Below are 116,364 nucleotides of genomic sequence, written 5' to 3'. Positions count from 1 at the left end.
GCAGATTTTCGACGCCGTTTTTGGCGATTTCGGCGACTGTTTCGGTCAACCAAGGTATGGATCTTCATCCCATTGACGTGCTCTAGCTGTTAGAATAGGTATCTTGGATCGATTTTGAGATTTTACAGATTGTTCAATATACCCATTTTAGTTGACAGTTTCGGCTTTGATAGTTCCGGTCAATTTTTGGCCCTGGTCCAAGACCAAAAGTTTTTTCCTTATTTGTGTTTGACATGGTGGTATGGGTATTGACCATCGATTTGGAATTTTTAGGTCGCTGAAAATTACTCAAGGCATCCACACGCTGCTGGTGCGGGTGGCGGTGCGTGGACCACTTTGTGGTTGGCCATTATGTTCTAAAACACTCCCTATGTTGTCATGAGTATGACGGTATGCTCGGATTAGCGATAGGTTACCATTTGACTATTGAACGGATATCACGCCTATTATGTGATATCCTGGTTCGATAAGTTCAGACCATTTGATTGGTTCCAGTTTGAATTAAGTTGTTCCCTGTACCTGTAGGATCGTGCAGGATCTTGCGAATCAGGAATCGGAGTCCCGGATACTCCGAGTCAAGGATTCTAAGGTTAAGCGAATCGATTGTCGTCTGATTGTGCGATTGGCTTAGATTTGACCGTTCAATTGAGACCAAACCTTCGGGACTTGTTCAGTAGACTTTGTTGGACCTATAGGAACTTTTGGATCGAAAATTGGAGGTTGTGGGCCCTACTAGCCCGATTAACCAATATGGAAAGTTTGACTACTAGGTTGACGTTGAGTCTTCCAAGACCGTCTCATCCTTCGGGATGTAATATAATGACCCTATCGAGCCTGTAAGGAATCAAAAACAAAAGAAACTGATAAATACCTTCCATTATCATATTTTCTTCTTGCAATTAGAAAAATTTCATATAAGTCAAACACTATAAGCATCTGGAAACAAGATACACTCTAGGTACTAAAATCACAATCATCCTTTAGACTTGAAAGATGTTTCGCATAAAGCACCTTGATTTACAATGGAATTCTTAGTGACAAACTACTTACATCCGAAGTCCCAACCATAAGATTTCCAGGAATTGAGACCTCCGTAAATTCTTGACTAATAATTCCACAACCCTTTCCCCCCCCAATTGCACCTTCAGTACACTTAGTTTGTTCCTCCAAGATCCAATGCATAAAGCAACCCTTTCTCAATCCTGAAACACGGAAGTAATGACAATAGGCTAGCTTAAACATTCCACCAGAAACGTTTTGTATAACACGATGGTTTCTAGGACTATGACACATACATACAATTCACTCATCCAAATTATATAAGAAGATTGATCAAGAAGAGATAAACATGCAAACAAAAAAACAAGGATAAATCAACACCATGAGGAAAAATTCTGATCAACCCTATGACAAGTGTATGAGAATCCAACTAAAAGTTTCAGAGACTCAAAAGAAGGTGATAAAGAACATAAAAACATATTGCTTCAAAGACTTGGAAGGAAAGTGACATTTTTTTTAAATTTGTTTACCATAACTAACAGTTACATTTATTTAAGGTGTTCTAGATTCTCTTTTATAGTAATATGTACTTGGCTTACTTTCTTTATGCTGAAATTGTTTAAGCTCACAAAATCATCTACTTTCACTTTATAACATACAAATGTTAACTAACTTATCGTTTGGCTGTGTGCATTATGGTTTTGAAAATAAAAAATACTCCTTGCAGACTTAGAAGGATTATTTAGGCCATTTTTTGGATTCCATAACCAATTCAAACAGTTATATTTGTTACCTTAATAACAATAAGTAAACCACCTAAATTTTTACAAACACATTCTCTCTATTATTGCAGATTAGTGAGTCCTAGAACTAACCCACTGCCATTTATTTTTCTTTAAAAAAAACAAATGAGAAGCATGAATGAAACTCAATAAAAATCAATAGAAAGTAGAGAAATCTATTCAAAAATCAAAGTTTATTCGAATAATCAAGAAGATCAAATGGTTTTTTATTTTCTCATATCCATTACAGCCCTCTCATAAATCAAATATGCATGATACTTGAAATAAAATAACCCACAAGAATCAGGTGTAATATTTGTAAGTCTATGAAAGTGTGCACCAAAGACTCTCTAAATCCTATTTGAGAGAAAGATAAAATGTTCATACCATTGGAGCGAATCTTGAAACCAAGAATGATGTTCAAGTAGAGGGAGTGGTCCTTTTGTTGTTGGCTCTCCCTTTGATGTTGATTCTCTGCCTTGTAGCTATCCAAATAGGTACAAAGATATGCACCTTCCCAAAGCTTTTCACAAAGGATTGAATGGGATGAGAGAATGAGTAGACAACAAGTGAACAGTGGTGCTAGCACCTTCACTTGATGTGATAGATTGAAGGGGTTAGGGAGAGAGAGCTTGATGTTTTCTCTCTTCTAATTTCACCAACTTGGAAACCCTAGGATGATAGGATTCCATAGCCACAAACTTATAGGATCAAAAATGTCACAAGAGTGACAAAAATGCCCCCAAACCCTAGTGTAGCCACACACCCCCTTTGTGTGTCATATTTTGCTATCTTGGTCTAACACATTAATCCTATAATGTGCCGCATATATGTCTAACTCCATATGGTCAAATCCCTTTTGAATTTCTAGGTCATGTGAGACCTTTAATTAAAGTTTCATAACTTTAATTGAATAATTAAATTAATCTAATCAATTTAATTACTCTAGTGACTTGACTAATTCAATCACTCACTTGTCTAACGAATCTTGGTTGCGGTCATCCTTAGTTGACCGTGTCAAGTGTCAGGTCAACCGTTTGACCTTTGACCTTGGACTTTCACATGAACTTTGACCAAGTCACAAAATCATTCATTCTCTTAATAATTTCCCAATCGATTTCTTTTCGGTGTGCGATCTTAAACGTTCTAATTAGAGAGGCAGTGGGTATGAAATTCACTCTGAATTAAGTGTGAATTGTATCCCTCCATATAATTTCCCCTAGTTAGTTTGTGATTACAATGCAATTCGATCCTTCTCTAATTCAATAGTCTATGTCATATTCTCGGGATATGGTAAACTTGTGTCAAAATCCCTAATATAACATCTCTAGATTATATGATTCAATTTGATGAAATTGCAAACGTTCTTGTTTCAATTTCCATCAAATACTTTGGCCAAAGATTCACGAATCATATCTTTAAAGTATTCTCTCTTCTTACTAAGAGCAGAGATCCCTTGTTGTACATTCACCTATCTTTGCATACACGCTGAGAATCCTGAGGAACACCTTTAAGTCACATCATTTTGATATGACCGTATAGTGCAAAGAGAAACAACATATACACAAGACAACTGTGATGTCTCAGGTCTAAGGATTAATTTGCATTATGACAACTTAGAATTCTTTGTTTGACACTTGTGAGTAAGACTTTCATACAAGAATTCTAGAGTTGATTGCGTTCAGTGGGCTCCATCTTCTATAGAGCACCTACACATCTATCTCAGTGTCTGTACACGAGTGACTTGAGACTAGTCATCCTCCCAATTGAGCAGACATAATGTGTACCAGTCTTTGCGGGTCACCATTGTCAAATTGGTGATCCTATGACCAGGAACATTTTAGGATACGATATTTATGTGTGTGAAAAGGTCTCATGCATCTAACTTCTTTAGACAACTTTCCATTTATATCTTAATCCATGGACTTGTTACTTTGTGTACGTTATGTATTTAAAGCAATGTTCTTGCCCCTTTGATTATTATATATTATTTTATTAGAATTATCCATTTTATATTATCTTTTAGGGCATATATCTAACATCCGAGACTTCGATTCTCGATCCGCGAATTCCTACATGATCCTAGAGGCACAAGTAACGACATATTTAAAGTTGGAACCAATCCAACGGTCCGAACCTATCGAACCCGGATATCGTCTAATAGGCGTACATCCGTTTAACTGTCATACGACAACCAAATTTGAATATGAGCATCCCGTCGCGCTCGGGACGATAAGGGGAACAAGTGCCGGCAACACGTGTGTGGCTTGAAAAAATTTCGGTAACAGAAAATTTTCTAAAACACCCTACAATACCTATACCGATACATTCAGACTAACAAGGGGTGTAATTTTTGTTCTTGGACCATGGCCAAAACCTAGTCAGAACTTGTAGGAATGAACCCATACCGTGAGCCCTAAGTGGGTGTTTTGAACGATCTCTAAAACCTCAAAATCGATCTACAATACCTACATAAATGGATAGTTTACGAAGAGTAGATGAAGTTTCATATCTCACTCGACAAAAATGGTGGCCAGAGTCACCGAAAATGGCATCTAAAACTTAAAAAATCGCCGATACTTCTAGTCGTTCCAGCCGCGAATCCTTGGGTTTTTGAGTTGGGAAATGGTTTGGTTAGGTAGAAGACGAAGATACGAAGATTTTGGGACCAGTCTTGCCTGAAATGGTGGCCAGAGTTGGAGAAGGAGAGAGAGCACGCGGGGGAAGAAAATGAAGAGAAATAGAGTTGGCTTGGGTACTGTACCAAACATACTGTAACGGTACAGTTTTCTACAGTAACAAATTTAAAATTTAAAATTTCGTCCTTTTTGTTTGTAGGCTTTTAAATGTTCATTACAACTCGGAATTGAGCGTGCCGCCTGTCTACGGACTCATATCGACGAGCTCTATGTAACTGTGCACTCAATTCTCCAAAATCATTCCAGATCAAAAAGTGACCAAAGTGACCCTATACCCAAAGAGCAAAATTGTAATTTCATAATTACATAATTACATAAATTGAATAAAACGATTAAATTGGGTTAGAGGTGTTACAGCAAGGGATAGGGATATGGTTGAGCCACCACCTGTCCCGCCACCACAGCCACCACCCCCGACTGCTCCTCTTTCTTCCTCTCTCATGATGATTTGGGGTAGGAGATGAGGGCTATGGTTTTGGCTTAGGAAGGGTGCTGATATGTTAATATTTATATAACTTTTTGATAAATATTTCCCTTAGATTTTGTATAATTGGATTGGTTAATTGCACTAAATTTAATTGTTTTGAATTATAGGTGCTCAATTTTGGAAATACATGGAAAATAAAGTTGAAGTGCAATTTTAAGTATCTAGAGCAATTGTGGTGGAAAAGTCTCAATGGGCCAAATCAAGTTTACTAAAGAAAATAGTGGGCTGAATTGAAGATGCACATGAGAGGCTTGCGTTGGAGCGGAAAAGTCCAAGTGATATGATTTTATTTTAAACTCCTTTTTCAATAAGGACTATGAGTCCAAGTCAAAGGAGGGGAGTTGTTTATTATTCCTTGAAGAAGCCGTAACAGGGGATGATTGACGTTGTTTGGGGTTGTTAATTGATATTGAAGAAAAGGTTGAAAAGTCAATGTGAAGTGGAGTCCAAGGTTTTGGAAAAGAAAACGTGAAAGGTGGGGAGGTTATTAATTCAATTGGTAGGAGTCGTCAAAGTGGGCTGTGGCTGTGGGCTTTGTTAAGGGGTTGTTAACTCATATACAAAAGAAGCCACCATATGTGAAAAGAGAAAAAAAAAAAAGGTCAGTTGCTTTGTTAATTAATAGGAGTTGGTTAATTATTTTTTTTGGGGAGGAAGGGAATATAAAAGTAAAAAGGCTACAGACGGGGGAGACCTAATTTTTGGAGTTGGAAAAATAGAAAAAAAGAAAGGAGAAGAAGAGGGCAGCCACACCATTCCATTCTCCTCCATCCTTCAAGGTTCCAAGGTTTGAAAGGCTTAGGAAGCAAGGAGGAACATCAAGGCGTAGACCAATCACGCTGGCTGACCAACACACCATCAAAGAGCTACCTTCTTCCCCTTTTTATTTTCTGTTTTGTATGTTTGTGCTGTATATTTAAATTATGGGTAACTAAGTACTTAAGTTAGGGCTCGATTGAAGCCCTAATCATGTTCCTTTAAGGATTTCGATATGCCTTTGCTGTAAGCTACTTTTGTGATGCTTAATTGATTAAATTCAGATTATATTTTACTCTTTACATACGTTATGTTATGCTTGATAACCGTATGCATGTTGTGTATTGAGTTTGTTACATAGGTAAATTTAGATGACCGAGTCTTGTACCTATGAGAGTAACAAAAGAACTAGTTATAAGTTCTTGAAATTAATCATCATGAATAACTAGAATAGATACCATGTTCTAGGAGTTGTGTATTTGTTGATTTCCATTGTGTTATGTGTTCTTAAAGTGCAACTTAGTAGACACCATGCTAAACACTTTAAAAATGAAAAGAGTTAGAGTAGATACCCATGCCTAACTTGTTGCTTAGGGAAATCAATAACTTAAAGAGTAGATATCATGCCTTTAGGTTGACAAACATAAGCATCTAAAATTTGTTTTGTAGCATTGTGCATGTTGTTTGCTTAAGGAAGAAGATTAGCGGTGAACATCGAATCCCTAACTAGTTTTCTCATTGTTTTAACCTCAATCCAATTCTATTTTTAATCAAATGCTGTTTTCAATATTTAGTTTCGAAATTTTCAGTTTTCAATACCATCGTAAAATCATCATTTTGAACACCTTGTCTATACCGAGTGCCATTTGTTAGCAGTTCAAGGAGATTAATTTTAAGCACAAATTAATCCAATCCTCGTGGGAATGATCTCATACTGTAACGGTACTGTTTTCTACAGTAACAAATTTAAAATTTAAAATTTCGTCCTTTTTGTTTGTAGCCCTTTAAATGTTCATTACAACTCGGAATTGAGCTTGCTGCTTGTCTACGGACTCATATCGACGAGCTCTATGTAATGGTGCACTCAATTCTCCAAAATCATTTCAAATAAAAAAGTGACCAAAGTGACCCTATACCCAAAAGGAAAAATTGTAATTTCATAATTACATAAATTGAATAAAACGATTAAATTGGGTCAGGGGTGTTACAGCAAGGGATAGGGATATGGTTGAGCCACCACCTGTCCCGCCACCACAGCCACCACCTTCGACTGCTCCTCTTTCTTCCTCTCTCATGATGATTTGGGGTAGGAGATGAGGGCTATAGTTTTGGCTTAGGGAGGGCGTTGGGTTTTGGGTCTGTGAGAGAGGAAGAGAGTGGAGCAGTCGGGGGTGGTTGTGGTTGTGATGATGGAAACTGGGAAGGGATAATGGGCTTGGAGGAGCGGAATTGGGTTTTTTTTGGCACTTAGTTAAAAGACATTTTTTAATTTTTAATGTTTTTTCTACACACATGGCACTTAGTTAAGAAAAATAGTGGTCATATTGGTGCCAGTCATCATTTTTAAAAGTGTTTTTAACAGACTTGACTGTGAGGGGTGGCGTGAGAAATAACTAACGCACAAATGAAACCCTATAAATTATGCAATCGTAGTACGAGTAAGTAGGGATCGTTCTATTTCGGGGATTAGGAGGGATGCTAATCAACACAAATTAGACTTATTAAACTGGAAACTAAGTTAAGGGAACAATGATTGGGGGGAATTTGGACGATTTAGACTAAAGTAAAACTGACAGCAGCAAACAACTAAGTTGTGAATGAAATATGGATTAAGGTATAGCTAGAGGATTCTTCTCCACACATGGAACATATGCACGCAAATCGATCTCCAGTTACTCTTTCTATAAAGTATGAATGACAAAGTCCCAAATTAATTATGAATGCACTAATTAACTCTCAGATTCTCCTAAGTTCATTGAATTGGACTCAGCGACGCAATCAAATTATCCTTGTCAAGTTCCCTATATGAACAGCATGATAGAGATACATATCAAAGATCATTAAGTTCTATGAAAATCATAAGCCTTGACAAGGCAATTGTAACTATGAAAAGCATGATACTCCTGCCAAGAATTTGCTTAACGCAATCATGACTAGTGACTTTTACTACTTATGAATATAAGTTCATAACGATTAGGTGAAATTCCCTTATATTCTAGCATCAAATCCCTGCATACAAACTAAGTATGCATCCTTAATAAACATGCAAGAATAAGTCCTCAATAAAACAGAAAAGTAAATCACATTCATACTTTATGAAACCATAACTGGAAGTAATCAATTCATGTAAAACATATGTCCATGGCTTCGAATTCACCTCTAACTAAGAAGAAATTCAGTTACACATGTTCATAATAATTGAAAAACAATCTAGAATAAACATTTGAACTAATCAAGGGAAGAACTCTGAAAAACCCAATGGATGCAGCAGGTTCTGGAGCCAAGTTCTTCTTCTCCCTTTCTCTTTTCTTGCTATGGCACCAAAAGAACCATCTTCTCCTGTAGCAACCCCTCCTTTATATATGTGGTAGATCTAGGGTAAAATGGCCCAGCAGAAACCCACGAAATTAGGGTTTTGTTTGGCAGATTTCTTTAGGCATTATAGGGCCCAATAGAAACCCACGAAATTAGGGTTTTTAGGTTTCATAATATAAAATTAATCCCCCCCTTTTCCAGCTGGAATTTAGGTCGAATAGGATTAGGATAAGGTAAAATAAAATAAAATCAGTTAGGGTTTTTTACTTCCCAGAAGCTGATTCTTGAATTAATTTCCCCATCTTTTTAGCATATTCCTAGCCTATTCGAACTTCAAAAACATCCATCCATCTTGGCCCATGCATATGCTATCCATTCCAAGTCCAAAACTGCTCTAAAATGCTCCAAAATGCCCTTTCTTGCCAATCTTGCCACCTGGACCTACAATAGTACGAAAATAAGCTAAATCACTCTAATAAATGGGAATTAACTAAATAAATGCAAAGAAATAAGATAGCAAAGTCGTATAAATATGCTCCTATCAAGGGGGCAAAGTGAGACACAAAACATCAGTCAAAAGGGCAAAGTGGGTCACTTTAACTTTAAGTGGGTTTAGTGTGAATTGAACAATGTTTCAGGGGGCACTGTAGCACTTAAGCTTGTTAGGAAACAACCTCAAAGTAGGAATTCCTACTTTTTAGTTCGATTATTCTACTTTCATGACAAAATAGTGAGCACTCTAAGTACAACTCTCACTTTAGTCATACTATTTTGTGGAGTTATTTTCGTTTGTGCGAATATAATTATTTTAAGTCCTACTTCACAACATTAATTCTTTTTCTTTTGAGAACTTTGTGAGGGTTTTGTAGGTTTTGATCACCATGGCTTTTACCTGAGCTTGAAAAGTTGTTCATAGCTAGCACTACCAAAAAAAAAAAAAAATAGTTTTTTGCGATGCAGATTTAATGGCACATCGAAAATACACGTCATTAAATGTGATAAACAATTATGTGTTTTTAATATGCGTCATTGAAGTGAGTTTATGACACTGTTATCACGACATTTGTTTGACGCGTCATCAAAATCATTTTTAATTACGCGGGATGTGTGTCATTGATTTGAGTACATTTAGACGACGCCTATCATACATCATTAACATTGTGAATTTAACGACGTTTTCTACATGTCATGAAGTACTTAGACAATGACACAGGACATGTGTCATAGATGTACCCTATACGATGACGTTGGACTTGGGTCATAGATTTTTCTTAAATTAACGACGTCTTCTACACATCATGAAATACTTATACAATGATGCAAGACATGCATCATAGGTGTAAAAAAAATTTAACGACGTCTTCAACATGTCATGAAATATTTATACGACGACGCATAATGTGCGTCATAGATGTTTTCCTATTGCGCCTTTTTTTCCACAAAAATTCTAATTTCGCGCTTTATTCCCTCTGGAACCCTCTCTTTGACCCTAACAAAAATTTCACGCTTGTCTCTCAGCCCCAAATCCAAACGACACTCCCTTCCTCTTCCAGACCCAAACCCTAAAACTATCCCTCTCTCTCTCTCTCTCTCTCTCTCTCTCTCTTCCTCCTTTGATGAAAGGTCTGACCTAAGAGCATTGTAGGTAGGTGCTGTGTTTGAAAATTATTTTGCTCCCACTTTCTCTCCCCATCTCTGTTTCCTTCTCTCTATTTTTTGTTGGTCGAATCCATCTCTTAGTTTTAATTATGAATTAGAATTTTTTTTTCCTTTTTTATTTTTTTAAATTCCTCTTCCTCTGTAGTTAAGGATCAACGCCACCAACCCATTACCACTGACTGCTCCACGTTTTGGTAAGAATACTTTATTTTTTATTTGAGTTTTATTTTCTTTTGGTGTTTGTGGTTAAATCTATTTGGATTTTCTAGGTTGTATTGCTTATATGAGTTCTGTGGGTCACAACATAGTTGATCTTTTTAATTTGACAGTAATATGGTCTTACATATTTGCATAGGTCTTTTTAATTTGATAGTAGGAGGAGGTGCTTCAATCAGCATAATTTATGTATGACCTTCTAGTCAATTGTTTTCGCACATATAATATTGATAACTTCGTACATAAGTCTTTGTGTGTGCTCTCGTGACTCTTAAGGAAGCTTGGAATTTTGATTTCGGTAATTTTTCATTCTTGAAACTATGAGATGTATCCTTTTAGTTTTGTATTTGAAGCGGTCCATTGATGTTAAGAGTTTTTATCAAATCATATATTCCACATGATCAGTTTCACAAGCACTAGATGGTTCTGATTGTAGATCTCTTCAACTATTCTAAAAGGTAAGAAAGACTATAATCTTTGTTCCCAACAGCTGTTAGAAGTCCTTGTATTGATCTTGCTTGTGTTTGCAGTTATGGTTTACTTCACTTCATTGATAGAGGCAGAGAAGGAAAAAGCAGTGGAGCTTGGGATAAAACCATACTCATAGTTCATCGAAATGGTTAGTTTCTCTCTTGTAATTGTAAAATGTGTGTCCATGGCTGTTTTTATTGCAGTTTGCATATCATTATTGTTTGGTTAATGCAGTGCATATGGTGTTAGTAAATTATACCATCAAGAATGCCTAGTTAGGTGTTGAAATAGTTATGTAATAAATGATTATGCTCTGTTTGGTTACAGAGAGAAGTTTTTTTTTTTTTATAGACAAATGGTGACTTGTAGATTCTTTAATTTGTGGTACCCAGCTAGCTACATTATGGACAAAGACATCCCTTGTGCACATAAACTCTATTTGGTCTATGAGAAAGTCTGGGCTTCGAGTTAAGGAAGGTAAGTTAAGCGTGGCATTTAACTATAGAAGTTCTTAAAATGTTGAATGAATTTGCCTGATATTGTTTCAGAGATGGGCTTTGAGGTTTGATTTGTTAGTCCTCTCTCTCTCTCTCTCTCTCTCTCTCTCTCTCTCTCTCTCTCTCTCTATTATTGATGATCTTGGCTGACAATAGCATTGATATTTTGATTGATGAAGAAGCTTCATGTGTTTCAAGCTGTTCATTCAACTAAATACTTGTGAGTTCCTCATTTTTGTATTTTCATTCTTTATAATATCTCTGCATGATCACAGCTAATGTCCAATTGATAGTTTTCAAGTAGTTCGAAACAGGTCATTTGGTTCTCTCCTTTTTTTTCCTTCCTTTTTTTCCCCTAATGTTGTAGGTCTGCAACATAAATTTAGAAGTCATAACAAGTACTGTTGAAATAGTTTCTTGGAAATGGTTTATAAAGGTTAAAACTTGATGGGATTCATAGCTTTTCAAGCCAAAATTCTTGCCTATTCGTACAAAAATAACAATTTGATTTCGTACTTCATATTAAACACAACCTGAGATGCATTTCCTTGTTTATAGAAAATTCAGAGCACATACTTGCTCTAGTGATTTCTAGACCTTCAGTCTCATTTTCTGTTCTTGTGTTTTAATGCAAGTGTAGTTGTAATTATTTTAGTACCATTTACACCCACTTTTGGACATGAAGCATAACATCTTCTCAAACTATTATAGAGATCATATTTTTGGATGTTTACTTTGTTTTGGACAGTGCAAGTATCAAATCTTCTCAAAATTCATAGGATTGACTTTGTGGGATTAGTTAAGACAATTTTAATGTACTAGAATCATTTTGAATAATAGAAATATAATTTTGAGTACTTTGCCTTTGTGTCTTCATTTTTGCTTTTATGTATTAATTTCTTTTTGCATAATTAAAATGATGGGATATATATATATATATAGAGAGAGAGAGAGAGAGAGAGAGAGAGAGAGATTAAGAATTCTTATTAAAATAAATAAATAAAGAATTTCAACGATGTCTAAACCGTGTCATGAAAAATATTTCAAAGACGTCTCATCATCGTCATTAAGTTCAATAATGCCAAGTCCACGTCATTGAAACCCCATTCCATGACGCATATAAGATGTCATGTTTTGAAAAAGTTTCCACCACATGCTATTTGCCTTCTTGAAACCCGATTCATGATGTGGAAAAGATGTCATGTTTTGAAAAATTTTCCACGACATGCTATCTGCGTCATTTAAATCACATTCTATGACACGAAACAGACATCATGTTTTGAAAAAGTTACCACAACATGCTATCCGCGTCATTGAAACCTCATTCCATGACGCGGAATAGACGTTGTGTTTGGAAAAAAATTTCATGACCCCATCTTTCGACAATGTGGGTTACAACGCCTGATCCACGTCATTAAATGCCTTCCAAGACTCAAATCAAACGTCATAGAACGGTTTTGGTGTTGTAGTGTAGACTACCAAAAACGATAAATGAAACCAACATAAAAGAACACTAAAACAAATATGGAGAAGTAAAAGGATTGTGTGATTACTCCTAACTGAAGAGGGTTTTGGCTTTGTTACCTTCACTGACCCATTCGTGATTAAGAAAGCATTGGAAGTACAACACTACATCTTCGGTACAAAGGTCGGTTTCAATTTGCATCTCTTTTTTTTTTGGGAGGTATTTAATTTATACACCATACGTGTTGTTTTGAATTTTTTTTGAGTCATTAACACTACAAAAAAAAAATAAAAAATTACATCGAACTTATTACAAAATTTTCATTAATTTTGACTCGTAATAGGGGATGCATTGAATGGAAGGTCTTACGCGTCTTTGTTTGTTGCTACTATTGAAGAGTTTTATTACAATTGTAATTTTTTTAAAATAATCAACTAGTTTTCTTAAACTTATATTAATTTTTGTGTTCATTTAAAATTCTTGGTTTGACTTATTTTTAATTTGGGTAGGGTATTCCAAATTATAATTATGAGGTAGATGTGAAATCTGCTTTGCTAAAGGGAAAGACCCCCAAAACCAAGAGGACGAACATGTTGAAGCTAAAGCATAGACCAAGAAAATTTGTGGGAAGTTTACCACATAATCTGACACAAGAAGAATTCAAGAGATAATTGGAGAAGTTGGGCACAATCTCATATAGGGTTATAATATATCAAGGAAAGCCTCAAGTCCAGCGGGTTCAGTTTAATCTCATTTGATTTAGAAGAGAATGTGGATGAAGTCACCAAGGAAACCTATCATGAACTGAATTATAAATTTGTGGATTTGAACAAGGCTTGGCCTAAGCACAGGATAAACAACTTGATCCACATGTTTGACTGCAACAAAGTAGGGTTTGATTTGGGGTTACAATTTTGGGCTTTATGGTGCTTATTGCTTAAGTTATTTACTTCTTTATGGGTTTGAGCATAAGAAAGAGTGTTTGTGTTATGGTCAAAGCATAGCTAGTTATAACATTTGGCTGCCTAACTGGAAAAGATATACAAAATTATGTATGCCCATATAAGGATCTAATATATTGTTAATACGTAACATGGATTAATAGATGTCAAAAGATCCAATATGTTGTATTTTCAAACATATTCAGATTGATTGATGACCTCAAAATATCATGGTACTTTTATTATTCATAAAACATAATAAAGTAACGGAGAAGTATAATATGTGATTGTTCAATTTCTTAACAATATTTTTAACTTTACTTATTTATGCATAACTTGACCAACTTTATCTCTAATTGTTTCAGTCAGAAGGTTAATCTTGATAACATTGACGTTGGACGAGATTTCTTCTACAAGTTTATCAAGCTGGATAGTTCATTGAACTTTGAGGTTTTGCTACGAAAACCGTTGTGGCTTAAACATGAGTTGTTTATTTTCGGAACCATATGGTTTTTATAATATTATGTTGTGCACATTATGTACTGGTTCTATCCCTTTTTGAAGCACATTGACATGGGTCTATGCTTATTTCAAAAAAGGCAAGACGAAAACTCCATTGCTTTTAGAAAGACATGGACAATGATTGACGTATTCTTCTAGGTATGTTGCTTAGGGTTTTTACAATTGAAGTCATATGGAAATATCTTATGTGGTTCTATTGTAATGAATAGTTTTGGACATTATGCGTGTTGATAGGTATAACATTCCACCTAAGTCAAACATGACCAATAAAAATCTCAAACAACTTGAGGCTTATAACCATGGAGAGCTTCTAGAGCGATATGCTATTCCATAGGCTGTTGTTCGACATGTTTATGCCCCCTATGTTTGAATCACAAACATTGGGTCATTGATGTACTTGATCTTTTGGATCGCGAAATAATGGTCTACAATTCAAACATTAACTTGTATAACATGCTAAACCTTAACAAGTGACTTGTCTCATTGACTACTACATTGCCACGTGTGCTGGTTTATTAGGGATTTTATTCCTCAAATGCACCTGAAATTTTAAATGGGATGACCAATGCTCAATTATTGAAACCTTGGAAACTGAGTTGATCCAATAATACTCCCTAACAAGCTACAAATGATGGGTATGTAGCATTTTGACGTTTACTTTTACATATCCTCTATAATACCATGTCTAATGGAATTTCATTTCTTCTGTCAAGCAAATCCAATTGTGGTGTGTTCTAATTGAAGTACATTTCCTGCCAAACATAATGTAATTTTATATATTGAGGCTTGCTTATGAGTTCTTGCCACATAAATAATCATAGTTAATTAGGAAGTGAGGTAGACTCCGATGATCCATGTGAAAACATTGATGCAATAAAGGAGGAGTTGGACTGCTACTCTAAGGAAAGCACTTGGTGGTAGCACAGGTGTGATATACATGTAGATATTATGGGACATTCAAACAAAAAGTTGAATAAAGCATATTATAAGGAAATGAAGCAAAGACTCAAGGCTGAAGTTAGAATTGCAAAGTTATAAGCACTATGAGTGACCTATGATGAGAACAAGCATGAGGTTTGAAAATACTCCAATATCATATCTCACTTCTTCAACTTAAATGAGGCTTTAGTATTGCACTTCAAGTGATAAAGGCAAATACCATGTGCTGCCCAAGGAAAAAATATTTTCATCACATTTTTTGTGCTAAGATTTCGATGAGATATGACAATAAGATTGTTAGAAATATGTCCTAAAGCCAAATATGTGATGTTTCTTTCTAGATATTTCACCATCAATAATGGGCAATATCATTGTTTTCAACCATGATATTTGGTTTATCATCATAACAATAAAGTAACAAGTCATAAGAATATGAAATAATATGATAGCTCTGCAATGAGATTGGATATAAGGAGAGTTATCATACTTCCACATCATTTCCTAAATGCTCCCGGTCATAGGATTATCAATTTAGCATTGATCATCTGCAAGGATTGGTGTACGCTATATCTGCTCGATTGGGAGAATGACTAGTCTCAAGTCATTATATGTAGAGACACTAAGATAAGTGTGTAGGTGGTTATAGTGACAAGCAGGGGCGGATCCACAGAGGTGCAAGGGTGGTCAATTGACCCATGCAACCTCTGAAAATGTATCTTCCACAAACTTGGACCATGAACTCCTAGTTCCTTTCTTCCCTTGTTCTAAGTTTTGATTGTTACCTTCATTTTCCATTCATAAGAATAATCAGAAAAAATAAAATAATACCACAAACTGGAATATGCAAACAAAGCATAACTTCGTTTCAAAGCAGGACTCTTCTCTAGTACATCACATAACCTTAAAAAAAAAATTAGAAAAATGAAATATGCAAACAATGTACTTAATATTATACCACAATCAAATCTGAAAAAAGTTGAAAAAAAATAAACAATGTAACAAATTGATAAATTGATAAATTCAAAAAAAATAACACAATCAATATCCAAATTTCAAAGTTCTTAATATTAAAGCAAATACATCAATAAGTCTGAATTATCATGTCTCAAATACAAATTACAATCACTTAAAAAACTAAACGTCCTTAGTTTTCGAACATAAATAACAAGAGTTTGCTAGTTATTCTCATTTCCTTGCCACTCATTATACATTTGCAAGGCCATTCATCCGATGCTCTAATGGTGCCAACCACATTCTTTCACATTTTCTGTCTCTTCAATTTCGTTGATTTCATGCTCTAGTGGATCCCTCCCTTTAATGATATTATGTAAAAGACAACAAGCCATAATTATTTGACAATATTGCATCTTTATTGGATAAAAAGATGGACTCCTTAGTATGCCCCACCGATCTTTTAGCAACCCAAAATAACGTTATATTATATTTCTTGCTTTTGCATGCTTCATATTACAATATTCTTGATGATTTGTAAGTGTATTTCCTTCTCTCCATTCCGATAGAGGACACTGTGTTCCTTTCTATGGTGCAATAAATTCCTCACCATTTGTGTACCACCATCTACAAGGTAATAATAACATAATAACCAAAAAGAAAAAAAATCAATTCATATTATTATGTGTTTATTATACAAACTTTTAAAATTATATATAAAGTGGATCCTAGCTAACGGCCTTATCGGTAGGAACTCTTAATCCATTAGGCCCACTACAAGAAACATACCCTACGACAACACGTTATTAACAATGTGCATAAGTTACGCGTTACGGAATTATACTTTCCACAACGTGCGGAGAGTGCATGTTGTGTTATACCACTTTTAACAAGATGCATTTAATAACGCACTCTTGCGTGTTGTTGTAACTGGAATTCAACAACCGCACCGCTTGTTGTTAAAACTATATCGGATAAATAAAAAAATTTGTTTAAAAACTAGCCCAATTTTTTTTGCTAGAGAAACTCCCACACTCTTCTGCCAAAAATTTTAGTCTCCCTCTTAAACACTGTACCTTCTCCTCTCTTTTTTTAGTCAATAGTCTCTTTTCTCTTCATCGTCTAAACTCTCATATATTATCTCGATCTTCTCTGATGCAGCGTGACAATTGATCGGCTAAAACCTTAGCTTGAAACATGTAACTCTAGAATTCACTAGGAAGATATGAGAGAACCTCAAGGTTAATTTGATAAATTGGAATAAAAAAACATAATCCTAACCACAGATAAAGTATGTTTAAATACTCCTAGAAACCCTAGGAATAACAAAAGAATTAACATAGGAAAATAACAAAGTTTCCAAAAACTGTAAAAACTTTAAAATTGAATTTTGGGCTAGTAAACAATCTTGGATGCCCAAAATAGCCCATATGTCATAGCATAGCAATGGGTTTTACTCGTGATGCTGTTTTCTTCAAAGCGACGAGTCATGGGCCCAATTCTGAGCTTGGAGCCCAAATCTGCAATTTATCCTGCTTCCGCCATCTATTCTACATCAGTCCCTTCCACTTTTGAAGAACTTGACCCGAGTGGTCCTCAGGATAAATTGACTCATGATCATGGCACTCATGTAGATCTGCAACATTGAAAGTGCTAGATATACCCATGGAAGAAGGAAAGTCCATGACATAGGCATTGTTGTTTATTTTCTGCAGAGCTTTATAGGGGCCATACTTCAGAGGATTCAGTTTGTTGTAGATACCAACTAGGAAACATTCTCTCCTCAAGTAAACCATCACAATGTCTTTTTCTTGGAACAACTTCACAATGCAGCGCTTGTCAGCGGCGGCCTTAAATTTAGCATTGGTCCTCTCTAGCTTGTCCTTCATTTTTTCCCTCACAATCTAAACCTATTCAGCCATATTTTCAGCAGCTACACTAGTTTTCTTGGCTCTTGGAAGCCTGACCAGGTCAACCACGTGCTTAGGCACCGAAGTGTAAACAAATGCAAAGGGTGATTTTCCTATGGAAGAATGAACAACATTGTTGTAAGTGAACCCTACCTGTGGCAGTGCAACATCCCATTGCTTCAGCCTGTCCTCGCAAATGCTCTTAACCATGTTTCCAAGGGTTCTGTTGGTAACCTCAGTCTGACCATATGTCTGCGGATGAGCGGTGCTTCCTCGATTCATGCCCATACCAAACATCTTCCACAAAGTTATCCAAAAGTGGCTAAGTAATTTGGTATCACGGTCTGATGTAATAGATTTAGGAACACCATGCAACCGCACAACCTCCCTAAAAAACAATTTGGCTATGTTGGAAGAGTCCGCTGCCTTCTTGCAAGCAATAAAATGCCCCACCTTGGAACACTTGTCAACCACAACAAAAACATAATCGACTCCTTCTTGTGTACAAGGGAGTCCCATAACAAAATCTATATACAAGTCTTGCCAAATATCATTAGGAATAAGGAGAGGCATATAAAACCAGTATTTTGGGACTACCCTTTAGATACCTGACAACTGTAGCACTTACACACAAAGGTGCTAACATCTTACTTCAAGTGTGGCAAAAAATAACGCTCCTCCATACTGGCAATGGTTTTATCACGGCCTAGATGGCCTCTTAGTTCACCCACATGCAAATCTGAATTATTTTCTCTCTTAAAGAGGAAGTAGGAATGCACAATCAATTGCCCTTAAATAAATACACATGATTAACATGATAATCTGTCATCGGCTCATTATGCACAAGCTTAGCCCAAATTTCCTGAAAATCCTCAACAGTCTCATACAGTTGCTTTAGAAATTCGAAACCCACAACTTCTTGAGCTAAAGTAACAAGAAAAGTTGCTCGACGACTCAGTGCATCTGCTACACGGTTAAGAACTCCATATTTATGTTAAATAACAAATGGAAATTTTTGCAGAAAAGTAGTTCACCTGACAATGCATCTTGTTCACACTTTTTTGGCTGTTGATAAATTTCAAGGCCAGGTGGTTAGTGTAAAGCACAAACTCCTACTGCACTAGATAATGTTCCCACTACTTCAGGGCTCGAACCACTGCATAAAACTCCTGGTAATAAGTTCTCCATTTTTGGCGTGCTTTACTATGTTTTTCTAAGATAAATGCAACCGGTCTACCCTCTTGAGACAAAACAGTTCATACACCCACTCCACTCGCATCACATTCGACCTCGAACATCTTCTTAAAGTTGGGAAGGGCAAGAACCGGTGTTGTGCTCAACTTTTCTTTAATAAGGGTAGAGCTTTGGTCTTGCTCTTCAACCCAATTAAATTTTCCACGCTTCAGGTAGTTAGTAATTGGTGCGGTTAGGGTATTGAAGTGGTGAACAAAGCGCCGGTAAAAGGTTGCATGGCCATAGAAATTCCTCACATCACTAGCTGTTTTCAGGGTAGGCCACTCCCGAATGGCTCGCACCTTATCTTCATCCATGTGGATATCATCTGCACTAACAACTTAACCTAGAAAAAGTAACTTGTTTGTGATGAAAGTACACTTCTTCATCCCATAAAAACCGTCGTTGTTTTTCTATAAAGGCAATGGTTTTATTGTAAAAACCGTCATCTAATTAGTTCCCATGTTGTTGGCATTGAATTCATGCCTAAAAATCGTTGTTGATTAACTATGGAGACGATGGTTGTATTGCCAGTTCGTTGTCTAATAACTTCCCAGGCTATTACATTTGAGTTTTTTTGTTTCCTATAATTCTATAACGATTTTAACTATAAAACCAACCATAATGCTTTATTTATGTATATACCATAATGCTTTATTTATGAATATATATACACTCAAAAATTGTTTCTTTCATAAAACTTGAAGATGCAATAGTTATTACATAGTTAACCAATCTTTATTCCTACCACATACATACTTCCTACCACATCTATAGCATTAATCTGGAACTTGAAATAATGGAGCCACATGTGATTGCTCACAAATTATACCAATTCAATCTGAACTTCATCATTTTGTTCTTGGATTCTTGCATATTTTCCAAGCTGTTGTATTCCCCTCCCATGGAATTCCATGTATGCCAAAATTATGGGGAAAGTAAAATCTGCATTATGGGACAACACCAATTAAAACAAATCGACTAATTCATTATAGCAATAAAGCAGATAATTTAAATCGATGATTCTTTATATAATTTTGATGAGATTTCATAACAGGGCAACTTTTATTAGTGTATCTTGGACCTAATGGGTCTAGTACCCACTCTCCAGTAAAAAAGTCACATTTTATAGCCACTACATTTCTAAAGGTAAATAATTAGAGGCTAGCAAAGGTTCAAAGAAGCATTATGAAATGAAAGTATATATTTCCAAAATGACAAAGGCCTTTTAACTATATAGTGCAGAACTTAAGTACCAAAGATTTTCAAGGCTAGAATTTGATTTTTAAATTGAATTGATAATCTAACTAGACAACAAGTCCACGAGATTTGTCTTTGACATTTAATTTAGTGACCTTATTTTGTCTGAGTTTTTTTATCAACAAATATAGAAAATAAAGGTAGCAAACTTCACAAGGACAAAAGAAATACTGAAAATCAGATCCAATAAAAGGTAAAAAGCAAACAAAATCTCACTTAAGATCAGTGTTTAGGAATGATGAGCAGCCCTCAATACATGTTTTTGCCACCTTACTCAAACTACATGACATCATATTATCATAAAATACAAAGTTAACTTCCGTCAATAAGTCTGATATGAGAGGAAAGTCATAACTAATTAATTAATTATGTGACTTACAACAATGAATTGAGTACTTACATATGTTGGATTCCAAAGAAGTAGACAAGTACTTTCTTCCAATCACTGCAGTAGTACACTTTCATAGTGGCTAACCAATCCCACAGCCTTTAATTTCTGCAATTCAAGAAGGAGAGTTAGTTAAGAAAGTAAAACAAAGAGTCATAGCCAAGCTAATAAAAACAAAGCTAAGTCTAGCAGCCAAGGAGGCAAAAACAGTAAAACAAGTTAAAAACAACGCAAAACAATGAATAAAAACATGATTAACACTCTCCCATATTCCTTACACAAAACATAACTCACCATCTTGGAGACAAGCACACATTTGATCTCTCTTCTGAAGTAAAGCATAGTAATTTAATGTTATTCTTATTTCCTAGTATTGTCTTCTACTTTCTATTTTAATTTTCTGTAAATTCTATTGAATTCCCTACCACAACCCAGCCTCATAGAGAACCTATATGTCCAACATTAAAAACCTAGTCCAACCAACGCTTGAAAAAGCTATCAATCTTCCCCCTTTAAATCTGTAATTAAGAAACCCCTTTTGTTATGAAATACCCTTTATAAAAGCCCTAAATCAGACCTCCCTACTGTCCTACATTAGTATGTCATCTTCCTAATATGTTATGTATATCACTACTAACCACATTCAAGGTAGGTAAGCATTTGACAAAAATGTATAAATAACAAAAGCTAACTAACCTTTCTTTCCATCTTGAATAGATTTATTGAGAGCTTCTCCATTTGACTTTGGTTACCATGAGGCTAAATCCCGTCATAAGTGCACAGACAAACATCCTGACACACCTCCCAAAAAGTATATGTGTGCCATGATGGGTCCCAAAGACTAACTATAATTCTTTTCTATAATTTCAACATCCTTTCCATAACGAACTAGGGGAAGGTACAATAAGTGGTGTGTAACCACATAAATCCAATATCCCAAACTACATGTTTATAATTACAATAATAATACCTAATTCCATTTATGCATAACCAAAGTACAACATAAAATCATTAAAAACTCCACGACATCCAAATCTAGTGAATCATATTTCAAACCCAACCAAAACATAATTATGCATGCACCTGCCAATATGAAAAAAATATTCATTTAAAAACAAAGTCCACTCACAACTAGTCCGAAGCAAACTCAACCCTTAGAGGGTCCTTCTGACTGAGTACAAGGAGCCTGAGTACCTATGGATAGAACACAAGGGTAATATTAACATCTGAATTGAATCGAACTTAAATTGAAACTTAATTTCTCAAAATTCAAAGTGCGTGCAAAAATCTAGGGCAACGTCCCTAATGTTGTGAGAAATGACAAAATTACATTGGGAAATGATCCCATGGCCCAAATCTACCAAACTCGGATATCGTATAATAGGCGCAATATCCATTCGATAGTCAAAGAGTAACCAAATGTAAATCTAAGCATACCGTCGTGCTCTGGACGAGGGAATAATTCTAGGTCGAAAACAAGTCGTCGACATGAGGCCCGCGTGTCACCACACGCCACCGCCAACTAGGTGTCTTGTGAAAATTCTAGCGATAGAAAATCTCAACAATAACAGGCAAAACCTATATCAACGCATTCAGACTAACAGGGGGAACAAGTTTAGTTCTTGCATTGCGGCTAAAAAGTGACCAGAAATTGATGAAAACACAGCTGAACCGTCAACGCTATATGGGTGCTTTGAAAAATTCCTGAAACTTCAAAAATCAATCGAAACCACCTACATAAACAGATAAAGCACGAAGAGTAGATGAAGTTTCATACCTCACTCAACGGAATGGCGGCCGGATTCGCTAGAAATTAGCAAAACACCACTAGAAAAACCTAAGTTCTCGTCGTCAAATCGAGCTCTCCAATTGCAAACTCGGTTAGATCTTGGGTGGTTTTTGTGGAGGAGGAGAGGATGATATTTCGTGAAATTTGCAATGGCAACCAAGATCGGACAACGTCGGAATTTGAAAAGTGGTGGCGTTATTGTTCACCGTGAAGAAAGAAAGAGAGATAGTCGCTTCCAGAAGAAAAAAAAAATATGATCTGCTACTTAAATTGGGACTTCGCATATTTACGATTGTGCCACTGTACTTCCATAGATCATAACTTCTTCATTTAAAATCGGAATTGAGCCTACCACATGTCTACGAACTCGTATTCACAAGCTCTATGCAACGGTGCTACTCCATTTCTCAAACGCTTTCCTGAACAAAAGTGACTAAAGTACCCTTACTCACAAGGGCAAAAAAGTAATTTCCTCGTTAATAAAGTAATTATTTGGGGTGGGGTGTTACAAATAAAGCCCCAAACTTTGCACCAGCCCCTTCAAAAGTTTCAGCTTCACGGCCATTAACCCAATAACCTTTGCCTGAAAAATTAGATGAAACATTACAAATGGGTTTCTAGCAGGAAAATAATAACTGCATGAAATTGAATTCCATAAGGAAAAGAAAAACCCCAACTCTATGTAATTCAATTCCCAGATTAACAATGAAAAAAAATAAATAAATTAAGAACTCAATCTCTTAAAAACAAAAAGTATAACAATGAAAGGAGCTTACCATTAGGTAAGGGTTGTTACATGAGGGCGTTTGGGGGTGGAATTAGTGCCCAAAACCATGTCATTTCCATCACGGGCCAAAGACAGAGCAATCAAAGATGCCAATAACACAAGGTGGAGGAGACCCGATGCTATTGGACAACACCACCAGTCAACAAAACTCCTACAATTTGTGAGTCAACAAGTAACTTAAGGGAAATGGTGAGCTCAGCGAGCTAGTGACATCAATGGTGCGAGCTCGGTGACCTGGACATCGTGAGGGAGATGGTGCTTCAGATATGTGATAGAGACATGAGATTGGAAGTACTTACAGGGAGGTAGAGCTCAGTGACCTCCTATGGTGGCTAGCTAGGTGAAGACCTTATCTAAGGGGCTCAAGTGGCCCCACGAACGTTAAATCACAAATGGTGACCTCCTATGGCAGCGAGGTCGGTGATGACGACAGATACCAGTTATAGATTTGTTTAAGAGACTAAGAAGATGAGATGAGGGGGAATGTTGAAGAGAGTTGAAGGAGATTCAAAGAGTTGGAGGAGGGTTTCAAAAGGAGAGAGAGATGTTTTTCGAGCCGTGGGTAAAATCTAAATTTTTTAGCGCGTTTTCAAAAGATGATGCTTGTTAATTGACAACGTTGTGTTTTTAAAATCAACTCGCTTTTAGCGGTGTAATAGATCATATACCATGACGGTTTTGTAAAAATGTCATCTTTTAAAACATAATGACGGTTTAAAAGTGCACTGTCTTCTATTTAGTGTCGTGGTTAAAGGATATTGTAATAGTGTTAGACTTGAGGCATCATGGTCGTCTTGTGTATGAGGTGTTTGTTTTTTAGAACACTATACAGTCATATCAAAAGGATATGACTTAAAGGTGTTCCTCAGGATAGTCAGCGTGTGCACAGAGGCATGTGAATGTACAACAAGGAATCTCTACTCTTAGTAGGAAGAGAGAATACTCTAAAGATATGTTTCGTTGAATCTTTGGCCAAAGTATAGCATGAGAATTGAAACAAGAGTGTTTTCAATTGCATCCAAGTGAATTATATAACCTACAAATTTCATGTTAGGGATTTGACACAAGTTAACCATATCCCAACAACACAATATAGAGTATTGTGTTAGAGAAGGACCAAATTGCATTGTTATCACAAATTGACTAAGTTTAAATGAATTCTATTTAGCATGGGTAGTTATGACATACTACTAGGTGTCACTCATGGTTTGTGGAAGCCCTGTAAGGATTAATTACATTAACTTTCGCCAATAAGGAGAATTATATAGAGGGATACAGTTCAAAGTCAAAGTCAAAAGTCAAAAGTCAAAGGTTAAATTGTTGACCCAAGACTCGACACGGTCAACATAAGGTTGACTAGGACCAATGCTTGTTAGACAAGTTAGTAATTTAATTAGTTAAGTCATTAAATCAATTAAACTAATTAGACTAGCTTGATGAATTTATTGAAGTTATGAACTTTAGTTTTGGTCCTATATAACTTAAATATTTATATAAATGGACCATATAGACTTATGCAAAGTGTGACACATTATGGGATTAATGTGGTAAACCAGAGTAGCCCAAAATGGTCAAGGGATGAGGGGGTGCAGCACACATGGGCTTTATGCTCATGTGTCAAATAGTGTGATGCAAATAAGGCTCTATAAATAGAATGCCACACCTCCACACCTCTTTAGGGTTTCAAGTTAGACATTTAGGAAAAGGGGAAACATTAAGCCTCCTCCCTTGCTTTCTCTCTTGGCCAGCCACTTGGAGAAAAAGAGCCTAGCACCCTTCTTCTCTCCAAGCTTTCTTGTTCTCCTATTCTCCTCCATCCTTGGTGAAGATTCTTTGGGAAGGCATAACACCATTGTGTCTCTTTGGAGACCAAAGTGGAGAATCAACATCTAAGGGACCAATCCCTCTACTTGAACACCATCCTTGGTTTCAAGATTTTCTCTAAGGGTATGTCTTCTTTCTACGTTCTCTTTAATATTTGATATTAGTGTCAATGGTGCAAGTTTTCATAAGCCTAGAAAGATTATGACCTAAAATGAGACTTGTATGAAACTCTAGCTTTTAGTCTTGCTTCCGCTTCATTTGATTTCACATTTAGATATGAATATGCTAGATGATTTATTTTCTCATAGCTTCATGGGATTTAGAAATCCCTACACAATAAATTCCCTTCTTCCCTAACCAAAACATTCGAATCGTCTCAAGTGTTCTCCAAGGTTAAGATAGTCTGGAAATTCCTAAAGGTCAACAACACTCCGCTAAAGACGTCCCAGGAGTTGGTTACGATCCAACGGTCAGATCATCGTCGACAACACAATCGGACCTCGATGGACAGCCTTAACTGTGGAACTATCAATTTGAAAGATCCGTACCTCCGATTCTAGATTCGTAAGTTCTTACACACTCATGATGATACAGGTAACACATATCCGAAAATGGGACCAATCTGACAGAATTTCATCAATTCGACATACTGTCATTCTAAATCGTCGTTTAAGACCTATACCAAAATATCAAGCAAGATGAGAAGATAAAGTTCTATACTTGGCTCGACAGAAAAAGTGGTTTGAACATGCCTTAAATTCAAGGTTTTCCAACGGATTTAGGTTTGCCAGCAAGCTAATGGGTTGGATATTTTGGGGAAAAGGTAGATGATAGAGAAGGGAAGGTTTTTCATGAAGGAACCACATCCAATACTGGTTGAAAATGGCCGGTGTGGCTTTCGAAAATCTAGTGTTGGCTAGGGAGAGATCTGGAATTTTCAGATAAAAAATCCAACTTATTCCTTGGTTTTTAAGGTTAGGTCTTTGGGGCGATTTGTGAAGGAGGAGATGAATAATTTCCGTGAAGGTGATGAAAAATGGCCTGGAAACTTGGGCTATGCTATGGCACGCAAGGGAGGAGAGAGAGAGAGAGAGTGATGGGAGAGAGAGAGAGAAAGAGAGAAAGAGAGAGAGAGAGAGAGAGAAGAGAGAGAGAATGTGCACTACTCTCATTGTGCCAGCTGTCTAGGTTTTTTTATTTAAAAAAAAATCAATTTCAAAATTATGAAATTGTCCCCAACTTCCGTTGAACATAACTTTCTTGTTGTAACTCCGATTTATTCGTAGTACGTGTCTACGAACTTGTGAGAATGAGTTCTACGTAATGATGCAAAGAAAATTGTCAAAACTCATATCGATCAAGAATTTACGAAAAAGTTAAAATTTTCAAGGATAAAAGTGTAATTTACAATAAAATTTCGAATATTAAAACGAACAAATTGAGACAGTATGTTACAAAAACTGACTTGTCAACATGTGTTACATCCTGCACAATGGAATCAAGACAAAATACCTGAAGAAATAACAAGCAACCTTGGCCCAATTTTATATTTTTATATATTTCCTTTGGGTCCCTTAAAACTGGGAAATTCGAACTCGAACTTTCTTCACCTGATGGTGGGCAGAGCAGAGTCCCCAATGTAAATAAAACAAATCCCGCTCGGAATTTATTGTCCACTTTAACTGTTTCATCAATTCTTTGGCGGACTTGAGGCAACCATACTTTCCCATCTTTCCCAACATACACTTCACTAGTTGCGCTTTTGTTTGCCCTCTTGCACCAACCACTAGCCTCAACATCACATCCACTGTCCTTGCAACCGATAATTTTTTCTAAATCACTTGGATCGATCTTCACAGTTCTTTGGTGCACCGTAATCAAGTTGTTGTACACGTTAAAGTTTGCTACCACAAATAAACAAAGAGATCTAAACAACCAAGGGCATGCAAGTCTGCAAATCGGTCCAAACCCCATTTCATCTATAGTTGTCATTTTATCATTACTAAAACTTGAGACGACACTTTTGTATATTGCAAACCGATCCAAACCCCATTTCATCTATAGCAGCCAAATTATACTAACAAATGCACATTAAGGCCACAAACTGTCATCTCACTGTCTCATATCAATATCTAATAACCTAAAAAAGAAATGTTTACCAATGCCAAGGGAATGTCTTGTCCAATAACTCAAACTTAGAATATATCACAATCATTAAATCACATAAAATTTCCCAATATTAGTCGAAAATAAATCCGATTTCGATCCTACCTCCATCAAAGATTTCTATCAACAGTGACCCACATTCACGAGATCATTTGGGTTCTTCGTTACACAGGTTGTCGACTTTGAGGCTTGACGTGGATTCGACGAAGAGGAGATCAGGTGAGTTCTTCGTTACATACGTTCTCAACTTAGGGTTTGGACTTTGCTCAAAAGAAGAAGAAGATGATGATGAACCAAGCAAGAGAAAGTCCACTCTCATTTTACTTTAGGAAGCTGCGAATGCCCATTCTCAACCAAGAATCAAGCTTGATTTGGAAAGCAAGCACAAAAGTTTGTCGTGTGGTGTATTTTCAAACAAATTAACCAGTTACTCCTCTTGGGAGGTTACAATTGGATTTTTAAAGTCACTCAATTCTATTCTGAAAATTTAAATTGCCCAATGTACATATGAGGACTGAAGAAAAATTGGGGAGTCAAAGACCTTCACACCTTCGCCAGGAGAGAAGATTTGGGTTCATAAAACTAATGAATTTTTTAGTGGAGATAAACGATCAATATTGAAGTATTTATATGAAGGGCAATTTAGGGCCTTTTTGGTATCCTGCTAAAAAAAATGAACTAAAAAATCAAGATTTTTTTATTTTATTAAAAACTTGATTTTTTTTAAAATACTGATTTTAGGATCTAAATTTTTTTTTGGTATTGAACTCCAAACTATTTTTAATATCCAAAAAAATTTAAATTAAAATAAGAAAATAAGAAATCCTAATTCTCAAATTGAAATTATCAAAAGAAAAAGAGAGAGGGAGGAGATAGAGACGAGAGAGGGAGGAAAGAGAGAGACGAGAGAGAGAGAGAGAGAGAGAAAACTTTATAAATAAGAGGTCTTACCCGAATGAGAGATACAAGTTGATTGACACAAATTCTATTGTCTTTCTCTACTTTTCAATTGTCTCTACAATTTTTCTTTAATTATATAACAATTTGTTTTTTTCAATAATGTGGGTATTTTTGATTTGTTTTTTTCTTCTGAGTTTGAGTTTTTTAAAATGATCCTAACAAATGGGTATTTTAACTTTGGAAAGTGAGTATTTCTGATTATGTTTTATGTTTACAGTTTACTAAATATATATTTCAATTTTTCTTAACCTAAAATCATCTTATAAAAAAAACAAAAAAAAACAAAACCATCGTAAATCTTTTAGGGGGCATTTGGTATCCTATTCAAATAGGGAATTCAAAAACTTTGATTTTCTTAAAAAGAAGGAGTTCTTAAATTTATTTTTAAGATTCAAAAACTTATTTGGTATGTAACTTGAAAACTGTTTTCAAATTTTAAAAATTTGAGAATTTGTGATTTGTTAAAAAAAAACTGAAAAAGTAGATATTTTTTGTTTTTAATAATTAGAGGGTTTTTTAGTTGTTATTGAATTTGAGTTTTTAAAAATAAGACTACCAAACAGATTTAATTTTTTTTGTTTGTTTGTTTTGTACTCAAATTCTATTTTTAAATTTAAAAAGTTGGATTCAAGTTGAATACTTTGTTCGTTCTTGTTAGTAAATCCCCTGCTTCCCTTTCACTCTGTCTGCAAAACCCTGTAGCTCTCGACTCTTATTCTCTTCCAATTCCCTTTCGTCTTTAACACAAAAAATGAAAACGGAGATGCCTTAGAAGATGCGTAGTCCGAGAGCAGCAGTGGGTCTTCTTCTCAAGGCAGTCTCCAACAAGAATAACGCTTGTTATCCATTTTACCGCACACACACTCGTAACCTCGCCTTACTACTTCTGCACTCTTCTTCTTCTTCCTCAATCTCCAATGGCGGATTCCTTGTTTCCAAGCGTGGGTTTTGCGGCTACGCTGCCGAGCAGTTCTCTGACGACGAGTACGAGTGCGATTTCGAGGGCCAAAAGGTTATTCTCTGTCAAATTTCATATTGTTATTGTTGTTATCCTCTGTTTGGCTGCAGAGAAAATGCCTGAAAAGTCATGGGTGGAAGTTTTGTGCTTAGAAATATGTACATATATTGATGAAGAACATTTGGTTGATACTCGATTGTAGGCATCATCTTCGGTGGCGAACATTGACGAGTGGAAATGGAAAATGAGCTTGCTGTTGCGCAGCGAAAAGGACCAAGAGATTGTATCCAGAGATAAGAGGGATAGGAGAGACTATGAGCAGATATCGAACCTCGCCAAAAGGATGGGACTTTATTGGTATGACTAAGAAAGTGAAACCTTAAGTTTTGTTCTTTTGTTACTGTTTTGTTAATCATTTTCTGAGAGAAGAAATTTCTTATTGAACTCTACTTACTCTTAGTGAAATATATGGGAAAGTGGTGGTTGCCAGCAAGATTCCTCTTCCAAACTACAGGCCAGATTTGGATGATAAGCGGCCACAAAGGGAGGTAGTGTCATGTTCTCTTCTCGAAAATTCTTTGAAAGCACAAATAATTTGTAGTAACTGTTGGGAGTGGTTTTATGGGGAGAATTTGATATTGTGATCAATATGGGCAGGTGGTTATCCCTCTTGGTTTGCAAAGGAGGGTAGAGGGTTTGCTGCAGGAACACCTTGATCGAGTCCGGTTAAACTCTGGAAAGTTCACCGACAATAGAGGTGACTCTGAGCACCTTGATCAGCTTGAAAATGCAATTCCTGATGAGAATGCCGATTCTCTTCTAGATGGGTCTGTCATGGAGAAGGTTCTTCAGAGGAGGAGTTTGCAGATGCGTAATATGCAAAGAGCTTGGCAGGTATCATTCACTTGCCTTTTGTATCCTAATAAATTGGCTGTAACCTGTTGCTCTTTTGTTTATGTTAGAAATTCTCCATTTTGATCTTGACAAAAATAAAGGAAATCAAAGGAAACATGGAAATGTCTCACTGCATCTGTTAGCATAATTTTATCTGCATCATTTGAATCGCCCTTATAGTTCTTCTTTAGCTATGCATAATAATGACTCCTGTTCCATTAATTTTGCATTGTGCCTACTGCATCTCATCTCCATTCTCAAACATTTGCATGGATGGATTTGCTTGCTATCCATCTAAAAATTCTCATAACAACTTAAAGTGAGATTTTGAATAACTTCATAATAAGAAGCACCTCGAGCCAGGTCTGCGTTCATGTAGTGCTAGAGATGTGCCGTCAATTATCTGTGATAAAGTTGAAGGTAATAATAATATCATGCTAATGATTCTGGTCTCTTTTCCAACATGTTTCTTTTTGATTTAAAGGAATCACCTGAAGGTAAGAAGCTGCTAGGCTTCCGCAAATCACTACCGGCTTTCAAGGAGAATGAAAGGTTGCTGCAAGCAATTGCAAAAAATCAGGTTTAATTATACAACGTGTAGCTTCATCTCATCTAACCATGTTTTGGTGTGTTTTTATTCTTTCTATTCTTAGCTAGTTTAAGTGTGGGCACTGCTAAAAAGAAATAAGAATTCATAAACAAAAAAACACTTATTAATTTCTTACTTTTGTTGTTTACTAAAGAACTTAGCAGTAACTATTTAATTGGCCTGAAAATTTAGTAGAAACTTAAAATAGTAGAAATATATGAAATAATTTGGCATATAATACATATGCAGTTTATTATAATAGATTCCTCCCATGTAGTTTTTCTGAATTTCGAATAGTCTTCAAGATTTTTTTTTGTTTTTTTTGCATTTATGTAACTGAAAAAAAGGTGAAAGATACAAACAATGTGGACAAGGAGTCCACGAAACATGTTCCCGCAGTTTACGAGAGTAAGACCCAATAGCTGTACAACATGAACAAGCAACACTCAATCAAGAGGAAAAAAATAATGGTGTCTATTGATACCTTCTTATTACTTAGTTATGGATATAGATGTTTGAGGGGATTGTATTCTATCTAGGTCATCTATATGCTGGAAACCATTTGTCTTTGTCATGCAACAGTTTGTGCTTGTTATGGAGTAGATACTCTAATTCTTGTTCAGACCAAAAAGAAGAAACTCTAATTCTTGTGATCAATGGGCTGTGATCTTCTTTGTTATCTTAACTATTAATGAACATACTTCTTCTGTACTGTGTTTCATATTTTTTATCCACCAGAATTCCCAATAAGTTCGTATGATGATAGGTAATAGTGATTTCTGGGGAGACTGGATGTGGTAAGACCACTCAACTTCCTCAATATATACTAGAGTCAGAAATAGAATCTGGCCGTGGAGCATTCTGTAGCATCATTTGTACACAGCCTCGAAGAATATCTGCTATGGCTGTTGCAGAAAGAGTGTCAGCAGAGAGGGGAGAGCCTCTTGGTGAAACAGTGAGTCTTGTCTCCATCAAACCATAGACAGAGATGATAGATGCAGGCACACACACACTGAATTTATTTACTTTAAAGAAGGAAAAAGACAGAGAGTTTTAAATTGAAAGCTTCTTTATTCTGCTGCTATACCACAACAGAGATTTTTTTTGGTAGGTTGGTTATAAAGTTCGATTGGAGGGAATGAAGGGAAAAAATACCCATCTGCTTTTCTGTACCAGTGGTATTTTACTTCGCCGTCTGTTGAGTGATCGCAACCTGAATGGTATAACCCATGTTTTCGTTGATGAGATTCATGAGCGAGGCATGAATGAAGGTGCACTTCCATACATATCCATGTCAATGTCTGATAGTGCAGAAGTAGCAGCCTAGCTTAATTTAATTTTTTCCCCTTCTATAACTGTTTATTGCAGACTTCTTATTGATTGTGTTGAAGGATCTGCTTCCACGCCGTCGGGATTTAAGATTGGTTTTAATGAGTGCCACTCTGAATGCTGAGCTATTTTCAAATTATTTTGGAGGAGCACCAACAATTCACATTCCGGTTAGCTAAATTCTGAGTTTATTCAGGGTATATATTGATTCATGTTACCTTAATTTTCCTAGTTTCTGGAGATAATGTTGGCTGTATAGAGAGGGTTGTTATTCATGCACTTTATGTTTAACTGCTTGCAAACGTATGTATGGTGCTGTGTAAGCGACAATGACCAAAATTTTTTGCTGCATCAGAAAAGTGTCATGAATTTGACAGCTTCTGCTGCAAGTGAATAAAAATAGTGGTTACTAAATATGGAATCTTGGTGTTATAGCAATGCCCTTGTGGTAACTGATGTGACATTAATGTATTAAATATTAATAAATGTTTCTTTTGTTTCATATTGGAAAATAAGAATTAGTTGGGGTTGCAAGTATCGCAGGCAGCTGTTCTGATTCTATTCCTTACCTTATTCTCTACCATCAAGTAATGTAAAGAATCTCTCATGTAATTCTTTGTCCCATATCAATGCTAATGCATTTGTATGCTATTCAGGGCTTTACATATCCAGTGAAAGCACACTTTTTAGAAGATGTACTTGAAATAACTGGGTATAAGTTGACCTCTTTCAACCAAATTGATGATTATGGCCAAGACAAAATGTGGAAAACACAGAAGCAGTTAGTGCCTCGAAAAAGGAAAAACCAGATTACTGCTCTAGTTGAGGTATGATGCTATTTCGAAATGGCTTTCATGGAACTTTCAGAATTATTTGAAATTTACAAGTTTTGCTGCATGCAAATTGTAATACGAAGTTTTGGTAGGGTAATTTGCAGTAGCATCATTAATAGTTCTTGTGGAATCTTCACAATCATTTAGTGACGATTATCTTTCTTGCCTCTTTGTTCTTGTTGAGAGTGTGAATCCCATATCGGGGAATTAAAGCGTTGCCTAATAGTTTAAATGATCTTGGGACTCTCCATCCATACGTGCTCCCACGTGTTAATAGACTTTCATTATCTACTCTTTTGAATTGGTCTATTAACTATTGCTCCCATTGATTTCTTTCCATTGTTATGTTTTGCAATATAATATGAGTTAATATGGGAAAAACAAAGAGCACAAGATGTAATTTAACCTATCTTGTTACTTTTATGCAGGATGCTCTTAATAAATCAAGCTTTGAGAGTTATAGCCCCAGGGCGCGTGATTCACTATCATGTTGGACACCTGATTGCATAGGATTTAATTTAATCGAGGCAGTTTTATGCCATATATGTCGAAAGGAACGACCAGGTGCTGTTCTAGTGTTCATGACTGGGTGGGAGGATATCAGCTGTTTGAGGGATCAACTTAAAGCCCATCCCCTTTTAGGTGATCCTAACAGGGTTTTGCTTCTAACTTGCCATGGGTCAATGGCGACATCCGAACAGGTTAGTTTATTTCTATATCTGCTATTCTGCACTAGGATTTGCATCAGCATTAACTTATGAAGCTTTAGATATCCCAGTGTCAATGTGTGTGTCTAGTAGCTTATTGTTTGTTTGCTTGCCAGTTAGTGCAGTGGTTACATATAAGGGTATTTAGTCTTTTCTGTTTCTTTGTCTGGCCTATAAACATGGCGTGGAAAATTTGTTCTACGAAGGTGTGCAAAATGAGGATATAGTAAAAGAAAGAATTCTCTCCCTCCCCCTTCGGACTTTGCCTATAAAATGCGATCTCTTGTATATACTTTTAACATGACGGACACTTCATTCGATAATGTGGTTACGCTATTCTCATCACCTTTCTTTTCCCCCAGAAACTCATATTTGGGAGACCACCTCCTAATGTTCGTAAAGTAGTTCTTGCTACAAATATGGCAGAAGCAAGCATTACAATCAATGATGTGGTTTTTGTCGTTGATTGTGGAAAAGCAAAAGAGACCTCATATGATGCTTTGAATAATACACCTTGTCTACTACCTTCTTGGATATCGCAAGCATCTGCTCGGCAAGTAAGTCTTTTTATACCTTAGGCCACTTAACCAAGCAGTTTCTATATGTAGGCACTAGATTCTGTTGCATTATAATTCAATGAGTTTTTTTTTCCTCCATTCGGATGTTGCTGGCTCATTAAAGTAAAAAATGCTGACTTATAAACTGATTTTGATCATGACATGTGAATGAAGTCAATGGATATGGTTACTGATTAGCAGGTGATGGTGTTTGGTTGGCCAGGATTATATGTGGCTTTGCCTAGCACATGGCATTATTCATTCACCCCTGGTATTTTAAAAGACATTGAATGGTTTGAAGAGCCAGCATTACAGTAGATACTTATATATATTGCTTTCTGAATGTCATTGGCATCTCATTGACATTCTCTTTCATCTCTATTTGTAGTTTGGTTTCCCACATCTGTGCATCTAATATGCAAAAGGATTTCTTTTACCTTGTGGCGTTACTTGGTTGCAGAGAAGGGGCAGGGCTGGTCGGGTGCAGGCAGGCGAATGCTTCCACCTTTACCCCAGATGTGTTTATCATGCTTTTGCGGAATATCAACTTCCTGAACTTCTCAGAACTCCTTTAAACTCTCTCTGCTTGCAAATTAAAAGTCTGCAGGTTCCTAGTATAGGGGAATTCTTGTCAGCTGCCTTGCAGCCACCGGAACCACTTGCTGTAAGTGTTTCTGCCCAATGAATATTTTATGCTGTCTAATAATTCTATTCAGTTTCCATATGTACGGCATAAATGATTAGATGATGTATTCTGCCTTCATTTTATATATTTCTTTTATTAACTTTTTACTCTTCTCACTTAGTCAAAGAGGGTTGTCTCTTGTTTATTTCTGCTGTTTTTGTTTTATTCTCTCTTGGCATATTCTAATCTGCATATAAAAGTAGTTAGTATGGCACTACCATGTAAGCACGTATGCAATTGATTTTGTTTGAAATTCTTCCATATCAAGCTTTGCCTCTTATATTCCATAAATTTATAATCTGGAAATAATGGAACAGTTTTGATTTTATAGTCCACACTGTTTATGAACTACAGGACGATTTCCAACATTTTTATTTTTTGTGGTGGCATAATCTTCATTTAGGACCAATGAAAATGGGAATCTTACACCACCCTCAGAAATTAGTTTATTCATTCAATCTTTAGATACCCCCTTTCCTTACAGAAGGAATAGAAAATTGATAGTCATACAATTGAAGATGAACAACAGGACTGAACACACAATCTAACTTTCGTTTTTGTTCCAAATCTATGGAACCTTTGGCAGCCAGCAACCATACAACATATATCCAAAAAAAAATATGTATTTGTTCAGTGGTTGCCTACCAAACCTCCTTCAAGTGCAGTGGCCGACTACTGAGCCACTCATTTGCATTTCAACAAACCAGCACCGAATATGGGTGAAAAAAACCCAATTTAGAAACCCTTTATCGTGACCAGAACTAAAACTAAGGACATGATTATGGTTTTTGACTGTCAAACATTACTCGGGTGGGGTTTGGCAGTGAGTGTTCTTGTCTGGGTGGGTGGTGTTTTTCAGTGGTGTAAGATGGGTGGGTAACTACTTTTTGTGCGTACGGAATGGTTTCGGTATTAATGGAGGTATTTCGGAAGATGGGTTAAATTTTTCAAAAAATAGTTGGGTTTATATAGTAAGTTGGGTATTATGAAAAAGTTGGGTTTAAATATAGGCACCTTCATAAAAAATATTACTTCTCAAAGGAGAAAAAAAAGGATTTGATGATTGATTGCCAACAGTGAGCAGTGAAATTGAGAATCATTAATAGTGAAATCGACGGTCTTATGATTTACACATACCTTATTCTATTATTAAACTAATAACATCTGCACTTGGATCTTAGTACACAGCTCAGAACTTCACCTGTCCCAAAATCAGTCAGTTTTAGTTCTATCTTAAACGTTCCTCACATTGCATAATGTTCGTTGAGTTAAAAGTAGTTTTGTGTTTTCACTGATTATATGGGCCCTCTGCTTTCCATTTTGTTTTTCGGTATTGAGTGGCTTGCTTATTTTATTTTATGAATTACCTTAGTTAATCAGACAAACTGACAAATTCAATGCATGACAGGTTCAAAATGCCATTGGCTTTCTTACATCGATTGGGGCATTAGATGATAATGAAAATTTGACAAGTCTCGGTTAGTCTGTTTCCGAGATGAAAGTTGTACTAATTAATGTGTAACTGGATTCCCATATTAGCTTTCTATTTATTAAGATTTCTGCCCTTTGTTCTGTCATGTTTGTTTCTTGATCAGGAAAATATTTGTCAATACTTCCAGTAGATCCCAAACTAGGGAAAATGCTGATTATGGGTGCCGTGTTTCATTGCTTTGATCCTGTTCTTACAATAGTGTCTGGGCTTAGCGTCAGAGATCCTTTCCTTTTGCCTCAAGACAAAAAGGATGTAAGTACAAAATTCAATGATAACAGTTAGTACATAAAAGTCTATTCCTTGGCTATGCAAAGATCTTATATTATTACCTCTGATAGAATCAAATAGACTTGTTAGCTGTAAGTTACACAAACCCTACCCATCGTGTGAAGATTCTTACATTCATTCGAAACCCATGTTAATAGTACAGGGCAATGTACCCTGATGTTTGTTTCTCACACCACACACATTAGTCTAAAGGAAACAGAACTTGGTCTAACGGAGGAGAGCATATATTCATGCAATTGCATAAAATTCATCTCTGTTGTTCCGGTTCTGCAAACCCAATAGAGCAATATCGAAAGTACAATTCTTGCAACCAAACCATGTGGGATGATACCCAGTTTTGAAAAGTTCAATAACTGTGTACCATCTACTTCAGGCTGAAAATCTACTATCTACTAATGTTATTGATGTAATTTATATTCTCACTCAATTTAAAAACTGGGGTGCAAGAGAGCAAAAACCTGAAACAGATTTAGGACCAAATTTCTGATTTCTGCTCAAATGCACACTTCTCCATATAGGTTCATATAAAAAGTTAACATTGTTACAGTAGTTTAGTACATACCCATACGATGAGAAAGCGATTGTTCAAACCAGAAACAGAAAAATAAAATTATAATATAAACCACTTCCATACAAAGTATAGTGTCCGATTGCACACACCTAGTTAGTTAAACAATTAAACCCAAATCAATATTTAAATACCCATATTGATGCATGAAATCATTGATAGGATCTAGTAAAATCCACTCTGATGAACGTCACTGACTAGGTTTTCCTCTCTCTCCCCCTCTCTCTGACAGCTAGCAGGGACAGCAAAATCTAGATTCTCTGCAAAAGATTACAGTGATCATATGGCTCTTGTTCGTGCATATGAAGGATGGAAAGATGCAGAACGAGAAGGATCAGCGTATGAATACTGCTGGAGAAATTTCCTTTCTGCCCAAACACTTCAGGCTATTCATTCTCTTCGGAAGCAGTTTAACTACATTTTGAGAGATGCTGGCTTGGTGGATGCAGATGCAAGCATTAACAACAAGCTAAGTCACAACCAGTCCTTGGTTCGTGCAATCATATGTTCTGGACTTTTCCCTGGAATAGCGTCTGTAGTGGTATGGTTTCTCTATTTGAAAATATTTTTTCATTGGCTAATCCTTACATTATCAGTTTTGTTGACAATTGTATCTTCTTACCATATCTGCAGCACCGAGAGACATCCATGTCTTTCAAAACGATGGATGATGGCCAGGTTTTACTATATGCTGTAAGTTGCAATGCCTTATCCAAACTAAATTTTTAATACTTTGCGAAATAAATTGAAACTGTAGGTGGGTGGTGGATAAAATGTTTTACTCTGTTGAATTAGAATCTAGGCAACTGATGAAGTCCTTTTATATATAATTTATTATTTTTATAAGAAAAAGAAAAGTTTTATATATAATTAATTATTGCTGACATATTTAGAATGAGATTTTGAATCTAACTTGGGCTTGATTTTGATCTTTCCTAAAACAAACAAGTTTTGATGTCTGTGAAGAGGTATGGTTGGTAGTCTGGATGAGAGGCTGTTTTCTATACAATGTGGTATATTCATATGTGGTGAGAATATTAATCCCACATCGGGTATGTCCTTGAGTTGGATGCTCTCACTCTAGCATGGCATCAGAGCAGACAATTCATCCATGTGTCAGGCCCAGTTTGGCCACTTGTGCTCCATATCATCGAATATATTTGATCCACCTGTTTGGCTCAGTCCGGCCACACATGAGAATATAAGTCATACATTGGGTATGTCAAGACCCGCAGTATATGACAACCTGGGCCTCTCCAATCAATTACTATTGGGTTGTGGGTTGGAGGCTCTAACTCTAACAAATGTAAATGAATTTGCATAGTTAGCATGTGACTGCTCTGTTTGGGTTCTAATAAAACATAGGTGGACTTACTGGCTACTGTGTACATACAATAGAGGAATTGTTCACTTTTTTAACTCTATCTGGCAATTTGATAACATTTGCTATAGAACTTCACGTTTTGAAATTGTTATACTGTTTTTCAAGTGTATGTAATGCTGGAATAACTCATTAAAATTCATTTGGCATTTCTACTATTATGTGTTGGGTTCGCATTTATGTTTTAATAACTTTTCTGTTGTGCATGAGCCGGTCTACTTGCATGCCAAAGAGTAAATACATTTCTGTATGCACCGTATGCGAGTTCACTTGCTGTGTTCACATGCACATAGGTCAAATGGTGAATGATCCTTTTCTTTGTCATAGTCATCTTTAATATTTTGCTGGATATCATCATATCAATCTGGGTCAGTTAACTCTCATGGAATTAATGATCTACATTCAAAGTTTTACCCAAGGAATTATTCTTTTCGAATTTATGGAGTGAGCATTTGTTGGATGTGAGAATTTAAATCATCATGCAAGTTTTGAATAGATAAAAGTGTTTTATTATGTGAAGAGATTTTCTACCAGTCTGGTAGTGTTACGTGTTACTTATGGCTGCCGTGCTAAAACAATTGTAGTTCTCAGTACTTAATCGTATGGTCCTACTTTCAGAATTCTGTGAATGCGCGTTACCAAACAATTCCCTACCCCTGGTTGGTCTTTGGTGAAAAAGTAAAGGTCAATACTGTTTTCATACGTGATTCCACTGGCGTATCTGATTCAATACTGATCCTTTTTGGTGGTTCCTTGAACCATGGGGTCCAGGTGATTATTCAATCATATTATGTAACCCTGAGTTAATTCAATTGTAGGAAATTGACTGCCATGATTTTATAATCTATACTTTGCTCCTTTCCTGTTTCTTTTTCTTTTTTTCCATCCTTAGGCTGGGCATTTGAGAATGTTGGAAGGTTATATTGACTTCTTCATGGATCCTAGTTTGGTGGACTGCTATTTGAAGCTTAAGGAAGAACTTAATGAGCTTATTCAAAAGAAGGTGAGTCAGGAATTAAAGCTTCTTCAACAAAATACTATGCAGATACTAACAGTTCTCCCTAATCTTGCATTCATAAAAAGCACATTGCATTAATCATGTACTTTAGTTTTGCAATTCTTTAGATGATTAGGTGTGACTTTGTGGGTGTTGCTGTGCTTAGGTTTATTATAGGATGGAACTTGCGTGGATAAACATAATTAGTTGTTTGAAGTTTCTCTTCTGGTGTTTCCTGTACTATGTTCATTGCAAAAATTTGAAGAAGGTCAAAGAAGTATTCTTATGTTTTCAAAATGTTCTATATCTTTGAGAACTTTATGAATCATCTTGTTTTCTTCCACCTATTCTTCATGTGGTTTTAGAAAATGCTACCTGGCATGCATCGACAATATTAGGTATTTATTTGTAAAGAACCTATCATATTTGTTGTTTGATATTCTGCTATCTTGTTGTGGCCTTTAGGACTGGGCTGAAATCCTGGTTTACAAATGTATCAACTGTGTTAAAGGCCACAACAAGAAAAAACAAGTAATTCCAGATTTTATGAGTGATAATCCCCTGCAATGATGCAGCTTCAAGATCCTAGCCTTGATATTCACAAGGAAGGGAAGTACCTTATGCTTGCTGTTCAAGAGCTAGTATCCGCAGATCAATGTGAAGGAAGATTTGTATTTGGCCGTGACAGCAAGAGGCCAAAGGAGTCTGGTGATAACAGCAGATTCACAAAAGACGGAACCAATCCTAAGAGTTTGCTACAAACTCTGTTGATGAGAGCAGGACACTCCCCTCCAAAATATAAAATAAAGCACCTTAAGTCGAATGAATTCAGAGCATTGGTGGAGTTCAAGGGCATGCAATTTGTTGGGAAACCCAAGAAAAATAAGCAGCTTGCAGAAAGAGATGCTGCTATAGAAGCACTGGCCTGGTTGACTCACACCTCAGACAATAGTCGTGATGAAGAGAACAACTCCCCTCCTGATGTCACTGACAACATGCTGAAACTTCTTGGGAAACGCAGAAGATCAAAACGTCAGTCTGGTTGATTGTGATTACTGATCTGGAAGACGGAGCTGCTGCCATAAGGTGGTTGATGATAACTGATGAGTACTACTGATCTAGAAGATGGTGCGTAGGATGCTCTAAGCAATATCTCCTTCAGAAAAAAGAAGTCTTCTTCATCAGTAATAGGAAAGACCAAAAGACTCATGATTTGGAGCGGTCTGGACATTTCTTCGTTAGTATATGATTATTAGGTGCAGCATTGGGTGAAAGAAATAACATTTTCTCGATGAGATAATGTTGTGTAACTTTAGAAATGGGCATAAATATAACCCAGTTGGTATATAGTATTTGGTAGAGTGGGATAGTATATAGGAAATACAAATCTTTTCCTTTAACGGGGTTCTGGTTGAAGTCTTCATTGAATCTCGGTAGCTGCTCACGCCATTGGTGAGTCTGAAATGGTGCGAAGGGGTGTAGATCATTTTCGGAAAAACATTTCGTTGAAGCCTTCATGAGATCTTGATAGCCGTTGACACTTCACGTTAGTCTGTGAAGTGGCGCAAAGTGTTTTGTATGTGGCCTCATTGGGTCGTTGCTTTTATTTATAGAAAGACAAACTAATTGCAGTGATGGTTCTTCTGAACTTGTTAGATATTTACATTTTTCCTTTTTTGCGGCCGAAGTTAGATATTGAGTTACATGAATCCTTGTAATTTGCAATTAATTCAATGAATTCATTTTCATTTACGTACATGATATGAAACATCCCCGAAATCATGTATGTTATTTAAATAATCATAATAACGAAACATAACGGAAATAAAATTCTTAAACACTGACGGAGTTGATAACGGATCTGTCCTAGCCTTCTTCAACGTCCATCACCCATGCTTACTTTGCATGCTCACTTAGAAACACAAATGAAGCTGCAATAATGATAGGCTCTGAGTTTCTAGGTTTGATTCTCCCTTACATTCGAATATTTTAGTCATGCCCTCCCTAAGTACCATGCAAACGGCCACCTTGTCGGGCTTAGGAGAGGGCCCTTCCCTTTCCCTTTCCCTTGCGTCGTTTTACCTCCTTTCCTTCGAACTCTTTTACCTATACCTTTTCTTCTACTTTTCTGCCTTCCCAAGGTGTTCCTTAGGCTTATACATGCATAACAAAATATTCCTCAATGCCGTTTGTGAGAAAACATTTGAAACTTTCACTCTCATCTATGAACACGTCATGCAAGCTGAATAGTCATGCTTTAAATACTTTAATTCCATACATGCAGGGCATGTTTGGTATGCCTTACTGGACCGGACTGTGTTAAATAACACTTGAAACCCATGTTTGGCAAGGGAGGGGATTAACTTAAATGAGATTCTATAGTCTAGTAGTTAAAAAAAATCCGGACTCATGTGCCTAATATAGAGAGCCCAAATTGGGTTCACAAAATAGCAAGCGTCTTATTTTGAACATGCAAGTCCGATGGATTTGCTTATGGCTTGAATCAAAACCACACCATCACAGACACAATCAACGGACTATGGCAGAACCCAACGCCAGCGCTCTCCCCAAATTTCTTCTTTGGGTGAAGAACCCCACAGCACATCTGCAACAACAGTAGTTGCCTCTGCATCAGAAACAGAGGCCTCTCTCACTCTCTTCAGTATTTCCAATTTAAAAGCTCTTTTCTCAATCTGCTCCAATCCTTCCCCAACTTCCACTTGCACTGCAAAACTTGCCACACCTTGAAAATGGAAATTTCTCCACACTTTCCTCCATTTTTGGCACTCTCTCCTGCGCACAAACACTTCCATTTCGTCCTCATTGGACTGCAAACTCACCTACAATCTCTGCACACCCATAAGCTTCTTGATCAGGTCCTCTTCAAGCATTAAACCAATCACTTCCTCTCTGCCCAAAAACGCAATTTCAAGAATGCAATTCATGGCTGCCACTTTAGTTGACAAGTCTTCAGAGCCCAGGAGGCTGATAATTCTTGGGATTTCTCCATTGATGTCATCAACCAGAGGGGTTCTGATGATTTTGACTAGTCCAGTGAGGACTTGAATCGAACAAGATGAACCCATTTGAATTAAAGCTCTAACAATCGGACCCATCAGCACCAATCCCACAAAAACATCCTTATTGAATTTAACCAGACCAAGAACAGCAAGAGCAGCTTGGTCTCGAACCCAATTCGAAAACTTTGAGTCGCAAACCTTATTAACTGCTGATAGTGTTTATCAAACCTTTGGCCCAACCTGTTCTCTAAACCCTATAAATGCCTAAAAGAAAGCCCAAAATGCTACACTATATTTATAATTTATAATTTATAATTTTAGAAGTTATATATATTTTTATTTATTTATATGTTAAAATTTCTAATTAAAATTAAATATTAAAATACTTATTTTTTAGCCCGACACAGCACCAAACATAAGTCTTCATTATTTTTACAATCCAGCTTTTTAGTCCAATGCAACACCAAACGTAAGTTAGTACTTAATCCAGCTGAGGCCAATCCGAGCTAATCGAAGATAGTCTTATGATTTAGTCCAGTCCATGACAGTCCATTGTACCAAACGACCCCGTACTATACTAAAAACAACCACATTAGCCAGTGGGTGTTTACCTAAGTGGTAAGAGGTGTTTGTTTGCAAACCATATGGACAAGTTCCAATCGCCTTGTTCGACTCTAGGATCTCGGGTGCAAGAATAAATGATCTTCACTACTTGAGATAAAAGCCCCTTCCATCATTAGCAAACGAACTTAATGAAAACACCAAGAATTTCTATTACAGCCACTTACCTTGCTTGTCCATCACGTGCTCAGAAAACCCGGAAGTAAGCTAAGCAATAAAACCCAAACAAAACTTAAACCTGCAATCGATCCACGATTTCTTTAGTGTAGACGAGACACCAAACTCCAAATTCAGAAAAGGCTTGTCCCAAAATCAATCCTTAATGTTGCCGACCAGTGACTACAATGTCGGGTCTCTTACTGTTTCTGGTTTTCGTTTAAAACTTTGAACCAGCCTTAAATTGTGAAACTTTAATGGTTTCATCCTACAGGTTTTTGAATTTCATTTCCAACTGCATTTGGTATTTTTAGTTGGTTTTGTTACTAAATGTTAGGTGGGAAGATATTGAGATCAAAATATAACAAAATATAATGAGCTGGTGCTGTTCAAGCTAAAAAGGATGAGATTCCATCGAGCAACAAAAAGATGAACCGTAGGCTGGGCTGTCAAAATTGGGGCTCATTTTTTAACATTATCCGGCTTCTTATCCCATGAAACACCAAACACAGGAAGGGCTCGTTTTGTGCCTAGGATTGGAGTGAATTGGATTTGTCAGGAGGAGGAAATGAAGGAGCAATTCATGCTGTACCAACGCACCATGACAAGGAAATAAACTATAATATCCAAACCCGCATCCTTCCAAAACACGAGACCAAGTAACAATGCAGCCAAACTTTGAATGTGGAATCACAAATTCACAAGTATGCCAAAATTTACACAACTTTTTAATATGCATTTCAACTCGAAACATCAATGAAACACATCACTAATTTGACTTCCTATCTATTCCTACATGTATACAAACTCCTAAATCAAGCAGGGTATGACTCAAACATATATACGACTGGTTAGGAATAGTTAAATGGGAGTCTAAGCTTATACATTCAGTCTAAGCTTTTCATAAATATATAATGTACAACTTCACTAGCATTGTGCTATGTATGTACAACAGAAAAAGGTATGATTATGTCAATTACTTCCAAACCTTGATTGCCCCATCTCTACCACTCGATATTAAGTGTCTCTGGTTTAACTTAACTGAGGCCAATGATAGAATAGAATCACGGTGGCAGCCAGCAGAATCAGTGGCAGCAGCCGCAAGTACTGCCTTGGCTGTGAGCTTTGACGTTAGAGGTCGTCTCTTTGTCTCCTATGTTTTTCACCCAAAAAAAAAAAAAAAAAAAAAAGAATCATAAAAATCTACATAACAAAATTACAATGGTAATAATAACTTTCTACAGCTTAGCAACTGATCTGGTGTCCTACTTGTTAAAACACGACATTAAGACCAAGAACATAATAGAACAATGAAGGGGAGACCTATGACGAATTGTTTGAGCAACTTATAATGCAAAACTAATGAAAACAAGCACATTCTATCACCCGATTTCCCAATGATTCTTTGAAACTACCAAGTCATTTAACTTTGGTTTTTGGAGGGAAAAATAAGTAGAACAAAAGCTTCCCCTCTCAAAACATAATTTCTGCATGCACAAACTATAGATCAACCTCACCAAACTCTGCCAGGACCTAAATTCATAGAACCCTGAAATAATACTACAATCGATAAATTATACCTGCACAACTTGCACACCAAAACTAGATCTTGTTGCATAGAAATCATCATTTCCAACTCCCTTCAAGTTTGGCCCACAGATGGAGTAACTTCGATCAGGACTGCAATATACGGCCAATTAAACCACTACACAACCTTCACTACATCAAGAAAATAATAATGAAATTGCAACAAACCTGTAATGATCCCATCGACGTATTTTCAAGTCGGTTCCTCCAGTTAACAAATCACCCCCAGGTAAGGGCAGCAATGAACGGATGCCAGGAAGACGAGGAGGGGGTTCATTTAGTTCATCAACTCTGTAGTGGGGATTGACATTCCGTCTCAGATCTGGTTTAGAATTTTTACTTGATGATCTAGCCAAGGCCCAAGGCACTTCAGATGTTTCAGCATCACTTTCATAACTTGCCACTCTCAACACCTGAAAAAAAGAAGATTGAATAATTATAGGTATGAACTGGGAGATAAAGTTGAATATCACAACATTTGAACTAATGTAGGTAGATAAGGGCAAAAAAAGGAACTTACGTACATTGAGAAAATAAAAATAACAATAAGCATCTGAAAAGTTTGATAAGCTTTGGCTACATCACAGATATACCAGAGACCGCCCCGGGGCCGAGAGGCACCTGATAGTTTTGTCCGTGCAATTTAATTTTTTTTTTCTTAATCAAAACTTAAGCACCTCCTGTTTTTCCATTTTCATAGGTGGTTTATGAGTTGGAAAGCATAAGTCTGAACCATAAGAGATTAATATACTAGTATTCAGCTAGTCTGAAGAAAAGAAGTTGAAAATTTTGGTAAATTGCAGCACAAAACCAGCAAACCTTCCAATTTCAACCTAAAAGAAAATTCATGGATGACACCACATTCTGCCTGTTGACTCAATTAATAATTTATCAAATCCGTTCTGCCACTATAAAATAGGATCTGATCATTACTTCCAGTTTTCTTCATTACTTTGAAAAAGAGCACAAGCAGGGGGCTGTAAGCTATGCATACGATTGTATCAACTTATCCAGTGCCATCCATATCTAATTTCTACAGAAGCTTACAGAAGATGATTTCTAGGTAAAAGTTGAAAGGAGATCATTTCTATGTACCTGGTGGCAGCTTCCATTTTCAGCATTCCAAAGAGAAACTTCATTACAACCTGCAGCAACATAAACAAGGGGTCTTGCAGCAGCAGAGGCAGAAGTATTTGGAGGAGGAAGAAAAAGACACATCTTCTCAATAGGGCAAACAGCAGAATACTGCCATGAGTTCACAGGAATAAGGAACCTCATATCCCAAAGAGTAAGCACACCCCTTGAAGATCCGGACACAAACCAATTTTCACAAGGTCCTGTTACCAGTGAAGAAACATAGCCCTCTTCAGGAGTTGCTCTCAATGTCCAAGAATTGGTATTCATTCTTGTATCCCAAAGATGGATCCCACAATTTTGGGTGCTGTACATAACCATCTGATTTGTACAGTTATCAGCAGAGAAATTCAAAAGGCTGAGTATGGCACCTTCCTTAACATCCTTCTTCTTGATATCAGCAACACCCGAATACTTTTCAACAACATTACCAAGACCTCTGGAGATGTAATCAACAGAAAACATATGTATCATGCCATCACATGCTCCAACTACAACTTGAGCAGAGCCCCGGAGCATTGCAGTGCACAGTGCACGGCTTCCCTCAAGGTGATAAGTTAACCTCGACCGAAATGATATGTCCTTTTCCAACTTTCTAGAATCCCACACCTTGACAGTGGAATCATCAGATGCACTTACAAAAAAACTATGATCAGTTGAAATGGCTATGTCATTGACAGCAGACCGATGTTCTTGCAGATGTGCAACCAGCACCCCACGGGGCCTCCAACCAGAATCTGGAATTGATGAATTTCGTGCAGAAGAGGGCAATCCAGTTATATCACTTGGAGGTGATGCATCTTCCGCAGCTATAGAACTTCCTTTTGAAGTTCCAGATAATCCCATATCTTGAAGCTTGCTACTAGCAAAGGCAGTTTGATCATTATCCCTACCATCTGGCTCATGCACGACTCTATAAAACTGTTTGGAACCACTACTCATGTTGAATGATCCCGACACAAGCTTAGGTGCTGGAACAGAACTAGCCAAACTAAATGATTTATTTACTGGATCCATCCAAGGCATGGATGATGCACCAAGTCCTACAGAATTCACTTGAGATGGAGAATCAGATGCTGCAGGAGGAACTCCCACTGCTCGCCTGTCCATGCTAAAGGAGTATAAAGGTATGCCTACTGATGATTTATCGCACATGAAGCTATTCACACCACTTCCCTGTGGCCACATAAAGCCTGAAAATTGCAACTTTTCAGAGGACAAAGGATCATGAATGTCAACTGTACTAGAAGCACGTGTAAAGCTTCCCATACTTCTCAACTTAGCCTCACCATCTTCACATTCAGTTAGCTCTCCTTGTTGCAATGCCTTTCCAGTAAGTTTTTGATTCTCGGGACTTTGTTGCTTATCGGGCCAGTTCCTCGTTGAACTCAATTCCTCAACCCCTTTTGGAAGTAAATCCACACTTTCCCATTGTTTAGATTGAGGCCAGGAGTTGTACCATATCTTTCTCTGTCTTTCCAACATGTCTGAACTCCTTGCATTTTCTAGAACTTGGTAAAAAACCTGTCTTGAGACTGGAGGTTTTAAACATGCAAGGAGAGCCTTTTCAGAAGCTAGAGATGCTGGCTGCCTGCGAAGTAGGGGCCGAATAACAGGGGCAAGAAAAACATAGGAATCTACGGCACCTAAGCAGTCACTGCTGGCCGCAATAAAAGTGACAGCTGACCTTCTTACCCATTGACTAGGATAACATAACAATGGAAAGGCACGCTCAATCATTTCAAGAAGTATCCTCTTTCGCAAGAAACCACTTTTGCACAAAATGGCCAAACAGTCCAATGCATTGACAATGACAGCCTCTGTAACATCACTTACTGCCTGCTCAATATAAGGTAAAAGATATTCTTCCACACTTCTTTGACCCACAAAGAAGCATACATAAACAATTTGCCCATAGAATACTGCTCTAAGCTGCTCATCGCGATCATTCAGAAAAGCGGGGAGAATGGGTAACAAAAAGTCATTACTCTGTCTCTGGCCAAAGAAGCAGCATAGGTTGCTAATGTCCTGAAGGAGTGCCCTCCTGATATTTGGAGTTTGCTTTGGACCCATTACAAGTTCTTGAATGACCTCAGCTATGGACTTCCTCAACATTGCAAGCTGTGCATCGCTGTTTACCCTCTGAAGTTGACCAGATGTCTCACTAGATGATGCCAGTGGCTTTTTGGCAGAACTTAATTCATCAAGTACCCCAGCCTCACTCAAGCTTATTGAGTGAATCAAGAAACCATAAGCAGTTAGTGCCAGTTTAGCTATATTACTGGCATAACATATCCTCACACTTTCCTCTGGATCATCAGGAAGCATAGAAAGCATTGGCAGAATATACTCTGGAAAAATTTTTGCATCACTGGGAGGAAAATCTCGGACTAAAGGGAGAATGTCACACAACGTCTCCAAGGCAGCACAACGCACAATTGCAGCTGGATCTGAAAGCATTGCAACAACATATGGAATTACACGTTGCAAACGATCTTCGTCATCAATATACAAGGCAGACGATTTGAGCAACAGTATAGCCCTCCTCCTTAAATGAGGCAATTTTACATTGCGTATGCAGGAACAGAGCAAAGAGGTAATCAGAACCATCCCCTCACATCTCATACTGTCTTCTGGCAACGGCAGAAAAGGCATGCCAAAGGTATCTGATTGGCTGTCATACTTGGACATCAATGAATTCAAATCATTTAGTGTAATCTTTTTCATAAATGGATGATCATTTCTCCTAAATGCATTGGAGATAGACTGAAGTAATTCACCAGGAGACTGCATCCCATAGTTTCCGAGATTTTGGGAAAATGTAGAATCAGGATTATCGTCTAACACTGGCTTGGAAACAGAATAATGATTACTTTGTTTAACATCCCTGAGAAGGGTATTGATATCACCAAGAAGTTCAAATTGATCACATTTTAAGCCTTTACCTATCTCTTCTCTCTTTCTAATCGAGCCCTTTGCAAAATTCTTGTTCTGCATTGTAATGACCTCCTGAGAAGTTTTATCACTAATGGCATTGGCATTTGAAGGAGTTCCAAGTCCAGTTCCAGTGTCCTCAGTTGACCTATTGCTCATCATTTGTTTAAGTATCTCATGGAAAACACTCTGGCAAAGTGCAACCTACATACAATAATTACGGAGTTGTGAATACTTTAATGTGCACTAAGTAAGTGGAAAATCTTTAATATTCTTCTTTTTTTCACACCAAAAAAAAAAAAAAAAAAAGGAACAACATTTTTTAACCCTCATATCTGAATGAAGTGGATTCCAGAAACAATGAAAATTATGCAGAAACGGAGAGAAGTAACTTGGAAACACAATGGTGGTATACTCTTGCAGGTAGCTATCAGCAGAGAGTCGCAACTCTGGTTCCAACTGAATCATATGAAGTATCATCTTGCGAATCCCAGAATCTGGTATCTGCATTCAGAGTGCATAAATGAAGAAAGTAAAGAATACACATCAGTAAGGAGAGATTTGAGCAAAAGACGCAACAAAAGAAAATAGGGTTGTCAAAAAATAAAGTTCAAGAGGCAACATGGTAAAGAGTAATTCAATACTTTATGGAAAGAGATGTGATAAGAACTCGAACAGAATTGTATACTTAGTAAGAGGAAGATGGCTTGCGGGGGGAGAGAGAGAGAGAGAGAGAGAGAACCTTTTCAAGAAGTTGGGTAGGATCATATTGCCCTCTACGATAAGCAAGAAGTTGAGAGAGTTCAAATAGTGGCTGACCCTCAAGGAAAAGCTCAGCAATTACACACCTAAATCAGTGTCATGGATATGTAGTCTCTCAAGCAAAAATAATAATCAAGATGGTACTGGAATTTCAATGGGGTCAAAATGCTAATGCGACAAAAGCTCACCCTACAGCAAAGATGTCCATAGATGGCCTCAATGGTGCATCTTGTGCAACCTGCATCTCACCTCCATGCTCATAAAATCTCTGGAAATTGAAGCCATTTGAATACAATTAATAATATAACCGTGTCACAAGAGGTAAGTCTATATGGTCACTGGTTAGTGTTAGAAACATTAAGATCCCTCTCAACGTTAGTGGTGAAACTTCTGACCTGACTCCTAAAAGATGCAGCAAAAAATTCTTCAACAAATTTTAATGCATAAGAAGATGTTATAGAAGGCCAAGTGTGTTAAATAGATTGTAGTCTAGAATACTGCTAAGTCATATTACTATAACAATCCTGATCTCTTGGACTACAGGGGTCCAAGAGATTTGTGGTCACTCACCGTTAGATGTAAATTCAACGGTTCACTCACTCTTGCACTCCTTTTAAGAAACTTTTTTGAACCATTGGATTAATATCCTACGGTGGGTGACCACAATCTCTTGGACTCCTGTGGTCCAAGAGATCGGGACTGATTACTATAATATGTAATACATTGTAGTTTGTAGAACTGCTCAAATTTCAGTTCCAGGATCGCAGACACGGTATCAATTTCACAAAACCACTCCAATCAACCTTGATACTATGACTACAATCTATCTATAAACCTTTTATGAAATGCTCATATATATATATAGAGCTTTCATTTAGGGATCCCTCAAATACGCTTATTTGAGGGACATCCTTGTAGGGCTCTGCATTGCATTTCACTAATCCAAACCGTCTATATTTTAGATAATCATTCAAAGATCATCTCTACAAAAAAAATCACTTCAATCTGATATCATTTGACCAATCAATTGAGTTATTGAAATTTTAGTACTTTTTTGAAGCGCCATGTTCATTGATTTTGTAGGACACAATTGGATCTCGAAAAGGTTTCCGATTTGTCTAATTTTTTGCAAGGATGATCTATGAATGTAGACTTACAAAAATAGACGATTTGGATCGTTGAAAAAAAATTGGTAGGGGACCCCTAAAGGGTGTCCCTTCTTTGAGGGGTCCATCAATAGAAGGGGAATACATATATACATATATGCTACAACTTACGCAAATGGACAAAATTATGCACCTCCTTGATAAAGAAATGCAAGAAAAGTGAAGAAGAAAGATACAAAAAGCATACCTCAGGAGCAAGATAACAAAGCCTTCTTCCTCCAGTGTCAAAGAAAAACGAGAAATCAGAAGGGTCGTCGTATGGTATGTAAGTGGGTTTGAAAGATGCAAAGTCAGCAAGGTAGAGCCAATTCCAAGAAGTCACCAACACATTCTCACACTTAATATCACCTAAAGATGACATAAATAAAACGAACAGAAAACCAACCCCATTAATATGACATTGAAAAAAGGGCACTGGTGAAGTTCCTCAACTAACTGAACTCACCATGACATATGCCTTTGTCGTGGCATTGCTTCAGAGCAAGAAGTAACTGCACAGCAAGCACACGAACATAAAATTGTAAGAGGAACCATAGATGTAAAAGATGGGAGAGGAGAGAGAGAGAGAGAGAGAGACCTGAAAAGCCAACCATTTCTTCTCGATGAGACTGAGAAAAGGTCGTGTGCTTAATCGGTCATGCAGATTATTGAAGAAGTATTGCCTTACAAGGTAAGCGGCTTTATCTGTCTCTTGCCAAAACTGCAAAGAGGAAACAGCAGGGAGGCCATATAACTAAATCAAGCAATGCCAACTCTAAATAATTGCTTAAAATAAAATGAACCCAATAAAATTAGAACTCTTAGAGTTAGAAACATCAAATTTTCTCAGCTCCCAAACAGAATCCAACAGTTTCAGCAAAAATTATGTTCCTTAATCATAACACATAACTCTATGAACTCGTTAAACACATGTAATTTCACGAAAACCAATTTTCCATTTGAGTTTCTAAACGCCCAAACAAAAGTGGAAGAAGAAATTGAAAAGAACCTGGAAGGGCCAAACGTGAGGGTGATCAAGAGCACGGAAGGTCTCCTTGATGTGGAAGAGCCTGCGCTCGTACTCACGGAGATCGATGGAGTCGCCGCGCTTGAAGTAGACCTTGACGAGGACCAAACCCTCGTCGTGCTTGCACTCAATGGACTTGAAGAAGCGGCCTCGGCCTAGAACCTCCTTCAGGACGAGATTATAGGAGGACGGCAGGTCGTGCAGGTAGTATTCCGACGCCGAGACTTGAGTCGTTCGAGCGATCTTGTTGCCCATGGCTTTTGCCTCTGGCTCTGAATTTCCCAATTGATTTTCTCAGCCATTCATTTTGTTTTGTATAATTTATTAGAGCTCAAGCTGCAGAAGTAAATAAATAAATAAATAATAGAGGTTAGGGAGGGCTGGTAGGGAAGTGGAGGATTTTTGCAAGTTTTGGGGGTGGGGAAGAAGAAGGGGTGAAAACAGAAGAAAAGGAACCAAGTAGAATTGAAATTGAAAAGCAGAAGAGGGCTCGGGTGGGTTTTACTGGAGTGAAATCATCGCGAGGGCCGGATTTAAAATAAATGCAAAACACTTTGGGCCTGTTTGGTATCTAACCTTTTAAACCTTTCGACCCCAAAATAAAACCTTTTTAAACTAAAAAACAGAATTTGAGTCCAAAATAAAGAATATCTATTTGGTAGCTCTATTTTTAAAAACTCAAACTCAAACTCAAGAACAATTAAAAAACACTCCAATGAATAAAAACAAAAAATATCTGTTTTTTCAGTTTTTTTCTAACAACCCACAAGTTCTCACATTTTTAAGATTTGAAAATAGTTTTTAAGTTGCATACCAAACAAGTTTTTGAATCTTAAAAATAGATTTAAGAACTCCTTGTTTTTTTAAAAAATCAAAATTTTTGAGTTCCCTATTTGAATAGGATACCAAACGCCCCCTTAATTTTTGGGAAATAGCTTTATATGCCACCTTTTTTATTATTTAAATTTTAACTGAAAATACCATCTCTCCCCAAATTTTTTGCAACTATCACCTATAAATATATATTTATTGTCCACTTATTGCACACATATCACTTGTGCTGAAATTTTGTTTTCTCTCTATCGCGCCTCTCACTCTCTCTGTCGCTCAGCTCTCTCTGTCTCCGTCACTCAGGTCTCACTCTCTCTTCAGTCAGGTCTCACTCTCTCTTCTCTGTTTCACCATCGAGGGAAGCTCTTGGTCTCTCTTGCGTAGCTCTCTCTCTCTCTCTCTGACGTAGTGGTCTTCCTCTTCCATCGTTCACCTGCAAAGGGTACTGTTCATCGTCAATTTGAATTGGTTTAGGGGTTTCTTTGAAGTTGGTTTATGGTGTATGGGTTTCTATGAAATTGGTTTAGTGTTTAGGATAGGGTTTAAGGGTTTGTCTGAAATTGGTTAAGGGGTTTCTCTGAAATTGGTTTAGGGTTTAGGGGTTTATCTGAAATTGTCAGATTATGATGATTCCTTGTTTGAAACAATGAAGGAGTTTGCTATTTGTTCTTTGTTTGAAACTGTTGTTGTTTTGTTGTTGTTATTGATGTTGTATTGCTAGTTTATTATGGTTTTATTCCCGTTCCATTGTAGTTTTAATGGTTTTGGCGATTTATGCAATTGGATTATGTGTTTGTTTGTTGTTTTGTTTCATCCAAAGAAGGGAAATTGTAGGTATTCATTTATAGTCTCTACATTAGTCACATGAATCTTTATAGTTTGTTTTGCAGTTGCAGTATCTTTTGTTGGAAATTTAATATTAACTCATATTTATTTTCCTATTTGAATGAAAATTAATAGAGTTCATTGGATGATGGTGTCGTTTGTCAATTTTTAGGAAGAGGTATCAAAGCACTTGTTTATTCAATGGATGCATTAGTTGGTTTTTTATATTGGGACATACACTTTTGAAAGGGGTTCTTTAGTATCTATAAATACAGTAGTGTTCCTGTAATTAAAATAAGGGAATTGATTCAGTCAATGTTTATCTATTTGAATATAGAGAGGGTTTCCTACATAATCTAGTTCAAAGAATCCTTGTGTAGGGCATAATTCGTCTTAAGGTTAGAGTGTCCAACACTTGCCTTGACTTAATTATTCAAGTTCTTCTAATCCATATTATGTGATTTTTGATTGTGTATGTTTGTAAGCATGAGTTAATTTTGAAGCATGAATTGAATGATTATTTCTAAATTTGTTTGTGATATGTGGGGAAGGATTGATGCAGTTGGGGTAGTTCTTTTAGCCTTTGCTCTGAAACCGTGTATGAAGTTCATCCTTGGGGCATGAAATCACTTTGACAATTGGGTGGTGTTTGGTTTGTGGATGGAATATAATCCAGATTTAGTAAAATGGAATGTATATAAGAGTGGAGTGTGGAGAGAGTTTGAGAGTAGATAAGAAATTGAAATTGGGTATAAAAAAAAATATGCAATTGGTATTATTTCACATTTCGGGGGAAATATGGGTTCTAAAGTAAAGTTAATGATTGCTGAGGATGAAAAGTTCCAAGGAAAGGCGTTCTCCCTTTCCCATACAAAGACCGCGATCAGCACAATTAATGAGAAATTGAGTCTGCAACAGTTAATTAGGTTCGAAGACAGTTGTTTTGGTCATCTATTACTCATTGAGGACCGTAAGTGGACTTCACAAAATTTCCACAGCTTGTTGTCGAGTAAGGCTGATCCCAAGACAGTTTCCTTTCATTCCGATTGCAACTAATGAGAACTGCTCATTGAAAAAGAAGTGCTTTTGCAATGATAAAACTGTCACCCTTTTGAAACTAGAAAAAGCCTTCATCGACTGCGTTGATGAGGAGGATGTATTGAAGCTTGGATTTCTATATTTTTCCGTTTTTGTGCTGTTGGGTAATGAAAAACATGTCAACATTGACATGCAGTATTTGAAATTGGCGGAAGACCTTGAAGAGTTTCTGAAGTATTCATAGGGTGATGTTTCATATGCGTAGACAAATGCCTCACTTTTGAGGGCACTTTGTGCAGATTGCCAGCGAGTAAAAGTGCCCCAAAAAGATACAAAAACAAAAACAAAAAAAAAATCTAAAAACAAAGTAAAGACAACGGCAAGTGGTAGACCAAGAGAGTACCACATCAAAGGTTTTGGGTTTGCACTTCTGGTGAGCAAATTTCCATTAATGTATAAGTTCAATTTCATTTGTTTACAGTGATTGACATTTTATTCTACTGTTTAGATTTGGGCTTTTGAGATGTTTCCAACGTTGGCTACACTGCATTTTGTTGTGCACGAAGAGAATGGCCACGTCCCTCATATACTACAGTGGAGAAGCAATATATCGGCTCGTTTTCACAAGCTAATGAGCCAAGTATTTGAAAATTGTGAGGTTAGTTATGTTTGTAATGATAATGTTATGCATATGAAAATATACTAAGTTTACTAATATGTATTTTGTATGTGTAAATTGCAGGTTGATGTGGAACTTCTCCGCCTAAGTGTAATTGACAAGCAACAACCCTATTGGACTTGGGGTGATAGTGTTGACAACAGTGAAGAAATTGTGGAATTGTTTGCCGATGAGGCCGAAGAAAAAACCAGCACTTCTGTTGAACAAAAAGATGATGAATTTGACGAAGCTGCTACCCTTCCGTCATTTTCTAAGGTAAACATGACCCTTTTGCAATATATACGTCATAATAAACTTAATGGCGCTGCTATATAATCAGTATATAGTCAATATATAGACAATACAATAGCAAAACAGTAGCTGTATTTGGGTTATATTTTGTAAGTATTGTAACAGTTGCATTATAACTTAATGCAGGGTAAAGTGTCGTCCACTGAGTTACGCACTTTGAAGCGTGACTTTCAAACCGCAAAGGATGAATTGGCAAAACTACCCAGTTCAAATCGAGCGCTTCGAAAGAAAGTGCACGACTTGGAAGAAATGTTACGGAATGAGTCATTGAAACATGAGAAGAAGTGTGAAAAAAATAAAAAGTGTGTGGAGGATTTCAACAAGACCCTCGCTTCAATCGAACATTATTTTAAGCTGGAGATAGAGCAGTTGAAAAAATGAAATGGTGGGTTGAATGAACGTGGGGAAGGACATGAGGAAGTCGGTAGTCCTCATATGAATGAAGGAGGCGACAATGACATGTCGCCCTTACATGAATACATTACTCCGACTACAAAATCGGCAGAAATGGAAGCACAAGTCCCCAGTGATGGAGCTGAAGCTTGCTCTACCATGGAAGTCCAAAAGCCAGAAACGGGCGCTTTAGTTCCTCACATACAAGTGCAGCCAGAAGCTGAGCAGCTAAAATCTGAGAAGCTTCCAATTTTGGAAGATGTGGATTGGTGTAGAGTAATCTATAAAAAATTGTTATCTTTGTTAGAGGATTGGAAAAACAACGACATTATGCCATCGGGAGGTCAGATGAATCCTCCCATCATACCCAATGTTATTGTGGCTGGTGATGATGAAGGTAGTGCCATTGTTGAAAAAAAGGACGTAGAAGGTAATGAGTACAGAAAAAAGCGACCGACCCAGAGATTGTTGAGTCCATTTACCGAACCTTCGAGGAAGAAGAGGACGATGACTGCTTCGAATGCGGAAGCAACCCTGCCATGTTTTGATCCAACTAAACTCCTACCCATTAAAGATGTCAAGGCAGTAATAGAGTTTTGCACTGCCTGGAAAAACGATATAAGGTTAGGATTTTTTACCTTGGAAATCCAATATTCATGTTATTGTAGTGTGTAGTGATATACCAATAAGAAAATGTAGCTACCTTTAATATACATGTTTGTATTTGTCATATTTTACAATGTGCCAATTATTAAATGATTACAAAATTCATCGTTGGAAGTTTGCCTATTATAGTGCGGAGGTGCAGCTGGAATCATGTTCAATGGGCCCAGAGTTTTTTTACAAACTTATAGATGATACCGAATGGATTAGCTCAAGGGTAAGAATTTGAACTCTACTTTATTAGGATAATTCAATTGTTTTCTCACCTTTGTTTTTTGTACATTTGTATGAAATTTTGGTCATCTTATTTACTTCAACTTCCAGCACCTTGACATGGCAACATTTCTCATCCGGAAAAGGCAACTATGTCATCCTTTGGTATTTGAAACTGACTGGACAACTGCAAATTATTGTTTGCAGGTAAACATGTGAACATGTTGCATCCATTGCTTCAAATGCATTGGTTCGTCATTATGTAATATGCCTTAATTTCAATGTTTGCAGCAATTTCTAGAGTTGGTCAAAGCGCTTGCAAAGAAACAAGGATTGAAGAAAGTAGATGCTTCAAACACCGTTGACCTTCCACCTAGCTACCTAAAGAAGATACATCACTTTGTGCACGATACATGGCAACATGGGTATGGGCAAGCTTGAACCAAAGTCCGGAAGGTGTATTTTCCAAATAATCTTCAAGGGTCCCATTGGGTGGCAATTGAAATTGACTTCGTGAGGCATACTACGACTGTGTATGACTCCTATATTGCTTTTACCTCAACTTCTAAGCTGGTCAAATATCTGCACCCTATTAGCGATACTCTGGCATGGGTGTTGTACGATATGCACTTTTATAACACTTTTGAGGTTGAAAAGGTTAAGCAAAAGGGGATGAAGATGTCCACGTTTATGCCATTCACAATTTGCAGCATTTGAGATGTGCCACAACAACGTGATGGGTAAGCTATGTGAATTTAGTGCAGTTTATCGATATTGTACATACTGCAGTTCTAATTTATGAACTTATTGCCCCGACAGTACTTCTAGCGGAATCATGACAGTCAAATTCATCAAGCATCTCAGTGTTGGCATTTCGTTGGATAAAGTTGACCCATCGAAGATCACATATTACCAACTCAAGCTTGCGATAGAGGCTTTAAGGGGGGAGGTGTATATATGAGGTAAATGTGATAATGTCTGTGAATTGAGTTTAGTCTTCACTTATCACTTGGGAATTCACTATGCTCCTTAATTATGTCAGGAAATCCTTTATATGAAGATGTAGACATCGAAGCTCTGCTGGAGGTGCTTTATATTGTGATCCATCCATTTTGATAGAGCTATTTGGTTTAGTTATTCTCTGTAGCAAGGTGAAATCATTTACAGGGTCTTCGGCCATGTTGTACATGGTGAAATGTAATATTGTATAGTCGGTGGCGGTGGCTAATTGCCTTACATGGCACATAAACTGTTTCCATTTTGTAGACATGGCAGATAAAATATAGTCCATTTGGAGTAGGAATATGCATCAATTATAATTTTGTCAAACCAAATTGGGTAGTACGTCTAATCAATACCACTAGGGATGTATTTGTCATTCGGTTTTGAAATTGGGGTTTCATTTTCGAGTTGCCTTCGTGGTTAGCATACTTATTCTTTACATTGTGAAGTTGAACTATTTCGTACAGCTCGATATATAAACATACTTGCTCTTTATGAAGGTACAACAGTTTACTTGTTTGAAAGACATGTTCATTTCCACTAAATTGTGCTCATTTTTGTATCCATTTTTGACATTTGGTCCATGTAGATTTCTTCATTTTTCTGTGCTCAATCCAACCATATACAGAACACAAATTTGCATAATCGGTTGAAAAGTTAAAGGTCAAAAAATGGATAGATGTCAAAACTGAAAAACAAAGGAAGTGCATAATTTGTTTATGCCTAAAACTCTAATAAACTGGTCCTACTTTGGTGATACAGTGGCGATACAATGGCAATAAAAAGGTGCTAGAAATTGCTGTTTGTGCTTATTTTGGGTTTGTTGTTTTGTTTCATTTCATTTACTTATCGTTACTCATTACTAGTTAATAATTGGATGACTAAGAGATTAATTTGTGTTAATTATTAATACAACAATTACATATATGAATATTAAGACGAACAACATGTAACAACTCGGTCCTTAATTAGTATTTAATTATTAATTTATTCCAATAAAAGACCATTATACCCTTAGAATATTTTATTAGTTTAAAAGTTGACTTTTTGACCGGGAAGGAATTTGGAGATTTCAGTTATACCGTTGCGTAGAGCGCGACGAAACGAGTCCGTAGACACGTAGTTGACTCGAATCGGAGTTGTAACGAAGGAGTTACGATCAAAAGAAGTTCAGTGGCATAACCGTACATATTTTAAAGTTGAGTTCTTAAAAACCCAGATTTCTCCTATGTCGGCAGCTCGACCACCTGACTTCCAAAGGTGATATCTCTCAACCCCGACCACCAAATCGAGTAAGACCAGTGCCAAACGAACCACCTCACTCCCCTCTTTCAGTCTCAGCCCATCCCAGCCTCGATCCGCAATCGTGGTCGCGGAAACCACCACGAAACAGGCGGTTTGGACAGTTTTGATGGAATTTCACGGAGCTCATTCAGACACCTCCGGCCACCAAATCGAACGAGTGAGGTATAGTTTTCTAGCTATTTTCCATGCTCTAGCTGCTGGTTGGGTAGGATTTCAGGAATTCCAAGCGTAAATACTTCGATTGTTAAGTTAGGTTTCAGCTGGTTTTGAGGGTGCGATTCCGGCCACTTCTGGCTAGTTTTTGGGGTAAGTCCAAGAACAAAAGTGGCTCCAAATAGGGTGTTACACCTAGGGTAGAAACCTTGAGCCGTGATTCGGAATTTTTTCGACGAAGCGTTATCGCTTTTGGCACAACTCGTTGTCGGCCCGTGTGGCGGCGGTGGGCTGCAGGGTGGGGACCATAGTCAGCCTACAATAATCTCCTAGTCCCCACGAGCGCGTAGAATTTCACGGATCTTAATTCGGATAATGGTTGAACCCCGAACGGATCTCGTCTAGTGTGTGATTTCCGAATTTTCGGTAGAAGTCGCATTTGAATTTCATTTAATTTCAGTTAAAAGGAAAATTAGTCTTTTTCTCAAAGAAGAGCAGTGTCGGACACTCATAGGAAAAGGATTTTAGCTAATTATCAGATTAAGGGCAACAGAGTTTTAAGTTTATCGAAATTCAGTTAATTAGCAGATCTTTTCAGAGTTTTATATTTCCTTAAGCTAGCTCAGGTATTCAGATATAAATGTGTGGCCCTCAGATGTTATTGATTGCCCTATAGATACAGTTTTTGAGAGGCAAATGGTGAGTACAGTTCTAAAAGAGCAGACTTGAGAACCTGAGTAGCAGATGTGGGCCTAGTACCCTCACTTTTTCAAGTGATAGGTATGTAAATTTCGAGGACGAAATTTTTATAAGGGGGTAGATTGTAACAACCCGATCCTTGATTAGTATTTAATTATGAATTTATTCCAGTAAAAGACCATTATACTCTTAGAATATTTTATTAGTTTAAAAGTTGACTTTTTGACCGGGGAGGAATTTGGGGATTCAATTATACCGATGCGTAGAGCGTGACGAAATAAGTCCGTAGACACGTAGTGGACTCGAATCGGAGTTGTAACGAACGAGTTACGATCGAAAGAAGTTCAGTGGCATAACCGTAAATATTTCGAAGTTGAGTTCTTAAAAACCCAGATTTCTCCTATGTCGGCAGCTCGACCAGCTGACTTCCAAAGGTGATATCTCTCAGCCCCGACCACCAAATCGAGCAGGACCAGTCTCAAACGAACCACCTCACTCCCCTCTTTCAGTCTCAACCCATCACAGCCTCGATCCGCCATCGTGGTCGCCGGAAACCGCCACGAAACAGGGCGGTTTGGACAATTTTTTATGGAATTTCACAGAGCTCGTTCGAACACCTCCGGCCACCAAATCGGACGAGTGAGGTATGGTTTTCTGGCTATTTTCCATGCTCTAGTTGCTGGTTGGGTAGGATTTCAGGAATTTCAAGCGTAAATACTTCGATTGTTAAGTTAGGTTTCAGTCAGTTTTGAGGGTGCGATTCCGGGCACTTCGGGCCATTTTTTGGGGTAAGTCGAAGAACAAAAGTGGCTCCAAATAGGGTGTTACACCTAGGGTAGGAACCTTGAGCCGTGATTCGGAGTTTTTTTGACGAAGCGTTATCGCTTTAGACACCACTCGCCGGCGTGGGCAGCAGTGGGGACTACAGTCATCCTACAATAATCTCCTAGTCCCCATGAGCGCGTAGGATTTTGCGGATCTTAATTCGGATAACTTTTGAACCCCGAACGGATCTCGCCTAGTGTGTGATTTGGTTCGGCAGGTTTGAACCGTTGGATCGTAGTCATGTTCAGGTATGTTGATCTAGGTGATTCCAGGATCGTATAGCATTTGAAGGATCGTAAAACGGAGTCCCAGATATTCCAGGAATGTCAGCCCTAGAGCGAGTTTTGCAAGTACACAAACCATTGCGATCGGAATAGAGGAAAGAACTATGTGTGGCTTGATCCTCAAGAAGGGCGAGGCACCTATAGTCATCAAAGCGCAGCCACGAGTTAGGGCATCAGGTTTTGTGTTATTGTTTTCAGGGCATTTTGGTCATTCACGACCCACAACCACCAGGTGTCAGTTTAAATAGGATTCGACCCAGATTTCAAAGTGGAATTTGGGTCAGGTCGTTTGGCAACATATCATATCACCAAACATAATCATACCACCAAATATAATCATGCTTTTCTTCAACCCATCACCAAGCATTTGCATATTTATTCATACCATCCTTTTTTTATAAGTAATTTTTTCAAAGTTATGATTTTTTAAAATTATTTCTTTCAACGTCTTACGGTGTAATTATGATGCAGTTAAGTGCCTCTTTTTGAAGGGCATGTTGTTTCTTTCTCATTTTCTTCTTTTCGAATTAAGTAGGCCCTAAATCCTAAACCCATTGACAAGCCCTAGTCAATATACATGCAATAGAATTGCAGTATTAGGCCAATATACGTATAATATGATAGCAATATTATAGCAATATACTTGCAATAGGGTAGCAATAGTATCTCAACATACATGCAATAGGGTGGCAATATGTATACAATATATGTACAATGTACTAGCAACATTAATCAATACACAAACAATAGGATAGCAATATTAAGCCAATCTACATACAATACACAGACATCCATTTCAGACTACATTTTATACATGCAAAATAAATCGCCACTGAATTCTAACAATACTATCATGCGAAGGGAAAACAAAGTCAACACTTTCACATCGCATCACCCAGCACCACATGAACTGAATCAGCACTCACCCTTACCCAGTTGCACAAAACCTGGCAAATGCAAATTTTTAGAGGTCCATCAAAAGATCCATGTGTTTGGCTTTCATCCTCGCTGCATGCACGAGGCTATGATGAGCCATTCCCTCTCCACCCATATTCAACACCTGCCATACACTAGCTACATCAATTTCACTCCAATTGTAGTCTGGTGAGATGACCGAAGCATAATCTCGAAACATCTCGAAGCCGTTGATACTTTCAACCATTTCATGGTTATATTCTTCAGATTTTGTGAATTGTTGGACAACATATTTGTTTGTCTCTTCCAATTTTAATTTGAGGGACTCTAACTCTTTGCTTCAACTTATTGCTTTTAGAGTTTGCTTCACTTCTCCAGCATATGCTTTGTTCAACTTGTTGGCCAAGTTTCCTATAACTTGGCCATGAATATCACATTTGCTCTCCCACCAATCTGTTGCCTTAGACAAATTTTGGAGGTTGAGCTTCACAGTAGAGATTTTGTCAAGCGGATCATTACTCTCAGCCTCACTTCCAGATCATGTGGGAACGTGGTTTGGAGTCAGAGGTAAAGATGGGAACGGCACATGCCACAGCTTGGTCTCCTGTAACGACATGGTCGCTTGAGGGCATACATCCGACATCTTTAAGTATTGTTGGGGACAATACACATGCATCTGCAAAAAAAAATTTCAAAGGTACATTCAGTTTCCAGTTGTGCCTATTGAAAACTTGTAAACAACAATATGGTCAGCTTTACTGGAGAATGTTTGCCTTTGAGTAAGTTAAGAATAATTACCTTTCCCAAACCTAACGTTAAGAAGCTGCCTATTGCTTGAGTTATATGTAGGTTATGTATAGGAACTTGTCAAATTTGTATTGTGTTGAAAGAGTTAGTTGCATGTCTATATATGACGAAATTGGGTATGTAGTTGGTGCATTAAATTGATTGGAGTGCAATGTACCCCATTTACTCATTGGCTGTAATTTAGAGCATTAGAGCACTACAATTGGATTACAAACACGAAAAAACCAAACCTTATTGGGAAATTGGAAATTGTGGATTTTAGGCCAAAATTGGACAATGTAACTAAGCAATTTTTGGAAATTTGAAAAAAATACAAAACAAAATTGCAAAATTGAAAAAATCGGCAAATTACCTTATTGGGAAATTGCCAATTTCTGAATTTACTAAAATGACACAAAGATTGAAAATGACAAAATCTGAAGAATAACAAAAATACGGAAACGTTATATGGCCAAAAAACACATACAAAGCACTGCAAATAAAATTGGAAATTTGGGAACATACCCAATTTGCCACAAAGGAAATTGGCACATATGAAAAAGGATATTAGGCAAATACGAAATAGGAAAATTGGAAAATTGGAAAATTGGAAACCAATTGAAATGGAAAAAATGGGAAATAGGATTATTGCCGTATTGGACAAATTGAATAAGTTGGTACATTTGCCAAATGAGGCAAATTCTTTAAATACAAGTATTGGGAAATTTCAAATTACAAATACAGGAAAATATGAAAATTTGGGAACATATGAAAATTCCCACATAGAAATTGGAACATAGAAAAAGTAAATTAGGAAAACACGAAATAAGAAATTAAGAAAATAGGAAAATAGGAAAATTAGAAATTTGGGAAATTGGAAAATTGAAAAATTGGATTTAGTTGGTCAATTAGGAAAATTAGGCAAATTCTTTAAATTATAAAATGGGAAAATGACCAAATTTGGAAATTCCAAAATACAAATATCGGAAAATTGTCATACAGCCAATTGGGTAATTAGTCCCGCCCAATAACTCCCACCAAAAACTCCTGCCAACTTCCACTGCCAATTACTCCCCCCAATCCCTCCCTCCAATTACTCAATCAGTTACTCCAGCTCAACTCATTAATACCTGCTTATATTAAACTTCAACATAGCACCTTCCCTACTGATTTCACTCACATTGCATTAAGTCCCACTTTTCTCTAATTAAGTCCTACGCCAGCCCACAATAAATATCCACTGATTTCACTCACAACACTTTCAATTACTAAAGGAAGGAAGAGTGAAACACCAGCCAAGGCAGCCAATTCACTGACTGCAGACTTGGTCCATGGCCTGCAGCAATGTCGAGGCAATACCGTGTTTTGAAAAAATCTCCATGCATACATAGTTTAGAAAATTTTGGAGGGCTAAGCTAGGTGGGATGTCATAAAGAAGCACACAATTCGCTCTCGTTATCATGCACGCATGCATCTCTTACATATAAAGGGTATGAAAGCAAAAATTGAAATTGCCCCTGCCCCTACAGTTTTGGTATTCAAGGAATCTGACAAAATGGCCCGGTTGAAGCAACAACAAGTGGAAATTGGATTCGAACTATTTCGCAAGTTTGCAAAAATAGTGGATCCAGAAGGAAACTGGGACAACATCACTGTGGGTGGGGTCATGAATTTCATGGGTCATGGTCACCGCAATTCAAGAGTATGCAACTCTGAATGTGTCAACCGCAGGAAAGTTGTGACACTTTAATATGACTTTGGACATGGTAAAATGTAGTGAAAACAACCTATAAAATGGAACTATATGAGGTGGCCTTTTTTTGTATTATGTAACTATGGGGTGGCCTGTTTTTGTATTATGTAAGTTTTGAAATTGGATTTGATGGAATTATCATGCCTTTGTTTGTATTTGTGCGTATACAATTTGCTTTATCCGTGTCTAGTTCAAACAATTATAGAGGCAATAAATCCACAATACACATGCGTATAATGGCAATATGATATGAATAAGAGCACAATAGAGTTATAATACGATCCTATTGCAGTAGGTACTGCATCAAACTTTGTGTTTTTTTTAATTATTTGGTCCAAAACAAAATAAAAAAATATAAAAAATTGCAAAATTGATGAAGTATACATCCCGTAAAAGACATATGGTCTACATTACACACCTTCAATGTGGACTCTATATATACAATTCATGCCTTGCACCACCATCACATCCCCCCCTAAATTACAGAAACATGACACCACAAAACCTCATGCTCCTTCCTATTTGAACCCCTAAATTATCCATTGGATGCCCAATACTAGATGGCTGCTTGGGTAGTGGGATACTCTGCAACTCCATAACAGAATTCGTAGGGAAGACCGGTTCCGGGAAGACGCAACTTTGTCTCCAACTAACAGTAAGAGCTCAGCTCCCACCCTCACATGGCAGACTAGGGAGCTCCTCCCTCTACATATTCACAGAATTTAGCTTCTCATTTCTTCAATTGCAACAACTAGCCAACCTTTATCATGCATCATACCCCAACTTAATAGGGTTGGAGCCATTGGAAGACATATATGTTCCTGGTGTTCATGATGCTCAACAACTCATCCATGTCCTTCGAGACATACAAGCATTTATTGCCATTGATCACACCTAGTTACCTGTGAAACTCATTGTCATTGATTCCATTGCTGCATTGTTCCGATCACAGTATGAGACAATACTGGAAAATTTGAAACAACAGTTTGAAATGTTTTTCAAGATATTTGGAACATTGAAGGCTATAGCAAATAAGTTTGGGGTGACGGTGCTTGTCACCAACCAAGTGGTGGATTTTATTAGGCCACATGATGGAGTGAATGGAGTGAGGTTGGGAAACTTGAAGTGCTTGCACACATTGGGCAGACGGGTGAGTCCAGCTTTGGGACTAGCTTGGGCACATTGCATAAATTCAAGGGTGTTTTTGGCAAGACCTGAGCAATCTGTTGGGGTTACCAGTCGTAATGCTCCTTCAGCAACTATATCTAGTTAAACACATAGGACATTTCACCTTGTATTTGCCCCACATTTGCCCCATGCATCAGTTGAATTTGTTATAAAAAAAGAAGAAGTTGTAGTCAAAGTATCACGGTAACTGTGTAATAATGGCATTCTAAGAACTTTAATGTTGTGGATCCATTTGGAATTACATTCTAGGCCCTTTAATTTCGTACTCACAGTTTAAATTGCAATAGCAATACTAGTACAATAAAAGTGCAATATAATGACAATCTGAAGGCAATAAAATTACAATACGATAACGATACTGTGAATATAAATAAGGAACACACCATGTTGTATAGCAATGCAACCCAAATTATGCAAATTTAATAGAATTCACATTCAACATAACACCAAACCCACCACAAATAAAATTAAATTTGACATTACCTAACAAAGCAACACAAATCATATTGTCTAAGATACATTACGTAGTGGAATGTGGAACTACACCTTGAGCACTTTCTTGTAATGGTGCCCTCTCCTTGCGAGGGAATTCTTAGCTTCTTCCGGCTGCTTGGCATGACCTTTGCCACGGGAGACAAAGACAACTCGACTTCGAACATCTTCAGGAATAACTCACATTTTGTGAGGTTGTACCGGGTAGATGCTATCCGAATAAGCATCCAACCATGTATTTCGAGTGTAATATCGAGAAGCCTTGGAGTATACATTTAGTTTCAAGAAGCGGCAAGCTGCAACTTCATGCTTGCAAGGTAGCTGCTCAAGCTGAAACTTTCTACAACTACAACTATTGTTCGCCAAATCTATGAGGCCATCCATATCACAGTCCAAAACATTAAACTATATGTTATTTAGTTTAACGACATTTATCCTTGCAGCATCATCCAACCTATTCCTCAACTTCTTCTCGCAAAAATTGGGGCACAATGTTGTTGTGCAATTCAAAGCCAACTCATGATGTTCGGTGAACCATTTCACAAGGAGATTAATAATTTCCCATATCAAATCAATCATTGGCAGCATCCTTGCAAACTTAAGGACTGAGTTTATTGACTCCGCAATATTTGTTGTCATTACATTATAGCGGTGTCCATCCATATGAGCCCTAGAACACTTATATAACCCTACCTGTTCAAGATATTGAGCAACATGTTCTTTTCTCTTGATCTTGTGAAAATGACAATCAAATTCAGCAATTGAATAAGATTTCGCAGCCTGCTCAAAGTACATCAGTATTGGATCATGGTTTTTCAACTTGCAAGTGTGTTTCATGTTCCCCTTCATATGATAAAAGCATATGCCATGTTGCGTTGTTGGGAAAACTTTGTTCCACACATTCTCTATGCTAACATTGCGATCATAAATGATAACAAGATTGGGACACTCACCCATGGCTTCATGAAGTTTAGTGAAAAACCAATGCCATGATGCATCCGTCTCCAAATCCCCGATCCCAAAGGCAAGAAGATATATATTTCGATTACCATTGAATGCATTTGCTACAAACATAACACCCTTGTACTTAGATTTTAAATTAGTGGCATCCACAACTATCACTAGGCTCATGGAAGAACGAAACCCTTTAATACATGCGCCAACTGCCATAAATAAATACACAAAGTGATTGTTCTCATCAGTTTATATGTGTGTCTTTGTGCCGGGATTCATACGCTCCAATTCATAGCAATAGGATGGAAGGATATAATAAGCCTCCTCGACTGATCCTCCAATGGACAATAGAGCTAACTCCCTTGCTTTCCAAGCTTTCGAATAATGGATCATCAAACCAAAGTTGTGTTTCACATCTCTCATTATGTCACTTGGTGTGTATATTGTCCAAGAATCCTTCAACTTCCTTTTAAATGAAGTGGCTACAAGTGCTGCGGTTGCTTGACGATGGTTGTCATTTACGAACCTCAAATCACATTCATGAAGTTGTATTCTCCAATTCTAGATGCTCGGACCCGCCATGGGCATGGACGTTGACAACAAACCACAAGCAACTTCTTAGTGCAAGAGAATTGCACCTTAAATTCAAAGTGGCCTCTCAATGCCGTCAATTGTAACTCGGTCAATAACACTCCCTTACTAGAGAAAATTTGCCCAACTTGAATTTTCGGATTCCAATCACTTCGCGAATACCCTGTGTCTAAATATGCTTCTCCATCATTTACATCGGCCACATTGTATTGGTTCTATTCACCCATTTAACTCAAATAATGTTCACGAGTGTGTTCAGATTCTCCTCCTAAATGCATTATTGGCAATTGGGTAGATGTGTCCAAGCAGCCAGAAATAGGAAGGGCAGAGTACACTGACACTTCAATTCTTTCAGTACTATTATCACCACCATGCATCTCCTCCACCTTGCTAAAATCAATCATGTCCATAAAATCTGTCCCAACATCACCTCCCACATCAGCGACATTTGTATTATTCCGAGCTACTTCATTGCTTTCAACAATGGCAACTGAAGAACGACCTATCCGACTACTATTTGTCGTGATATGCATACTATCAACTACATCATTTGTCGGTCCTTTAACTTCTATACTCACGAGTAAGAGAGCTAGTTTTGAAGGTGTGACCTCACAATTGTACTTCATAAAAAATTTGACATCATCATCGTCCTCAATCGTTATGTGCTTTCACTCATTCGAGGCCACCAAAACTGAGAACTTTAAGCAAACATTGTTTTCCCTGCTGTTTATATTACCAATCTGATGCACACGATCCAACAGTTCAACAAATGTGATAGTTTGTTGAACTATTAAGCCTGTTGAGTCACCCCCTTCGTATTTGCACATCTTCTTTGAGGTTACCCATTTTCCATTGTAGCAAACCAGAATAACAATTGTCTCCATTTCTGACCATGACAAAACAATATTTCATTAACACAATACAACCACAATAACTAGGCAATACAATGGCAATATAATAACAATATAACAGCAATACCACAACAAAATAACAAGAACACAATAGCAATACAACACTAACACAACAGTGAACAAGGATTCATCACAATCACACTATACAAATCTACTACATCAAATGAAAAATCCCAAGTTTCAAGATTCACATATCCAGAGCAATCTAAATGCAATTGGTAAAAACCCAAATGGATGAGTATGAAGATTCAAAAAACCTAACCAAAAGAAATTAAAGCCAAAACCAATTTAATAGAAACCCAAGCAATCAAAATAAAACCAATTTCACATAATCCCAAAGATATTAAGACAATAGCCATCAATACTACCTATTGATTCTACCAATTGTTGGTCGACCAATTCTATCGATCTGTTAGTTATATTTATAATTTTTTTTCTCTTTTGATCTTCGTTTTTTATCGTTTTTGTTGATTCATATAGTGATTGTTTTTCCTTTTTATTTTATTTTATTTTTTATATATAATGGTTTTGGGTTGTGTTTGATTTATGGTTTTCGTTGTTCAAGTAATTTCTCTTTTGTTAATTCATGTTGTTTTCATTTTGATTGATTCATATATTGACATATGTGTTTTCTTCTCCAATTTTTCTGTTTTTTCTTCCTTTTCTTCTTTATTTTTTTAAATCGTGTTTTCTTCGATATTTTGCAGGTGTTCGTTCGTTGCTTTGGATAGAGCAGTTTAGTTGGTGTTTTGTGTTCTGTTAAGCAAGAGGTGAGTTTCTAGGTTGAAATTCCAATTAATTTTTTTAAGTCATCAATTGACAATTGGTTGGTGTTAATTTGTTGTTGTAATGATAGGTTTAGATGTTTACAATATCTGAGTATGTTGGTGAATCCTTTGAGTGTTTTGACAATTAGGCTTTCTACCTCTCTCTCTTCTTTTTTGTTTTTTTTTTTCCTTTTTTGACTATCACATCGTTTAGTTTGTAGAGTTTTTGTATAGGTAAAGAAAGCCTTTGGATTTTGATATGTACAATTTTTTTGTTGTTTTTACTTTGAATTTTGTCATTAGTTTGTTTTCAATTGAGGGTCCATGTACATTAGCTATTGTTTTGTTTACAAAGGTTAGAACTAAAGAATCACTTTATAATATTTCAATTGATCTGCTACTTTTATTGGATTCCAGGGTTTTTTTTTCCTTCTTATTTAACTTTCATATCATATTAGCACATCCACCACACAGACACATCTTTCGTGCTCTATTTTTCATTTGTCTTGCTTCTAAAAAGTTTATTATTAAATTTTCTTGAGCATGGTTTTCTTTTGTTTATTGTAAAATAAAACAGAAGAAGAAAAAAATAGAGAAACTTTGGTATATTGAATGATAGAATTGTTAACCACATAGAGAGCCAACACACAAACCGACATTTGGTGGTGGAAAAGGGAAATTCCAAATGCAATACCTGCAAATCTTGAGACTTGTTATTAATATTAGTTTTATTTATTTATTATTTATTGTTTTTATGTTCATATGTTGTTATACTAATTTTGTGTTGTATATATATATATATATATATTTGGTGATTTCATATTAGAGATGTTAAAAACTGTCTCAATAGCCTTTTGATGTGGTTTGCTACCAATATATGAACATGTATAAGATAAAGAGAGAGAGAGACCAACCTAAGGATGTTGATGACTGCTGGAGAGAGAAAAACAGAGGAGAATAGTATTTGTTTGAAGGTATTTTCCATTGAAATTATGATTTAGATATGTGGCACGATTGAAATTATGGTTTAGAGTCTCCTCTGAAAAAAGGGTCAGCCCAACAACACCACATGTAGAAGCACAGCTTAAAACTCAAACGTTCAACAAACACAAGACAAGTTTACACAATAAAAATAAGTAATCTGAATGGCCACAAGTCTCACAACAATTCAGGGCTATATCAGAGCATTTCTAGTCAAGTTAAGTTTACAACTGTTAGGGTCTTTTTCGTCCGAAGGCTTATCCGGGTTTTGTTGATTCTTGGATCGCCGTAGAGTAATGAATGAAGACTTCGTTACCCCTTTGTCTGAGTTAGCGAGAACTAGGCCCAAAAAATCTCGAGGGAGTACTTTGTTCTTCTTCCAGCGGCTGCGTGTTTTGTGTTGATGTTTTCGGCAGCTCGACGAAGAGTTGAAGATGACTTGCTGATGTTGATATAAGATTATATGGGCTTGGCATGAGAGCTTGGAGTGTGGGATCTAAAGACCCACAAGTTTAGCAAATGAGAATGCATGTGCTTGGCTTGGTGTTGGATATATTTGAGTTTGGTGTTGATAATTTGTTGTGTGTGGCTATAGCTATGGGGATTTAAGAGTTTCAAGAGAATGAGGATTGAAGGAAAAACTTGAGGTTTGAAGGCTATGATGTTTAAAGCTTAGAAGGAATGAAAAGCTTGGAGTTATGCTTGGTGAGGCTTTATGGAGAAGATGATGGATTTCAAGGGTGAGAAAGTAGAAAACATGGTTGTGATGGCTGAGGAATGACTATGAAGGCTACTGGAATACTTGCAATAGCTAAGGAAAGGTGAGTTCTCATGGTTGCTAAGAAGCTTGTAGCAACCAAGAGGGGTTGATGGCTGCTGGGATGCTTGCAGCAGCCGAGTGAGGAGTGTTGGCTGAAGAAAAATTGGTGCCTTTTGCTTGAGCCATGAATGTCAATTTATAGAGGGTGAGTGTTTTCCTTTATTTCCAATAGGTAAAGGGAGGTGCTGGAACCAACCTATTTCCAGTGGTTAAAAGAGAGCACTGGGGCATACTATTTTCCAGCATGTAAATCTAAGTACCATAAACTGATTATTTCCTATGGGTAAAGGGAAGCACTGGAAACTGCTTGTTTCCAGTGGGTAATAGGAAGTGCTCGAAAAAGCTTGTTTCCAATGGGTAAAGCTAGGTATTTGGAAAATAACTATTTCCTATGGATAAAAGGAAGTGCTTGAAAAATATCTCATTTGCTCACCCACATTGGAGAACTCCAAGTAATGGGCTTGGACTTTGGTGCTCCCAAGTAGATAGCCCAAAGTCTCCATTATCTGAGAGCTTTCGTGGGCCTTGTGGACCTCCGCAACCTTCCACACCACAATCCCTCATGCAAGCCCCGTAAACCACATGACTTGGGTTCATGTGAGCTTGATAGTTGATCGACATGGAAAAATGTATTATTAGTTCGGCATGGCATGTACGCTATTTCTATATTTATTTAATGAATTAAAGCCCAAAATACAGCTTGGATTAACGCATGACCGACATTATATGTTATATTGGGCTTTAAATGTCTTTGAGCTTCCCGTGACTTTTTTGGGCCTCAACAACAACAAAGAGAAATTATAACAAAAATAAGAGGAAATCCTACATGAGGAAAATTGGAAGAGTAGCAGAAGAAGAGATGCCCTCAAGTGGTGGTCCAGTACTCATTGACTGCCTGGGGGGCACAAAATAGTAAAGATGTGAGTGGACAAAAATAAGGGTAAACTGCAGAGTAACCCCTGGACTATTTCAACTGTCGATATGTCCACCCTAGATTATTTTTTCAGCCAATTTAACTTTCGTATTAATTTATTCACCAATTTAGCCCCTGCCGTTTGTAGGGGCTTTTTGTTCAAGCAGCTACTAATGGGCTTAGGCTGCTGTAAAGAGCCAAATGTATGAAATTGCCCCTTGAGTATGAGTTCAAGGATCAGACCCCAAGAGTGTTTCGAAAAGGTAGCTGAGCCCTAAGAAATACCTTGGTCTTCTTCACCAATGAAACCAACAGTCACTTACAGATAAATTCTTGGCTTGGCATGAGAAGCTTGTGGCATGGGAGCTGAGCATTCATGAGTTTAGCATGAAAGAGAGAAAGAGCTACGATTTCCTATGAGAAATAGAGGTTTTAAGGCAAGATTCTAAAAGGATTCGTTGAAGAGAGAGAGAGATGGGGGAATAACAATGGGTGCGTTGAGTAATTTCCAGTAGCTTGACGAAAGCTTTGTCAAGCTCTGAAACAATTTACCAGAGGAGAAAATGGGAGAAGATAGAGGAATGGGGCTCGAAATTGCAGAGGTTCAAGGGATGAGAGATGAAGCTTGCTCTCTGGATGTGTGCTACTTGCCTTTTCTTGAGTTGTTTTGGTGGGTAGAAGGTGCCTCCCTTTTATAGGCGCTGGAAGCTCATTCTTCCCAAGAAAACCCTAGTTGGTTCTCTCTAATTTTGCCAAGTCTCCCTTTTCATTTCTCTTCTCTCCCTTTGACTCATCCCATTTTGTGAAATCTTCCTTTGTCCAAATACACAAAGACAAGATTTTTGGGAGCTCTAAGGCTTTCCTGCAGCTGCTTCAGTAATGAACTCCCATTTTTGGCTACCTCCTCACCTTCTTTCCTTCCCTCTTCCATGACAAGAGCTTGTGGGAGAAAGAAATGGGTAAGGACGCTGGTTTGAAGGGTGTTTTGCTCAAGTATCCTTTGGTTTTTTGATGGCTTGTGTTGGGATTTGTCTTTGGCTATATGCTGGAGATTCCTAGCAGCCTGCAGACGTGAGTGGCTTTTGGCTTTTGTCATGGTTTTGTGTCCAACCATGTGCTGGAGACTTTCAGATATTTTCTTGATCATTTAGGCCTTCTTAGGGTGATAGGTTAGTTTACTAAGGGAATGGGCTAGCTTCCTAAAGTGATGGACTATTGGGTTTTCTCTCATGCTTACCCATATGTTTGGGCTCATAGAATGGGCTTGAGTTTTGGTGCCTCCAAGTAGCCCAAAACTTCCACTCCTTGGACCATCAATAGGCCTCGTGAATACTCGTAACCATCCATACCACAACCCGCTCAGCAAGCCCCAGACATTTGAGTGGCTTGGGCCCACTTAAGCTTGTAGCGTGGTGTGTTGCTTATTTGCTTGGCGTGGCACGTGTGCGCTGCATATGACGAACTCTTGCATACCCAAGTTGAGTTTCTTCCCAAGTTAGGTGTCGCACTAGGCTAGAAATATATTTGGGCCAAACCTTGGATTTTTTGGGCATCAACATTAGCCCCCTTGATTATTGGGGCCACGAATATGTATTGAATGGTCCAAATAATCAATTTTCAGTCCAAAATAAATGGCAGTGGCACGTTTGTAGCGTGGCGTGTTGCTTATTTGCTTGGTGTGGCACGTGTCCAAGCTCATATGACGAACTCTTGTATACCCAAGTTGGATTTCTTCCCAAGTTAGGTATCGTATTGGGCTAGAAATATATTTGGGCCCAGCCTTGGATTTTTTGGGCCTCAACACCGTTAACTTTTCCACAATTCCAACCAAATCTCCATAAAAAATACAACGTGAATGTGAGTCGTCTGTTGAGGTGTTTGTGCCTAATAAATCACGGTCATAAACTGACCGAACAAACCTCCGTTCGGCCCTAGCACCTACTTATGAACTGAAACGGCCACTTTTCGTTAGGCATTTCGCCTTCCTAAAAACAAAAGAAAAGCTGCAAAGGCGAATCCTCTCGACGCGATCGCGGTATTATAGGTGAAGCCGAAGGCTGTAAAGGACATGCCAAAGATACTGTGGTTAAATCGCTACGTGGCCTCAGGGTCCCACGCCCCATTTAATGAAGTAATGCCTCTGACTATCGCAGCAAACCCACTAGTCACAAGAAGCATTTAATGCACGAGAGGAGAGGGGAAGTGAGTGAAGTCAGGATTTGGTGATGGAAATCAGAGTGGTTAGGCGCAAATATTCTCACAAGTAATCTTACAACTTAAGGTCATATCACTAACCACCAGACCAGGGCATTAAATACGTTCCCACGACCAAGGGGGCAGAACCCACGATCAGGCGGTGGCCGAGATTTACCAGGATCTATGGGGGTCATACCACCATGCTTCACAATCCCAAATGCCGATTTGACTACCCATTTACCCCAATCAGACTCCACCATGCAGATCTTTTCGGCCTCGATTGTCCCTCCAAGACACCCCTTATAAATACTAAGCTCAAGACTACATTCAAAGGGTTCAAACACCAAACTAAAAGCCTCCCACGGAGCAAATTATATTTTCATGTCATGCACTTTCAATACCTTTATTTGTTTTCCTAGGAGTAGTCGTAGATTGTAAGGAAAATTCATTCATCAATATATCATACGACCCTTGGTTTTCAAGGCGCCGGAGCACCATCTCTGTTATCGTCTCATTCACCCCATATATCATACGACCGTTGCTCTCTGAGCAACGCGCTAGAGCATCGCCTAAAACCCGCCACCAACACCACCACTAAACGGCCTTGTAGCTCAGGCCGTGAACACTGACGGCGAGATCGGTTCCTCTCTCGGCCACAATCGTTTGATTAGGAGTCGAACTCAAAACAGGGGCATCATTTAACCATCTTCTATCCAAACCTCATCACCATCTCGACGCATAATAGACCGTGCTGGCACGCTCGCGCACAACCGCACCGCATCCAAAAGAAGGACGTCACGTGTTAACACACATCCCCTCGGCCCGGAGCACCAGGCCGTGAGATTTGCACAGCCAACATGGGTAATCTCGTCCATTTATACCTCTTCCCCCTTTTATTGGAACGAAACCACCCTTTTTTTTTTTAAATGAAACCACCCCTTTTTGAACTAAACCACCTTTTTTTTAACGAAACCATCTCTTCGTATGAAATCAGACTTGGCAATTCAACAGAAACCAACCCTTTTTCACAGAACCCACCCTTGATGACAGAACCCAACCCCATTTGCAGGCGTTCTAACCTTCTCATGTTGCTTATGTTCATCAATTTCATGAACAAGAGAAGAAATTGCAGTTGAAGATAGGATGCATAGGAATAGACGTGCAGCTTCTACCGAATCAAGTTCGACCACTTTTATTATTGAGGATGATGTGGTGCGTATCTGCTGGTTGGATTTGAGGCTGAAACGATTGCTTGCTGGTTTGATGAAAATGCAGGGAGGAGGTCATATGTGTGTTGTAGAGAGAAGTATGGTGGTGGCTATGGTTGGAAGGCTTGGAAGGACCCGAAAATGTCTGAGCATGTCAAACATGTCATATGTAGATTGTTGAGACGAATGAACTCATTGGAAGAGAAAATAGCTAAAGACAAGAAGATTGTGCAAGAGTTAAGAGACAGAGAGAAAAAATATCAAAGTGTGCTGCTGAGTTATTTGGTTGTAATTTTGTTGTTGTTTACTGTATTAGTTAGCTTTTTATTTGGTTGAATGTAGGTTTTGATTTGGTTGAATGTAGTGGCCTTTTCTTTTGGCTTAACGAATGTAGTGGCCTTTTGATTTGGTTCAATGTAGATTTGGCTTCATGCATATGGTTGAATGTAAGCCTTCTTTGTTTTTTGGATAACAGAATACTTACCATTTGGCACACACCAAGGCAAAATACCTAGAAACTGCAAGCAGAGCAGTAAAACAAAAGCAAGGCATAAAGCCTACACTAATCCAAAAACCAGTATCAAGCAAAAGATAAATATGGACCCAAAATTACAACAGAAACATAATGTAGGTGTTCTTGGTGTAGATTAATCTGTGAAACACTTCAAAATTCAACATCCAACGTTTCTAATCCATCCAAATTCAACATATTAATATCTCCAACATTTGAAATCCATCCAAAATAGCCATATGTTCAAAATATACATTCCAACATTTGAAATATATCCAAAATCCATCCAAAATAGTCATCAGTTCAAAATACACATTCCAACATCTACTACAAAATATACATTCCAACATTTGAAATACATCCAAAATCCATCCATAATAGCCATCATATCAAAATGCACATTCCAACATCTACTAGCCATCTCTTCAAAATATACATTCCAACATCTACTGGCCTATTTGTTTACAATATACATTCCAAAATCCATCCAAAAATAGCCATCCGTTCAAAATACCCATGCAATCCATCATCTACTTTACCTTCATGGCCTTGCGCTTTTTGCAGGAGATTTGAACCTTTTCCATTGTGGCATGGAAGTGTTTTGAGTGGTAACAACAGACTGTGGTTGTGAATCAAAATTGCTTGGACCTGCTTGTGAAGCTAAATTGCATGGAGCTAGCTATGAAGCAACATTGGTTCGACTTGCTTGGCTAGCAATATCGGTTAGAGCTGTTTGGCTTGCAGTGGCTGCAGTCCTTGTCAAACCTCCTCTAATTGCCTACAAATGAAATTAATCACAATTAAAATAATTCAAATGAGCCATCCAATTAAAACATTCAATCATAATTTCACATCCTTTACCTGTAACTTTGTTTGTCTACATTAGAATAACTCTTCAAATTGATGGACTAAGTTGGTTCCTCTTCCCATGCTTTTTACTCTTCCTCTCCCTCTACCTCTTCCTATATTGCCATATACCCTTCCACGATTAGTAGCATTATGGTCTTCTCCTCCAAAAACTAAGCAATGGATTACAATTCCATATCTCCTAACACTACTACAAAAAAGGAAAACCACGACGGGTATTCACCGTCGTGTATTCTGTTTTCAAATCGTCGTGGAATCCACCGACATCTTTTCCATAACAAAACCACGACGGTGAATAACCGTCGTTGTTAAACCAAAAAACGTCATCAAAAAATAAAAACCGACGTCTTTGTGCTGCAAAAAGACATAAAAAACAGTCGAGGATGAGAATAGACGACCAACTCCAACAAAAAAAACGTCGTTAAAAAGGAAACAGATGACAAATATAAATACGACGTCTTTACAATCATAATAGACGACGTTATTGACACCTACTACGTCACAACATTTCCCACAACCGTCGTAAAATAAATTTTCCACTTCGATTTTTTATGAATTATGACGTGGAAATAGATGTCAGGTTAATTAATTACGACGTATGTATTTACTTAGACGACGTTTAAATGAATAAACAACGTCGGTTCCAAATAAATGAGAGCCGTATTACAGAATTTATACGTCATATTTTGAAAATAAACGACGTGGAAAAAATGATGGGGTCATTAATTACGACACAGTAATTTATAAGGACGACGTTGTCGTTATATACAACGTCGGTACCATGAAAAAGACCGTCGTGTTTAATAATTTATACGTCTTCATTAAAAAAATTAACGTCGTCTAATTCATCTTAACGTCGACGAATTTAATGGACTTCAAATACCGTCGTGAATTCATCCTTTTCCACTTCGTTTATTAAAGAACTTACGACGTGGTAAATTCATGACGACGTCGTCTTTTGTAACGTTCAGTTAAAATTCTCATCTTTTAGACGTCGGTATTATGGGATTGGAGTCGTGTTATTTTGAATTACATGGCGGTTCTTTATGCTTGTCCGACGTGTTATCCTGGATTACTGTTTCACAATAGCGTCGTGGTTCTTCATTGTTACTTTGCTTTAAGACGTCGGTAAATATATTGCGGTCGTTGAATGCTCCAAAACGTCGTTATTTATTAGAACAGACGTCGTTTTATTACATTTTTATCAAAACCATCGTGTTTTGTAATCTGGAACCAGTAATTTTTGTTCGATTGTTTTGTGGCCAAAACCTGTATAATGAAAGTGAAGAAATCACATTACAATATATTACAAAATTAATGTCATACACTGCCAATTAAAAGCATCATTCAACCCATATATCTTCACACCCATCTCGAATATTTTGACTCCCTAACTCAACCACCACTTCATCAAATGTGTCAACATTTGGCATCCCCCTAGTAAATGGCTCACACTCAATTCTCACATCACCTAAGACATCATCACCAATAACATCATTATATTCTCTATTAGGCATTGATAACACTACCGACCAACCACGATGCATCGGGTCGTCAACAAAAAATACTTGTTTGACTTGAGAAGCCAAAACAAATTGGTCATTCCTATGTCCAATTTTACTCAAATCTACAAGGGTAAATCCAAGTTCGTCCACTACAAGACCAAGTATTATCAATCCAATCACACCTAAAGACTGGGATTGTAAACTTTTAGTAGTCAAGGTCCCAAATTTCTTGAATGACACCATAGAAACCCATATTTGAGAGAATTGGGTTTTATCCTTGGCACTAGCAACTTGCATAGTATGTGCAAGTAAATAAACTCCACTATTTTGAGTTGTCCGCACATCATCTTGTGCCTTGATGTTGAATTTAATACCTTTAATGAGATAGCTCCTATATAATGGCACTTTGCCATGTTTGGACCATTGCTAGCCACCTTAAATTTTCTGATACGCCATGATTGTCTTCCTCATTAAGTTCACTTTGAACCTGCAAATTAATCATATAACTTCATTCAATCTAACATAGAAAGAAGAAAATTAAAAGTCCAATATGTTATTCAATAACATATACCTTGAAGCGTAGCCATTGAATGAAAGTGCTATTGTGCTTATCCTGCAGCCACTTTGTTCTCTTTCTAAATTTTGGATAAGTGGTCTGGATGTGAATCATATGTTGCCTACATGACACACAAAATTCAAGTATTACGGTCCCAAACATATAAGATAAACATAAGAAATAATTTAAAATGGAAACTTAAAGAATAAAACTCATACGTACTCGATATAAGGTAGGACTTCCTCCGTATTCTCCAAGACATATAGATGTGCTTGGTTCAACAGTCCCGATCAACTACGCTCACTGTGCAACCTGATAATGGCTTTGAAACTCCCATCTTTTGGCTTGAAGGCACTCCAACTGTACTAACATCGGATAAATGCTCGGTACAAAACTCTGACTTCTTGACTATATACCGCTCAAGCAATGCAACCTTCGGGACGATGTACGATTCTGAACATACCCCTTTAGCACTTTCATATATCTTTCAAACGGGTACATCCATCTAAAATATACTGGCCCACACAGACGAACTTCTCGACAAGATGTACTACTAGATGAACCATGATATCAAAGAATGAAGGGGGAAAGTACTTCTCAAGCAAACACAAAGTAACTACTACATCTTCTTCCAACTTATCTAGCTTGGAAACATCAACAGTCTTTGCACATATAGCATTGAAGAAGAAGCACAAACGAGTTATTGCATACCTTGCAGGCTTCTCCAAAACAGAACGAATTGCCACATGGAGCAATTGTTGCATTAAGGTATGACAATCATGTGATTTAAGGCCAAGAAGTCTTGAATCTTGTAAAGATACAAGATTTTTTATATTTGAAGAATAACCTTCAGGGACCTTCATACCATAGAAAGAATTGCAAACCTCTCTCTTCTCTGCTCTTGACAAATTCCAAGGCCCGGGAGGCAAACGAGTACGTCTTTCTCCATACTCGGGTTGCAAATCAGTTTTGACCCCCATGTTCAATAAATCTAATCGAGCAGCAATCCCATCTTTATTTTTTCCGGGATCTCCAGCAATGTACCAATGATACTATCGCAAACATTCTTCTCAATGTGCATAACATCTAGGACATGCCTCACAGGAAGGTATTTCCAATACTCGAGATCAAAGAATATTGATTTCTTCTTCCAACAAACTCTGTCACCATCTTCAACCATATGCAGCACTTCTTCTCCGGTTAATGGCTCAGGAGGCGTGCCATATTCAGGTTTCCCATTAAAAGCTGCACGTTGCCTCCTATATGGATGATTGATCGGTAACCATTTTCTATGCCCAATGTAACAAATTTTGTGGCCATTTTTCAACCTGTGACTAGGTGTATCATCGCCGCATATTGGACAAGCTTTATATCCTTTAACAACACAACCAGATAAGTTTCCATAGGCGGGGAAATCATTAATTGTCCACATTAATGCAGCTCTGAGTGTAAAGTATTCTCCATTATGTGCATCATACACTCCTCCAATCCCATCCCACAAAGATTTTAAATCATCAATCAAAGGCTCCAAGTAGACGTCTATATCATTTCCGGGCTGTTTAGGACCGGAAATCAATAAGGTCAACATCATGAACTTTCGTTTCATGCACAGCCATGGAGGGAGATTATATGTAACTAAGATAAGCGGCCAGCAACTATATCTGCTACTTAGAGAACTGTGGGGATTGAATCCATCGGATGACAGAGCCAATCTCAAGTTTCTCGGCTCATTACCAAACTCGGGCCATTTATCATCAAGAAGTTTCCAAGACGGGAATACCTGGATGAGACATATAACCGTCAATTGATTTTCTAGCAGCATGCCAAGTCAAACTCTTAGCAGTCTCATGTGATCGAAACATCCTTTTAAACCTTGGAATTGGAGGAAAATACCACACCACCTTCGCTGGCACACCCTCTTTCAAGATTGAATCTTTGCCTTCCTTCCACCTTGAGATACCACAATTAGGACAATGAGTTAAATCCTCATACTCCTTCCTATACAAGATGCAATCATTGGGGCATGCATGCATTTTCTCATAACTCAGCCCCAATGCACACAAAGTCTTTTTTGCCTCATACATAGAGGCCGGTATTGTATTTCCTTCTGGAAGCAAATCGCCTTGAAGTATCAATAATTCTGTAAAACAGCCATCACTCATCCCATATTTTGCCTTCAAATTATACAACTTCACTAATGCCGATAACTTCGTGTACTTTCTACAACCAGGGTACAATGGTTGATCTCCATCCCCAATCACATTGGCAAACTCATAAGGATCAGATCCAAAATCACCAAAATCATTATCATCCATCTCTATTTCTTCAGACACAAAACTGTACCTACTATGGTCATCATCTTCTTCAACATTTCTACTAGCATTAGTAGCTGCTTCCCAAGGTTCTCCGTGAAATGTCCAATTCTTATAGCTTTGGTCAACTCCATTAAAGTATAAGTGATCCATTATAATTCCAACCCCAAACAATTTCAAATTAACACATTTAACACATGGACAACGGATATGTGTGGTAGTTAGAAGATTTTCTACAGAAAAGTTCAAAAATGCTTCCACCCCTAACTCATATGCCTTCGATCTTCTATCCGAGTGCATCCATGACTTATCCATCTCCGACACTATACCCTATTATATATAATAAAGTGAAAAGGAAAGCAATGACCATCACTATAGCAGATTATATAAAGTCTAATAGCAAGTAATATACAACATAGACGACGGTTTTTAAACAAAAACAGACGTATTTGACATTTATAGACGGATTTTACGTCGTCTAATTATAACCACGACGGTAGTTACATAACACCGTCGTGTAGTAATAACAACGACGGTTTAAAGTAAAAACCGTCGTTGTATGCTCTGAAAACGCGTCGTTAAACAGTTTATTTTCAAGATCCGAAAACCCTATTAACAACACAACATAGACATGAAACCAAGCAAGAAACTAACATATACGTGAAACCAACATATACTAAGCATGAAAACAATAAATCCATTCCCAATTCAACATAACAGAGAGTGATTAAAAGATCCGACAAAATGAAATCCATTCCCAATTCAACATAACAGAGAGTGATCAAGAAAACATTAAACAGAAAATCCATGAACCCTTTAACAACATTATTAACAGATCGCAAAACATATACCTAAAACCCTTTAACAAAACAACGTAATATATCATTCAATGAATTTACAAGGGGAAGAGAGGGTTTGTACTTACAGGTTGGCAGAGCTCACAGATTATGACCAAATTGGATTTGACACAGCCTGGCCCAACTTTGAATTAGAGATGAAGTGAGAGAGCGAAATGTTATGTTGCGCGAAATCTAACAATTTTAGGGTTCAGGGTTAGAAGTATAAAAATAAGAGCCAAATCTGAAAATTTTAGGTCCTCGAATATTTTAAGAAACCGCGCTTTTTAAAACATCGACCGAAAAAACACGCGTCGTTAAAATTTAACATTAAACATGACGCTAATTACATTAAGGACGTCGTGGTAAAATATGTACCACGCAAAATCAAAAGAGGCGTTAAAACTATGAAAAACCACGGCGGGGTTAATTAACTACCGACGTTGTAAACAATAATAAACGACTCACGTGTAAACAACCCGTCGTTTAAAAGAGAAACGACGTCGGATTTTTCACCATACGACGTAAACTCCATATTCCACGACTCAATCACCGTCGTTAAAAGTAATACCCTAAACTTTAAAACCCTAAATTATATATTTGTAAAATTTAATTTTATAAAATTGTTTATGGTTTTACATCCTAAGAAATAACAAACATAAACCCTAAACCCCAAAAATTATACTTTAACCATAAACCCTAATAAATAACAACCCTAATCCCCAAACCCTAGACCCTAAACCATCAAACTATGTAAGTGATGCTATGACTCATCAAAACAATTTTATTTAGGTTGGACATTTTAATCTTTTATTACACAAACTGCATTTTTTTGGGTTTTAGGGGGAAGAAAATATATCAATGACTTCATAGGAGTTGAAGTTGAATTTTTTGAATTTATTTTAAATTTATTTTTAAAATTTTGAATTAAAAATAATAAAATATTCTTATGTCAACAACAAACCACGGCGAGGTTAATTAACTACCGACGTTGTAAACAATAACAAACGACTCACGTGTAAACAAAACGTCGTTTAAAAGAGAAACGACGTCGGATTTTTCGCCATACGACGTAAACTCCATATTCCACGACTCAATCACCGTCGTTAAAAGTAATACCCTAAACTTTAAAACCCTAAATTATATATTTGTAAAATTTAATTTTATAAAATTGTTTATGGTTTTACATCCTAAGAAATAACAAACATAAACCCTAAACCCCAAAAATTATACTTTAACCATAAACCCTAATAAATAACAACCCTAATCCCCAAACCCTAGACCCTAAACCATCAAACTATGTAAGTGATGCTATGACTCATCAAAACAATTTTATTTAGGTTGGACATTTTAATCTTTTATTACACAAACTGCATTTTTTTGGGTTTTAGGGGGAAGAAAATATATCAATGACTTCATAGGAGTTGAAGTTGAATTTTTTGAATTTATTTTAAATTTATTTTTAAAATTTTGAATTAAAAATAATAAAATATTCTTATGTCAACAACAAACCACGACGTTGTAAATAATAATAAACGACTCACATGTAAAAAGACGTCGTTGAAAAGAGAAACCATGGCGGATGTTTCACCATCAGACGTAAAATACATATTCAACGACCTAATCACCGTCGTTATAAGGTATTAACCTAAACCCTAATAAACGACTTACTTGTTCAAAAGCACGTCGTTTAAAAGCGAAACCATGGCGAAATTGTCATCAAAACGACGTCTTATGTACGCCCCATCACGTCTAAATATCATTTTACGTCGGTTTTTACATAATTATGTCGTTGGAAAGTTATTACACGTCGGTTACGCAATTTGTTTTTTCTTTTATAATATGAAAACCTCAACAAATTTTCAGGGAAAAAAAGGATGTATATTATAAACAAAATTTGGACATTATATATTATAGAAAAAATTATATATTATATAAAAATATCAAGTGTTCCAACAATCATCTAATCCATATGAAGGCAAACAAACTCTGCCCATTCTTTCCTGACTTCATCAATGGCTGCTTGGGGGTATGGCGCTTGATCTTTTCCCTTGGCAAACTGCAATCCATAAACAATGATTATTAAGCTTTACAAAAAGAAATTCAGAGACAGACGACGTTGTTTTATCATAACCGACGTAGTATATCGATTCAATGACGGTAATTTTAAATGACCGTCGTTGATAATACAAAAAACCACAAAAAATGTTTCTGAAAATTTTATTCTTACCTTCTTCTCAAACTCCAAGGAAGGATCCATGATGATGTCCCTCATGAAGCGCATCACATAATACCCGCATTCGACACTGCTGGGTTGCTTTGGTGTGCCCTGGCGAGTTTTCAGATTGGTGCTTTACGGCCTGGTCGCCTATGTGGGAATTATAAATTTTAAAGCACTATTCACGATGTTTTTGCCCTCCTCATCAACCACACGATTTCCAGGCAGAGGATCCAGAAAATAGACGGTTTCCCTCTTTGCCCTCACAATCAGCAAGACCCAATGACGGCTGCACAAAAATAAAATAAAAAACGACGGTTAATATAAAAACCGACGTATTATATAGTTTCACACGACGTAATAACTTAATCATCGACGTTATTATAAATTTATCACGACGATAATTAACTACCGACGTGGTTAGTTGTTTCAAACGACTCAATAAATAAATAACCGACGTGGTTAGATGTTTCAAACGACACAGAATTAGTTAAACAGTTTTATAAGTGGTCAATTAGTGAAAATCATACAAACAAAATCCTTTTAAGGAGACTAACCCTGGATTGTAAGGCATCATGAAAATCTGTTCACCATCTGTTTTTTGAAGTCGACTGGCTACAATTCGTGATCTGTCGCTTAGTGACCCAGCGTTGGCACTAACTTGAGCAGGGTCGATAAAGCCAACCATGCTGCACATATTTGCGTCTCTCAAAACATCATATAAGCACCTAAATATATAAAACAAACGACGGTTATTTATACACAAACGACGTATTATACAATTTCACACGACGAAATGAAATAGAAACAGACGTGATAACTAATTTATCACGACGGTAGAAAAAGAACGACGTTTTTAGTGGTTTAAAACGACGTAATAATTAAACAACCGACGTCTTATGATATAATGTTTGATATTTGATTATGACAAACCTCATATATACTGCAACCACAGTAGCCCCAATTTCTTCCATGCCTGCAAACTGTGTAATATCTTCATGCAAGATGAAGGTACTTCGAGCTGCACCAAACACCTCCTTCTCAATGTTGAAGGTCATGATCTTCTCCTGAGGCTTTAGTGTCGTTTCCACATAACGACAAAGGGACTGTAAGGAAGATGGCACCTCCACATTCGAATAATCAACTACTTCAGTACCCTGTTTAAAGAAATAAAGCAAAATAAAATGACGTGGTAATTCATTAAAAACGACGGTTTAAATTAAAAAACGTCGTCTTATTATAATTTAAACGACGATAATTAAATACCGTCGTTTTATATAACTATAGACGTCGTAGAAAATAAATTCCGACGTCTAATGTGAAAACAAACGACGGTTTAAAGAAAAATATCGACGTCTGAAATGTGAAAAACAAATTAAAAAGGCAAAGTTATGAGAATATACCTCCTCGTCATGCTTTTCTTCTTCTTGTTCTTCTTCTTTCTTCTCTTCATCATTTGTTTCTTCCTTTTGTCCTTCATCTTTTTTCTCTTGTTTTTCTTCCTTCTTCCCTTCATCTTTGTTTTCTCCTTTCTTCTCTTCATCTTGATTATCTAAAGCCCCAGATTTCTGTTTTAAATAATAAAGAAATATATATATAAGACAAATTGTACAGAGAGTAAAAAAATTAAACCAAAACGTCATGGTAAGGCATAACCTAAGACGGTATGTAAGAATTATGGACGTCTTAAAATTATTAAACGATGGTAAATAATAAACGTCATGGTAATTGTATATTACGTCGTTAAGGACTAAAACCGTCGTCTAAAAACCACAAAGTACGACGTCTAGTGGCGTGTAAAACAAGTAAACTAAATACGACGTGATATTTAAATAAAAACGACGGGTTATTTATAAAATCGTCGTGGTATGGTTTTAAAACGACGGGTTTATTCATAATAACGACGTCTAATGTAAAAAACAGAGAATTCAAAGTTCAGTTATGTTACCGTTTCTTCCTGCTGCTCCCCATTTTTGGCAGTATCATCCTCTAAATGTTGGGATCTCCCTTCAGCCCCAGAACAGCTAGCTTTATCAGACATTGGATTTATGGGGCTTTGCTGTAGACCTTGGTTTTGAGAGGGGCTAGTTTTCGGTTTAAGCATGCTTGGATCAAAATTGGGGATGAGGTGGGAAAGCTGACTTAGTAAATGTTCCCTCTCAGCCTCTACTAATTGTTTGGTTCTAGCTTCCATCTTCTTAGTCTCCTCTTGAAGGACAAGTCTTACACTTTCCTTCAATTGATCAGCAAACTTTACCCTCTGTGGTCTAGGTAAATTGAAGAATTGCCTAGGGGAAATCCCAGCACCTACCCCTCTTACTCTCCCTGGATGCTCGGGACCCAAAGCCAAGGTCAAGACATCATTACTGCCAGTTACACTCAGACTGCCAGCCACTTGTTTTTGCAATTCATCCTAAAACAAAGACATACAAAAAAGTCACACAAGAAAACACACGACGGTTATTTATAAACAAACGACGCAGTATATAATTTCACACGACGCACCAAAATAGAACTCGACGTTATAATATATTTATAACGACGTTAATTAAAACCGACGTGGTTAGATGTTTAAAAGCGACGCACCAAAATAGAACTCGACGTTATAAACCACCGCGTCTTTTTCGTAATTACAGAAAAGCGAGTTGTGATTCCAGATTTAGATCTTTCACGGCGTTTTTGAAAACATTTCGACGTAGTAATAACATTAAAAGCGACGAAAAAATTAACCACCGACGTCTTATCTATACTTACAGAAAACGAGTTGTGATTCCAGTTTTAGATCTTTCACGACGTTTTTTAAAATATTTCGACGTAGTAAAATCATTGACACGACGAAAAAATATAACATTAGACGTAATAAGAATTATATATACAGTTTAATAAAAATTTAAAACAGAGTGTGTAGGCTTACAATTAATTTTGCTTTCTCTGCCACCTTTGGATCTGGGATGTTACCATGTTTGTCCTGTCTAGCTTTCTTCCATAAGGTAGATCGATCAATTTCTACCCCAGGCATGGTTTCCTCCAATTGATCCTCCAAACCAGCATATCCTTTTCGAGACAATCGATGATTGTACTCAAGTTTCTCCCTAATCTGTGCATGTTGAGAATGCACAGACTCAAATTCTTTGGATAACCTTGAAGCTACAAAGGCATCCCATTCTGCTTTCTCTATGAATTTATATACTTGGGTTGGCTTAATTTCTCCCTCTCCTTGATGTATGGAAGGATATAATGCCTTGTCAGTGTAGACTTGAAATCCTTCCATTTCTTGGCAGCAGAAGATAACACCGAGGTCTTGCCCCCTTGACCTACCACAAAAGCCATGTCAACGGCTTCCCAAATCTGCTCCTTTATATCATTGGGGATTTCAGCCCATTTCTTGTCCACAAGTGGGACTCTGGAGCGTGCCAACACACCAATGTAGGACTGCATCTCAGTATGTGCAGGGCCACATCCTTTCCCCCTTTTATTGTACTCAACAACTGGCTTGATTTTCTGCAATTTTCTCTTCACAACACGAGGCATTGTGCTCATACCTCGACCTGACTTTGAATCCTCGAAATTGTTGTCGGGCTGCTTGGTTCTGTCTCAGCAGATGAAACAAACTTCATCTTCTTCAAGGGCTTGTCTTGAGGAGTTTCCATTCCAAGCTCCTTACCTCCATTTTTTGGAGCCGAGTACTTACTTTGGTCTTGAGAAACCATGGTTACTGAGAATAAACAAACCTGCAAGTGAAAATATTTCGGGAAAAAATTAGAACACAAAGCGACGGTTATTTATAAACTACGACGTATGATAAGATTTTACACGACGTAATAACATAACATCAGACGTAATAAATGTTTAAAGAAGAAACAATACAAATGTTTAAACAACGACGAAACAATATTAAATAAGACGTAAAAAGAACTTATTACGGCGATATTTACACGACGTCGTGATATTCATATTAACACGACGTAAATATTAATATACCGTCGTGTTATGGATATTCACACGACGTGAATAATAAGCTACCGTCGTATTTATAAGAAACCAAAAACATTTTTCTTTCTCTGTGAATGTTTGATTGCAGGTTTAATTTCTCTGAAACATGGTTTTTGTTTTTCCTAATTTGATAAAATAGAAAGAAAAAAAGCTTTGGCATCTTTTTATAGACGACGGTATCTTAAAACAACGTCGTGGTATGAACATTCACACGGCGTCAATAATAAGATACCGTCGTCTATATAAGATACCAAACCCTACTTTCTTTCTCTCTGTATTTTATCAAATTAGGAAAAACGAAAACCATGGTTCAGAGAAATCAAACCTGCAACTAAACAAGCAAATAAAAATTTGACAGTCTGTTTAAAAACAACTTAGATCATTTTAAGACGACGCTAGGACGACTGACGAACCGTCGTGGTCTACATATTTAACCACGCAAATACAAAGCTACCGTCGTCTTATTTAGTTGAATTAGTTGTGTTCAAAGTTGAAACTTTCCCTCTCTTTCTGTGTATTTTATCAAACTTGAAAGAGTAAAAATGATTTTCGCCAGAAAAAAGTAAAAAGATTTTCAAAACAAAAACAGTATGAGCATGCAAAATAGCAACAAAAATAGCAACAAAAACAGAGAAATGAAAGCTTACCTTTTGCGTGCAATGAAAGCTTTCTCTCGGATTTTGGTGTTTAAGTTCAGAGGCGACAACGAAGACAAGAGGAAGACGATGAGATACTCGGCGATTGCTCGACAAGGAAAAAGGCGAAAAGTTTTCTGGGAGATTGAAATTTTTCTCGGGTTTGGAAACAGTGCATGTGTAAGTCAGGTAGACGAAAAGTTGTATATGTATACAAACCGTTTCATAGTAATAAGACGGCGGTTTACATATAACGACGACGTATTAATAGACAAACTACGACGTTAATTTGAACTTATGACGTGGTACATAATACGACAGTAGTGTTGTAGGTACCGCCGTAGTAAACTCCTAAATAAAAGTCGATAACTCAATATCTCGCGTCATGGTAGAAATATTTAACACGACGGTTATTTTAAAGTTACGACGTTTATTTTCATAATATACGTCGTTTTATTGTAATATACCGACGTGGATAACACTAAACTAAAACGCGTATTATTTTTTTACGTGGATTCGTTTTACACGTCGTTATGTGTAATATAACCGACGTGGATTTTTTTTTATTATAAATATAATTTTTTCTCCTTTTTCTTATAGTTTATTTTTAAAAACAGTGCCTTATACATATAGTTTTTTTTCCCGAGGAAATTAATGTTCTAGAATTTATAAAGTTTCTTTTCTAGGTGACTGATTTAAATCAAATAAAAATATAAAACAACGACTGTTTTTGTTATACCGTCGTTGTTTCTTGTCGTCTTAAGTAAGAAGAAAACGACGTAATGTATTTGTTACCGACGAGGATTATTTTTGTTAAACGTCGTTATGTGTAATATAACCGACGTGGATTTGGTTTTTTAATTATAAATAGGGTTTTTTTCCACGGGTTCTTTCAGTTTAAGTATTCGATTAGGGTTTCAACTTCTTCTCACCTCATCTCTGATTGCAAATCACCAATTTTCAATAAATTGTCTCGCTGATTGCAAATCTGTGGCTGCCGTCGTGAAGTTTTAGGAGGCAATTGTTTGGATGTGAATGTTCACTTCCAAAAAATTGTCTCTCTGATTGCAAATCTGAGGCTGCCATCGTCAAATTTCAGATGCAATTTTTTGGATGTTAATGTGTATGTGCGTTTGTGTATCTCAAAGACACAACTACACATACATCATTAACCTCTAAAATATTGTCTTCTGGTAAGATGATGATGAGCAACAGAGTTCCATCTTGTAAGATTTCCTAACCCTTGTGATCTCAGAATAATCTGATTATGTCGGCGGTTTTCTATATAAACCGTCGTGGTTATTTCAATTCTTGTCGTTAAGTAGATCTACCGACGTAGGATAACAAAATCCAAGAAATAAATTGTTAAAAACAATTCTTATTCAGACGACGGTTTAAATATAATGTATGACGTATAAAGTGGACAAATACGACGTTAAATTATATAATACGTCATTATATGAAAACCCCAACTTGGTAAGAATTAAAGATGTCGTCGTAGAAATACGAGAAAGACGTCGTTATATTTACCTTTGCCGTAGTTGTACATTAATTTAATACGGCGGTATTTTGTATTTTACCGCCGTGGATTTATTTGTAATTATACGGCGCCTTATACGAAAACTTGGTCGTGTTAATTTCGGGTAAAAACGACGGCTTTTTTTGAAACCGTCGTCTTTACTTTCTACGTCGGTCGGTTCATAACTTCCGCCGTTATTTGTTGGCTTCGATTTTACCTCTTGAAAATCCTATTTCAATAAGACGTCGGTTTTTAAATTAAGTACGTCGTGTTTTATGAACAGCCATTTGAAACTCCATTTTTTAGTTGTCTAATGTGTTATTTCACGGCGGTTTTATAAAACCGTCGTCTTTTAAAAAACAACGACGGTTTTCACTTAGACCGTCGTGTTTTTTTGGTCGTCTTTTTCACTTTTTGTTGTAGTGTAAGCTTAGTGGCACCTTCTGGGATCTTATCAATTGGTCTAGTCCTTGCCTTCTTTGGCCTACCACTTTTTTTGTGATATAGTGGGGGTTTAATTGGCCTATGACCTGATTTCCTCCATAATTGTTGGCTTGGCATTGGTGAAATGTAATTGCTATAAGTCCTATCATAAGCTTATCTCTTATACACCTCATTGACATAACTCATTGGGCTCATTTGTTGCCTTGATATTGCAGCCATGGCATGGCAACATGGGATGCCACATAGATCCCATTTTCTACAAGAGCAAGAGTGAGTATTTAGATCAACTGCATATTGCCTACCAAGCATATGGGTGACTTGAAACCTATTTTCACCTGCGTTCTGTGCAATGCATGAGCCACTCTCTTTCAAATTCTTTTCAATAATCTGAAAGGTCCTTGTCCCAATTCTTTGAGTCCATTTCACCTCCTTTTGTCTTGCAACTCTCAACATCAAATATGTTCTTATCCTTTCCACCATCGTGATTATTGGTTTATCTCTTGCCTCAAAATTGTTGAATTGAAACATTCATATAAATTGTTTAGCAGTATATCATACTTGGTCCCAGTAGTAAAGTGTGACCTACTCCAATGAATTGCTGGCCTATCCTTAAGCCATGCATGAGTTGGGGCAGATATTTTCATAATATTGTCCATCTCAGCTTCCCACCAAGGAAGTGTTGTACTTCTAGCAGTAGCCCACAACCTCTATTTAAGTGCCAAACTACCATGCCCAACAACTTTGAAATTATTGTGCAGATGCCTTACACAATGCCTATGTTCAGAATCTGGCTTGAAAGCCTCAATTGCTTGCCCCAGTCCTTTTTGTTTGTCAGTGATTAAAACCCATCCATTTCCAGTACCTCTTACCCCAACATCATTGAAGAATATATCTAAAAACCATGTCCAAGTGTCTTTGCTTTCTGTCTCCACAATAGCAAAAGCTATTAGGAACATGCCATTGTTGGCATCAATCCCAAAAGCACTTAAAAGTTGTCCTTTAATGAAAGCCCCATCAAAACCAACCATGGTTTTGCATCCTTCAATAAACCCCTTCCTTAGTTGAGCAAAACATATATAAAGCCCCTAAAAAACTAGATCATCTCCTCGCAATGATGTCATCACTAAAACTGTGCTCCCTGCGTTTTTTCTCTTAAGCTCCTCACAATAATCCCACAGTTTTTCCGCGTAAGTCAACTCAGAGAAGTTGAGTCAACCCACTACTTTGTTAAAAGGAACCTATGGATTGCACACCAAAAAATGTGATTAGAGGAAAGTGTAACACCCTGTCCCGACTAATTATTTTATTTTGTGAAGTTACATTTTTGCCCTTGGGGTAAGGGCTACTTTAGTCACTTTTTGTTTGGAACTAGTTTTGGTAGTTAGAGTTGTACCATTGCGTAGAGCTCGCTCTCATGAGTTCGTAGACATGTGGTGGGCTTAAATCGGAGTTTTAATGAGGAAGTTGGGATCTACGGAAGTGCAGTGGATCAATCTTAATTTTGGAGAAGTCAAAATTTAAAAACCCCAGGTCAGACCATCCTACGCCTGCCTCTTTTAGTTCCCAAAGTCTGGTCAGTTTTATAATTCCCACATACCAAAGTCTTGACCAGCTCATGTTCTCTCCATTCCCCAAAGATTTCTTTCCTAAACTCATCATAGCTTCCAAACCCATCAGTTCTATTCCATGCTTCGAAACTGCTCTCTCCTGAACTCAAAACGAAATATCATCCTCTTCAAACTTGTTCATCTGGTTGTCTAGTAGAACATATCCGAAAATTATTGCAATCGAAGAAATATAAACACCTCAAAACCCAGTTTGAGGACAATTAGCTCATATTTGCCTGGTACTCTGTGTTATGCACGGATTTGTCTTTGCATGCTAGTTTCTATTGCGCATACCTCTATTCCTTCACAAATGTTGTTTCTGAGGTTGAGAGCTACAATATATCGAAAATTCATGGCAATTGGAGATCTCTATCTACCTTAAATTGTCTTCAAGATGAGACTAGTTTTCTCGTACTTCCTATCTGCTGTTTCCACACTAGTGTGAATTTATTCACTCTTTAATGTAGCCTTCCTCTACTCTAATAGCATATCTACCTTCAAAAAAGTTGTTTATCTATGTTGTGGCTATACTCTGTCAAAATGTAAGCTTCATCCAAGAAGTATATTCATCTCAAGACGTGTCTTAGTGTAACATGTTCATCCCTGTCTTCTCTGCTGATGTAGGCTCAGATTCTGTCTTGCATGTAGATTTCCCTTGCTCATATGAGAAAGATTCCTTAACGAAAGTTGTTGAGAATTATGTAATCTACAACATATCCAAAGTTCGTACTCATCCAACATGTTTAGCCCTCTTGGAAGTGGTACAAACTGAAACAAGCTTCTTTGTTTCCAAGTGCTGTTTTGGTGGTTGTTCTCCTTGGGAGATGAATTGAGGATTTCAGACCAATTCAGAGGAGTGAGGTAAATATTTAAGATGTTTGATTTCTGGAAATATATTTTAGAGGTTAAATTCTTGGGGTTTTGTGGATTGTTGAATTGTTCCAAAGTTAAGTAGAATTGTGAACTTATAGGAATGTCACGATCAAACCCGGGCAACCTTGTGGCTGCCTGTTAGTTCTAAAATACTCTCCACGTCGTCCCGAGCACGACAATATGCTCGGATTAGGGTTTGGTTACTATTTGACTATCAAACGGATATTGCTCCTATTATGCCATATCCGGGTTCGATTGGTTCCATTTTCAATTATGTTATTCCTCGTACCTCTAGGATCCTATAAGAACTTGTTGATCAAGAATCAGAGTCTTGGATACTCTGAACTTGTTATTTAGGGTTAGGCGAACCGATCGCCATCCTATTGTACATTGGCTTTGATCTGACCGCTCGATTGAAACCAAACCTTCGGGACTTGTTTAGTAGACTTTATTGGACCTATAGGAACTTTCGGATCAAAAATCGGAGGTTGTGGCCGAGTGGGCCCGGTTGACTAATATGGAAAGTTTGACCACTTGGTTGACCGTGAGTCTTCCAAAGTCGTCTCATCCTTCAAAAAGTACTAGGTTGGCCCTAGGAACTCCCTAAATGTCATGCACACACTTTGAGTCCTGAGATTTAGGATTTTGAGTGGAAGTTCATGATTGGACACTTTTATTGATTAAGTCCTCATGTTCTTTCAAATAGGTACTCAGGCTCAACGTACTCAACGGGTGAGACCCTCGCCAGGTCATGCAGCTTTGGACTTTTAGTGAGTGGACTTTGTTTTTTAAAAATGATCATTATTTTCAAATGATGGACTTACATGCATATATGGGTTTGTTTGAGAAATTGATTATTTTGGTTATTGGTTTTATAATGCTTATGAGAGCTTGGTACCTATATTATATATAAAATTTATGGATATTGAGTTTTGGATAATGATGTTGTCAGGATGTCTATGTATCTTAGTTTGGGTGAATTGGAACATTTGGATTTCGGATATGTTTTTGGTAATGGAATTGGGAAGTGGAATTTAGTATATTGGAGTTTAGATTGCACCATGACATGTACCACCCCTTGGATACTGATACTTGGATACGAATGTTACCCATATGTGCGATGTGTTGTCGGTGTATGGAAGGATATCGGACACCCTTGGTAGGGTGTGCCATAGGCCCTTGACGGGTAGTTTGCACACATAGACTTGTTTCAGCCATATGTACGATGTGTTGCCGACATGTGTGCTGCAGAGCAATAGTCTTCCGGTTGGACTGCTCAACCCTAGTCACGGGGTAATGTGATGCTAATCCGTGGTCTAGCCAAACAATCTCCTGATTGGATTGTTTTCCCGGTACTTAATAATGGTGTAGTGAGTACGTATACGTATATATATATATATATGGAGTCATATATTTTTATACTTATATATTTATAAGGATCTTTCTTTGCATGTTGTGTTTTTACAAGCATATGTCTCGGAAAGAGGTTGGTTAAAGGGAAAAAGGTCCAGTTTGATCATTGTATTATATGTTATATCTGGTTTATGGGATTACAATGATTTCAAAATTCAAGTATACTATAATAATGGGTTTCATTGCATGGTTTTACATCGTTTTCTTAAAACATGGGGTTATTATGTTCAATTATTATTATGTTCAAACTTTCTTTTTGTCTACTCACAATTTTTGTTTTGCGCCCCCTATGCTGTAACTTGACATGAGCGCAACCAAGCCAAGTCTCTCTCTTCCCATGCATCGACTTCCTTGTCTATCTTCTTGTTTATTTCTTTTCGAAAACTACTTGGGTTGTGTAAAGTAAATAATATCTTAGATTGCTCTGATATTGTCCATGTAGGGTTGAATTTGAGGCTGGAGGCCTACGTTGTAAAATGTGTGCTTAGAATTGTGCGTGCAGCCGTTTGAGATTTTTTATTGCTTCATTTGCAGGTGTTTGTAATTTGGGGAAAAGTTCATTTTTTAGGTGAGACTCTGCCTAAATTTCGGTAGAAGTCTCGACTCATCTTCTTTGTTTCAGGGAAGAGGGTTATTTTAGTAAGTGGGCTCGTCATTGGTTAGATGTTGGACGAACAACAAGGTTCGTCATGGATCTCTAGGGGGAATTCGGGGCGGGTCCTGTCATAAAGAAATTTGAGATTAGTCAATGGTCAACGATCAAGTCGAAGTCAACATGTTTGACCAATACAATAGACCGAGTCAAACTAGTTAGACTATAAGATAACTTAATGAATAAGTTATAATTCATAATTAAAAGTTAGTTGTGGAACTAGCTTTGACATTAGAAAAGTATTGGGCTTTAAATCAATTAAAGGAAAAAGGAAAAATGCCTAAAGACCCATTGGGCCCAAGAATAAGTGTTGTATAACAACACAAATTCATGGGGCCCAAGAGATATCCCACTACCCATGGTCGGCCATAGGGGAGATGTTTTTCCTGACCGAGTCAAACTAGGAGAAACTGATAATCGAGTTGGAGAAACCCGCAATCAATCCATCTACATAGAAAGGAGAAACAAGAAAGGAAAGGCTCAATGTTGAATTGAGATCTCATTAGTCCGGTATAGATCGAGTCCAGTTATAAAGGGAAGAATATCAATAGAATGGCTGAACAATATGACCAGTACCCATCAATGCTAGCAGGGGATTTCCATGATTTCTTTAGGTTGGAAGATAGAAGGAGTTTCAGAAACGACACTACGTCTAATCGGCTTAGTCAGGACTAAGTCATAAGCGACTAAAGAATCCGCCTTTAGCTCCATGGCTCTAGCCGGCAAGGGAAAAGGATAGAAAAGAGTTCCCAAATGGAGGGCGGTGGGCCCCTTTCAAAGGGGGGAAACATTCCTTACTCTTTTCTTGTCTTGAAACTAAGAGAACGAAAACTAAAGTGCCTTAAGAGAAAAAGCAGTTTAAGACTTCTTGTGTATGATGGGATCTAAGCTTCTGAAAACGTGCGTCCCCAAGTGGCTGCCTCTCCTACTACCAATGTGTGTGGGTGGATCATCGCCCCTTCATTCTGGTTCTACTTCATTCGCTATTAACAAGACGGCACACGCAAGACAAAAGATGTCAAATCAGGCCCTTGAAAGGTGTAGATGAAGCCTTTTCCTTTTCTGCCGGAAAACACTTGAAGGATAAGAGGCATAAGACTATGGAGTTGGATCATAAAGAAGAGTTTGTTCCTTAACAAGTAAGCAAGTAAACTACCTTAGCGCAAGCACTAAGGAGCCTACTCGATTGACAAGCATAGCCTTGATAGCTGCTTTATTCGCCTGTGAACCAGGAATTGATTAAAAAATAGGAAGCGGGCCATAAGCGGTGATAGGCTCCCTCCCTCCCATCCGCCGTCTGGAAGCTACTGCTTGACCTTTCTAGGCTTCGCTATCGCTCATGACTGGTATATGGATCTCTCCATGTAGTGGTCGGCGAAGAGTCGTGAACTCCACTTGGTGGCTTTGGAACACTCAAGGAAATGCAACGAGCAAGAACAAGGTTGCTCAAAAGAACAAAAAAGCTTCTATGAGAATTACCATCTTCACCAAATTAATTTGATTTCTCGGGTTCTCATTTTGATTCTTTGTCGTAGGATATCTCGTCCTATCCTCTTTTCAAGTCCCACTATTTTCCCGGTTAACAACGGCAAACCCTCTTAGTTATGTTAAATAGAGTCCCATCTAAGGGAACAGAACTCTTTAGTATCAAAAAGTCACATGGCAACCTATGCCCGAATCACATTCTTTTTTATTTGAGTTATCTTCTTTTATAGTCTTTTCTTTATTGGCTTCATCCCGTCCGTCCCAACTTAATGGTTAAGTTATAATTCATAATTAAAAGATAATTATGGAATTAGCTTTGACATTAGAAAAGTATTGGGCTTTAAATCAATTAAAGGAAAAAGGAAAAATGCCCAAACACCCATTGGGCCCAAGAATAATTGTTGCATAACAACACAAATTCATGGGACCTAACAGAACTCCCACTACCCATGGTCGGCCATAGGGGAGATGTTTCTCCTATTGTGTGTCTCATCTATTTAAGCCACACTATGACATTTCCAAGTTAGGGTTTTAGCCTCCTAAGCTTTTAGGTATATGTGTTGAAGGTGAGAATTCTCTCCCTCCATTTCTTGCCAAAAATCGGTCCACCAAGTGGGAGTCTAGCACCTCTATCCTCTTGGTTGATCTCCTCTCCACCTCCCTTTTCATTTGGTGCGGTGAAATAGAGGAGATCTCCTTTGGTGCTGAAGGGAATTTATTGTGTAGGGATTTCTAAAATTCCATAAAGCTATGAGAAAATAAATCATCTAGCATTTACATATCTAATATGAAATCAAATAAAATGGAAGCAAGAATAAAAGCTAGAGATTCACACAAGTCTCAGTTTTGGTCCTTATCTTTCTAGGCTTATGAAAACTTGCATCATTGACACTAATATCATATATTAAACAGATGGTAGAAAGGAGACATACCCTTGGAACGAATCTTGAAACAAGGATAGTGTTCAAGTAGAGGGATTAGTCCCTTAGATGTTGATTCTTCACTTTGCTCTCTTAATAGACACAATGGTGTTGTGCCTTCCCAAAGAATCTTCACCAAGGATGGAGGAGAATAGGAAAATAAGGAACCTTGAGGAGAAGATGGGTGCTAGCCTCCTCTTTTGCTAGGTGGGTGACCAAGGGAGAATAGGGAGGAAGGTTATGATATTTTCCTCTCTTTCTAAATGTCTAACTTGAAACCCTTAAGGAGGTGTGGTGCTATGGCTTATCATATATAGAACAAACATTTGCCTTACTTGTGAGACATGTGGACCTTTGGTCCGCACATGTACCGCACCCTTCTTTTTGGTGGCCTTTTTTGGGCTACTTTGGTCTACCACATTTATTTCATATGTTTTCTAGCTAAAATTCATTTTAAAGTTTTCAAGAGTAAATTACTCAAATATTCCTCAAACTTATACATGATTTACATTTTGGTCCCTCAATTAAATTATTCGTTCAAATGGTCCATCAACTCTATATTATTTGGTCAATTGGTCATACTGTTACCATCTGTCAATGTTGCTGTTAAATATAAGGGCAAATTGGTTTATCTCTCTCTCTCTCTCTCTCACACACACACTCCATCATCTAAATATTTCTTTCACCCAAAAAAAATTTAAAACTATTCCCCTCTTCCCCCAAATTTCTTCTTCCTCCAACACCCCCCTCCCACCCCATGACCACCATGTGCCACCCCCCACAGCCACCCTCCACTCCAAAATCTCTCTCTCTCCCAGCACCCTTCGCCTACCCAGCAATTATCTCCCAACCACCACAAACGCATTGCTTTAGCTAACATGAGTGATGAAGAGCCCAAAGCAGAGGAAGGTTGTATAAATTCATCAAATCTTTTCTTGGTTTGTCAATTGTAGCTTTGGTCATTGAAGTCATTGCTCATTTCAAAAACTAGAATTTGAATTTGATTCAGCCATGGGAGGTGCATGGTTTGGTGCAGTGGTCCTATATGACCTAGTAGGTGTTCAGGGTTGATTATATTGCTCCTATGGCTATAGTTCTCTCTAAATTATGCATTGTACTTTTTCTGATTCAATCTCTTGGTCGACTGGCTCTGTGTCTTGGATGTTTCTGGATCAAATACAAGAAGATAAAGCCCACAGTAGCAGATGTTGATGCTCTTTTTGGGGAGGGTCAACTTAAGTGAAGGAGTGGTGGATCTTCAGCAAGGTGAGATGGTTATGATCCTTCGGCATAGAAGGGTCATGTAGAAGAAAATAAGGAAGAAGCAATCGTCAGTCTTCGGGCACCTATGTGGTACCTGCCAAAGGCTCTCTGATGCTTAAGTCAGCAAGTATATGTAGTAATTTGGACAGAGTAACAGTAAAGGTGAAAAGTAGTTACTCCTTTTTACTTGGGCACTGTTCCCTATTTATTGGGAAATGAAAATGAGAGTTTTGCACAAAGTTTCGATGTGGGGCTCTGTGCAAACTATTGCTGAGGTGAATGTGTCCATGGAGCTTAGGTTCTGTAATTGGGAGCATCAACAGGTGGTTACCACTTCGGAAGGGGGGTTCCTTAGGTAGGCCAAAGAAGGTGATGATGTCACTTGTCTTCTAAGGGCTTCTTTGTGTGTCTACTTGAGTATCAGTCGTCTAGTATCAGATATGTTTGGTTGATTATGGTGTAAACAGTAGTCCCCAAAGTTGACAATCAAGGAGTGGCCTTTGGGTTGCAAACTTGTACAAATATTAAATAATTAAATCAAACATTCCAGTATGACAGGTGCCATAGGATGTCCTCTAGTACCTCCAAGTTCAGGAGCCAGAAGGCATGTTTGTTGGGAAGGCGGCTCCCAAAAGGGCTTTCTTATGAAACCGGCCCAGGGGGAGACAAAGAAAAACGGGGATGTCATCTGGTTTTTTTTTTTTGGAACTATTTAGAGGTTCGGCATAGTAGGTGCTGAAGATATTGGTATGTTGTGTCGAAGCGTGATGCATGCGGCAGTCGAGTGTCCATTTGCATATTCGGCACGATGGGTGCTGAATCGAATGTGTGACATTAGCCGGCTTGTTGCTTGTCCCTTTGTGAATTTAGCACGGAAGGTGCAGACGGAAGGTGTGACGTCTTGCGCCATCGGCACAAAAGGTGGCAAACTGAAGGTGTGACATCTCGCACGATCGGCACGAAGGATACTGAACGAAAGGTGTAACGTCATCATGCGAGGTCCTTGCGTGTTCTACACGGAGGGTGCCAAACGAAAGATGTGATGTCATCATGCAAGTCGCATGAGACCCCTTGCGCGCTCGACACCCTCTGTCCCAAACGGAAGGTGTGACGTCATCATGTGAGGTCCCTTCCGCATTCGACATGAAGGATGCCAAACGGAAGGTGCGACGTCATCATGCGAGTCGCATAAGTCCCCTTGCTCGTATGGCTTGGGGGAAGCCTAGGAACTATGCTACCCTATAGGCCATTGCCGACCGGGTTTTGGGTATGACTCAAGCACCAGAAGTTGGTTCAAGTGGCGGGAGCCATGCAGATGGGGCGGTGATGATGGCTTGCGGTGTGAGCGTTCCTCTGAGGTTCCACTACGAAGAGGAACAATGCTGAATATCTACGAGTTGGAGCAGTTGAAGGGGGATTATATGATCCCTGATTGTGTGGGGTTGAGGCTGCCAACGCATATGGAAGTGGTGAGGTATCAACCCGAGGGTTGCGTTATGATGTTCTCAACCATGTGTTAGTATGGGTTGAGGTTACCATTGCATCCTTAGGTGTAGATGATGACCTGGGCAGTACAACCCAAATTTATGGATCATATTACATGGGGTGTACATAGCGTGGTTGTTGGCCAAGCGAGGGGAGCCATATTTTGAGCAATTCATGCATTTATACTCTGCATTTAGGCAACAGGTAATTTTGGTGAGTGCGGAGTTAAGCGAAAGCGAAGGAGAGGGGGGACTTCATAGGGCAGCCACCAACATCGCAGAAGACATGGAGGAATCAGTTGTTCTTTGCCTTTGGTGACTGAGAGTGTTGGCCAGGGAGGAGAGTTAGCAGACACGTGCTTCCACAGTTTCAATCTATAGGTCTTTGGTAATAACTTTTGCTATTTGAACTTGCATTGTTTGTATGTGTTTTGATATGTATATTCTTGTCATCCGAAGGTTGCGAAATTGATAGCTTTGTTGTTTTTGTGCAGGTTCGGTAAAGTGCAGTTCGATCTCGAAGGAAAAGGTGGAAGAGATAGATTTAGTAAGAACTCTAGTCTCAGCTGAGAGACGGGAAGTGAAGAACATAGTGATGCCAACACTTCTTTTGGAGTCAGGGTTGCTGCAAGAAAGTAAGTTTTGTTTTTGTTGTGTTGTCTTCTTTTATTTTGGCATATGTGTATGGGCTAACTGTTGTGTTTTGTGGATGGCAGTGGTGGGTATACCGAAGGGAGTGACGACGGTGGAGGGTTTACGAGGGTGGTGGTGGATGAAGATAAAAGCAGAAGTTGAAGAGGCGAGCTAAGGGTTGGCGAGTGTGGTAAAGGGGCGGAGGGTCATGTCGGAAGTAGCCTCGTGATGGCAATGGTGGGCGGGGCTTAAGAAGAGGCCGAAGGGTATGGAGTCAGCCATCCACGATGTCATGGGTAGGATAGAGCTACTACTATTTGACTTGGAACCTCTCAGAGGCTGCCGCTTTGTATGGAAAAGCTGTTCTCAGAGCACAGAGGATCTGAGACTTTGCCTATTTTTTGTGAGAAGAAGAAGGTGACCACTGGCTATGCATCGTTAGGAAGTGCCCTTTGTTAACGCCTTCCTTACTGAGGTGAAGATGGATGCAGGGGAGCTTGCTCGAACCAAGGCCATGGACTTCTCGATCGAGTCCAAAAGTCAGTCCTGTCTGCTGCCAACGTAAGTATCTTGGGACCGTGGTTAATTTTGGTTTTTGCTTATGTTTTTGAGCTAACTCTCTCTGATGATATTATTGCTTGTCCACATGCCTTTCGGGATATATACTTGACCCTGGCCAGGACTAAGACCGCGAAGGTCACCACTACCGAAGCTCAATTTGCCATTCGGGAGAGGAATGCATTGTAGCTGAAGATGGGGAGGTTGGAGAGGGAATTGGAGGAGATGTCTCGTCTGTTGGAGGAGGCAGGGCTGAAGTGAGAGGAAGAAGGTGGAGGGGCTGGCGGTGGCTCGTGTCGAGGAGGTGGAGGAGTACAAGGGTTCGAACAAGTTCAAGAACCCTGTGCTTTATGCGATGGTGGATGAGTAGTTTGGCTGGGAAAAATTAGTGGCAAGGTTTAATCTCGAGTTGGATATAAACTTTGACACCAGCAGTGTGCCTCCTCCAATTCCTCCTGGCAAGGAGTTGTTGTTTGACTCCCCTTCTTTAGCGGATCCCACCCCTTCTCCTGTGCGAAGCAAGAGGCGATCTTGAAGTCGTGAAGGTTGATCGATTCAGCATAGGTGTTCCATGGGTTGCTATGTACAAGGTAGCGGAAGTTGGATTCATGAAGACCACTCTTGAAGACGCCGAAGGCTGCCCGATAGTCTGTCTCAGGGCAACGGGAGTACTCATGGCTGAAGCGGGTGGCATATTCTTGCGAGGATACGCCTTCGCCATAAAGCATGTATAGGTCATCCACCGAGTAAATGCGATCACCTGAATCATGAAGTGGTCAAGGAAAGTTTGCTTCAGGTGTCGAATGAGTTGATAGTGCTAGCGTTCAGCTTGAAGAACCAGTTCAGAGTGGTGCCATTAAGGGTAAAGGGAAATATGAGGCACATGCTTTCATCACTAAGACCCTTGCAGCCTAGGGTAGACTGAAAAGAGTGGATGTGGGTCAAGGGATCCTTCTTACTCGTGTAAAAGGCAATGCAAAGTGGCTGAATGTCCTTCTCTTGTCGATAGTTAAGGATATGCTTGGTGAAGGGGCCTGGGCATGGCTTCATCTAGAAGGGTTGATGGCTGTAGTGTTGTTCGTTCTCGAGACATCGGACTTTCTCGAAAAGGAGTAGCATGGCAGGGTCGGCATAGGGGAGGGTACGGGGTGCGAAGGGCTTGTTGTGTTGGTGAGGTGGAGGTGGATAAGTTTTTGACTCCTTGAGAGCTTAGGAATGGTAAGGCTCCCAGTCCTTAGGGTGATAAGGTTCCTAATTGTCCTAGTCCCCTGCTCCTTCTTGGGTAGGTAAGCATGTGGGCTTCTGTAGGGGGCCTAGGTGTGCCACTCGTGAGTCATTGAGGTCGACAATGATAGAGATGGGCTTTGGTCTAAGCTCCAAAATGCAGTCCCTGCAGTCCTTATAGATCTTGGTTGGGGCATGGGGCCGATCCCTGGGTGGGGAGATATGGAGGAGTGGTGATTTGGTATCCTCTAAAAAAAGGTGGCCTTTGCCTTTGTCAGGCCTAGATTGGATCAGGGCGCTATGATGGGAGACGATTGGTTGGTTTGGTTGGGTGCGTTCAACCTGGTTGGATTGGGGTATTGTTCCCCCAATTATGCTTCAAGGCTCGGCAGTCGTGCTCCAATTCTGCATTCTTAGTGCGAAGGTGTTTGTAATTCTCTGTCATCTTTGCGACGTTGGCATAGCGAAGTGTGGGGGACAGAAGAGACGATGGGGTCGGATGGGAGAGGGAGCCAGCAAAACGGTAGGGAGGTAGGATTGAGTGATTCCCACAGGCAGGCGAGAGGGTTATGAACCTTCCACACGGAGGGTTCCTGCAGAAGAAAATAAGGAAGAAGCGATTGTCAGTCTTTGGGCACGGGTGTGGTACCTGCCTAAGGCTCTCCAATGCTTAAGTCAGCAAGTATATGTAGTAATTTGGACAAAGTTATAGTAAATGTGAAAAGTAGTTACCCTGTTTTACTTGGGCACTGTTCCCTATTTATAAGGGAGTGAGAATGAGAGTTTTGCACAAAGTTTTGATGTGGGACTTTGTGCAAACTGCTACGGAGGTGACATGTGTCCATGGAGACTAGGTTCTGTAATTAGGAGCATCGGCAAGTGGTTACCACTTCAGAAGGGGGCTTCCTTTAGTAGGCCAAAGAAGGTGATGATGTCACTCGTCTTCTAAGGGCTTGTCTGTGTGTCTGCTTGAGTATCAATCGTCTAGTGCCGGATACGCTTGGTTGATTATGGTGTAAACAGCAACATATGCTATGACATTGAAGATCCTTCTACTTTCCCAATGGTCCTTCTACATATCCCCATGTGCAATGAGAGAGAGGTAACTGAGCAAACTAGCTCACTAAATTTACTTCTTTTTCACTCTCTTTCTCAATCTATTGCCAATTGACTTTTGCTTATCCCAAGTGTCCTATTTGTATTTATTTTAACTCTATTTTTATTTGTTAATTATGAAAAGTCATATTTACCCTAAAATTTGGTTAAATCTAACAGAAAATTAGACAGTGGGATCAATGGAGCGAATACTATAGAGTTGATGGACCATTTCAACGAATAATATAATTGAAGGACCAAAATATAAATCGAGTATAAGTTGGAGGACTATTTGAGTAATTTACCCAAGTTTTCAAATACATGTTTCCTTCACTCCAACTTCTGTTTTACTATTAGATGGGTCGACTCAACTGAAATACGCATCTATGTCAGAGGAACGTGGTCAAAACTTACCAAAAGTTTTAGGAATTTGGCAGAAATTGAAATGTGTCATTGAATTGCTTCAAATTGAAAATACGATGATAAAATTGACGAAGTTATTGGATTTCAATAACTCTATAATATTTACAATTGTATTGTTTTAGATGCCAGTTTTTTTAAATTTAAAAAAAAAAACTTCTAAGACATACGTCTGGAAAATTATAATCGCAAAAAAAAATAAAAAATGATAACAACCTTTCTAAAGAGCGCATGTTAAAAGGCTAGATTAATTAATTTTAGGAGCTAAAATGATTCATTTTCAACAGCCCAACGAAATGCAAAAATGAAACATACCACATAGTAACGGTCACAACTTTATGTCATGTCATGGTAAACAATATATTGTTCATATATCATTATCTGTTAAGTGTTCTATAACATCAATACAACATGGACATTCAGATTCATAGTTTTGGGATTTTAAGTTGAGTTTATTAAATGGATTTTTCCAGTTAAATGGGAATGGTGGAAACATAGTAGTTGAGTCTACTCTAAGGGCGCCAAGATCTATGACCAGCCCAAAAGTGCACAAGAAAATGGAGTAAAGCCCTTTCAGTTAGAGTCCGATAAAATTATCAAATTGGGTTTCGCATTTGGGACTGAGAGTCTGAAAAGAAGACTAATAGAAGGAGAAATGAGATTGATTGTAATTGGGTTAACAAAAATAGATGAATCTTATAATGTAAATTAGAGTTTATTTAAGTTTTTGTGAGTAAGTATGTTGAATAAGGAACAAGTTATTGTTCCCCTACAAGTTGAATTTTCAGTTTGTTTTGAGCTTGGTTTAAAATCTAAACATTTTGTTTTGTTTGTTTGTCTTTAGTTTTAGTTTTAGTTTTTTTTAAACAACACTGGAAAATCAATACCAGCCGCAAAAAATTTGGGCAAATACAAGAGAAGCGAGAGTCCAAGTAGGAAAGGAACTACAAGCAAAGCCAGCTAGAGTAAAAAACTAGGGCAAGCTAAAAAACAACAGGCTACGGGACAATACAAGATGGAGAAAATCTTAAAGAGAACAGCTCCAAGACGTTGCCCCAAGTAGGCAGAGAGCATCACCATCCAACGAGTATTTCTAACTGACAAGAGTCAGTGGGCATGGAAGACCATCCTTATTCAAAATTCCAATTAGCGAGGATGGGGGTCGATTGACTCAAATCGCTTGTCTCATCCTCGACGCTTCTAACTTGGCCAAGTGGTCAGCTGCCAAGTTTGCATTCCTGACTCACTTATTACCCAATTTGGTGAGGAAATCCATGCAAGCGGACTATGACTTATTACCCAATTTGGTGAGGAAATCCATGCAAGCGGACTATGACTCACTTAGAGCATCCACAATGATGCTCTCTATTTCTTAGCTAAAATTTGGCTAAGAATATAAGAAAGCTATTTTAGGAGCTCTCTAAAAAATTTCAACTCCAACCATGCTCCATAATTTGGAGAGTCATAAATGCTATAATTCTTTTTTGATTGGTCTATCTCTATTAAAAAATAAAATAAAAAATGGTCAGCATTAAATAAAAGTTTGAAATACTCATTAAATAAAACAACATTAAATTCTAGGGAGCCACTAGGAGTCCTTTCTCTCTCCTCAGATTTAGGAGCTCCTAGAGGACTCCCTATTTTAGGAGATGGATAAGGAGCGTGGTTGGAGTTGTATTTTTATCATTCCTCCCTAAAATTTGTCTAAGGAGGTGGTTTAGGGAGCCCATTGTAGATGCTCTTATTACCCAATTTGGCGCTGTGGGCAGGACTCAATTGCTACCTTGCAGCGCACTTTTCAAATGTACTAACAAATATCTGCAATATGCAACAAGATAATTTTCATATCACACTACTATAAAAAGTGAAAAACACGACCAAAAAAAGACGACGGTAGAAGAAAAAACTGTCGTCGTTTTTAAAAAGACGATAACAAAAAATCGTCAGTAGATAAGTGACTTAAACAACTAAAAACTGTTGAATATTTTTTTTTATAACGGCACAAATAAAAAGTGTCGTCTTATTAAAAGGTTTTCTTGAGTTAAAATCTGACCAAAAACAACGACAGGTATGACAAGCGTCGTCTTTTAAAAATCAAGTGTCCTTTTTTTTTGGTAAAGACATGGTTGTTTTGAAAGAACTGTCGTCTATTATATGTAAAGATGACGGTTTTTTTTTAAAGAATCATCTATTATGAAGTAAAGATGATGGTTTGTTTAAAAAAGGGTCGTTTATTATGAAGTAAAGATGACGGTTTTTTTAAAAAAGGGTCGTCTATTATGAAGTAAAGATGACGCTTTTTTTTAAAAAAAAAGGTTGTCTATTATATGTAAAGATGATGACTTGTTTAAAAAAGGGTCGTCTATTATGAAGTAAAGATGACGGTTTTTTTTAAAAAAGGCTCGTCTATTATATGTAAAGATGATGGTTTGTTTAAAAAAGGGTCGTCTATTATGAAGTAAAGATGACGGTTTTTTTTAAAAAAAAGGATAGTCTATTATATGTAAAGATGATGGTTTGTTTAAAAAAGGGTCGTCTAATTTTAAGTAAAGATGACGGTTTTTTAAAAGTAAATCTATTATATATGTAAAGATGATAGTTTGTTTAAAAAATTCGTCTATGATGAAGTAAAGATGACGCAGTTTTTCAAAAAGTAAAGTCGTCTATTATATGTAAAGATAGCGCTTTTTATAAAAAAATGTAAATCTATTATGAAGTAAAGATGACGGTTTTTTTAAAAAAGGGTCGTCTATTATATGTAAAAATAACGTTTTTTATAAAAAATCATCGTCTATTATATGTGAAGATGACGGTTTTTTTTTTAAAAGGTTCTTCTATTATATGTATAAAGATGACGGTTTGTTTAAAAAAGGGTCATCTATTATGAAGTGAGCAAGTTGGGATCAAAGTTGGGAATTAGTTGAGTGAATTGTTTCAACAAAATTTCCCTCTCTACTCTAACTTCCTCCAAAACACTTTCCTTTTCCATGACCTATATCTTTTCGGTTTCCTCTCTCACTGCCTTCATAACACTTTCCTTCAATTTGTCATCAAATTTTACTCTGTTGTCTCGGCAAATTGAAGAATTGAGTTGGGAAAACCCCAGCTCCAACACCTCTGACTCTCCCACCATGCTCAGGGGTTCCCAATGTCAAAGGAAATAACTATACGTTTAATGCCAGCAGATTAACAGCCGATTATACAGATTTACATATTTATAGATTTAAATACCAACAGATTCTTTCCTTAATTAGGATATACTAGTTGTAGGCTATAATTAGATAAATGTATATATGGTAGGTTAGCTGTTTTTAGGGGCTGAAGATCAGCATGTGTTCTTTCCTAATTAACTTGTATCCTGTCCATATAATGGGTGATTCTCGATGAATAGAGATATACTTTTTCAGAAATACTCTAAATTGTCACCCAAAGCCAAGGTCAAAATATCGTTGCTCCCAGAGACAATCAAAGTGCCCTCGGAGATTTGTTTTTTCAAATCATCCTAAAAATGAGAGAGAGAATGTTATTGAGTGAATAGATAGTAAAACTGATTAAATAAAGAACTAAATAAAAATATTAACAGACGTGGTAAAGAGGTTAAGACGACGGGTTATTTAAAAAATAGACGCAGTAAATCCTTTAATACATCGGTTCAAAACTACTGTAATTTTGTATTCATTATAACGTCGGTCCATGAAAAAATCGTCGTATATTTGACATCCAGAGATAAAAACACTTAACCAAAATATTCATAGATCCATAAATAGTGTACAAACCAATTGCAGAGAGAGAGAGAGAGAGAGAGAGAGTGCACGTGAATATGAAGAAAGTTTAAAATTTAATTTAAAAAGCCTAACACAGAAATACAAAATCGTCATTGTAATTCAATACAGACGTCGGTTTCATAAAAATACTAACGTTATATCATTTTTAACACGTGGTAAATAAAAACCGTCATGGGGTTTCATGTCTAACGACGGTTACTAAAAAGTTCGACGTCTAAATGAAAAATAAAACCTCTGTTTTACAAGTTTAGAACAGAGTCAGTGAGACTTACGATTAATTTTGCCTTCTCTGCAACCTTTGGATTAGGGATGTTTCCCTGTTTATCTTCTCTTGCCTTCCATAGCAGAGATCGATTGATTTCTTCATCGAGCATGGTTTCTTCCAATTGATCCTCCAAACCAACATACCCTTTTCGAGACAACCTATGGTTGTACTCGCATTTCTCCCTTCTTTGTGACTGCTCAGAATACACAGCCTCAAAATCTAGGGATAACCTTGAAGCTACAAAGGAATCCCATTGCGATTTCTCTATGAAGTTATAAAGTTGAGGGGGCTCTTTTAACTTCTCCTTCTCATTTGCGAATGGAAGGATAAACTACCTAGTTAAGGTCTACTTGAAATCCTTCCATTTTTTGGCGGCAGACGACAGCACCATCTTCTTGCCCCCTTCCCTAACAACATAAGCCATTTGAATAGCTTCCCAAATCTGCTACTTCAATTCCTTGGGCAATTGAGTCCTTTTCTTGTCCACAAGAGGGACTTTGGTGCATGCCAAAACACCAATGTAACTCTGCATCACAATAGCAGCCTTGCCATGTGGTCTGCCACTTTTGGCTTCACTCATTTGTGCCTTTGAAACTGCAATGTCCTTGCTTTGACCTTTTGACAATTGAGCCTCCTTACTTTGAGATTTCAAAACCATGTTTAGAGAGAAATACAAACTGCAAGAAAAACAACGACAGTTAGGTAAAAAAATGACGAAACTTGAAAGTTCAGACGTCGGAAAAAAAATCGCCATGCTAATCTATAGAAAAGTGGATGTGCAAAAACGTTGTGGTAAGATAATTAAAACCACGCGAATTATAAAAAACCGTCTTCTTATTATAAGTTCATACATAAAAAAAACCACCCAGATTTCTCTCTCCCATGTTCGTTTCAAATAAGACGACGGTTTTATCTTTAAAATGTCATATTTATGAACACACCATGTCGGTTATTAAGAACAGCCGTCACTGTCGTGGTGTGTTAATAAAAACTTCAAATAGAAGACAAAACCATCGTCCACACATGAACTGAGAGTGTGACTAGTGGAAGATTTCATCCCTTTCAAACTGAGTCTTGTTTCAAACATCAATGGGACTCATTCTTTAAAAAAAAAAACTTCCAATGATATTGAAAAAAAAAAGTTAGTGAGAAAATACCTTTGGCTTGCAAAGAAAGTTTTCTTCGGAATTAAACTTTTGAGTTTTGGAGACGAAGACGAGGAAGATGAAGAGAATCTGACACACAGCTTTGGGGAAATGAGAGGGAAATTGAAAGAAGACTGAAAATTTTAGAGAGAAAGTAAAATTTTAGGTTAGGTGACGAAAAAGTTTATATATTGTCCCAAAGATCAATACGATGACTGTTTTTTAAAAAAACCCCTTGTATGTCTTTACCAAGTCGTTAAAATAACAAAAACTAATGTGGTTACTAATAAAGCCATTTAACTTTTTGTATTCTGAAAACGACGTGGTTAGTTTGACACTACACGTCAAAAGTTTACTTTTGAAGAAGTTGTTTGGGCCAAAAATTGACACACCCAGCCCCGAAAATTAGGCCAGAATAAAGCTGCAAAAAATCAAAGAAAGATGGAAGCCCAAAACCGAAGAGACCACCAAGGCTCATCAGAGCAAACAAGGCTAATTTGGGCCTCACAGGCCCAATATAATAGGAAGAGGGAGCCCAGAAATAGGAACAATCCCACGTGACATCTCTGGGATAAAGAAAAGTCAGCAATGGCAATTGTCATAGAAGAAGTGATTGAAGGGTTCATGACATCAAGTTGATTCTGAAAAAACTGAAGATCAAATCCCTCTTACATATATATATGTATATTCAGAGATTTTCTTGTCTTTTCAGAGAAGGTAATTCTCCCAAAGAGATAGGCAAGTTACAATCTCAAGAGGATAGCGAGAAGCGAGGCTGTCGGAAAGGAGTCAAACTAATCATCACAGGTAAAATCTCACAAGGCGTTGAAATTGGGAAAGAGATTAGGTTCCTTTTCAAGAAAATCGAAGTGATTGCCTATTTGAAGAGCCTATCTGCCAAAACGAAGAAATCCTATTTTCTTTCCTTCCATTAAAAAAGAAAAAGGGGAGATATCTTTGCGCCCAATAAATAAACACAATCATCCTACTCGAGAAAAGCAGTTTTACTATAAATACAAGAAGGAGTGAAGCGAGGTAAGGACACAACAAAAAGAACAACAAAAATCATCACCCAATCAAACAAGATCCTACACAAAGAAAACCGTCAACAGACGGGTTCAAAATCAACCAACAAGCCCACTTGAATTTCAAGTGAAACCAGCTCCAGATCAGGATCCACAAAATCGATTTAGAAACAAGTCATTCAAAACGAGATTTCTTTCGTTACAAATTTGGTTCAGCAAATCAAGACAGGCAGGGTTTGAGTCTCCTCCAAGTATGGAAAACCTCAACAAAATTCACAGTGCAGTCTCTAGCCCACTGAAGCCCTCAAAACCGTCACTCCTGCCTGCAGATTAAGAAGATTGCAGTTCTGCCCACTCAAAAGCTTCACAAAGCATGAGGTACATCAAAGCTCTGCCAGAATCAGCCTTTGGTATCGATTTACAAGTTGAAGCCTAGCACCAAGGTTGTCAACGGTCGAGTCCAGTAGCGTCCCGATCCGGCCGGGTATCTCGGTCCAGTCGGACGAGAACCTTCTATCTCGCGAAATAAAGCCCTTGTCCCTTCATCTTCCTCTAATATAAGCATTCACTGTTATATATATATATTTTTTGTAAAAGGCAGTTCCGCTCCTAAAGAACAATTTAAATCCCATCAAACCATTCGCCAAGGCAACCTCCTTATCTTGAGATAAATTGTTAAAGTCCTCACGATGCGGCGGAAAAGAACTTACTTGGGAGATATTCCTCACCCAAATTCACAATCGTTTGTTTGCTGAAATCAGTAACTTGGGACGCAAGTTATCCATTCCAAACCAAGTCTGCATAGAAATTTTGCTAGCGATGCTACGCCTCGCACACCAAGAAAGCCGACTTGTTGCCAGTTTATGGTTCTCAAGGCGTGGGGAACTTTGCCCTTCCATCATAGGAGTAAACCAAGAACGGGCAAACAATTTGGCACGCCCAGTGGGACTTCTCAGTATACATTTTCTCATTGAGTTCTTTACCAGTCCATGAATACTGGAAGCTCTAGCCAGAACCCACACCACGACATGGAAATAAACCAAGTGGCCCTCGTGGAAGGGCCGGAATCGAGAAGAAAGTGATGCGGCATTCAAAGACACATGGCGAAGCCACGAGGGCGGGAGGTCGGGGCCGGCTCGAGAAGGATGAACTTGATATAGAATGCGTATTCACGACAAGAGGTCACAACACAAAGGAGCCAAGATACCTAAATAATATGGCGGACCATGATGCAATGAGACAGTCAGCGAGCAATTCGGGAAGGATCGGGAGGCTGCCATGGCGGAATTCCCAATCCCGCGATGGTGGTCCAAAGAACTAGACCTTCCTTATGGTCCCCACCGAGATTGGCATGGCCATATCAAGAGAATCCTCTCGGTGCAATGGGTAGCCGAGATACGAGCGGGAGAAATCGAGTGGACACAGGAAATGGTTTTTCTGTCCAAACGTCTGGCCCGATCGGCCGAGCTCTGCGCCAGACAAGTCCATAAAATCAGCATGAGCCTCGACATTGTAAGCGGCCCCACAAGATCTCCCTATGGAAATTACAACGGCCAGCAATATTACCCTACAGCCTAGAAGGATGGACTCCAATCCATTCCCTCCATGCAAGAGGAAGGAGAGGCAGAGGGGGAAACTATCCTTATGCTAATAACGATGTAGCGAAGCAGGTGGGGCAAGCGGAGGAACCACCCAGGACTGGAAGAGCCGGAGGAGCACGGGGAAGAAGTTCGCCTAGACCATATAGGCGGAATCACGATTTGCTCGGCGGAGCGAGGACAAAACCCCTCCCGTTAATGCTCTAAATGGCGTGGGGCATTGCGAGAGGATGATCAGAAATGATGGAGCTGAAGCGGGGAGGGGAAGGCCCACCTATAGGAAGCCATATCCACCTTACATCGATCAGATACCCTTGTCCCAGGTTTTAAAGTACCAAACTTCACTTTATTCAACGGAGAGGATCCTCATGCTTCATCAGTTGAGCACGTAGGCAGATTTTCCCAATGCATAGCCATAGAGAATAACCCCTATTAAAGCTAAGACTTTTTGGGAACTCTCTCTCTGGACAAGCTTTCACTTGGTACACTAACCTGCCACAAATTCTATTCAGACTTGGGAGCAAATGGAGAGCGTCATCCATGACTACTATTACGGGATTGGCGAAGTCACCATCGGTGACCTTGCGCTCTCAAGCAGTGAAGATGAACCTGCCCAAGACTTTATAAACAGGTTCAGGAAGCTCAAAATGAAGTGCCGAATCCCCATCGAAGAAAGACACTTCATCCAAATGGCTCAGCTGCCCTCAAAATTTCTCTGAGGAAAAGATTTGATGGGATGTTGTTTGGAGATCTGGGAATTGCGGATAAAGCAAGTAGAAATGCGAGGAATTGCTCGAGAGGCAGTGAGAAGAAACTCTTCCAAAGGCACGTATTACAAATCCCCTTCTTCCTCAATACATATGATTGAAGTGGAGTCAGAAGAAGATGCAGAGGAATCGGAGGAGAGAGAGGTTGCAGTTGCGGAAATGGCAAAATTAAAGCATCCCATCAGTTGTAAAACCCTTACAAAGCCTCCAAGGGATCAAAAGCCGCCACCATTCACAGGAGGGTTCGTTCCAAACAAACCCATGCAGAACAAAGTATATTCTTTCGATCTGACCAAAGTAGATGCTTTGTTTGATGAAATGTTGCTACAGAAAGCAATAGAGACGCCTCACAGAATGCCCAAACCAGAAGAACTCAAGGGCAGACAGTATTGCGATGGCACAATTCTTGGAATCATTCTACCAATAGTTGTGTTGTTTTCAGAGATGTTATACAGGAAGGGATAAAGCAGGAAGGTGAAGCTAGCGAGAAAAACCTCCATCCGTCACCACAGATCCTTTCCCCGCCACAAGTTAATATGGTCAACCTAAATTGGCGAGCGAAGAAGAATGGAAGCGTAATGCTATAGACGACTCTAGTAGAAGCAGAATAGTTTCAAAGGAGACTATGGAAAGACCAAAAGCAACCATTTCGGCTGGAATAGTGCTCTGCAGCAGTGCAAGTGTGAGGTGAGTTGGAGGTAATCTGAAGCGAGGATCGCCCACTCCAAGTGTTTTTGGCGGATTGGAACCACGCCCGAGATAAGGCAGACGGAGAAACTACCTAGGCCTGTCAATCCGAAGAATGACTTCATGCCCAAGGAAGAAAAATCAATAAGAGTGCCGAAGTGATAAACCTTTGGCGGCCATCATTGAAGCGGGTGGTATACAGTCGGGAAAAGTGGCGGACCAACAATGGGTGACAAGAACCCAAGGAGGAGGTTGAGGCGATCGCACATTCCTCAATAGAGCGCGCAGTGCTTCGAGCTAATCCTACCAAAAGGAAAGAGCGAAATATTTCCCAGACAGAACAAGCAATCTTTCAACCCAGAAGTTGAAAAAAAACGAGAATCCTCAAAGAACCTTCTATCCATTCTACCTCCGCCTCGGAAAATCTACTTAAAACTCCCGGCGGAGGAAAAAGCAGTCCTATTCGGGAGAAGGGCAAGGAAGCTAGGTTGAGGAATATGAAGAGGAATAGGCTGGATTATGAACCATCTCTGATGACGAGAATGCGCTCTTGAGCGAGAAGAACTAGGAGAATGGGCGGAGGTATGATGGAGAAGCAGATGGATTATGCGGAGGTGGATCACGAGCGGGGCCTTGGTGCGAGTGGAGGACTTATTACATGCGACCTAGGCATCAATATGGTGTTCATTACGCGAGAAAAGTTACAGGCGGTAGAAAGACGAGAGCATTACAGGCGGAGGCGTATTTTCCCAAGAAAGTTTTGAATGCGAGTTGGCGAAGCGGAAGAAATGCGGAACAACAAGCAGGCAGTCGGGGCGAAGGAACAACCCATAAGTTGGCTCTGAGATCGGCTTTGCTTCTCCAAACCAACCAAAGAAATGGCAAACCACCTCAAACCCTTGTTTATAACAGCAAACTTTGGGGGTGTTCCTATTCCCAAAACTATGGTAGATGGAGGTGCAGCCATCAACCTTCTGCCTCACAGAATGCTGAGCAAAATGGCGAGCAGAAAGAATTTAATTCAACCATGACCGTCACCAATTTGGAGGCATCACCAAAACCCTTGGGATCCTAGATGTGGATGTTTTAGTAGGAAGCAAGAAGCTGAAGGTTGCATTCTTTGTGGTAGATACTACCTCTACCACTTACAATGCATTGCTTGGCAGAGACTGGATTCACAGAGTCTATGTGTTCCTTCCACTCTTCATCAGCGATTAGCTTTATGGAATGAAGAAGGCTACGGAGATAATAGAGGCCGATCCACCACCATTTCTACCTTCTGCCATGTGTTGTGAGGCAAGGTATTATCATGATGACTTTGGTCCTTTCACCTTCTTTGGAGTCAGCGAGCAGCCGCCCCCCATGGTGTCACGGCCCAGAGGCTCATTGAAGAAGGTCTAACCAATTCCTTGGAGGATTGGAACAGACCTTTTGTTCTAAATTTCCATGGCACTAATGTCTAGTCCCAATCAACAAGAAAAGGATCGAGCTGCAACAATCCGGTCCATTACAAAAAGATTGTTGATATACTGGAAGGAAAGAAAGTTTTTTGTGCAGAATCCAGCCATCAATATGGCAGAATTCACTCATGAAAGCTGCGGAAAGCCGGAGGAAGAGGAACTACGGGAGGAAGTGCTAGATTTTGCACGGCCGCTGGATGACTCTGCGGAGGTAGAAGATCCTGCAGGAAATAAACTTAGGAGGCAGGAGGATCCAGGCCTACCTTTATCAGCGCACTATTGAAGAGCCACTTCTACTATGGTTTGAGGCGAGAACCACTTCTTCTGATTGTTCCCCAAGCTCGATCCGATTTGCTCTGCTGATCCTCATTGTTGGCAGCGGTGGAATGTTCTGCCTCTGGATCATCAAAGGGCCACCTACAGGTTGGTTAGCCTGCCCTATATCTTCTGCTGCTGTAGAATGAGGCAATGCTCTCGCTATCACCTCGTGAGAATTTCCTCCTATGGATGCCTGAAGTTAGAACAGGGAAATAAGAGTGCAGCGAGAAACAAATACTGCCAAGTATATAAAACTCACATCTTCTTCCCTGTTTTGGCCTTCTCTTGAGGCTCCTCTCCTACCTCTTCCAGCTCTTCCAGCTCCCTTTCTTGCTCCGGACTTGAAAGCCTCTCTCAGGTCATCATCCGTGCCAGAAGTGGTGGTAGGAGCTGCCCTAGTTCCCTCCGGGGCCACATATTCTTCTACAATCTTCTTTCTAAGTCTTTTTGACTTAGTAAGAGGAGGAGAAGGACTTCCAACTGCTGCAACAGACAAAAAAATAAGTTTGTGAACAAGATTATGAAGAATTCAAAGAAAGCTGTCAAAAAATACACAGTCATAGGTGAGGCGTTTCTTTTCTCTTTCTTTTGGGAGAAGTAGCCAGCAGAGTGCTTTCTACGATCTTCTTCTTCTTCTTCTTCCTCTTATCCATTCGGAGACGACTCGAATCCCGGTAATATGGAAATTAACTATCTGAGAGGACAAAGTCAAAGG

General features: G+C 38.1%; 4 protein-coding genes and 3 pseudogenes across 6 annotated transcripts; 3 read left to right on the top strand and 4 right to left on the bottom strand.

Moving 5' to 3' along the window:
- The first annotated feature begins 28,902 nt into the window (after positions 1 to 28,902).
- Positions 28,903 to 41,270, top strand: ABO6 (DEA(D/H)-box RNA helicase family protein). 3 transcript variants are annotated; one of them, XM_089052852.1, is made up of 19 exons: positions 28,903 to 29,248; positions 29,397 to 29,551; positions 29,655 to 29,742; positions 29,852 to 30,088; positions 30,573 to 30,668; positions 31,444 to 31,632; positions 31,789 to 31,948; positions 32,046 to 32,176; positions 32,663 to 32,833; positions 33,268 to 33,540; positions 33,909 to 34,103; positions 34,564 to 34,767; positions 36,197 to 36,266; positions 36,384 to 36,532; positions 37,369 to 37,677; positions 37,770 to 37,829; positions 39,136 to 39,288; positions 39,410 to 39,520; positions 39,980 to 40,118. In XM_089052852.1, the coding sequence occupies exons 1-19, from the start codon at positions 29,012 to 29,014 to the stop codon at positions 40,082 to 40,084; spliced, it is 3,093 nt and encodes a 1,030-aa protein (XP_088908978.1). In that variant the 5' UTR covers positions 28,903 to 29,011; the 3' UTR covers positions 40,085 to 40,118. The 3 variants fall into 3 exon arrangements, with proteins under 3 accessions (XP_088908978.1, XP_088908975.1, XP_088908977.1); XM_089052849.1 differs by having other exon boundaries at positions 28,904 to 29,248; positions 40,090 to 41,270; XM_089052851.1 differs by lacking the exon at positions 31,444 to 31,632 and having other exon boundaries at positions 28,904 to 29,248; positions 40,090 to 41,270.
- A 649-nt stretch (positions 41,271 to 41,919) lies between these two features.
- Positions 41,920 to 43,335, bottom strand: LOC148916845 (uncharacterized; annotated as a pseudogene).
- A 653-nt stretch (positions 43,336 to 43,988) lies between these two features.
- On the bottom strand, positions 43,989 to 52,405 carry VPS15 (protein kinase family protein / WD-40 repeat family protein). Its single transcript, XM_008233639.2, has 11 exons — positions 51,883 to 52,405; positions 51,472 to 51,594; positions 51,340 to 51,385; positions 51,082 to 51,242; positions 49,917 to 49,996; positions 49,709 to 49,814; positions 49,294 to 49,470; positions 45,994 to 49,170; positions 45,067 to 45,311; positions 44,892 to 44,991; positions 43,989 to 44,464 (listed from the first exon to the last, which is right to left on the bottom strand). The coding sequence occupies exons 1-11, from the start codon at positions 52,153 to 52,155 to the stop codon at positions 44,288 to 44,290; spliced, it is 4,665 nt and encodes a 1,554-aa protein (XP_008231861.2). The 5' UTR covers positions 52,156 to 52,405; the 3' UTR covers positions 43,989 to 44,287.
- A 1,949-nt stretch (positions 52,406 to 54,354) lies between these two features.
- LOC148916844 (uncharacterized) lies at positions 54,355 to 55,945 on the top strand. The gene is made up of 6 exons (XM_089052302.1): positions 54,355 to 54,526; positions 54,678 to 54,758; positions 54,894 to 55,027; positions 55,103 to 55,252; positions 55,337 to 55,528; positions 55,691 to 55,945. Exons 1-6 carry the CDS (start codon positions 54,355 to 54,357, stop codon positions 55,943 to 55,945), a joined length of 984 nt encoding a protein of 327 aa, XP_088908428.1.
- Positions 55,946 to 65,045: 9,100 nt separating this feature from the next.
- On the top strand, positions 65,046 to 65,930 carry LOC148916843 (DNA repair protein XRCC3 homolog pseudogene; annotated as a pseudogene).
- Positions 65,931 to 66,640: 710 nt separating this feature from the next.
- LOC148916842 (uncharacterized) lies at positions 66,641 to 67,405 on the bottom strand. The gene has a single exon (XM_089052300.1). It carries the CDS (start codon positions 67,403 to 67,405, stop codon positions 66,641 to 66,643), a length of 765 nt encoding a protein of 254 aa, XP_088908426.1.
- A 7,049-nt stretch (positions 67,406 to 74,454) lies between these two features.
- LOC148916841 (uncharacterized) lies at positions 74,455 to 92,147 on the bottom strand (annotated as a pseudogene).
- Between the last annotated feature and the right edge of the window lie 24,217 nt (positions 92,148 to 116,364).

This window comes from Prunus mume, linkage group LG5, assembly GCF_029339155.1.
Source record: "Prunus mume cultivar Tortuosa linkage group LG5, ASM2933915v1, whole genome shotgun sequence".
Taxonomy (NCBI): domain Eukaryota; kingdom Viridiplantae; phylum Streptophyta; class Magnoliopsida; order Rosales; family Rosaceae; genus Prunus; species Prunus mume.
Note: the sequence above shows the minus strand (reverse complement) of the source record. Positions and strands in the feature narration are given on the sequence as shown.

Coding starts and splice junctions, on each gene's coding strand:
- ABO6 (XM_089052849.1), top strand. CDS start 29,012: ATGCGTAGTCCGAGAGCAGCAGTGGGTCTTCTTCTCAAGGCAGTCTCC. Junction 30,089..30,572: donor ATATGCAAAGAGCTTGGCAG/GTATCATTCACT, acceptor TTTGATTTAAAG/GAATCACCTGAAGGTAAGAA. Junction 31,633..31,788: donor GAGAGCCTCTTGGTGAAACA/GTGAGTCTTGTC, acceptor TTTTTTTGGTAG/GTTGGTTATAAAGTTCGATT.
- VPS15 (XM_008233639.2), bottom strand. CDS start 52,155: ATGGGCAACAAGATCGCTCGAACGACTCAAGTCTCGGCGTCGGAATAC. Junction 49,997..51,081: donor TTTGTTATCTTGCTCCTGAG/GTATGCTTTTTG, acceptor TTCAATTTCCAG/AGATTTTATGAGCATGGAGG. Junction 45,312..45,993: donor AAAATGGAAGCTGCCACCAG/GTACATAGAAAT, acceptor TCTTTTTTTCAG/GTGTTGAGAGTGGCAAGTTA.
- LOC148916844 (XM_089052302.1), top strand. CDS start 54,355: ATGGGTTCTAAAGTAAAGTTAATGATTGCTGAGGATGAAAAGTTCCAA. Junction 54,759..54,893: donor TTCCGTTTTTGTGCTGTTGG/GTAATGAAAAAC, acceptor CACTTTGTGCAG/ATTGCCAGCGAGTAAAAGTG. Junction 55,253..55,336: donor AAGTATTTGAAAATTGTGAG/GTTAGTTATGTT, acceptor TGTAAATTGCAG/GTTGATGTGGAACTTCTCCG.
- LOC148916842 (XM_089052300.1), bottom strand. CDS start 67,405: ATGGCAGTTGGCGCATGTATTAAAGGGTTTCGTTCTTCCATGAGCCTA.